Source organism: Perca fluviatilis, chromosome 5 (genome assembly GCF_010015445.1).
Source record: "Perca fluviatilis chromosome 5, GENO_Pfluv_1.0, whole genome shotgun sequence".
NCBI classification, from domain to species: domain Eukaryota; kingdom Metazoa; phylum Chordata; class Actinopteri; order Perciformes; family Percidae; genus Perca; species Perca fluviatilis.
In genome coordinates, this window is record NC_053116.1 from 28,943,984 (window position 1) to 29,088,162 (window position 144,179).

A 144,179-nucleotide genomic window follows, 5' to 3' on the forward strand; every position below is an offset into this window, starting at 1 on the left:
AACTAATTTCTGTAAAATGTCAGAACAGCGTGCTTTGGAAAGTTATCAGCAATGATAATATTATGCACAATTTGTATTTAATGGGAAATATAGAGTATGGTATTTTTAATAAGTGTGTACATTCTGTATTCCCTTTCAGCCCAGGGATAGATCAGAGAGATGTTTAAATGATTCATGGTGAGATGTTCATGCATTTGCATTGAGTGACTGTTGTGATGCAGGCAGGCAGGATAGCTGGTGTACTGTACACCATGTGAACTCTCAATGTTCCAGGCATTAAAAAGAATCTTTAGCAAGATGAAAGCTGCCTTCTGCCACGGTGTGGATTGGGTTGACATCTTTACAGTGGCACCGTCTTACTACAGCTGCCTTTTATTTGCCTTTAATAATCAACGTTACATTACATGTCATTTAGCTGACGCTTTTATCCAAAGCGACTTCTAATTAAGTGCTTTCAACCCTGAAGGTGCCAACTCCAGACAACAAGTAGTAAGTAAGTACATTTGTTTTAAATAAGCAAATATATATATATATATATATTTATTTTTTTTATCCGAGGTGCAGTCGGAAGAGATGTGTTTTTATGCTTCAGCGGAAGATGCATAGGCCTTCAGCCGTCCTGATGTCAATAGGGAGCTCATTATACCATTTAGGAGCCAGGACAGCAAACAGTCGGGATTTCGTTGAGTGATTAGTTGTCCCTCGCTGTGAGGGGGCAGCAAGCAGGTTGGCTGATGCAGAGTAGAGTGGGCGGGTTGGGGTATAGGGTTTGACCATGTCCTGTATGTAAGCTGGGGCTGATCCGCTCGTGGCCCTGTAGGCAAGTACTAGTGTCTTGAAACGGATGCGGGCAGCAATTGGTAACCAGTGAAGAGAGCGGAGGAGCGGTGTAGTGTGAGAGAACTTGGGGTGGTTGTAGACAAGTTGAGCTGCTGCGTTCTGAATGAGCTGCAGGGGCCGGATGGCACATGCAGGCAGGCCAATCAGGAGGGAGTTGCAGTAGTCTAGACGTGAGATGACTAGAGCCTGACCCAGAACCTGAGCCGCCTTCTGCGTTACAAGGGGACGCATCCTTCTGATGTTATACAGCATGTATCTACACAATCGGGTAGTTGCAGCAATGTTGGCAGTGAAGGAGAGTTGGTCGTCAAGTGTCACACCCAGGTTTCTAGCATTCTGGCTGGGGACTACCACGGAGTTGTCAATTGTTATAGTCAGGTCTTGGGTTGGAGAGCCCTTCTCTGGAAGGAAAAGGAGCTCAGTCTTGCCATTTTAAAGAGCGAATCTAGGATAACAACTGTCACGTTCCACTTAAGCTGTTAGAAAAAGCAGGTAGCAGCGGCATGAAACAGTAGCTGCGAGACCCGCTGTAAGTGTTGACACAGCAGGTCACTGCAGGCGCAACAGCAGTCATCTCAACACCATTCCATAAAGCCTGCAACGTTCCTGTTTAATTTTGTGATATAGCACTTCTGGGCGTGGGGGGTGAATTTAAAAGGGTCAGTGTTACAAGCTCTAGGGATTTAGGCAGCACTGCAGAAATAAATGACTTATATGTGTTTAAAGCCCTTTAAAGAGCGAATCTAGGATAACAATTTTCTCTGTAGTGTTTATGATCTCTGAGGTGCTTACATAGCCTCTCTGGTTCATAGCAACTACATTACAATGTGTTTGGTGTGAGAACAGGTGCACAAGACTGATCTGCCCCCGCCTGGTAGTCATTTGTATAATATGTGCAGAGAGCCAATTCACTGGATCTAAACTAATCATTAAGTTATTTAATAGTTCATTGAGTCTCTACAGTTGGCTGGTAATTAAACAACATTCGATCAATGTGAGGAGGGTGAGGCAGTGGATGACATTAAGTAGATGAGATGGTCTTAACCCTGGCAAACTGCTAGGATCAACTGATTGGCAATTAATGTTCTCACCAGCTGCCACTGATGAAACCTGCTGAAATGACTTTGAAAGCTCAAACTTTCCAACGATCCCAGTATGCCTTGTACACGCATGGTACTGTTCTGTATTTATGCTCCCATCATTAACGTCATCATTATAAGATACAGATCAGTGATAGGTTCCATTGTTTCTCCTCATTTATTTTTACAGAAAGTTCCTCCATAAGAGATCCTGCAAAGTTTCTTTGTGTCATGTCAAGTGTTACTCATGTTCTTTTCTAAGTTAGACTCACTGCACCAATTAGGAGTATTTATTATTCTTTGCTACTCATTAAAATAATAATAGGCTATTTTATTAGTGAGTCATCTGAGCATCTTATATTTTATCACAGCCTTAAAACCTACAAATGATGTCCATGACAAACTTAAAACTCTCTCACATGTTCCTGAATCCTAGTCTCTATGAAGAGATATTTTTATATGAATGCAGAATCTGTAGGCAAAAGGACACGATTTTGGTAACAGAGGCGTTGTGGTTTCCGTTTGTAGTCCGAATAGTATTGACCAATCACGTTTGAGCTGGCTTTGGTTGCATGCTTTTAAACAGTCCGTGTGGGGAGGAAAAGAAGTGCAATACATTGGCCGAAATGCAATCTTAGAACCCATTGGCTATCTGGCGACAATCCAGCTATTTATTAGCTTTTTAAGAAATTATTCTGCATTTGCATGCGGAGAACTTTTAATACTTTAGATTACACTCACTGTGTTAACATGGACACAATAAACCAGGTTGTAGGGGGAAATCAGGCCCAGCACACTTAAGGATAACAACCTGTACAGCTGCATCAGTCTCATCTATACTTGTTGCATTTTTCTAGCAAGCTATATATTGTAGTAAAATTACATCATCATTTTTAGATGATGTAATTCTACTACAATACTGTATATAGCTTGCCTACAAAGCTTTGATTGGTCATCTGTTCCTTCAACCAAGGGAAACAGCGTACTGGAACCAGGCTAATAGTGCTTCGATACCCGTTAAAATATGTCAACATAACATTTGGCATATGTCATAAAGGTTTTTAGTAGGGCTGTGTATTGGCAAGAATCTGGTGATACGATACGTATCACGATACATGGGTCACGATTCAACATATTGCAATATATTTCGATACTGTGCGTAAGGCGATATATTGGACATGATATGAAGAAATGATGTGCATAAAAGTCAAAGAAGTTTACTTTAGGTAAACAATTAAGTACACAGAAAATCAAACTGCCAGTTTGGGATTGTGGTTCACAGGTTCTTAGTGAGCAAATGTTTATATGCTAAAGTAGGCCAAAGTTCAGCCGTAGCTACATTGTTAGCTTCTACCAAAAAGGCAGGCACTGCTAGGCACCGTTAGGCAAGGACACTAGTGGAGCGTCTCAGCATAGCCATCTAGCGGTAGGGGGTACACAACATTTTTTAAATCAATATTGCGTTTTTGAAAATCAATACAGTATTGCTAAATAAAATATCGCGATACTCAAGTGTATCGATTTTTTTCTTACACCCCTAGGGCTAGATTTATCAAGCCGTTTGCGCCTGTTTCCAGGCGCTAATTGGTCGCAAAGACGGACGTAACCGATCCGGGCTATTTACAAACAGGGCGCACTTGGGTAAAATCACAGATTGTCTGCCACATGAGCGAGAAGAGACAAGTTGCGCTTTCAATATGCGTTCGTGGGAGGGTTGTGGGGAAAGTGGGAGTTCCACCCAAAAAGGTGGGAGGATAAATGCAAAGTGCACCAAATTATATATTCCGTGGTATTTACAAAGACTGTCAGTAAGAGCGCGCCTCTCTGCTCTGCGGGGGAAATTCTCCGCCTCTTAAAAGCAGGTCTAAACCAGCCGCAATCGAGTTTCCTCGTAGACCTTTATGCCGCTGTTGAAATGGCAACAGTAATTTAAGCAAGACAAAGACATAGGCGAGGCTGAAAATATTTTTAACACAAGAATCACACTTTGTCAGTGAACACAACATCATTTAGCGTTACAGATCAAGCAGCCATGCAAAATTAGAGTTACTGGAAGAACTCAAAGATGAAATTGAATCTCCCACTCAGCGTTCACATCCCATTCCAGCAGTTGTTAAACTCCTCGCTACATTACAAATATTGGCATCAGGATCATTTCAAACAGTCATAGCATCAGCAGTGGGAATATCGCAGTCTGCACTCAGCCATATCATAGCACAAGTACCGCTTTGCTACAGCGCAATTTACGGTCTAGTGGGCGGAGAAAGACGCTGATTGCCTGATGGGTGTCAGGGTTGATAAATACTACGCAAAATGTGGAAGCATAGCGTGCGCTATTACCGAACTCGCATAAACAGACGCAGCGCAAACTGCGCTAGTGTTAGTAAATTAGGCCCCTAGTTTTTAGATTTGGTATGTAGGCTACTGCGACTTTACTATCTGCAAGTGATGAGCTGAGACAATTTATACAATGCTGTGGGCTGTGTGCATAGGATGGTGTGTAGGCAACACTTTAGTTTAAGTGCCCGTATTTAGTATTCATTGAAATCAGTATATAAACATTTAATACATTGTGTATAGTGTCGAGTTAAGATAAACATGCATGGAAATATGAATGAAAGTGTAAAATCACAAACAAAAAATGCAATGTGTGGTTCACTATGGGTACAAATCCAATGCAGAGTAATTTCACTGTATTTAATAGTATTTCAGGGACAGGATTAATATCATTGTAATACACTTTACTGTGACATTTTGGACCACAAATTGGAAATTTTGATACAGGCACATACCAAACCTAACTGTAAGGCTCAGTCTCACGACGACGATGATGATGATGATGATGATAGGAGGCCGTGATAGAAAATAAAAGGATTCTGAGCATAGAGCCCAATCCTCGGCTGGGCAGCTGCTGTATTGATCATAAACAGGGCAGTCCCATGAAACAATCTGAAAGGTCAAGCTGGTGGGACGCTGTCTGCAAAATATGAAAATCTCCAACTTATCTGTGATTATAATCACATTGTGCCACCTCATCTGTTGCCTGCAGGCAATTAGCATCTGGATGGGAATATGTCAGACGGAGCAAATTAATTTCATAATGGAGCATGACACATGGTGAAAAAGTTCCACTCAGAGACATGCAGTAGAAAATTGTGTATCTTGTTTTGTCTATTTACTGCATACTTATCCATGTAGCTGTATAAAAACTGTCAGCATTATTGATCATAAAACCCCCTCTAAATTGAGCTGGAATTTGTAATTTGATCTGAACTCCCTTACAGTATTTGCATCGTTACACAAATGCTCTTCACTCCACTTATCCACTTAATGCCTTCCATAGTAGTACGATGCTTACACACACACACACACACACACACACACACACACACACACACACACACACACACACAACGCGATGTTGAGGATTTGTTGCATCAAAGTGCGTAAATTCAGTTTGCTTAATTCTGTCATCCCCCAGGATCAGGAGCAAACGTTACAATGAACAAAACCGACAGGAAAGCTTTCGGCTCATAGCAAAGTGCAATTTCTTTCCCCGCTATCTCTAAAATATTAACATCAGAACCAGCTTTGATCTCGTTTACCCCCTTGAGTTGAAACTGCGGTCAACTATGTACTTTATTTGTAAATAAATGACCCATAGAGTGTGTTAGATATGGATGTTTGTTTTAAGAGTTTATTCCTTTGAGAGCGCATGGACGGTTGTGTAAGGATATTGAAGTTGTTGGATAAACAGTACTGCATATGTGTGCATCTGCCTGATTTTCAATTGGGATTAAGAAAAAAATTAACACAGTTCGATAGATGGTTGCTGCTGCTGCCCTAACCTGTTTAAATAATGACAGAGAAAATACATGTATAAAGTAGGTGATGTATATACTCTTTTTTTATAGTGATATCCAAAAATGACATTTACTCTCGTTGTCACATCTGCCTCGTTGATCTTCACCCGTCTGGTTGAAAGAGAACTCAGCCAAAGAGAAAAAAGTAATCTTCCATCAGCTGAAAGAAAACAAGTCGCAGATGGCGAACAGTGAATCTAGCAGGGGCTCTCTCAGACGACCTTATACTTCCCCACTCCCTGTATTGTTAGTTGGACTCCTGACCTGCCGGTCCGGCCATTCAGAGCCACTGGGCTGAGAAAAGATAATCAAAGTTCTGTGTGGTCGAGAGGAGAGGGACATCAGGGCGATATGGAAAGGGGGCCGTGCCCCGCAGGTAGATAGGAAAAGGCGGATCTGAGCTGTCCTGAAGTCAATCTGTGTTCATTCAAAGGGAGAGAATGAAGTGGTGTGGTGGTGGGGGAGAGAATGGGGGAGAGAAGAGGACATTGCCTCTGGACATCCCGCCTCTCTTGCTGCTGCTGAACTCTTTTAATAAACCTTAACAAGGGAAAAAATCAATTCCCTCAACGGTTGACTTCCTTGTGTTCCCATGAGTTGCTGCAACCGGCTAAGAACATGTTTGTGTGAACAGGTAGCAGTGTGGGAATGTAAGATTGACATAGGAATTGTTTCCAAATTACATAAAGTACAGATTTGTACCGGCATATTGACACTAATCGTCCTTCTATGTGCTAAAGAAAGAAAAACTCAACTGAATGCTGTACAGTTATCTTTATGCATTATAAAAAAGGAGTAGATTCTGTTTATGCACTTGACATAAACCCTCTGGCAGTCATATTGGACGTTTCTATGAACAACAACAGCTGATAAAAGCTTACTGCATTGTTAAACTGGCATTTATAAACCTCCCACCATGATGAACTAGACAAGGTCCATTTCTGTGCTCTTTGTGCTGTTCCACTAATGAAGGGGCTTGAGGATAACGATCGTCACATATCTTTATTTGCGCAGTTGAAGGTGCCGCTTTGTTTCCTCATTTTGTATTTACCATTCAAATGTTTTCTTTCAACAATATTCAATATCGTAGACCCACAGTAGTATCCTGGATAACGTAAAGCCTACAGATTTATGTTATGACCCCGGCAATTTGGTGTACTCAGGCTTGTACCTTTAACAAAGTACTATATATTTTCTAACACGTGTTAATCTTTTGGACTGATGTTTAAACCGGGAGAGCATCATTACGATCCGAGCTGTGTGTTTACTTCTGGAGTGTGTGAAATAGCAACTATGTAACTCATGGCCATGAAGTGATTAAGATGACATGTCATTTAGCTGACGCTTTTATCCAAAGCGACTTATAATTGCTATATATGTCAGCGGTAACACGCCTCTGGAGCAACACCTGCTCAGGGACACACTGGTCGATGTATCGCAGTGGGAATTGAACCCAGATCTCCCACACCAAAGGCATTTGTCATATCCACTGCGCCAACCACCACTCAGAAGATACATCCTCTCTGTTGACTCCCCGATTTTTCATCTTCACATTTTTGGTTAAGAATGAAATGTCTTGACAACTCATTGCCATAACATTTGATTGAGACTTTGGTAAAGTTGTAACTGCTGGATGACTCTGAGTTTGTGTTTTTTTCCGTTGGCACTCCTGCTGCACTACCCCATAAAAAAACGAGGGCTTCATTTTTCATGAAGGGTTGTACTGTCACACTGACCTGTCTTAGAATAATTGTGTCATGCACACAAATATGCCTGGCCTGCATGGCTTCCAAGACACCATACATGAATATAAACCAGGTCAACATGAAGTGCATGTATTTCCAAATGACACGACAGAACTTTAAAACTAAAAAGGATACAAGGAAATAAATTTCACATAAATTACATAATCCACCTTTCGTCTATAACATTATTCAGTAACATGTTCTGTATATATATACTGTATACAGTTATGCAGGAAAAATAGCATGCAAATCTTTATTTTTTTTAAAGATTATTTTTGGGGGCTTTTAGCCTTTATTTGATAGGACAGATAGGGGATGACCTGCAGCAAAGCGCCACAGGTTGGACTCGAACCCGGGCCACTACAGTGAGGACTGAGCCTTGGTACATGGGGCGCATGCTTAACCAGGTGAGCTACCAGGGCACCCCAGCATGTAAATCTTCTTTTCAAAGCTTTTGAATAGGTTTAACCCTTGTGTTGTCTTTTTTTCGACGTTTTTAATTGTAAAACTTTTCTTCTACACATTTTCAGCGCTTATTTCTACGTCCCATATTTTCATATATATAACAAAAATTGAAAACGGGTCAATGTGACCCGAAGTCAACACAAGGGTTTTAATAACGTAAAGACATTAGCATTCCAATTTTCAACCATCTGCACCAAAATGTTAGCCTGGAAATCCAGACCCAAATCCGAAAGACTGAGGGTGTTTTCACACCGACAGCCTTTAGTTTGGTTCAATCGAACTCTGGAGCAGTTTGTTTGTGGTGAGAACGGGATCCGTACTCGAACCGCACCAACTATATGTACTCCGCAAGTCTGAGCTAATGGCTCCAGTAGTCAGGTGTGTTTAGCAATCTGCGATGCAGCAGAGCAGCAAACTGTAGCAGCTTGCAGTGTTTCTATCACAGAAATAGACTCAAGCTTGCCGTCCGTCAATCGGATCTCCGTGGTCAAACCAGCTGATGCAAAAATTGGATTTGTAATGACGCATTTTGGTACGCTTGGATTTTACCAGGTGTGAAACCAAACCAAAACAAACTGACCGAGGGCAAATCGCTCCAAGTTTACTAACTCACCAACTGATTCGGACCAAAGCAAACAAACTACAGGTGTGAAAACGCCCTAAGCGTCTGGCACTGAGTAATGAAAATGGCCCAACTCAAGGGGCGGCACCAAGCACGCATTTGAAAATCTCACTGCACGCAAAATTTGGATAACACTACGACTAATCACAACAATACACGGGGTGACATATCCAGAGCCCCATACACTTAGCTACCAGTGGAGCTAACTGGTAGATTAAACTGTCTTCATCTGTTTAGCTCATCTCTGGCCCGCCTATATCAGATACACCGATGTGATTGGTGCAGCACGGCTACAAGGGCATAGTTAATGAGCATCATTACTGAATGCCAGAGTGACTCGCTGAGCAAATTAAAATTGTGCTATCGCGAAAACTCTGGATTTCCAGGGTACCAAAATGTACTTTTTTCAAGACAAATAATTTGATATTGTCACTTAAGTCATTCCAATACAGAAGCAAAAAGAACTTACTTTCCACACTTATCGCACAATTTATTTTCTTCCTAAATATTTTTCAATGTATTACACTCGATAAACCCTGAGGAAGAATACTAATTAGAGTTTAGATTTTTGGGCCGGGCCGTTATTTTCCGCCATTATCCTCGAACCGGGCCGGGCCCTTGATCAAGCATTTGTGTTTTCTTTTATCATTACTATAGCCTAATTGGGTGGGGAGAAAGCTATGCCATAATCAGAAATATTATCTATATAGGCTATATTTAGGCCAAAGTAACAAATGTGTCCAAAAAGTTACACAAGTTGGACTACAGTTACAAAATGCAGCATGTTTCATGCGCGGAGTCTCCTCCTCTCGCACGCATCACACCGGGGCTGCGGGCCTGTATTGTGGAGCTTAAGTGCAACATGGAGTTTGAGGACAGGAGAATTACCTTTGAGCAAGTTTGGAGGAAAGTCAGAGGTATGGAACCATTTTAAACAAGTCGTGGGCAGTGACCACATATGTGTCGGCTTTGTCGAGTGCATTAGCAGCGGCACGCTGCTCGCCTATGACAGCAAATAAAACGGGGACTTGGACGACTAACAGACACATGAAAGAGGCTCGCCGTGGCAGAAACGTCTTCTTTTGTTACTTGTCCAAGCATAGGCTACCCCTGAGGGCGAGGCAAGCCCTCACAGAGAAATGCATTGAGTTTTTTTTTCTTCATTCAGATCCATCTGCGATCCGTTCCATTCTGAATAAACAAACAGCGCAGTTTACATGCTTCGCTCTTGTTGCATTATTTATTAAGATAATTTTAAACATAGGCTAACAAATAAGTTAAGGTATAATTAAGTCATTTTTGTAGTTTTAATGTATCATAGCAAAGCTCTCCAGCCCATGCGCCTTTCTGTGACCTTTTTAATTTTTAATTTAGTTCTCTATTATTCATTAGTGTAATTTTTTATTAAATAGTTAAATCCAAATGTTCAAGACACATTGTTAGTATGTTGTTTGTTCCATCCTATTTGTCCCTGTTATTCATTGTTAAGAACCTTTCGGCCTGTAGGGGTCACCAGCTGGGATTTCAGACATTTAATCTTGATGACAAAAGGCCGATCATGTCACCACCATCACATCTGACTGATTGTGTGTAATGACAATATGTTGCCTGTACATACTGTATGTGAACATGAAGGGCTCTATCTTGTGGTATGCATGATTCATACTGGGGCTTTATACCAAAGGGGGTAAAATGTGTCATTCTCATCAAGTGCACCCTGGAAAAAAATCTTGTGTTTATCCTTGCCTATGCTCTTTTGTTGTTGACTCACCATGAACGTGACTAAACCTGACTGAGGTGGGACAACAGGCTCAGTGGGGGTGTGTGTCAGTGATGGTCAAGTAGTCAGAGCAATTTTGAGTCAAGGTGCAGCTCTCCCTCAGTACAGAAAATAAAGATTTAGCTTTTTTGTGTGATATGATGTAGAAACAGAAGTTATGGTGAAGAGAGGTTAGTCATTTCAGTGTAAATGAATGAATGAATGGATATCTGCTATTGGCAGCTACAGACTGAAAATATTTGGTAACACTGTACGTGAAGGTATTTACATAAGAGTGACCCTAACGCTTACCCATCGTCCCAGAGCGACAACCCTATACTTTTTTTGTAACGTTACCGTGTATAGCATCAGCCTGGCTCACTTCCTGTAGTCTCTGTAACGTTAACGTCTGCAGCAGTGTCACCTGAAAGCGGCAGTATAGCTTGAGGCAGGCCCGCCGATAGGGGGGGACAAACGGGTCTGTTGTCCCGGGCCCACAGTAGGGGGGGGGGCCCAGAACTCGGCCCTCATTAAATTATGGAAGAATTAAAAATCTTTTTTTTAAATAGGCCTATTTGTGGAAAAAAATATGTAGCATAATATTTGAATTACATAAAAGCGTTTTATTTGTTTTCTTCCTAATTGTCCTGGAAATGGTGGTCAAGAACCCCCCCACCCCCCACCCCAACATAAAAATGGTTTGGCCTCTGATCAAAATTTGATATTGTCACTTGATTTGAAGTTCAGTACGCTCAAAATGTCCGGTCAGCACAAGTCCGGAGCTCGGAAAAAAGAAAAAAAAGAAGAAATAGAGAGGCCTTAGAGATTTTTCTCAGGCCGTGGTGACGGTGAAGCTGGAACTGTCAACGTAGAGCAAGGTAAGAAACAGCGCAGCCAACGTTTACGAGCCTTGTAACGTAACAGGCCAGCTCTCATGTTAACGTCCATTAGCTCGTATAAAAGCCTGACACAACACGTTAACTTTGACAGAAACAGTTGAGTTTGGTAGCTCCATCAGTAAGGATGAGACAGAGAGAGATCCAGCTGCAGTCAGGTGACAGAGAGAGTGATGCGGGAGGGGCCCGCTGCCCCGCAACGGAGGGACAGAGTCAGGCTACCGGTGAGAGAGAGAGAGAGAGACGGAGAGAGAGAGAGAGAGAGAGAGAGACAGAGAGAGAGAGACAGAGAGAGAGATGCGGGAGGGGCCCGCTGCCTCGCAACGGAGGGACAGAGTCAGGCTACCCGTGAGAGAGAAGAGAGAGAGATAGAGAGAGAGTGATGCGGGGGGGCTCGCTGCCCTGTCGGAGAGTCTGAGCAGGATGGATCAGAGACTGATTACACACTTAATTTCAGTGAGAGATGTGAGGAGAGGAAGAGCAAGGGAAAAGGAGAGATCTGGCCGCGAGGGGGGGGGCCCATCTAAGATCTCGTCCCGGGCCCAGGCAAGACTGTCAGCTGGCCTGGCTTGAGGGGCAGGCTTACCAAAACACTGAAAGAGTGTAGTTTAAGTTCGCTTTCGTTTCATATCTCCCGTAGTGAGCAATTATTTCATTTCAAATTTCCAGAGAGAATGTCCGCCAAGCAGTGTTGTCGTCCCTAGGTGACTTGCAACACAGACGGGGTAAATTTATGAACGAAAGTGTGAAAGTTCTGTCCCAAAACAATCATCGTTACGTATCCTCATGCTTTTGTAAGTGGGTATATGGAAATCATTGACCTTTCCTGGTAGGTATACACCATATACCTGCATATCACGTAGACTTCACCACTGGTATAGAGTCATTTAGGAGGTCTCCTAATGGTAACATAACAGTTCTGAATGAAAATTATCCTCATGGTCATATTTACATCAGTGTACATAATACATTCTCATACATGTTGTGGACAAAATAACCACCCTGAAATCATAGGCGGATTATGAGACAATATACCCCTGGGCCCCAGCACCTCTCCTTCATAGGAGCAAGACTCACAGACTTTATAGTTATGTAGCCTCTTTTTTATTTTTTATTTTCATTGTCTTTCTTCTCATGTTGTGTCTCTTCGTGGCCATGTTGTGTCTCTTCGTGGCCATTTTGTGTCTCTTCGTGGCCATGTTGTGTCTCTTCGTGGCCATGTTGTGTCTCTTCGTGGCCATGTTGTGTCTCTTCGTGGCCATGTTGTGTCTCTTTGTGGCCATGTTGTGTCTCTTCGTGGCCATGTTGTGTCTCTTTTTTGGCCATGTTATGTTTCTTTGTGGTCATTTTGTGTATCGTAGTCATTTTGAGTGTGACTTTTAGTTGCTTTTTCTCTTTTTTCGTGTCATTGTTTGTCTCTTTGTAGTCCTTTCGAGTCTCTTTGAAGTTGTTTTGGTTCTTTCTTCTGTGGTCATTTTGCATCTCTTCTTAGTCGGTATGTGTCTTTTTGAGTGAAATTTTGCTGGTGGGACCCTGGGCCTGTGCCCGGTAGCCCCATTGAGTAATCCACCCACGCCTGCAATGTAATGCAATCCAACATCACCATCAAGGCCTCAAACCCATTTGAACAAACATCTTTTTGACACCGTGGTTATTCATGTCCCTGAACATTAGGGAGCAGGTGTGTCTTTATTCCTCAACCTCTGAGCCATTCATTTCTGTAGCGAATGAGTTACCTGAACAGATGAGGATGAACCTTCTGTCCACTGATGCATTTACCACTCTGCTGGATTTGGCTTCCTCCATATGATTACCGCTCGTTTTTGGTTGGAGTCGCTTTTATTTTGTTAAACCATGCCATGCATGTTAAACCACTAGGTATTTTCCTCTCATGACAAAAGAAGATTGCATTGCTTCAAACATTTATTGATCCATACATGCATTTATCTCATTAAGACCTGATGCAACATAAGCCTGTTAAATTGACAAGTGACTCAGGTCACTTCTCCGGCAGCGTCAGGCACATTCTAAGCCCAAAGGGGCACCTTCAGATAAGAAGCTCTGCCAAACAGGAGGACCGGGCAGCTGCTGAGATGTGTTCAGTGTCAGCTACTATTACCAGCCACATAACGCATACAAACACACACACACACACACACACACACACACACACACACACACACACACACACACACACACATACACACACACATACACAACTTTATTCCTGCTTAATTAAACCGAAATCAATGTATTTTGCTACAAAACTAACAGCTTTTTCATTCTCCTGTATATTGCCGTCTCTTTTTTTAGTGCTTTTGTGTGTGTTTGTAAATTTCTGTGTGTGAAAATATCAGCAAGATAGAATACCGCAGCTCAACAGTGCAAGTAGTGTGTGATAAAGCTATTCTATCAGCCAGCGAGTCGGCGGTTATTGCATCCGTTCCGCATCTGTGAGCTCTCTCCTTAAACTCAGCAAAGAAGCTCTTGGAGAAGCCCATTTACAAGAAATTGAATCACTCTTTGGAACACAGAGTGGCTTGGGCCCAACATGGATACAAAAAATAAATCCAAAGTTGTTTCACTTCAGCTGGAAACTTGTGCATATGTGTCTCGCTGTATCATATACAGGTAGTTAAGAGGTCTCCAAAGACAAAGAAGGAGTGAGCTCATGCATGTTTAAGCAACATTTTAAACGTACAGTCGAAACAAGCATTTATATTCCTTGAGTCAATATCCAGTGTGGATGTGTAGAGGCTGATCTATGTTTAGCCTTGCAAATGTGGGGATTAAAACTTCAGGCAAGGCTGGAGAGCAGAGGAGCGCTTGCTGCTAAATTAGTCATTCCCATAGAAATGCTTTCGCAGGCACATAGTTTGCATGCACGCTCACAAACTCTGACTGAGACCCAATTTTTTGTTGCTGTTCTTTGACAGAATGTAATGTAGAATCACTTCAACAAAGCATTTGATGTCAAGAATAAACTGAATCTACTGATTTGCCATGTTTCTATGACAAGCCACCCGGCATAGTGAGTGATGGCCTGTGGATCTGACAAACAGCATCCCAGAGCCATCGCCCATCCACTTCAGCATCAATCAGCCAGAGGCACAAAAATTGCCCCAAAAAGCCCATTTGGTTCTTTCATTGATGTGTTTCCCTCAAAGGTAAGTAATTTGTTCCACACTCAGACACTCTCTAATTGGATTGTAAATCTTTGGTGACGATTAATCATACGACCTGCTTCAGAGGTGCTAATGAGGAGCTATTTTAGCTGGATGACATCACCACAAATCACCTCTGGCAACTCCAGGCTCCGGGTTTTTTTTTTAACCTGTTTTGGAGAGTTTCTTCTGTTGCAAGAGGAATTAAATTGTCATTTTTATGCTTTCCTGGGGCAGCCCCTGGTTTCAAGTTCGTTGAAGGAATGGTGAAAGTCCGAACTAAGGCTCTCTCTCTCTCTCTCTCTCTCTCTCTCTCTCTCTCTCTCTCTCTCTCCCCACCCTTGGGCATATTACAGCTCCTCTAAGTGACATATTAAGTTAGTCTGTCACCCGAAAATGTTTTGCCATTTGTAGACTTAACAATGCATTACTGGAGGCGCTAAGGATGAGTGTGTTCTTACTGCATGGCATTTGACCATAAGCGCTGTTTAATAATTATAGTGCTCCTTGTCCTCCTTTAGCTCATTATCAGGGCTATCTTTTTGGTCCCAGTTGGAGGATTAAGTTCTAATCACAGATTTAAGAAAAAGGTGAAAGTAGCGACTGTGATGGCACCTTTTTCAGAGAGCATTTTGAAGCTTGGATTTGGGTTTTACCAGTTTGCCAACATCTTTGCATTTTGTGAAGCCAGAAAATCCCAAACTGGTCAAACAGAGAAGTCTAGATGGGCAAGCAGCAGTCACACGGCTGACTCCAAAAGGTTGAGATATCAATCTGCAGCCAATGAATACTATACAACATGCTGGTAATTAAATAACATTCATATGACATAGTGATTCAAGTAGTTGAAGTGCTTTTTTGCCTTTTTTGTAAAAAAAATGTTGTGCCATAAAAGGAAACAAATTATTATTTGTTTTATTTTTACCATTGCTTCTCTACTGTAATTGAACCCCCTTTGACTAGCCCTGCACCTTTTTTTCTTTCATCCTGTCCGCTGTGAAGGCATGCACAGGCAATGCATTCTTCAGACAGCCACTTTTGTTTAGCACAGGTTCAGGTCTCAGGGTATTCCAGGAAGCTGGGATGTCAGCTCACCTGTGAACCAATATTTGGCTATAGTTTTTAATGTTTTGAATCAGAATTTGTAAAACTAAACTTAAATATATTAAATGTCAATAAGTCATTATCTAATCAAGTATTGATTAGTGCTATATATCAACAAATGTTCAGAGAAATTGCTGCATGCTATTTTAGAAGATACCTGGCTAGCTGAGTAATCCTGATGGTACAATACCTCCACCTGGACTCTAGTTTCTGGAAGGCCGGTGTCTGACTGATGGATAGATTTCTCTCGTAGCTTTGTCGTAGCTCAACTTCTTCCAGTGTGAAGTAATGGGTAGCTTGCCATGCAACACTCTTTATACCATATACATTTAAAAAAAGAGCCAATTAGCTTGCTTAGGCAGATGTGTTGGTCATTCCACCCGTTAAGGTGTTAATCAATGAGCCACATACCATACCCAATTACCTTCAGCCCCAGTTTTGCATCTGTTGTGGTATGAAATCTGTAAATGAGAGGAAGGACAGAACCTTGTTGCGGATTCAACACTTTTCAGCTCTTGCTCACTTTAGCAGAATAGTTATTGGTGCTCTAGTCAGTAGTAGAAAATATGATTTCACTTCACACATATACACACACACAAACACACAGACACACACGCACACACAGACACAGACACACACACACACAGACACACCAACTGGTAGCCAGAGTTGCTGTCGCTCCCTTACAAAGAAAACAACGTTATGGCATAGAGCAGAAACAGTACCACTGTTTTTCCAGCACAAATGGAAGCAGCAGAACTTTTGAAAAATGTGATCTTAATGTGGAGAAGCATGAACAGTTCCTAGACCTGGATAGAGACTACCAATAACCTACATCATGGTTGTCCAATTGTCTTCTCCGCCCTGCCCACACCTGTTCCAGCTGCCAGTCAGAAGTGATCCCTCCATTCCACAACAGACAACCAAGGAGCAAATCAACTTTGACTGCGCTGTCTGAACTTAGTGGTGGCAAAGTGTTTGACAGGCGTGGGTTCGCAGCAGGGATTAATCTCACTGCACTAAAGTATCTCCATGGCAGCTGTTGGCATGTGTCGTCCACCCCATTGATTGGGCCCGTCTGTGCAGGCAGGACTGCATAATTCTATTTAATGTATAAGGAGTTAGGAAGGCTCCAGGCCTGTCACAGTCAGTGCGGACCAATCCAACTGGCCTCATGCTAATGCGGCCTGCCAGGTCTCCCCTAGGATGGCTTTAGGGAGCACACAGGAGGACTCATTCTGCCCATGCCAATTCGTCAAAACAGGAGAGGAGAACTGTATCTCCAGGTGATCCCAAAAACACCCAGACAGCATGAGAGAAAGAAAGTGTGGGCGAAACAGAAAGAATACGACAACCCAGAGACAGAGAGGGAAGGCATATGAGCGAATGAGAGAGATGCCTCTGATCAAAAGATTGAGGTTGTTAAATGGAAAAACACTAACTGGCTGCATGGGGAAATTAACATATATTGTCTCATCGACGGAATCAAGTGTGTGTGTGTGTGTGTGTGTGTGTGTGTGTGTGTGTGTGTGTGTGTGTGTGTGTGTGTGTGTGTGCGCACGTGCGTGCTTAAGCAGTTAGGAACTGTCCCTGTCCATTTGTTTGTTGTTATAGCATTTAGCTAAAACCTGGGGTATAAAATGCCGATGTTATAGCATTTCAAAAGTGCAGGAATTAGTAATATGTGTAAAAACTTTGGTGTTATATGTCCAGGTCAACACAATTAAAACAAAATGAAACTGCATCATTCATGCAGAACAAGAATTATTGTTGAGTTGAAATAAAATATTAATCCTTCAAAGCACTGCTGGAAACCACTCCACTTTTTTTACATGATACTTTCACATGAAACTGAAAGTGCATTATTTAAACAGTTCTTGTTAGTTTTGACCTCTACAGTAGTTGCATTGCCAGCATGAGTCAAAATATTTTTTAGAGAGCAGAGCACTTATTTGTAGTATTAGTAAATAAATCCCTACCACAGCTAGTCCGTAGCATATAATATGCCACATTGATTAAAGTGAGTGATACAATACTATAATTCTTGTTTATTACAACTTATTGAATCTTATTTTCGTAGATTTGGCTCTTCAGATCGTCTAACCCCTGGAGTTTCTTGCCCCATCTGCCTTCATTTTAGCAACGTTGCAGTGCTCCCATATCTCAGTTATAACTGAGAGTGGGTGAATACAATGTTATTATTACAGATAGGAATAATGCACAAATCTACACAAATATAATTAAAGTTGAAAGAAACTGTAATATACAGTTCTGACATTAACACACTGATCAATCAAAATCAAATTTGATACTGGTTATAGCAGTAATAACTTAAGGTTATTAATGGTAACCTCAAACATATACTAGCTAACATGACTCATTAGCAATTGTGAAAAGTTGTATAAGGACATAGTATAAAACAGGAGACTGAGGTATAACACGCTTTAGCACAGGAGTATACGTTAGGACATGGACAAATGGGAAATTTCATATTAAGGCTTTAGGAAAATCCAAGGAATCACCGAAGTTGGTAGGATTCATCCTCTGGGGAACATGAATGTCTGTACAAAAAACTAATGTCAATCCATATAGTAGTTAGTTAAGGCTATGCTTAGGCCTATACTTAGTACTTACTTTTTATCAAAACGTAAGCATGCTAATGCTAATAAGCTTACGATTGCAAGGTTAATGTGCTGATGTTTAGCAGGTAATATTATCCATGTTTCCTATCTAAGTTTGCCGTGAAAGCATGCTAACATTTGCTAATTAGCCCTAAACATAAAATACAGCTCAGGTTGATGGGGATGTCATTAGTTTTGTAGGTATTTTTGTCATAAACCAAAGTGTTGACATTTTGACCAGATGATGGTGCTAGATAAAAAGTCAAGGAATCTCAAATGTCATTACCAGATCATCCTGTGGGGAAAATGAATCACTGTACCAAACTACTGTAATGGCAATCTATGGTCAAGACATTTCAAGCAAAACCATGAATGTCAACGTTATGTTGGAGCCTGGGGAAAAGTGAAGGGTTCACTAAAGTCAGTAGGATTTATTCACTGGGGACCATGCATGTCTGCACATAAAATAAATTGCAATAAAACAGTAGGTCTTGAGATATTTCAGTCTGAATCAAAATGATGAACCGACAGACCAACGTTGCCATTCCTAGAGCCATGCTTTTTCATGTGTGCTGGTTGTAACTTTGAGCGAATGTTAAACAGGATTATCCACCCAGCCTGCAAAAACCATTGTGAAGTGAATACTAAACACACACAAAGCTTTTATCAATGCTATTATTAATGGTTGACTGCTCTAGATAGGAAAAGCCAGCTGAGAAGACATTTCACCCCTGAATCAGGTAGAAAAATAGCTATTGCTGCTATATCATGGTTCTTCCCACAAACATGTCACTGCTCATTTTGGAGCTTTTATCCAGACAGAACATGGAGCTTATTTGTGTCAGTTAAGAAATAAATGGAGCCAATGACTAGATCCAAATGACCATAATAATATTGAAGGTAGCATAGCATGGTATCATATCAGATGTTTTGCGCATCATTTTCTTTTTAAACCTCAACAAAATGTTCCAGCGTGGAGAATATCAACTATAGTGATATTGCATTCATAACATTTGAACAATGCAGACCTTAGGCAGAGAAGCACAGTAGCTTATACCCATGATATATATGATGATTCATATCCTGGGGATAGTCTTATGTTTTATAAGACGCACTCATATACAAATTTGCTTTAACAAACATACAGTATATACAATTGTAAATATGCAATTTTTTTAAGGTTCTGCATCAATTGAACCATGACCATCCCTTAAAGGAAACTGCCAGTAATAGACCAAAAACAGAACGAGTCTCATGTGAAAACCAGGATCCAATACAAGCTAGCTATGGGAGTGGGAACCAGGTGAAAGAGGGATAACTCCAGTTTATTACAGCTTTGGTCTTACTTTCGTAGTTTTGGCCACCATTTCTGTTGGTTATAACATTGTGCTCAATGAGAGCTAGGAGAGGGCGGCAGCACACAGACCAATTTCCTGGCATTTTTATGATATTTCCGTTTTACCTCCAAATAAACTGGTTTAGATAATCTGGCTTGTTTACAATCTTTTTGATTGTTTCTATAGTGATGTTGCCTTGTTTCAAGATCTCAGCAGTTTACTCTGTAAGTGCAATGCTATTTCTGATAGGAATGATGGCCAAAACTATCACAATAAGACCATGTTTGTGTTAAACTGGAATTATCCTTAAAATAAGAAAAGACTTACTGTAATGAGCAATGTTTTTTTTTTTTAGATAATGATAAGATTTTAAGAATTCAATGTTCATTTCTTAGGGCTTTAGACTGAGATAACAGTTAAATTTACTTGGTGATACCAACTTTTTTATCTGATAATATGATTAAATGATATAACATAACTGTAATATTAGGTCTGCTTGCTATTAGTCTGGCATTCATGCTTTGTTCTTCTCACCTCTTTTTCTCCATGCTGAGAACAATAAGATTGCATCAAAGGAGACGTAAACAATTGCTTTATACCTAGACATAACATTATACTGTAGTTAAATTATTGGATGAAGTTTTATTTATTTTGCCCATGGTGTCTTGTTTATATTAAAAACACTAAGTAGTCCTCGTTTATTGATTTTCCACTCCCTCGGTGTTGGAAGAACCCTGATCCAGTTTCACACAGTGTAAAGGCCAATACAGGGATGCCTGGTTAGCTCAGTTGGTAGAACTTGCGCGCATATCTATTCCTTGACATAGAGGCCCAGGGTTCGAATATGACCTGCGGTGGTTTCCTGCACGTCTTCCCCTTCTCTCGCCCCTTTCATGTCTAAACTGTGATTAAAGGCGGAAATGCCCAAAAAATTCTGTAAAAAAAAATGTAATATGGCCGGTGCACTATGGTGCTTTCCTTTGTTCTGGTCTCATTTGATAGCAGTAATAATACTAGTGTATCAAATTTATCAAGATAATTATTTATTGATTAAAACACTAACTAAGCATTGCAACTTAAAAAAAATAGCATGCCATTTGATTTGACAAACGCATACAGAACCCAGCTTGAATTGATATTGAAATTTTTATTTTGTGCTGTTTGCCCTGATCGCTGCCCTCCCTTAGGACTCACTCCAAGAAACTCCCTATAGCACAAGTCCATGTTGTTTTACATTTTATTAATAGCAACATCAGAGTACTAAATGCACAGAGGACGAATCCAATGAGAATCGCATTTACAGTGCTTGCAAATACAGAGCTTAGTAGTACAAGAGTAACCAAATCAAAGTCACCTGGAAATCGAAACGTTTACCAATAACTACAAAAGGAAGAGATGTTGTTCATAAGACACAAAATAAAAGTTATACAACATTTAGCCGTCACAGAGACAGACTGGAGTCCCTTTTGTGGAGGTGTGTTGTGTGTGTACGTGTGTTTGTTTATACTATAGGTCTTATACAAAAGTTAACAGAGGTACTCATTGATATATTAAACACAAATATAAAAAGTTTAAGAGTCACAAAGTACAAACTCTTCATTTTTATGGCGACAACACAACTCGAGTCAGGTTCCTTCATGGTAGCTATGGATTGTGATTGTAAGTCAGCTTCGATGAACAGACCACTGTGTGCCCACATGTGAAAAATTCCCCCCCCTCACCACACACACACACACACACACACACACACACACACACACACACACACACACACACACACACACACACTTTTTTTTTTAGAAAGTCCAATACAACTTCCTCACCCCTACAAATTGAAACATGTTTTGTATGATAGTTATGTTTTTTTTTTTTTCTTGATCAACTCAGGGAACAAGCAAACATCTATGCAAATCAAATGCTGCAACGGCAGATTCGGGTCACGCAGCTAGTCTCCATTTAGCAGGGGGATTATAGGAGAATTGAGATGTTGCAAACAAAGTGTTGTTTTTCTTATTTTCAAGTTTTTGACTGTATTGATACGCACTGACTGACAGTGACTTAGCTCTTGTGAATAGAAAAGTAAAAACATGACCCGAGAGGAGAGTCGGAGCCCTCCGCTTTAGATACAGTAAGCGCACATTACGTGATTTTCTGAAACGATGACAAGAAGCGGTATGAGGAGCTACAGTTTTCTGACAGCTAAAAAATGGATTCATTTCAGATACATATCAGTCTATAAAGATAAACTTTGTCCTTTCCTCTGCAGTGTTTCCTCTATGTTGATTTTGTAGTGGCGGCCTACAATGGCAAAATTTCTGCCACCACGGTATCAGAAATAGGGCTGTACAAAAAATGCCGACATAATGAACCCCTGGCTGCCACTCACATTACAATTTAACAACAAGTAGAACTATTGAGAGGTTATTGGGCCTGTCCAGTTTAACTCCACATACTGTTGTGTTGATGTAGTTTATTGTCAAAACCTTCGCTTTCTTCCAAGTCGACTATTCAACGAACAGCTCCACCAAAAATGTCACCGCGGTGGGTCTGTTCTAAGTTTAGGTTGTTCGGACAGACCTGCCCCCACTGCAAAAAAAAAATCCTAAAGGAAACACTGCTCTGAGTTTAACTTTTTGTTGCTGGATCAAATATTTCATTCTTCCTGCTGAGTCTCACCAGCTTTTTGAGCAACCTGCTTTTAGGCTATTTCCAATGAAAATCACGTCACCATCAATGCTGGCTGTGAAACATGTTTCTATATGCTAAATCAGACACCAAAAGGCCAAGACTGAACAGAGTCGATACATTGATTCCTCTCCTCTCATGAATGCTTCTGACGATATGGATAAAACAAACCTCGGCCTTGGACATTCAGCCAACATCTAATGCAAACACATATGTCAATAGCTTAACACTCTGTATGTCTGACATGCAAACAGGAATCACAGTCCCTGCAAATGAGTGTGCGGCACATCATTCATTTTGACAGGAAAATCCTTGTTGATTGACAGCTTGTTTCTGCTGTGGGGAGCATAGGTTTCGTGGGCTGCTGAAGAGACAGAACGGGAGCTGCACAATATGCATTCGCTGTGAAAAAGGCATGTCAAGTCTTTGGTGTCTATTTAAGACTTTTCTACAAGCCCCCGATTCCCCCTGCCTTTGCCTGCACTGCACTCAGATAATGTTTCCTGAATTAAGTCTGACCAGCGGAGTGGAATCATTTTCCTCCCTCTTAGCTATAATACAGCGCGCTCATCAGCTATCTTGAAATATAAACTGAAAAGGCAAGAACGCAGTAAGGCATTTCCTTACATATCAGTTTGATTTCAGACAGAGGTAAAAGGAGGAAAAATGATGTATGCTGATGTCTCCATATATCCTGTTTGAAATATATATCACAGCTGCAAATTATATATTCCCTAAAAGTCCTTCAGGAATAGAATGTGATTTTTTTTAGCTGGCAGCCCCTGTTGGTTTAATGAGGGATGCAACCAATGCAAACAAACTTTTCAAGGCTAACTGAAGTAAAGCCTTAGAAACCCTTTTCCACACAGTATGAAACACAGAAAGAAATTCCAAACGTCAATTTTTACCTTAGTTCAATAATCTGATTTTGTAGGTTTCAAAGAATGAGAAATCTGTCTCACACGATCATTATTAGCGTGGCATAAAATTTCAACCTTTTTCAGTCCGGTCACATTGATATTTTACAATTATTAGTACAGAAACTTGGTAACCACAACTACCTTCTTTGATGAAACAGTTCGCAGCAATTCCAAGAAGCAGCATGGTCACAAATTGTCAACAGCCCAAATTTGTAAAAGTTCTGCGTGTAATAGGGAACTACTTCATGATAATTAAGCCCAGATCTCTCACAATCTTCAGTATTTAAGATGAAAGGATAATTCAGGTTTAGTACAACTTGGGTCTTATGTTCTTACCTCTCTTTAGACACCATTGCCGTCAGTAATAATTACATTGTACTCAACAAAGTTGAATGTTAAGATCTTGGAACAAAGCGACAAAAAACAGTCCAACATGGCACAATCAGGTGAGGTTGTAAACAAACCTCCAGGTTAGCCAAACTTATTTGCAAGATAAAATAAAAGCGAACTGTAAAATGATTACACAAATACCATTTTAAACATCCACCACACCTCAGTTTACAGACTTAACTTTGACTAACTGTACTTGCCATAGTTGTGCTGTAGTTGTGTGCGCACGCAGTTTGACCCCGTTGGACTTAATTTTAGCGACGTTGCCGTGTTCCCAGATCCCTGCAATTTACTTGGTGCGTACAATGTCATCCTAACTGATAGTCTGGTTGTCGCTTTGGCTTACATTCCTAAGCGTCGAAAGCTATTCTGCCGTGAGCACGGTGGTTAGCTAAATGCTAACGCCAGCATGCTCATAATGACAATGCTAACATGCTGATGTTTAGCAGGTATAATGTTTACCTTGTAAATCATTTGCGTTGCTACTGTAGTCAAGAGATCGCCAAAGTCATTACGATTTATCCTGTGGGCACTTTGGATATCTCTAACAAATTTTATAGCAATTCATCAGATAGAGAGATCCTATATTACAGTCTGCGCCACAGTGGTGGACTGACTGACCAACAGGTATCATGGCTAGAAATAAGGCCCAAGTTAAAGTAAAACCAGAATCATCCTTTAAAAAATTTAATAAATGAAAAAAGTGAATGGCTTCCCACATCATTGTGCCTAACTGATCTTTTTTTAACCCGGTCAATTTAGCAGTTGCAGCAAAAAACATCTTCCTTTCTCAAATCTTTCTTGAGACGTCTCCCTGATTGTTTCATATGATCATAAATGCTAATATTACTTATTTTTTTGCAGTCATTACAATAAGTATGTGGCAAATCATACATTTTCTGGGGCAGTTGTAACAATATGTATATACAAATACAAAATAGGACAAATGAATGCAACTTAGTCTAGATCAAGTTTAGTTGGTTTCTTGGCAGCTACTGTTGGATTTACACTGTTCTTTTTGTATTCATGTGATGAAACACTCAATATAATAATTCATGTAGAAATGATGTTTGAGAACAGAAAGTCCTTGGTTTCCCAGCCAAACATGAACACAGCAGAACCCAACATATGATCGCACCACCTCTTCGAACCACTCAGACATTCCACCTGGAAATCTCTTCTCAGTCTCTGAACTATTGCAGCGTCTACTGAAGTATTATACTGGTTAGCTAAAGATATAATACAAATACTGCTTGAAAGTGCAGGTAGGAAGCTTGGCACAAGGTTAGTTTTGTGTTTTAAAAGAAATACCATAGTTACACATGTAAACAAAGACACTATCCCCGACCTAGCTGAAACCTTCCCAAAAATGGGAGAGGTCCTGAAAAATAGAACACACCTGTACACAAATAGAAGCAAATATATAGAAAATACATTTACACGTGTATAATATACAGTAAGTTTTCGTAACCCTCTGACTATTAAGATAGCACTCTTCATTCAAAAAAATATATGTTATGTCAAAGAAGCAACTCCGCAGCCTGACACACACACGTGAGGCTGAATTGGTATGGGTCATTCATGAGAGTGGTTTTCATGTTGTGAATGGGCAAAAGCAGGAGCTTTGCACCACAGTGTTTAACCCAGGCTGTCTTGGCACCTCCTGAATGGCTCACTTTTACAGATACTGATCTCACTGGGACAACCTGTTTCCTTGAATCCTTTAAGGAAGTGAGTACAAGCCTGAAAACAACCTAAGCGAATGACTGGAGATCCACTGTCAACACGCAATAAAATCCACCTTTTAAATCTGTACATATTGCTGTCTGCAACCCAAAAATGTTTACAATTACAGAGTTGTATTTGTGCTTTGTACAAACCCACAGCACATTAAAAGGTAGATTCGTAGGCGGCTTCGGGACACAAAGGTAATCTGTCTTTCAGAGCTTGAGGTTGATAATAAAATTATTGGGGCTAGAATGCTCTCAGGAGAGCCTAAATGTCCTTCCTGACTATGGGAGGTGAATTCCCTCACTTTGACATAGGAGATAGTTTAAAGCAATTTGGCAGCGGCTGATTGGCTTGTCATAATCCCCTTCCTTCAACAATACACCGACGGAGTGTTTTTGGGTCTTTGAAAGAACAAAATTAAACTCTTCTTTCTCATAAGTCTGTTTCGTATTTTTTCCCTCTGCTTCCTTCGGCACGAATTAAAACAATCTATTTGTGCACAACCCCCAACTTCCTCGCTGTGATAGGTTAAATTCTGATATGCTAGAAATATTGTATAGAAGTATTGAGTGGATCTGGCTCTGGAGAGAGCTAACTAACCCCTACCACACATTCGAAGAGGGAATTCCTCCCTGCTTGCATTTTAAACACATGGCGCAGATCGTCTTTATCCTGAAGGACAATTCGTTCACTTCTTCTTCGCTCTTAGTTGAAAAACTGTGGATCATTTTTATATTCCAGCTTCAACAAATTGGTTTATGTTTCTGACTATTATAGATGCACCGATACCAATTTTTTTAAAGGAGAACTCCAGGCAATTTTTACGTTAATCTTGATCGCTATATGTATATGAGTACTGTCGATAGCAAAAAAACGAGCCGAATCGGTGCTAGCAACACGGAGCTGCTGCAGCTAATGCCGAGAGCTCCCACTCAGCTAAAACGGCAGTTATGGGGGCATAAGATATAGAGTGTCTTTGTGCCTCTTAACATACACAAAATGCAATTAAAATGTCTGTGCAACATGAACAGGGCCCTTACATGACAACAAGATGCGTTTAGCAACTTAGCCATTGTTTAAATTCACCTACCCTCTTAGCTGCTAGCTGCCGTCTGGGATGAGTGAGTGTGTTCAGCCAGGCTCCGTAATAATCATCACGCAGCAGTTCCATGTGTATTTGTAGCATATATATCCATTTTGTGTGCTGTCGTTGGTGAATATGAGTCTCTGCAGTGGCGAATTGTGGTGTAGTTTCCTTAGCCAGGCTAGCAGCCCCAACCGGGAATCCTTCTACTTCCTCCCCGCCGCCTCGCCGCTGCCGACAACAATCCACAGGCCCGCTGGTCTGGTGGATGTCCTCCAGAGGACAGTTCATGCTTTCACGGCGAAATATTGAAGTTTATTCCCCCTCAAAAACGTAATGTGAACTGAGCACTGTAGTGGTTATGATCATATCAGAGACTATGTAACTACATGGAAACAGACCAAATGATGCCTGTTTCTTGTAAAGTAACTAGCATTACAGAAGGCTGTAGCCTTGCGCTGAAGCCCCGTGGGGAATTCAGTTGTAGCAGGAAAAGGTAAACAACGGAGCTGTGAAGTGTGAAGAGTGAAGAACGGAGGTGTTCACACAGGGAAGAAGCTTGGAGTAACGTAACTATGGAGCTAGAGCTAATCTTCAGTAACGCTTATCCGTAATAGTATTACAAGAAACAGGCATCATTTGGTCTGTTTCCATGTAGTTACATAGTCACTGATAGGATCACTTCAGTGCTCAATTACCTATTTATGAGGGGGGAATAAACTTCAAAAATTTCTCCGTGAAAGCATGAACTGGTCCTCTGGCCAAAATCCAGACCAGCCCGGTGCCCTTCTGAATTGTTGTCGGCAGCGGCAGGCAAGGGAGGCGGGGAGGAAGTAGAAGGATTCCCGGTCGGGGCTGCTAGCCTGGCTATGGAAACTACCACGCAATTCGCCACTGCAGAGACTCATATTCACCAACGACAGCACACAAAATGGATATATATGCTACAAATACACATGGAACTGCTGCGTGATGATTATTACCGGAGCCTGGCTGAACACACTCATTCATCCCAGACGGCAGCTAGCAGCTAAGAATGAAGAATGCAAAGTCCGATGACGTCATTCACGTGCACGTTAAGTACCCATGTGGATTTACCGATCCAGCGGAGAGGATGGTTTGTTTATGCCAGCAGCTAAGTTCACAAGATTTTGTCCAAATTTAAAGACTTGTGGCAAACTACAACAGTTAAAACAGTTAGACTACACACTGAGAGCTTTCGTTTCAGCCTGTTTGTGAAAATAAAAATCGCTATTTACAGAGTAGCACTGTAGTTGTTAAAACAGCGCTGTGTAGAAACCGCATGCAGACAGAGCATCTTGAAAAATCACTTTCTTCATGTTTATACCCGTTAAGCTCATGAGAGACATTGGGCTAACACCGCTACTCCAAATATCAGTGGTGAAGTTTACGGGCAACAGGCTGCTGATGTGCTTTTTCACAGAGCAGCTTTGGAAACACGGTTTCTGTGATGTGGTGACGGCTGGGAATCTCTCGGCTCCAGTACACTGAGAAGACGTTGAAACCCAGTATTATTAACGACTGACAATGGCTGGTCGTCAAGTGGAATCATGCATTGGGCAAGAGCCTAGTTATTTTTTTACAGCCAAAGATGTCCAAGCGGCTGGCATTGCTCCTCTTCCGTTGCCTATACCTGCTTGACGGAGAAGTTATTGTCACATTGCTATGAGGTGGTATCGGGTGTGGTAGTAATTTTATGACAACAAGTATGAGTACATCGGACACGGCATCGGACTTATACCCCTATACTGGCATCAGTATCGGTGCATCCCTACTGATTATAATTCAGACTTTTTAGGTTTCAGAAATAATTTATTAAAAGTGAATCTTGGGAGTTGCGTGGGGATAATTTACTATCTCTGGAGGGGTTAACTTTTCAATCTCTTTCGTACTTTTGCAAATTATCACGTGAATTATTTTGAATTTGAAGCTCAAATTGAATCTATTCCAACCTTTTAGCGCTGCGGTTCAGATCAAAATCATAACCAGTCATTAGAATTTATCCCAAACAGCTGCTGAAACTGAGACCAACATGGCACAAGTGTGCAAGCGAGCTAGACAGACCTGAGGCAGTATGAATGTCCTGTCCAGCTCCATGCAGTCTGTTGTGGCTATCCATACCCAATCTAGTCATGAATTTGCTGCTATGGGATTCGTTGCAGCAGTGATCCTGCACCACAGAAACCTTTTGTTTGTTTTTCCATGAAGCCAAATCAGGTACAAATCTTACCCAATAAGCAATTGGTGCAGGCGGTGGTTTGGCTTGCACCAGGTGTATTCAGACGGTTTTCTTTGTTATAATCTCGGCTCAGGTGGGAGTTTTTAATTAACAGTGCTGAATCCCAAGAGCTTCGGACCTCCACTGTTTGGGCTGTGGCAGACTATACTGTGTAAAAAAATAGACATAATTATTCTGTTTAAAATGGGACCTATAGAAACAATGTTTTAAAATCAACTGTTCACTAAAGCATATACCGTTTGTTTTTATCCAGCTTCTCTCTTCCCAAACTAATACAATAGTGCTTCATATAAATATCTTTTAGACTCTTTTGCAACACATTTCTTAAAACTATTTCAAAACATATTCAAATACATTTGTAGCATTTTTTTTTTTATCTTTCACATTTCTTTAAAAAAACAAAAAGAAACAATGTAGTTGAAGTCGATACAGGGTTAATATAGCGCTCTTTGTTTAGTCCATCAGTTGTTGAAACTTCCTTTAATCCAGGTTGTGGCACATAGTGGCATTATTGGCACATTGTTCAGAAATACAGTTCATCCTTCACCCACAGCAGCTCCTTGGGTTCATTTCTTTTCAAATGTCAAATGTTTTCCTTGAGACATCTGTGACGTCCACAGTCTTGTCCCACACATCCTGTAAATATACCTATATATAATCTATATCTAAATGACTGAACGTTTCTGGAAATATGGAGTGGCAGCATTGTGGCTGCTCTGCTTGTGATCTCTAGAAAAATAAATATCTTCACCAGTGTCCAAAGAGTGATCACACTATTTTACAAAAAAGCTGTTTTGTGTGTTTCTTGTTTCCAACTGGATCCTGTGGAGAATAAAATCACCATTATGCCTCAGTAAGGATAACAAATGAACCCACTGTTACAAAACAAATGCTACTTCAACGCTGTTCGAAACATGTATCCAACCAACATGCAACAACACCTTTATCAAACAGATAAAAGTGGCAAACGTATAACATACAATTCAACCCAAATATGAGGAAATACATTAGGCTGTGGCAGTATAATAATACGATACTGTATATATAAGGCTGCAGCATAGGGGACATGCTGTGTAGAGCTGACTGAGACTGTGTCCAGACAACGGCGAGGCGCTGTCCTCTCACTACGCTATCTGCAGGCAATCTATTCCTTTTAAAATCTGGGTCAATAGCAGACGTTACACCTCCCCCCGGGCTTCCAGCAACACTGTGGGGCCAGAGCATGTGTTTAACTTTCACGCTTTGAATTTCAAATGCAGGCCATTCTGGCATATATTATCCATGCATAAAAATATGTCACAAGTCAAGAAAAAGTGCTCCTTCACTGCTGTTCAGAATGTTCCAAATAATATGCATATCGGTGTATGGATGAGAGTGGCAACATAAATATTAATGAAAGTGTTTCAAATATGAGTGAAATCATTAATTGTGAGCATATAGCTTATTAATACTGATACTGTATATACATAATTAGTTTCTTATCTCGACGAAATACGTCTGATACGGCACCAAACTGGATTTCTCCACCCTTTTTTCATTACTGCTCAGAAAATGGAACGGAGCATAAACATGTCACAAATAACAAACATATGCCAAGTTCCCCTCTATTCCCAAAGTGGAGCAGCATCACCACGGGGATCGAGGTAGCTTTGGCTCAGACGATGATTTGCAAGAGGACAAAGTGGCACAGTACCCACCAGAGCTTGAATTCAGGAAGTCTCTTTCACCCACAGGAAGTGAACAAGGCCTTCAGCTTGTCAACAAGAGATCTCGAACCATTTCTCTGACACAAAGGCCACAGGTATCAGTTGACGTTCAGTGGGGGAAGGCCTGTAGGATAAAGATGACAGAATGTTATTACTGGATGGAATACATATACATATTTATATTACATCCAATCAGTACTATATTTATTGTCAATAGCGTTTAACCTAAATTATTTCTAAAGAGGCATTATTGCTGAGCAGGCACGTTGATAGGTTTCCTCAGAACACAGACATTGTTTTCCAAAGACTTCATACGTTCTCTACTGTGCTAATCGATAAACCTTCAGTGCCGCTGTCAGCGCTGTACTACAGAGATAATCACTTACTGAGACCTCCACTTCTTGGTGGAGGTAAAAATTCAAGAATAATCAGCACTATTGTTGCTAAAAATGTAGCCATCATTCTATGACTTTAAATAAACAAATCCAGACACTTTGTGGACTATTTACACCAGATGAATGATCCTCCCCTCACTGCCAGCATAATGAATCTGTCACAGACTTTGGATACGCAGAGTAAGTGTGACCATCTTTGCTGGCCCCTGCAGCAGATGAGTGTTACTGTTATCCACTCAGACAGTAAACACTGTCAAAACTCAACCAAGCTTAATGTCGCACTACATATCAATGAAAGTTTAAGGTATAATGTGCCTAATTTCTATGTAAAACACACTTTCCTTGTCAATTTATATCACAAAGAGTGACACATCTTCACCCACAGAGAGAAGCAATTGTTAAAAACATTTTATGACTCTGTGGTTGCGTCTGCAATCTTTTATGCAGTAGCCTGCTGGGGAGCTGGGAGCACAGAGAGGGAAAGGAAAAGACTCAACAAACTGGTGAAGAGGGCTAGCTCTGTTGTGGTCTGCCCTCTGGACACCATAGAGTAGGTGGGGGAGAGGAGGATGTTGGCCAGGCTGGCATCAATCATGGGCAACACCTCTCACCCCCTACATGAGACTGTGAGTTCCCTGAGTAGCTCCTTTAGCAGTAGACTGCTGCACCCTCAAGAAGGAGCGCTACCATAGACCATTCATTCCAGCAGCAGTCAGACTCTATAATGCAACATCATAATGTAGCACTGCTAACTGTTTCTGCAATATGAGCCATACCTGGACAATATTCTGCACTATGCACATTTATCTATTTATTACTCTGTGTCACCTCCAACTTTGCAATATGTCATCTCTATTCATTCGCACCTTACTCATCTGTATATCTGTGTTTATATACTGTCTGTTTATATAAGGTTGTTTATTGTGTAAATACGGTTGTTTTATTACTATTATTGTTATTATAACAATTTCTATTCTATTTTTCCATTCCCTATACTTTATGTATATTTTGTAGATGTGCATTTGTGTTATTCTGATGTGTGTACATTTTTCTTTTGAGCTGCTGTAGCACAGGAATTTCCCCAGTGGGATTAATAAAGTCTATCTTATCTTAATTTAAACTCCTAGCGAAATGCAAACACAATGACTTACCAGTGTTACATCTTTTGCCACCCTTTTGGTATAAAGCAGCACATTTTAGCTGGGTTGGTAAACATGTGCAGTTTACTGATATCACATTACATGACTTGTGGGTATTGAAGTTCAGTTTTCAAAGTATATATTTATATATCTGTCTGCCATTTGAAATGCTGTCAGAAGGATCAGTTAGACTGTAATGACTTCACATCACGTTGCCCTACAGCTATAAATTGACTCATTACAACAATGAAAACAACTGGTAGGTGCATATTTTTGTGTGTAGCTTGAGCATGCCGAGGCACCCCGCTCCACCAGGTATCTGGCATGTGGACGAGGAATTAGGCGATGGAAGACAGCATTAAAGGCAACCAATTTGTGTGTGGCTTTGCTGAGAAACAAACCTCAGACTGAAGCTAATTGTGGTTGAGAGTGACAGCACAGAAACCCGAGCACTTCGTGAAGAAAAAGTAAATTCACTACGATTGTTATTCCGATGTACTCTCTCTCGTCTGTTTGTCATCTTCTTCTTAATGCTTTATAATTTCATGTGCAAGTTATTAGAACATTTACCCCCTCGTAAAACCATTATTATTCAGAAATAGACATTGATTTCTTAACCCAATTTGAATTGATTTGGCTTTGGCATTCAGCATGGGGTTTCATAATATTTTAGACTCTAATAACATTAATGATAATAACTGTGGTGGACAGAGACATCTCTTTAGAAAAGCATAAAAGGGCTGTGGATTTCCATTGCTGGCTGACTGAACAAATGTTCCAGTGTGCATTCACCCTGTGCTATAAACAGCCCTGGGCCAGCGTACCTGTTTCCGTTGTAAGCAGTCTTGTAGACAGGCGTCTGCTGGATCATCTCATCAGTGTAGATGGGCACGGCAGTCCGAACGCACTCATGTGAGCACTGCAGGCTGTCATTGTAGGCAGTGAATATGTCCACCTTGCTGGGCACCCGGGCTGGGGTGAAGTCTGTCAGGTTTTGGCAGCTTTCTTCCTGCTGGTGGATCTTGCGCTGATGGCTATTGTGGCGGCCATTTCCCGACTGCGCACAGCTACAAAAACACGCACCAAAGACAAGAAACAAACATAAAATCATACCTTGTACCCTTCACATCATCTGCAAGGATTTCTGACAAAATGTGAGCTTCTACAGTTAAAGGAATAAATAAAGGAATCTTTCCTACCAGTTTTTAAGGACAAGTGTTGTAATCAAGGCTGCGATAACCATAATGAGAGACACAGTGATTGTGATTATCTGGTGGACTGCCAAACCTGCAAAAAGAAAATAAACACAAGATAATTTACATCTATGGAGGAAATGGTTTCGCTCCCGTTGCCCACAGCAAAGAGCCATGCACTTCACTTCTCTTTTGTTTTCTGTACTGTACAAACCCACTGCACCCTACAGAGTATCAAGGGCAGCTCACTTGAAAAGCAGAGGATGATAACCTAGAACAATTTTGCTCTTCAGTAAGTATTGATGACTCTGTCATCCACTGCGATTCATAATTTAAGAGTAACATACATTATTCCATTACAGTACAGCCAACTGTAATGGATAACCAAGTTGAAGTTTTCTCTAAGTACTTATAAAACTTATAATTCTTATGTCATTATTTTTCAAACCAGATGAACCCTTCAATAGAAGACCCACATTTACATACAAGAGCTGGTATGCTTTTTTCTAACCTTTTTACCACCATATATCCATAGATTTTGCCCTTAGGCTTTTTATTTAAACATGATGTGAGAGCAAATTGTTTGATATGGTATATCAAATAAAATATTTGATCAAAAGGTTGTCCTGACAGGTAGGGTAGTCTGAGTGCTTTGAAAAGGGAGAATGCATGGTAGAGGAATGCGAAAACACACATAATGTACATAAGCATTAAAGCTGGTTTAGAGTAATAGAGGAGGTGTTCATGCTTAAGAGCTTCAGCGGCAAATTTAGGACACTGTTAGTATTTATTATAAATTGAATTTAAAACAGTTTTAATAGCAAAAAAAAAGAAAATCAAATTTGCCTAAAACCAGATATGGACAATCAGAAATATTTTTTTTGTGAATCAAACTTAATATGTGACCAACTTGAAGTGTAAAATTGTTAATAAGAACATAAATGCAACAGCACTGCTTTATTTTTATTTATTTATTTTTTATTCACAATGCCACTACCTATACAATAATACAGTTGGGGTTAGGGATGGGCATGATTATTAGGAATTTCGTCGATCACGTTAATTTGGTATCGATTACACTAATACTGGTTGCGTTGCGTAGTGTGAGTCTTGAAGCAATTAAATTAATTTCACAGTGTGGCAGCAATTAAACATTTTATCACTCGGGGGCAATATTTGACTCCATACTCAGTTACCTGGCTGTGAGTTTCCATTTTGATTTCAAAAGTTATCATGAAGAGGACACGGCGAAGTGTGGAGTGGGACCATCAGGGGACAATTTAGATTATTATTTTTTTTTTTAATGACTTAGTTCACTGCAAACACTGAGATGCCGTGTATAAGTACAACACGGCCACGACTCAAATGATGTAGCCTACCACTAAACAAAGTGCAACCGACCCTGGTTAATGTTGGTGGCGGCCGCGGTGCATCCTGCCCTGTCTCAACCTAGCATAAACTCGGCGTTAGCATGGAGGAGCTGCGATGCACAACGAGCAGAGAAAATTACCCAAGGGATTTGCAAGTTAATTGAGATGGATATTGGAACCAGCATATCACATTTCGTTACGACGTACCATCACCAGACTGGTAGAAACTCACTACGAAGAACGGAATAAGGTTCCCCGGGCTGGCCAAGTTAGCGCGGAGGTACCTGTGCATCCCGGCATTTTTGTATTTTCATTGCATTTTTAATTTATAAAAAGTTAAATAAATAATGAATTTTAATATAAAAATATGAATGATTAATCGATAGTCGATCATTAATTCTCCCGACGATCAACTAAGAAAATTTAATCGAATGCCCATCCCTAGTTGGGGTACAAGATCAATTGGGTAGAGTGAATGGGTCCCCCAAAGAAGCTAGAAAAGCTTATAGGTGGGGGCCCATGATTCATGAAAGGGTAGTGGTACAGACTATAGAATACACAGATACAACCTGTATCCAGATGATGATGAATAAATGCCCGCAAAAAGCGCACCAGTACATACTTAACATTACATACACATACAATCATACACATACATCCCAGTAGTCCCAGTAGTTTTATATTAGATATAGGTTAATAAGAAATGTTTTTTAGTTGTCTTTTGAAGTTGGAGATCGAGGGCAACACCTTGAGGCCATCATCAATCCCGTTCCAGATCTGCGACCCCCTCAAACAACACTCATACTGGCGTGGATATGTCGGCGACATTTTCCTGATATAAGTGGTTTGATTGTCGTTTGGTATGTACGCTGGGGGTTGGAGATGGGAACAAGACTACTCAATCTAGAGTTCAGCCTGTTGACAATTTGGAACATAAGGCAGGCATTATGATATTCATTTAGCTCAGTCAGTCTTAGTAACTCAAAACGGTGGAATAGAGGTTGGGTGGGGGAATTTATCTCTGACCAAGACAGAGCCCGTATGACTTTCTTTTGCAAGGATATACGTTTCTTAAGATTGCTGGTGAAAGTGTTACACCATATCACATTACAATAGTTAAGGTGTGGTTCAAAGAGAGTTTTATACAACGTGAGAAGGGCAGACAGAGGAAGGAAATGTCTGATCTTATAGAACAAGCCAACATACTTGGACAGTTTTTGTTTACAAGATAGTCGATATGACATTTAAAGTTGAGTCGTCAATGAGGACCCCCAGAAATTTAGTGGAATGCACTCTTTTTATCTCCTGACCATTAATTTTAATCAGGCAGTGATCAGTGTTTTTAAATTTTTTACACGATTTAAATAAAATGAAATTTGTTTTGCTGACATTTAATGACAGTTTATTACATTTAAACCAGGAGTCCATTTTGGTTAACTCTGAGTTTACTATATCTTGTAGAATAAGTGGGTTCCTGCGTGATCAATTTTGTGTTGTCTGCCAACACATTCTCACACCCAACTCGTAAAATAAGGACGTTCGGTCAGGAGCCTTTCTCGTTCTTATTGACGTTAAAAGTCTCCTTTAGCGTCTCATGTAAACGTGCTTGGTCGCCACTATTGCCGAGTCGCAAGCGGGGGAGAACGCCTCACACGCCAGGAGACGGCCGTGGGTGAAGCGCGACAATAACGGAATCGCGGAGGTTGGGTTTAGGAGAAAAACAATGGGGAAAGGACACCTCAAAAGCCGGGAAACACACGCCGGAGACGGGGAAACAAAAACGCCACACGCAGGACGCAAACCCGGGGAAGGACGCCTCAAAAGCCAGTAAACGCACGCCGGAGACGGGGAAACAAAAAACGGCACACGCGGGACGCGAACCCGAGTCTTTCCCCTTACATACCACTCGCTAAATCTCATCCAACTGCAGCTCTCCCCAGTACATTACACATATACACCGAAGGGTGCCTTTTTCGTCGCATCAGACGCTGAAGGCCACTGACCAAACATACTTATTTTACGAGTTTGGAATGAGAACGGGTTGTGTCTGCAAAAATTATTTTATGAAATATTTTAGAGGAATTTATGAAATACCAACGAAAGAAAATATCAACACCACATTTTCCCTCTTCAATGCAGTCATTTATTTGTTCTATTAGGTTGAGTATTGCCATACAGGTTGTACTCTTTTTTTTCTAAAACCGTACTGAGAGGGAACAACAATATCTAGTTTATGAAGATAGCCACTTAGTCTAGTGTATACTACTTTCTCCATTACTTTAGAGAAAGTGGGTAGAATTGATATGGGCCGGTAATTGCTCATATCATTTCTGTCGCCTGATTTAAAAATTGGAATTATCTTAGCAATTTTTGTAATTTTAGGTACAGTGCCAGTAAGTAAAGAAACGTTGATGCAGTGAGCCAGTGGCTCTACAATGACATTTGCAATGGCTTTCATGATCTTACTACATATTCCATCTACACCAGCGGTGTACGAGCTCCTCAAGTACAAAATGATCTTGAGGAGCTCAGTACTATCTGTCGGTACCATGAAAAATTTGTGAATGTAGCTACCAGAAAGAAAATGCTTGAAGATGACACCCTGGGGTTGATTTATCTTCTTAGCCAGATTTACACCTATTGAGGCAAAATGATTATTAAAACTCTGTACAAGATCAGCTTTGGCATCACCAAAGTCTGGCAGATTAGTAGGTTTATGTCTCCTTTTGAGGACTTCATTTAACACATTCCATGACCTCCTGCAGTCCCCCTGTGAAGCTTCTAAGAGTTCAGTGTAATGACTTATTTTGCTCTTTCTTATGATCTGCGTTAGTTTATTTTTATAAGAAATATATTTCTCTTTATTTAAGCTAGAAGGATTTTTTATGTAGGATCTGTAAAGCCTACTTTTATATTTAATAGACTTTAAAATTCCCTTCGTAATCCAAGGGTTCTGGAGGGTAGTGCTGCATCTGACAGTCTTCTCAGGGATTGTGTCCTTGATGGAGTCTTGAATGATCTTTATCAGACTGTCATATGCTGCATCAGGAGTCCCACTGTCATAGACAGAGTCCCACGACTTGGTCTGTAAGTCAACACTTAGGTGCTGTAAGGTTCTCTCGTTGAGGATTTTAGATTTAATTTTAGAGAGTGGGGGAGAGAACGATTTGCCAGAGCCAAAAAATATTACAATGGGAAAATGGTCTGTGATGTCAGACTGCACGACTCCTGTCACCAGCTTGGTATTTTGAATATTAGTAATGATATTGTCAATAATCGTTTTGGATGTCTGTGTAACTCTATTAATGGTGGGGAAGAAAGACGAGGAATGCAATGTGTTCATAAAGTCATGTTTTGCCCCATCTTCCTTGGAAATATCAATGTTATAATCACCAAGGAGTATACAGTCTTTTTTTTTTAGCTTATTCTGTTTATGTAATAGATCTTCCAGTTTACAGCAAAAAGTGTCAACAGCAGAGTCTGGTGGGCGATAGAGTACACCGACAATAAATATTTTGTCATTATTGTTAATCTCAATAAATAAAGACTCACAGTGGTCATCCTCTAAATAAAGATCACAGGTTTTTACTTGGAGACTGTTCTTAACATAGAGGCAGACCCCTCCACCTGTTCTATTTGGTCTGTTCTTAATGTGTAGATTGTACCCATCGAGGTTAAGTAAATCGGCATATGAAAAATCATTAAGCCAGGTTTCACTACACCCAATAACATCAAAATGACAACTTGAATTAGACAGTAAGGAAGCTAAATCAGAATGATGTTTGTTTAGGCTTCTGATGTTTAAATGTAACAATGAATTATTCTATATATCATTTAATGGTTTTAAGTTATCAGGGTCAAGAACATTACAAGTAATATTGCCACCCATATCAATGCAGTTGACCGCCTTAAACTCATTCCGCTGCTCCATAACCTGTGGAGGATAATCCTCAAACACAAGGATGGGATGATCCCGGAACTTCAGTTTACCCCTCATGGTCCGGGAATGGTGGATGATCTTGTCCTTTACCTGGAACCTGAGAAGACGAATGATGACCGGTCTTGGTCGCTGGTTGGGTGGAGGTTTAAGTGCCAGGGCTCTATGAGCCCGTTCACACTCCACAGGCGAATCGAGGACCCCTCCAAAGACCTCGTTGAGCATCCCGGTGAAGAAAGCCGTCGGCCCAGGCCCCTCCATGAATTCAGGTACACCGATAACCCTGATGTTGTTGCGCCGGCACCGTGACCCGAGGTCGACAACTTTAGTTGCTAGTTTAGTATGGTCTCTCTGTAGGTTGGTGATAGCTTCCTTGGCAACCTTCAGGCATACCTCTTGCGCGTCACATTCATTCTCAAGTATTTCGAGTTTCTCAACATGTTCTGTCATGGTAGTTAAGACACCGTTCAACTTGGTCTCAAGAGCTGAGAGAGTTTGTTTAAAGTCCTCGGAGATGGCAGTTCGATGAGACTCAAGCAGGTGGGTGAGGGACACCATGGTGACCGCCTCGGCATTTGTGTTGGTCTGCACCGCTTTAGTTTTCGGCATGGTCACAGCAGCTCAATAGCAGATCAGCAAGTTAGTAAATCAACTACTTTAGGTTTAGGAGAGAGTTAGGTTACAAACGGTGAGTTTAAGGATAAGCAAACATTAGCAAGAGTGCGAGACGCAGCGTGCTTCACTTGTTACCACATCACGTCAAATAAGCAATGTCAATACGTCATTCTTTCATACTTTCACAACTCACATCTTGTCAAACTACACAATTCACAGAATTTATATATTTTTTTACAATTTTGGGTTGGGTAAGGATTACAATTTTCCAGTGTGTCAACTTAATGTTACACTAAATCAAACTAATACTTTAAAGGTCACACTTCAGAAACAGTGTTTTGAAAGTTCTTAAGACTTTACATGAAAAATAATATATATTCTTTTCCTTTTCAGGAAACTTAAAGCTGGATTATTGTTTTTTTTTTTGCAATTTGGGGGCAACAGAACAGACTAAAAACACAACAGTATTATCACTTTAATGTCAAATGTCATGTTAGAATGGAGTTGCCTCACACGTCCATCAACAGAGAGATATTTTATTTGGAGTACTATCTCTAGGTCTCTGGTTTTGGACTGAACCTAATATTCACTCTCTTTTTGGTTCTGTTGAAAAATATCTGGCGTTTTTGCTGATAAATGCTCCCCTATGTTCACCCCCTCTAGACATTAACTTTGCCTGTCTGTTGTTTGGTGCTGGGCAGGTAGCATACAGGAGTTTGTAAACCAAAGCAATGAGCTAAAAGAGGCTAAAATGCTTAGTAGAACTGAGGGGAACTGATAGAGTGGAGATAATTCTTGTAAAATTACACATTGTCATTTGATTATAAAAATATTAAATAGTGCTGCTTTAAAGAACTATAGACGCCCTGCTACATCCTAGGAAAGCTAATTGATTTCAGTATGTCTGTGGTAATGTTATACTGTGCTAAGTATCTGAAGTAGGGATAATATGTGACAGAGGGAACTCCAGCCAGGACTTATCCACAGGTCACAAGCTTTCTTCTCTTCGAACGCATACTAACCAACTGTTAATATTTATAATGCACAAGCTGTTTAAGATCAATTTGCACCTGTCTGACCCATTATAGAAAATCATTATTGGACAAATTAAAACCCAATTACAGTGCCATCACATGGACAGCGGAGACACTGGTTGAGAAAAGTACAACTCTTGTAAGTATTGGTGACTTCCACTGGTGTTTGATTTGAGAATGATTATTAACCCACCAACCTCTGAATAATAATCAAACCAAAGCAATGAACACCACATAATTTGTCACACGTTTGTGACAGGTACCTGGTTTTCAGCCTTGTTTTGCTAAGCCATAAAATTATGACTATTCTTTAAATGAGCAACCATGCAGCCTTTTGCATCTTAACCAGCTTGCAGATACATGGACCAAAGGTTCTCTGCTTGCTCCCTTTGTTCTGTATGACTTAAGTACAAAAGCATTGTTCTTATTATAATTCTTAAGACTCCTGTGTGTTCTGATCTCTCCCTTTTGCCACAGGACAGTAATCCACAAACAAAACTGTGCGGTACATGTCTGAAGTGAGGATTAGTGTGAGCCTATTCAACTCTACTGTATGGTTTGTGTGCTATGTACTTGTGTGAGTGAGTGATAGAGCATGAGAGCTCTGACTAGGACACAATGACACACTGCAGCAGGTGACATGTGGCAGGAGGAGAAAAAAAAAAGAAAAGCCGTCATGATGAAAATGCCCATGTGGGCCTTATACATCTCAACTCTCCATCAGCCAGCTGCCTAACTGCTGATCCAAGCCAATTTGTCTTCGGGAAGGCTCAAAAGGAAGTGCTGCTTGGTCATTTTGGAAAAGCACACAGCCTCTCCTCTGCCTGCCTACTACCGGACAGCCTCCTCTTGGATAATAAACTTCTGCGGGCCAGGTCAACCTTGGATTAATGATATCTACGGCTGGCTCAGGAAAGTCTTACCTTCCCAGCGCAATCAGAGTCCCTTGCCATGGCAAAGGCACATTATCTGTCAAGTAATTTGCATTTCCCTCATCTCCCCTCTCTATCCTCCCTCGTCTCCCTCTCTGCCTGTCTCCGGCTGACGTCAAAGCTCTTAAGTTGAAAGTGTTCGGTTAGAAATTAACATCTGTCCAAGTTCAGGCATTATACAGCTTGCCCCTGACCTTGATCAATAACTGGGGCCTCTACCAAGAATTGTTTCATTTTACATTGATGTCAGAGTGAAAGGGAGCACTTCCCAGTCAGGAAATTCAAATTAAATGCTGCACTTGGCGAATTTGTCCCCCCCCCCCAACAAAAAAAAATAATAGCACCGCAGTAAGGGGCTGTTTTTTTTCCCTCTAATGGACCCCCAAAAAAAAAAAAAAAAAAAAAAAAAAGGGAATGGGGTTTTTTTTTTTTTTTACCTCTCCAAGACACTCCTCTGTCCATGCAAGGGAAACTTCTCAGTATAATACAAATGGTCAAAAAGTGCATGCAATCATCGATTGGCAAATGGGATGTCAGTGAACACAACGCACGCATGTTTAGCAGCCCCAGCCAGTCTGTGATGTTATACCAGAGGAATCCAATTGGCTCAGCTGGTGAGCACGAGCATGCTGCGTGTAGTTTGCTGATGCTATGTTACAAGTTTTCAGGGTATTTGAGTCCAAATAGCTCATTAAGAGTAACTTCAGGCTGCCATTTGAAGACTAAAATATGTATACTTTCCTAGTACAGCTCTTTAATGAAACAAATGAACCCAAGAACGTGAGGTCCAGCATCCCAAACACCAACATTAAGACCATTAAAACCTAATTTTCAGGGCAGTGCATTTAACGGCGCAGGGCAAATATAGCAGATAATGACATGGGTGACAAATCTGAGTGCATAGGCCAGTTCTATTTTCATCCAGGACTGCCAGTTAGAGAGACGGAAATTTGGCCTTGCTATCTAAAAGCTATCAGTGTGTCCTGGCTGTCCGGTTTAAATTTCACCTTTGGCAGTCACCTTGCTTTAGAGATACCCAGTTAGGTTTTGTTTGGTCAAATCACTGCCAAACAATGGCCCTGTTCTGACCTGGTTTTATCATCCGTCATGAGTAATCCCATCACAAGTGGACAGCTCTAGGTACGGGTGTTTCCACCTGACACTAGAATGTGTCGCCAAATGCGTCCCAAGTGACCACTTGTGATCGGATCTCACTTCCCCGCTCTATATGCAAATAAACACGTAGATCATTTCTGCTTGCATAAGCCGGTTGTGTGTTTATAAATGTCAGTTGTTACTCTCACATAAATCAAATGAAAAAGCGCTGCAAGAGAGAGAGACATTTTTTAAAGTCTCTGTGTGTTCAGCTCTTAGAACATTTGTAGCTTCTATCTGCATCTCTGTGGTTTGAAGTTTAGTTTAATGTATATTAGAACTGCTTTATTTTACATTTCATATTTGCTTGTTGGAGTTGTGTTACGTTACTGTCGATGAAGACCCAACATTTCCTGATATTGCCGCTTCATAATGTAAGCATTTAAATAGCAAAATAACAGGGGACTTTTATTGTGAATAACTTATAGGAAATGAAACCGTTTCACAGCCGCTACATTGACCACTCATGCACCGTCTTACAGCGCTGTGTAGCTCTGGCAATGCAAAACTAACTATAACTGCGAGCAGTTATGATGGGGTCCAATCCTCCCGGCGCCAGTCGCCCCCGACGACCCAGGGAGCGTGCGAAAGCGGGACCCAAAGCGGGACGGTGGGGAGGCAAACGTTGGGAAATATATAGAGGTGTGAGCCGTTGCAAATATCCCATTAACATTGATTGAGTAAAAGGGCCAAAACTGGTCTACGTTGACTATAGCGCTTCTACCTCAATTATGGCGCCCCCTAAAGGCCGATCCTCACCAAATCCGGTACAGAGCCGTAGAGTGGCATGTCGAACAATAATCTCAAGATTTGTGATTATAGCATTTGCGACAGAGATATTGCCATTGCAAATTTCCCATTTAAATGCATTGAGTTATTTGCCAAAACGCGTTTACATTCATTATAGCAACCCCTAATGGCCGATCCTCACCAAATTTGGTAAAGCGCCTCGGAGTGGGATTTCGAACAATATTACCGAGTTTTGCTCTGATACCTTTTAATTTAGCCGAGATATGCTAAAGTTTGTGTTTTCTGGCTAGCTACGGAAATTTTTTTGGTTGTAAATTGTGCACACTTTAACGTAGCAAAATTCGTTTTGATAACTGTTGGTCAGGTCCGTCTGGAGATGCTACCTACCAGGTTTCGTGCAGATAGGTCACACGGCCTAAGAGGAGTTCGAAAAGGTTGGTTTTGCGCATTGCGCAGTATTGCCAAAAACATTTTAGCGGAAATAGCAGTGGCCTATGGCATCACATTCAGCTCGATTCAAGGAACACAAGGATGTAAGGTTTTCTAATGTGCGATGTGTAATGTGGGAGTTATAGGCAGAAACACGTTTGACATCATTATAGCGCCACCTAGTGGTCCATATGTGTAATTTTTGGTAAGTGAGGTCCATGAGCCATTGTACATCTACACTGTAAATTTGAAGATGCTCACATTAGTGTAAGTGGTGAATCCAAACCTCGGTCCCATAGACCACTTTGACCAATCAGTACCCCACTATAGGCGTGGCCTCAGGAGTGGCCCTAGATGGTACCCTCAAAAAATCAGATGAGCTGTTCATGAGATATAAACATTTTGTACCTGTAGCGCCCCCTAGTGGCCTTTGTTTTGGAGGCCCAGAGGGTCATGGCAAATAAGAATATAAAGTTTGGCTTTGATAGCATTTATTTTGGCTGAGATATGGCAAGGTTCGTGTTTTTGTAGCTAACTACACATTTGTTCATGCATAATTTGTGCAATTTTCATCCAATAAAAATTCTTTTAATAACTTTTTGTCAGGTCGGTCTGGAGATGCTACGTACCAAGTTTCGTGCAGATCGGTCGCACGGTCTAGGAGGAGTTAGAAAAAGTAGGTTTACGATAAATCACGATTTTTCATGCATAAAAGTCTAGGCGGAAATGGGCGTGGCCTATATCAGGAGATTCAGCTGAATTCAGGAAATGCGTGGATATATGTATTTTTAATGTGCGACGTACGGTTTGGGAGTTATAGGGCCAAACGCGTATCTCTGCTATAGCACCACCTAGTGGTGCAAATGTTTTTGTCCGAGGTCCACCCCCACTATGTATGGTTTAGGCTGTAGCATCAGTTTTATCAATGGAAAAATAATAATAATCCTTAGGAAAGCAATCGGGTTCCACAGCTCCGCTGGATCTGTGAACCGCGTTGCCTTGCAAACATGGTTCCCAGCCCCCTCAGGCTTGGACCCCTAATAATTAACCGAAGGAGACAACATAGGATCAGGATTGTTTGTAGTAATAGCCTACATATTGGTGAAGATGTTTTATGAAACTAAAAATAATGTTATTGCATACCGGCGGCTGCCTTTTCGAAGCAATCGCACTGCACAGAGCTCCGACAACGAAGACCAGGCAGCACAGGAACAAGAAGACCGAAACATTACTGACAGTATGATAAAAACATCCAAAACACACGATTAACTCAGTGGTTTTTGTGACACGAGAAATACTTTGATTGAGTAGCCTATGTAGTTCCGCTCACAGCTGAGTGGGTGGTCTTTAACGTGGACACAGGACACATTCCCGTTCTCACTGCTATTAGAATGTGGACACACACTCAAACCACCTCCAAATGTAGTTTTTGAGAGTGAATCTCAATGCGTCATGAGAGTGTTTTCACCTGTACTTGGAGCTGTCCATATGTGAGCCCATCACTCAGATCAGATCTTAATACCAGGTGGAAACAGGGTGAGTGAGAGGCTGAAAGGGAGATCGATAGAGAGAGAAAGGGACAGAAAAAAGGAAGGGACAGCGAGGAGAGGACAGCTAGCTTGTGACCTCTGAGGCAGCAGGATTTGAGCCCCCATCGATGTTCCCAGCAAGAAATAAATTAGATTTTGTTTGCCTTCATGGCCATGACACTTTGATGAACATATCAAAGTGCTACCTACTTTTAATAAAAGAACCCCAGCTTAGACACAAATACTCACTGTGGGGTCAGTAATGGAGCCAAGCAGGTCATGTCTGGTTTGTAGCATCTTTCAAAACTCCTCATATATGTTTTTCTTTTACCATTGTCACATCACATTATCTCGGTATGTTTAGCCTGAGTGCATTAAAGCTGTGGTAGGCCCTTTATTGTTGGTGTTGTTTGGCAATAATTCCATAATAATCTTTCAGCATATTGTAATTCAAGTGGTCTTTTAGAAAACTAGAACTCTGTTTCCAGTCTTCAGAAAATCTAGCCGTCACGGGAGACAGGTCATTAGAGAGAAAGCGTTCCTATTGGCTGTTCTGCCCATGCCACAATGAGGGAAGAGGGAGAACTGCAGGAAGAGTTCTCCCTCTACTTCAAATTCTCACTCATAGTAAAAACCCCAGAGAATCTAAACCAGACTCTGCAGCTCTACAGAGCTTTTCAGCTAATCATTTTGGTTTTAAGACCCTCAACCTTAATGTACGTATGGTTCAGTCGCACCACTCTCATCAACCATGTTTCCAGACACAGTGGGCAGCTGCTTTTAGTGAAACTGCTTAGATAAACCCACTGTGTGCTACCTGGCGACGAGCATCAAACAGTTGACAAAGTTAGCGACTAGCAGCTAAACAGCCATATATTTCCCTCAGGATCTTGGTGGACACCAAAACAGAGATATAATTAGAGTGAATATTGGACTTATATATTACACTTTGAATTTTGAAAACCATTTTGAACACTTTTGCCATAATGTCTTAAGGTGATGAAAGGTGATAAAATGCCATTGTTGTGTTTAAAGCTTGTTCAGCTTCCCCCAAGTGGCAAAAAATGTATTAATGCTGCTTTAAGCTCTTATAGCTCTCATCAGAGAAATGTAGATTATATTTAAAGCTTAACACATTTCTTGAGTTGTGAAGTGGTAATTAGTGCTGTGTTTATGAAATACCTTACACTGTTGCTGTATTTATCTTGAAGCCTGGTCGTAAACAAAGGTGTAATTAGCTGTATGGAAGCATCAACATCAAACTGAAAAAAATATTAGTAGCTGCTTTACTGAAACAAGATGAGGAACACATAGTCCTGAAACCTGAAAGGTCAGCAATAGCTTTAGCTCTTATTTCTACACAGGATACTTGAAGGGCCCTGTAAAATCAGTTTGAATGTTTTTCCAGATTCAGTGTTTTCTGTTAAAAAAAATAATGACAGATGGACAGAGTGATTATCAATATAATGTACTTGTGGACATACTGCATGTTCCATGTTAAAATAATAAATGAGTACATATTGTTACAGCTAGCCATAACATTTAGTAACTAAATATGGCTCAGCCTCAGTGTGCAACCATCTTTATGGCAGTTTTCGACCTTGCTGAACTCCTGACTTGTCTCTCTGCAATTTACATGGTGGATTAAGTGACAACATCTAAACCACAGGCAGTTTGTCCTCTGAGTAACAATGCCATAACAAGGCGCTACTGGACAAATGATGCGGAAAAGAGAATTTCTATTTAATCACTATGCATGTATGTATGAGTTATTGTGAGCCTTTAGTTGTGTGTATATGAGTGTGTCTCTGTGTGTGTGTGTTGTGTGTGTGTGTGTGTGTGTGTGTGTGTGTGTGTGTGTGTATGCTGGACCGTCTGTATGTAGCAGTAAGCCCTGTCAGGCATCCATTGCAAAGAGCCATTTAGGGCTAATGGTGCCTAAACCCACGCAGTGTTGGCTTAAAAGCTCCAGAAAAATGTAGGAAAGACCCCTTATTTGCTCACAGAGTAGCAGCTTACAGAGGTTGAACCATCTCACTCCTACACACCACGAAGCACATTTGTACAGGCATATTCAACACACGCTGATACGCTGCATGACCCTTCTGAGATCTCTCCTACAACCAGGCACCTGAGCAGGACAGGTTGGGGGAAGACTTCCGTCAAAGCCAGTGTGCTGATAGTTAGAAATTGCCAATTAATGTTGGTGTCAAAGTGTCAATCTAAGCTGATTTCTACTGAATCGCCAAGCAATCTAAAACACTTATTGAAGAAGAGGGTGCTGAGAGAGGGACAGAGAGAAAGAGGAGGGGAAAGTTGAACAGGGCGAGATCAGAAACAATTACTCCTACATGCCTTTCCTCTCAGTGTCAAAGGCATCGCTGCATAATTCAGTCAGGCTGGATGGCAAATGCTAGAATGGCCAAAAAAAAGGGGTCCTCTAAGTATATTGATAGCATCCCTTACAGGAGGATACACTTGTCTTGTGTGGCTGCCTGTATTTTGAACAGTGGATAACACACAGTAGCTCATTCTGTTGACAACAGAAGAAATTAAAATGAGTGCAATTTCCAGGTGGGTGTAATATGAAATTGATACTAAGGCAGCTTCAATCAACCATCCTGAAATCTGTGTACTGTCAGTTCAAAGACGGGAGGTATTTGTCTACCAACAAAGCTTAGCTGAATTGTTTCTCAGGTGACTGGAGAGGAAAACATATCATGCACCTGCACTGTTTGGCTGGCTTTGAGTCCAATTCTATCATCCTCTCTCTCTTTCCAGTCAAGCAACACCATGTCGGTTTTCAACATAACTGAAAATCTCTCAAAAGCTTAAATAAATAAACTCAAATAGGTTTAAAAAAAACGGTCATATTAAAATTCTGCTCCATCCCTTCTGATTGACGGAAACAATTTCCTCCATCTAAAAAAGTGTCTCAGTCAACATCTGCACTCCTCTTCCTTCAGGCAGATGTGTCAAGCCATGAAGAAAGAGCTGAGCAGCGGGGAAACCGAAAGTGAAACAGCATCTGCTCAGTCTGGCCCCTTCATCTCCTCTTGGCTCAGTTTTCTGTAAGTCAGTCAAAGGGGGGTTTGACTCTGCACGCCTGTCACCAGGCATGAGCATTTAAGCCCAGATTTAACGCTCGAGAAAAAGGAGATTCATTTTTACCCACTTTATTGAGAGTCAATACAGAAAGTAATGGCAAATTTATTGGATTGCCATGGTAACCGTTGGGAGAAGTGGATTCTCTCTGTCTCTCTGTGTGTCTCTCACTGTTGAAGAGGATGTATTGTACGCCTCTACAGGTCTACCACAGGTCGAAATCATGTATTTTAATGTTCACTGAGCTTGCTTCTTTAAAAATAGATTCCTGGGACACTTAACATACATTTTACATCTGCTCACTTTGCTCTACAGTGGATATAAACTTACTTATTTACTCCATTTAACCTTCCATCCCCTCACAAACGTGATAATGTCATGTGAATTGTTACCAGATGTATATATTCATTTTAAATACCTGCTGGCTTATTTTTTATTTCTTTTTTTTACTTTAAACATCACTGAACGTGTCTGTTTTACGTGCACAGGACCAAACTGTAAGGGACACGTTGCTTACTCCACACAAGCCTGTAACATTTAACCTTGCGACTACCAGACCTCTAACAAGAGCTATGTTATCAGTTGTGGCTTTACTGACTGCAGTTTTAATCATCTCGTATTCATAATGGAGCTGACAGCTCCATCTGTGCAGAGTAGAGGGGGGGTCACAGTTACTAGCAGCACAATCACCGGGAACAATCAGTGAGCATCTGGAGGCACCACAGCTATACCCACCACCTCCTCCTCCTTCTCCTCCCACCTCCTGTATGATGGCCAGATAGCTGTGAGAGCAGGATCAACAGGAGGCATCCACTAAGTGCTACAGCATCCAGACAAACTCCTATCCAAAGTGACTGAGATATGCACTAGATTTATTCTGATGCTGAGAATGCACACTGGTGACACATTGTCTCAACACAGGAAATTACACATTACATTTAAGTTATTAACCACCAAGGCTACTACTATGACCAGGGCCTGCTGTGTTATTACCTCCGCCAAGAACATTATGTTTTTCGGTTCAGTCTGATTGTTTGTCAGCAGCATTATGGAAACTACTGGCCCAATTTGAATGGAACTTGGTGGAATTTCCCCAAAATGTCCACTTCTTGGACAATAAACTGTACTGCATTTTGACCCACTTTAGTTCCTCTATGTACATTTGATGGATGGCAATAAAGTATCTTATCTGCCTTGAATTATCTCCAGGCCTGAGCCTTCTGCTATGGTAAACAGAAAAAGGATGTGATACGCGTGGCGCGCATCTGCACTTGCTAAACAGCCAATAGGAACGCACTCTCTCAAATGACCTATGATTGGCCAAAGTCATCCATCACGTCTAGATTTTCTAAAGACTGAAACAAAGCCAAGGAGGAGTTGCAGAAGTGTATTTTTTTTCATACAACATGAATCTCAATATACTGGGAGATTATATTAGAATTTTTGCCCAACGATGCCAAAAATAAACTGCCTACCCAAGCTTTAACATTGTGAGATAGGGCATGGCCTTGGCGGAGGTCTGCGGCCTCCGAGTGCCCTTCTTGTTTAAACATGGTACAGTGCCTGATTTACAGCCACCAGAAAATTACAGCCACCTACAGTAGCTTCAACTAAGAACTATGTGCTGACAGTTGCATGAAAATAATGAAAAGGGAAATCAAACTAGTTAAATTAGACAGAAAGCGAGCAAAAGGTAGCCTTTTAACTGATTAGAATCAACATTAATGTCTTTGTCTTGGATAAAGGGTGTGACGTAAACTTGTTGGATTTTCCGCAATAACAAAGAGTTGTCCCTTTTGTTGTCCTGCACTCTCAATGCCAAACAGTGAGTGGGAGTAAAGACACATAGTCAATAAGTGCAAAACAGACAAGCTGTGGCGAGCTGTCATGTACTCTGTGTCATTGCATAGTTAGTTTCCAACCAAACCAAACTAACTGCCAAAATGTCGCACAAAAAAACTAATGAAACAAGCAAAGAGCTGATCCATTTGGATTAGGGATCGACCGATATGGATTTTTTTTAGTGCCAATACCGATTCTTTTTTCATCAGCCTTAGCCGATGACCAATACGGGCTGCCGATTTTCTTGAGCCGATATTTGGAGCCGATACTGCTTTTGCTCACTCAATTTACGTCATAAAAATGTAAACCCTGCCACACTGGATTTGTTTGTGGAATCTGCTCTTCCATTTCTTTAAAAATAATAAACAAAAACACAGATCAGTGTCACTCCTGCAATCATCTTACATTCATATCACCCAAATTATTTTTGCAATGTGCATCATATGGATGGGTGCAATGCATATGGTTAACTGTGCAAGGGTAAAAGGCTTTCATCAACATCTACAACGCAGCCTTGATGATGCATTGCTTGCTGACATATTATAAGACAAATATAATATACAAATATCGGCCCTATTTATTGGCCGGCCGATAAAATCGGTCTATCACTAATTTGGATATAAAGTCCATGGCTCATTTCTACTCTACACTGAATGATCGTTTGCACACATTAGATTAAATAGACAATGTTTCGATCCTTGCTGGACCTTCATCAGGCAATATACGTAGGTAAATAAAAAATTTGAAAATTTAAAAATATAATGTATTTTAAATAAGATGAATTCATTTAATTAATTCATCATACTTATATTTTGGGTTTCTACTACAAGATGTTTACATGCTTTAATGTTCAAAAAACATAATTTTTCTCATACTGTTCGTCTGAATATACCTGTATTCACCCTCCATTTTAGCACCTGTCTCTTTAAGACCCCCTCCTGAAAAAGCCCAGTCAGCTCTGATTGGTTAGGGTTTCCGGCTCTTCTGCATCTGCGTTCTTGGCGTCCCTGCACCGTCATTGCAGCCGGGGAATGACTGTAACGGCACTGTAACGGAACTTTCTACCTATATATAGGATAGTTTATAGGCACAGTTTCTGAATGGGGCTGTCTGCATTTCTCTATGGATTTAGCGTTTTAATACTTCCACAGCATTTATAAAGCACATTTACCTGCCTTATAATCAACACAGACATGATATTCCTAAAAAAACAATTTCTTAACTATTTTAATAATTTTTATAACACTTACTCATACTCATCAGAATGCTTGACAGTCAAGTCACATAGCAGATTGTCCTTGTAAATTGTGTCATTATGTTACCAGACAAAATATATTTTATTTGCACTGTAAAAGCAGTGTCAATGTCCAAATCTAAGGGCATAAAAAGCATCAAATCCCAGCAGAATTGATAAAAATGCCTGACTACAGGTACCAACAACACTACAACACACGTACTGTATTTGCTATCCAGGCCCTAGTTGGCATCAAAAACATGGTGATATTATGAATAAAATGAGTGAATGGTGAAATTCCTCTGCACAGTGGTAAAAACAAGTAATCTAATGAGGAGACTCAAAATGATCAGATTCTGCCTGTAAGTCCAAAGTATGTGTGTTTACTGTGGAATATCGGACCTAATGTGAGGAGACATTTCATTTAAGAAGGCAGGAAAGTTTGGCATCTTTTCCAGTGGGCTCTGAAGCTTGTCATATTTCTTTTCTGTCTTCATGGTGAAACAGATGCAACAGGCTGTCAAAGATGCATCATCACTTGATGTTTTCATGCTTACATTGGACCGAAGTAGAAACTGGAAAATTCAGAAGACTGATCACTATGTACAACACTTCTATGTGAGAAAGGCATTTTGAAATAATTTCCTCCCCTGCTCTCTACCTCGTTCCACAGACAACCACTTGCATCCAAGTTTGACAGTGATGTGCACACACCCACCCACACACAAACAGCATGAGATGATAACGGTCATCATGATACACACATCCCTTACGTGGCTGAGACAAAGTACTCTAATGGCTTGAATTTCTGCTGGTTGCCTACAGTATTCATGAGTCATAGTGAATTAGTTCATGCAGACCGTTTATTGCAGGGGTGAATGCGCATGTTGTAATCTCACAGTTTCTAAGAGCCTGACTAACAATTATGAGCTGCAGTGGCTCAGGCATTTTTGAAATTATAAATATTTTCTTTCTCCAAAAACTTATATCCTAATTTAGTTATTTAAGGAAACAGATATAGGTCATATGCAGTTAATGTAGCTGGTAATAAGAAAACATACCCCACATATACAGTAGGGTAAGCTCCATCTATTGCTGGGCAATATAGTCAAAATCTTCTATCCCGATATAGGTAATTTCATATCTCAATAGCGATATATTGCGATATTCAGTATATGTCTATATGAAATAACCAAATGGTAAAGCCAATTTTTCTTGACTAATGATAAGTTCTGAGTATTTTCTCATTTTATTTAGAATTTGAGTGAAAAATGAACATAACGTAAAGCATCGTGGAAATTACGTAACTATTGCAGTAACGCAGTTTGGCCGCTGTTTTTTTTGACATAATAGAAACGGTATAGAAAAATATATAGACATTTTTATATGATTTTGACAATCTTCGACTTGCCCAGTCCTAGCTCCGACCTCAGTATTCTGAACAGGGTAAGTAAATACAAAAAAAAATTAACCACTGGTCCAACTCAGTAAGAAATTTTAACTTTTCTTTTTTTTTTTATAACTTTTGCATTTTTATTATTTCTTTCACATTTTATAGAAAAAATATTTTACCGATCAAATGAAAAAAAATCTATAGTATATAAACATAGTAATTCTTGGTCAGATTACAATTAGCTGTGATGCAGGCTGGCTGGATGCGTTCCTCCCAGAAGTTTACTCTGAGCTGAGGTGTTGCTGTTTGAGAAACTGGATGAGAAAGACAGAGAGAAAAAGGGAGCGAGACACAGAGCAGCTTACATGTAGACTGATAACTCTGATTACTTGGACTAATCAAATAGTGAGGAATTACAAACAGTATTTAAAGAGCATGATTTTGATGATTTCCCCCTCACACTGGGCACAGATCAGCTGGGGTTCATGGAGTTGCAATGTTTGCACCGTGCCCCGCTTGTATTTGAACACTCATTTTGGAATGTATAAGCATTGCCATGAACAGAAGTAGATCTTACATCATTCACCTGAGATGGTTGTCACGGTTAAGTTGGCACAGTGAGTGTAAGCCTGGAGGACGACAAGACAAAACAATGGAAAGAAAGCCACGTACAGTAGCCACACAACAACAGCTGGGTGCCAAATGCACATAATTTATATCTCAACATACTGTATATTCAGGACTAAAGTTTGCATGCACGAAAGCAAACATACATAATGCATACACTTTCACAGAACCGGTAATGCATTTTTCAGTGTAATACATCTCAATTATAATGAAATTGTGTGCATGTGCACCAGCATAACTACTACTCTCAAAATAAGCCCTACAGTAAATGGAAGTTCACACACCAATCTTTGAATTTATTTGAGAACAGATCCAGAAAATCTCATTCAGCACTGCTGAAGCAGCACTGTGTCTTAAGCACTGACATATGACGTGCTGTAAGGCCGTAGTCTTGCTGAGCCAGAGGCAGCTATTTTATATTATGAATTTACTGGATAATTTGGATGACTATGTCAACTAATTTTCCCACTAAGAATTTGTGATAAATTAATGATATTTACATCACAATTGTATTATGCAGCTAACATGCTACGATGATAGCCAGAGGTCTAAAATAACATTTCACTTGCTATCTAATATCAAAAAAGCAAAAATGTGTGAAAAGTGTAAATGCAAACCGAGAAGCATTGGAGACAGATTGAAATCCTACTAATCAAACCGCAATGTAGCTGTGTTATAACGTTGGTGAGTACAATGTTATCTTAACCCATAAAAGTGCAAAATACAAATCTGTAAAAATGTAGACCTGAGTTGTAATAAACCCGAATTATCCTTTAAACAATGTAGGACAGAAAATGTAATAACTCTCTTTCCTTGTACCTTGTGTCTCTTTAATAAATAATAATGTGTATGTGTCCTCTTCCCTCGGTTGTTTTCAAAACCACGTACCTTAAATTATTCCATAAGGGAGATAGGTATTTTTGAATTGAACTGAATACATGACGTAATAAATCACGAGGTGAGTTAAATTGTTATGTGAGCTCTGATTATCACCTTGCTCTGATTAAGATCTAATGTTTGAGTTTTTCCTATCTAAGTCTGCATTAATCAGACTTTGAATGTAATCCATAAACATCTTCAAAGACAAAGCAGGAAGAATAAGAGCAAGAGACAAAGTGAAGCACCTCACCTTCGCTAATAGGTTTCATTTCATCAGCAATCCAGTGCTGTGCTGTCGGTGTGGTAATTATGTCTTGCCTTGGGGCCAATATGAGGCAGTTAACGTGTTGTGAAGGCAAACGGAAAGTTTTCCGCAGCATTTAAGCACCCGGGCTTTGCTTTGAAAAGTGATTCAATTCACCTGCTCTGATGAGACACAGTCTGCTTATTAATAAAATAATGTGCACCCAGTCGGAGAAGGCAAACCTTTTTTTTCCTCATCAGCTTTTAGTTAACAGTGGTGACTGATTTCCTCCAGGATACAATATCAAGCCATCATCTGGAATCACTGGTGGTCTCACACTCACCTCCCAATCAAGAGAAAATTAAGAGCTCACAACATCACTGACAAGACAATTACACACTGCCAATTCATTTTTACATTCACTATAAACACCTCAGTCACAATAATACAACATATATTTATACCACTAACATTAAAACCTACTGTTACGGTAATTTTTGTTCCTGCATAAGTTTCTCTTTTTTCTTTTACATGAATAGTACTGAGAAGCTACAATAATATCAGCTATGAAATCCAGGTTTGCTTGTGGCCCCAGTATCGGAATACTGGTATAATAACACAGTTTAAAGTTTAATTGTATGCATGTAGGACCACCAAAAGCACAGCTTGGCAGGCCCTATGGACACAACTTAGCTTCCATCAAAACTATAACGTTTGATAAGGTCATCTCAGTACAGCTTAAAAAAAAACTAAACATATTCACCATATTTCTCCAAACAGCATAACTCAAGTGTTTGAAGTGACATAATTGAAATAGAGAAAATTCCTTAAACAGCACAGATGCCTTGTAAATTTATTTTGACTTTATAATTGAGCTGAAATACATATTTTGTTATTTTTCACAGTGAAGGCTGTTTTCTATCAGCAGGACTTCTGTTGTACAACCATTTCCAAATTCCTCTGTGTTTTAAGACATTTTTCACTGTAATTAAGTAGGAAGTGGCCAAGGACTTTTGATCACCCTTACTGTTAGCTGGCTAATTTCATGATGTGTATATTAATGCACCAAATGGGAAAGCTTCAATTAGCATAGTGATTGCTTCATAAGTTGTTAAACATGACTTATGTTTTATGACTACCTATAAGGACCATTTGAAAAGCCATGTTCCTCATGGACTTAATGACATGGTAAATCTAATATGCCTGGCTGGGAGGTTTGTGGGTTCACAGTACAGAGGGATTGTCCATAAAACTCACATATGCTCAGGTTCAATATTTCAGGCATGAGGGCCATGGTATGGTCAAGGACATAGTCTGTGAATCAGGTGCTATTTTCCCAAGCTGCAAATATTATATTAATGAAAAATAGATTATTACTCTGGATAATTAGTCATGCTCTACAGTGAAAAGGTAAAAAGACTTTGCAATACTGTTAGGGAAAACAGGTAGGAGAAAACTTCACATTGTTATTTTTTTATATTTGATTTATTCTTAACAATGTACCCCCATTTTTTCTCATTTCATGATGTGGCCAGATGCTTTTTTTCACCAGCCAGCAATTGATTTTTCATATGAAGGCACCCCCAACAATAAAATATAAATTTATAGTGCAATGGTAAGAAAGTTATCCCACACCAGGTCCCATATGTGAACACATGCCAACTGTTTTTGTTGAAATATATAACCAAGCTAGAGGTACCAGTACAGACAATCAAACCTTGGGTCTTTTTGGGGGTGAGAAGTTTGACCAGTGTGCCCTTTAAACTGATATTAGTTTGATTAAGTTTCCTCTATTGACTTTTCTGAAGTGCTCTGAACTTTTCTGTTTCAGTTGTTTTGATTTGAGCTTATCATAGTGTTTGTACATTGGTGTACATAGATAAAAGGTCACTTTGCTGACATTTTTAGGTATATTTATATAGATTTTTGAAGTGTCAATGTAGCTTTATATACCTCATCACATGACAATAAAATGTGTATTTATTTAATGTGTTTTATTGGGATGTCTTGTCTTGATGCAGCAATTTCCCTTAACTCCAAGACAATTTTCTCCCGTGGTAGACAATAAAGTAACCTTAACCTTAACAAACTGAAGTCATATGAACTTTGCAGAGCAGAAGCCGATTTATCTGGATACCGTACACTTGAGACACTGCCCTAAATCCATAGTGTTAATTTCTGTGGCGTGGAGGTTTCATATTTGTTTTCAGTTCTGATTTCATGACTTTGTTAATCGTCTCCAGTTAAGGGTGAACTGAGCTATTGTTTTGTTAAAATGACAACATGCAGAGCAAAACCAAAAGCGCAGGTATGGACACTGCTGGCTTTGAGGGAACATCTTCACAGCACTGTATCTATTTTGTGTTAAAGACATGGGGTGTGTCCGTAAAGTGATGAAACAAAGGCAACTCAAGCAATGTTTTCTTAAGCTTACTCACTCCTACTAACCATGAAATTCACACTAGATGATTAGCTGTTTTATGCGTATTACCTGGTGTTTCCCCATATGGCTTTGGTGGTTTGACAGTCTCCCCGAAACCGCCAGTGGCCTTGGTGGTGCTTAGCCTCTTGGGCTCTGGTGTGGTCACCACAGTGAACGTCCTTTGGGAGAGCCCGGTAGTAGTGCTAGTAGTTGTGGCCACTGTGGTAGTTGAGACCTTGGTGGACAGCGTTATGTTGGGCTCCGGTTTGCCGTCGTCGTCTATGCTATCTGTCCCTGTGGGTCCCCAGTCGATAAATCCGGCCACTGTGGTAGTCCGGCCCTCCTGAGACTTGTCATAGCTGTCCCATTTGAGCTGCCTTCTGGCTCTAAGTAATAACCTCACTGAGTCTCCTCTGCTCCCTCTGGATAAAGCTGCTGGAGCTTCCGCTATTACAGCTAAAGGATCACCTGTCTCAATTTGAGAGTAACTCAACCGGCACTCCTTACACGCTGCTTGTCCCTTATGTGCTGGCTTCCGATGTTTTTGACCCTTGACTTTTGGCCATATCCCTGCCCTGTTGTCTTGTGGTGGAAGGATAGGGTTGAGGAGGCGGCGGGCCAACGGGCTCACTGTTCTCCAGTGAAGCTTGTTGGGCATGTCCCAGAGCGGCTGCCAGCGAGGTCGAGAGCGAGGCACCGATTTAGGCGTGAGTTTGACCCCCATACCCTGATTGAGGGGGCTGCACACAGAGAAGTCCAGGGTGAGGTGGGTCATGGCCAGCAGGAGCCACACCCGGTGCCCCACACAGCTGCCTGGCCTCAAAGCAGACGGACTGCAGAGAAGGGAGAAAGTAAATGAGAGAAAACGTTTTAGATTCAAACACAGTTCACTATATGTTCAAACCATACGAATCAGGTACCCTCCGTCTCCCACCTTCAAGCTAATGACCTGTTGTTAAGATTCACATCTGTATTCACCCTCCAACTGCACTCCTGGCAAAGTTCTACTCCACAACTTCTTAAACTCCTACTAAATTAAGCTTCGGTAATAATTACCTTTGCAGAGCACCTCTTGAATTGCAGTCTAAAGGTCAGACACCAAGTAAATGTTGTAAAACGTGAAAGATTATGGATTCAAAATCTGCACTCAACTGTCAAAAGCAGTGAGGACTTATCCTTGATGTTACAGATTCATATCAATCCAGGGATGATTAGACCGACACACAAGGTCAGGCCTGGTTTAGCTGATCTTCATATTCTGCATTATCTCCCTCAGACACAAAGTCATCTGATTCCCAAAGGGCAATTTGATTATGCAGTGCAATGATGGGGAAGGTAACACACAATGCCAGCAGAAGACACAGCATAACAAGTATATTGCAGAAATCTTAACGTATACAGCTACCGCATTAATGTATTCAAAACCAATGTATGTCCAAAAATGTCCTTTGTTACTATATAAACCTCCCTTCTGCTCATCAACAAGATGGCAAGGTGATGGATAGGCTGGCTGTTTAGGACAGGACCCTGCAGTGGACTGATTTTACAGACAACCTTCAGTGGCCCCTGGGACAAAGCTACACATTGATTCCTAAGGGAGAAACCTCATTATGGGCTATCTTTCATCTCTGCTGTCCTTGGCCAATTTAAGCCCACACGGACGACTCATTTTGAAAGCAACACAGAGGTGATGATAGATGGAAAAGTGTGAATGGGTTCATCGACTGTCTGAGGCGACACAAAGATGTCCGTCGTTCATGTTATCACCAAGTTATGTTTTTACAAGTCTCTAAGTATTGTATAGCTATACTGTAGTGACATTTGACAAGACAAACTGGGCTTCTGTTGGTAAAGTGGTTAAATTACAATTCTTAAGTCATAAGTGATTCTTCTCACACGCAAATCTACAATAGTGTGTTCAAATGTAAATGTAAATGTTCAGTAACAGGGCAAAGACAGTAGAGTTTTCACTAAACCCAGTGAAAGTACACACCAAGTGATTTGATGGATTTTGACTGCTCTTTTGTAGATTTTAAATATTGTTGGATGTCAATTTTTATCAGAAATTCAATCTGTCAGACTCTAAAACTAGGCGTGTTCTTGTTCTCTGTGCTTGCACGAAATGATAAAAAAATTTTTTGGATGTGATGTATGAAAAAGGACACAGGTAAGGCTGTGTTGGAAAATGCAACAGCCTGACAGTGATGTTAGTTTTTCAAGTAAAGCGGCAGATTCTAGTTCGACAACAGAGTTTAGGATTACGATTTGTGGGTTGCATTTGAATTAATTTGAACAAATTATATATTCATGTTTCCCACAGGTTGAGAATTTACTTGTGGTGGTGGGTGGCGCAGGATGTGATGGCATGGCGGGTGATGGCTGGGTTCCTAGTTATAAACTTGTCAAACAAAGGTTTATTAACTATTTATTCAAAAACAATTACTACATAACATTAACAGATAACAAATTAACCTTAAAACCATATGATCCATACAGAAATGTACATGTTATCATAAATATCAACACTGTGCATGTCTCCTCCTAACTCCTGTTAAATCATATTAGACTAAGGCTATCCAAAGTTAATTTTTGTTTATTATGTTTGTTAGATCATTGTTCATTTTTGAAAGTGTTAGGATCTTAATGAACACTCAGTTTTGTACTTGTTTTGTGTTCTTGTTGCACTCATTACATCTCATCTAAACAAATTTTTGTCATTCAAACAACTCTGGATTGTAGTTTAAAACTTTTATAATAACAGCCAACATAATAAAATGTAGGGTTTTATTCAGACTCGGATCCATGAATACAGTTAATGGGTACGGGCATGGAGACAGAGACCAGAAACAGTCTCAGTTAGCACCGGCTAGCGGTGAGCATGTTGAATGAATGGTGCGCTCATCCATGTGGCTAACTTTAAATTCAGGCATGATTAAGTATACTAATATAAAATAACATTAGTACTTTAGACTAAAAATTAAAGTGATGTTTAGTCAACATGTTTTATAGACACACTGACTACAAGTATGAGTCATTCTGAACAATGTTTTTATTACTCACCCCACCTTCCATTTGACTTGTGAAGACCAAGCAAACCACTAACTGATAAATCATTTAGAATGCCATTTTAATTGAGCCATAAATGGTGACGGATCTGGTCATTAAAGAGCAGTGACAAGGTCAGTGTATTATTGACAGTTAGAAATATGGACAATAATAATAATGTCGTGCAAGTGTTTTGGCTGTGACCTCAGACTGAGATCCTGGCACTTCCCCAATCAACACACTCGAGGTGTTTCAAGTTTAACTCTCCGGGCCACATTTATACGATATCTGATAAGTAAAGTGGTGTTAATGATCATAAATATGAATATATGATATGGAGCAGGGTGAAAAGAAGAGCTGTAAAATGTATAATGGCCATGTTTGTTAAGCACCTTACTTTTAACCGTGCTGGGCTCAAACACGGCCATAACAATGAGAAGATTTAAAAACAGTTTTGTCCCAGGAGCAATCACTCTGTTAAACAAACTGTAGAATTACTTGCACATAACGCACAAGCACTTTGGTCATGTACTAGCTGTAGAATTTCTGCATATAACTGCATAAGTCAATGTGGTCATGTACTGTTTTATATGTTTTAATGTTTTTGTGTGTTGCATGTTATGTGGTGGTCTACAACGTTTTAAGGATGTCCTGCCTCTTAGACTGTAAACCTTGTTTACCTATGGGTACCAATAAAGTAACCTGAACCTGAACCTGAGCAAAGAGTAGCCTGGAAGAGCAGCTATGGCAACAGAAGTTATCTGACCAAAAAGAAAACCCATAATAATACAGAACTGAGGTGAATCCTATGGTGTAAGGTAGTTGAGTTGATTATATGGTTTGTACAAGATGGCCGAGTCTGTTCTGTTGAAGTATCAACAGAAGTGGAGCTACTTTAGTAGCAAACTGCTGAATGAAGACCACAGATCACTGAAAGGGAAATCAAGCTGGGTACTGATTTTCTAGAAAATGGGTACATTTTCTTATAAGAAATATTTATCATTACTACTGAATACATTAGGTGTAACACTGTAATGAGCTAACTCATCAGAGAAATGAGCTTTGATGCTAAAGGATTCATAAATAAAAAAGGTAAATATTCATGTTTTTCCCCAACGGTAAGCAGTATTATAAATTGTTAGTTATGGTAGTTTTTACGGCTGCACCAACATCATCTTTAGGATCACAATCAATCAAGGCCAACTTTCTTAAGTAGCTATTAAAACTAAGGAACATAAAACAAAATATCCTGTTCAGGCTGCTTGCTAGAAGCTTGATCCTAATATTGTTTGTGAACTTATAGATAGCAGTTCTTTATATGAATGGTCAAATTGATGGTGTTGAAGATTTTGACACAGCGTCCTCCTCGCATTAATTCAACCTTGGTCATACCTGTGAAAAACGTCCAGACCGCGGACATTGCTTAGTCTTCACTTCAGCATGTAAATCCTGTGCTGCATTACTGCATCACTCCACGTGGCCAAAAAACACAAATAAAAACACACACACACACCAGCACTGCCCTGACAGACACAACGGCAGCTAGTCGGAAATGATCATCGATTGTTGACATCGGGCCAGTTTTGCTCATCCGACCGATGCCGATATATGAAAAAAAAAAACATCGGCCGATATCGATGTGATTGACCAATTATCGTGCATCCCTACTCTTAATTGGTAGGAGGAGGAGGTCACACACTCAGGTCCCACTGAGAAACAGTAAACAGTATTTTATAATGACTATTATGAAGCGACGGAACCACATAAAATCAACAGTTTTTATCTGTCAGCCTATTTTCTTAGCCTGTCTGATCAATATTAAAAAATTTGAAGCTTAACCCTATTTTATATACATAAACTATTTTCTTTTTTAATCATTATCAACAATGATGCATTTAACCAGTCTACATAGTAAAGTCTTGGTACTTAAATGTTCAAAGTTATAAATGCAATTGATAATAATTCCAGCAAGAACACATGCTACAGATAAAATGGGACTGTAAAATATTTTTTTGTAAGACCAGTAGTTGCATCATTTAAGAGCTAGACTCTAATATTCTTTGACATCCCACATAATGAAAATATAATTTGGAAATATACTGCACAGATGGCAGATAAAGTGCAGTATTCACAGCGCAAACATACCAGATTGCTTTCTGGTGGGAATGTGTGTCTGGTGTCCTATTTCATAAGCACATGCTCCATCATGCCATCATTACTAACTTCAGTATATAGTAGTTAAGCCTCAACAATATGGCAGGAAATCCCTTTAGTGAAGATTGTGACATCTCCAGATTCTGAGCATGTACTGTCCCCGCCTCCCATTTCTATCCTCACAAAGCATTGTGATTGTACATGGAGTAGCAGCGGGGCACACAGGCAGATGGATTTTCATTGAAAAACCACATTTAGCTGAAAAATTGAAAAAAAACTGGTACATTGGTGGAGGAGGGCACATTCCTCTGCAAGTTTATTGATGGAATGGGGGAAAGTTAAAGTTGACTGTAAGCTACTTTATATGCATTATTCGGGCAGTATTCATTGACCCAAAAGGCTACTAAAGTCCTGGATTTCAGTATGCCAAGTCCATTCTAGAGCCAGACATACAGGGAATGAAATTACTTTGTGAAGTTATGGAGCAAACAGTTAATTAGCGTGTCTGTTGACCTGGAGGACTCAGGTTTGAAGGTCAACAGAAGACTTGCTGGAATGATGATTTTAACCAAGACTTGACATACCGCAGATGAAAGAGGCAACCTGGGCTTCTGCTCACAGACACAACAGGCAAAACAAAATCCCTGTGCATTACACGTACACACACTCCTGGAGCCTCTACCATCAAAATATACACAGACAATATTGTTTGTATAAGCCATGCTTGTTGTTATCTCTCATTGTTTTCCGTGTATCGATCTATCCATGGACCATGATGCCTACCATATGTTAAATTATACATTTGGAAATTATAGCCAGAGCTGAGAGAAACACTGTGTGTGTGTGTGTGTGTGTGTGTGTGTGTGTGTGTGTGTGTGTGTGTGTGTGTGTGTGTGTGTGTGTGTGTGTGTGTGTGTATGGGTGTGTGTGTGTGTGTGTGTGTGTGTGCGTACGTGCATGTGTGATCCCTGAACCTCGGCTGTCCTTCATCAACCTCAAGCAATGTAGAATTTCAACAGAAAGCAAGTGATGTAACAGTGTGTGTGAGATGTGATATTTCAGAGCAATATATTTGGATTATGCTTCTCAGCCCAAATACGAAAAAGCGCTGGAGGAGGGTTCACCAAGCTTCACTTCTCACTCTCTCCTCTTTGCCAGTTTAAGCTGTACTATATTGAGTAAATCTACTTCGAACTTATTCTGCAGCTTCCTAAATGCCACTGTCACGGGGGTTAGGATTAGGTCCTGACAGGAACTCCAAATTAAACACATGATCTTCATGCTTCAGAACCACGGTCTGCAGAGCATAATTAGGGCCTGTTTTATGAAATCATAATTGGCATATGACTCAAGCTCTGATTTCTACAACTAAATTGCATTTGAGAGTTAGTCATGGATAAAAAATAACATGCCTTTGGCCAAAAAGGCTGTCCAAAAAGTGCAGAGTTTGCACATAAAAAAAAAATGAAATCAAAATAAGGTTTACAAAGTAGAACTGAAAACTTTGCCAGCAGAGTTAAAGCACACGCCGTCTGTCTCACTAATGCCAGAACCAAAGTGAACATTTGTATGATTTCCTGTCACTTTCCTCCACTTTGGTTTAAAACCCACGCTGCACTCCTGTACGAACAGGGAAAACATTAGACTGAGTAATCCATTGCACACAATACTTAATACAATTTACCTGCCCTTGAAACTAGAAAGCTCCAACATAATGCCATCAAAAGACCAAATTGAATGAAGAGTAGCCTTTGAAGTCTGTGAAAGATTCACAGCATAATCCTGAATCAAATGCTTGAGCAAAGGGGTGAGAGCGGTTAATAAAAAAAGGTCATTCACATGGACGGTTATGCCGTGAAAATACAGGTTGCTTTGCATAGCAGGGCGTTGTCTAGTCCTATATGTCAGGTTCTTGACATATGAAGTGCTTTACTGTGGTTTGCACTGTTTCATGATTTCCAACCTATTGTTTTTCACTCTTTCATGATCTGTGAATTGAGCTATAGCACATTTGAGGGTTCTCATTAGCACAATGACTAAGGCACTCTAGATGAAGTAATTGCATTTCGTTCTCTCTGCTCCATACAGTATGTAGCATCAGCTGAAGGGTTTCATATAGAGATGTTGAAACTGATTTAAATGTACCTAAGTGGCAGCCACATGCTGTCTATACTCTGCAGTTGGAGGATGGCTGGGTCAAGGCAAAGTGAAGTTATAGATCATTGAGATACAACACAGATACTCTGCATCACCAACATTGAAAATGCCAAGATGAGCATGGATTTCTTCAGGGTATAATATCAGGTCAAGAGCTACAAACTGCTATTAAAGTCCCATGATGACCCAAGCCTTTTACATCATCTTACTCATAGTTCACTTATAGTTCACAGTCAGCACTGTTTTCTGTATATCTCTTAATACTAATACAACTGTACCATCTGTTTTTTTTTTAAGTCCATAGCATTACTCGTATCATGTGTATGTATGAAGTCAGCAGCGATGATATGATGCAATGTAACCTTTACATGTGCAAGTGCTAATTTAAGCAGAGTCATGCATGTAGAGGCATACACTTGATAGACTTTTATCCGGTTGCACAAAAACACACAAACTGAATGATAAACACCAATGTAGTTATGCAACAACAAACCTTTTTCAGAGATGACATATGGTTAGCATGTCGTATAGATCGTGACCCCTGTCGCTATTCTAAAATGGTCTTCGGCGTCAGACAGTGTTGTAGTACTCGAGATTGGCTTTGGTCCCAAGACCACTTTTTGAAGGTCTCAGTCTTGTCTCGGAATCAATCACATCTTTACTCGGCCTTGTCTTGGTCTCGGATAAAGAATATTCTGGATTTTTTTTCAAGACCACAACTGCAGGGATATCACTAAAATTCCTGTGTATCGTCTGATTTGTGTGTTCACATCATTACTGGGAATGGATGTAAAACTTCCTGCTTCAAATGCAACCAATAACTTCACTCATTTCTAGTTTGAAATGTGTTACTGTTAACCCACATTCCCCGTTACTGTTAACCTCCGTACCTAACACGCACTCCCAAAGTGAATGTACTGTAGTGTTTCAGGGATCTAGTTTCAGTTGTTTGGTCTGGTCTTGCCCTGCCCTGGTCTGGTCTTGTCTCATTCTCAAGCCCTCAAAGTCTTGGTCTTGTCTCAGTCTCGATACACTCCTCTCTCTTGGTAATGACTTGGTCTCGGTTTAGGTGGTCTTGAATACAACACTGGCGTCGGATGTTAATAGCTTATTCTATTCCAGCTGTCCACTGACTCCCAGACAATGTTAAGACCAGGTTTGTGACCAAGAAAAGCTACTGGGCAGGGATGGACTGGGGCTAAAAAACAGCCCTGGACTTTCTCCCAAATAGGCCCATCATCCGGCCATTCGCCCGTAGCCGTGCGCGACAGACACTAGCCAGGAAGATACTATGCCACAATATTGTAGCCTATCAGACATGGTATTCACAGCAAGTAACATCTCAAAACCAATGATGAGAATTGGGGTTGTGTTTATTCATGAAGCCTCAGCCTTCAAATAAAAACAAAAAATGTACAATGCCATTACATATGCATTGAAAATAAAATACAAATAATGAAATGTCACTGGCTACAGAAACCGCAAATTACACAAACTTGTAATTATAAAACAGTACAGAGTATTACTGACAACACTTTCAGAGATAAAGTAGGCTACTTGCTGTACCTGAACATGGGGATTAGATATACTGTGTTAGTTACTATATACTATAACTATTCAAATATAAATGTATATAACATGTGTTGCTTTGTGTTAAAGAATTATCATTGAATAACCTATTTAATATTTTCTCAATGTCATATTACACTTTTGATTCATATTAAGGCTGTGAAATGATGAAAATGACTAGGCCCTATCAATTTTGTCTGTGAAGCTTTCACAACCAACCACCAGGTCTTTGCCAGTTCTACAATAGTAAACACAAATATGAAAGACAAGGAAAAACTGCACTCTGATGGAAGACAGACAGAAAGTGTAAGCTAGGATTTTTTGGTTAAACTTTTGGTTACATTTGGTGAATTATTTAGCCCCCTTCCCTGTTTGTTAGCACGTTTAGAGTGGTACCAATGCATTCTTGAGCTTTTCCCGTTTAATTTAATACCATAGTCTTCATCCTAGCACTACAACCTCTCATATACAACGGAGTGAAATCGCGGTCAACCCGAAATTAATTTCTAACGCGTTTAATGTTTCAAATCAACCTAACAGAAATTATGTTGAGCTGACTATGCAATTCGCTAAGATAGGGATAAAGGCAGCTTATAATGTTTCCTGCTCCTGGCACTTACCAGAATTGCTGATGTGAAATTAACTCACGTCTAATGATGTAGGCCGACTCTTCTTCTTCAGTTTTCTTTTTACACGTAGCATATAGGCCTAAGTGATTGTATTTGCGCCCCCTGCTGTTGGCTGTTAATATTGCTTTAATAGACTTTTTTTGTGCCAACGGCCGTTCTGGACTTTTCCAGAACACACAGACTGTCAGTCCGTCCCTGCTACTGGGGGGAACTCAGGGGATTATTTTGTCACACATATTTTCCAGCTTTTGTTATTATTAATGTTCTTAATGTATTTTGGTTAAAACATTGTTAGTGAATAGAGGAACCTGAGTAGAATATTGATTTGCAGTAGTAACTACGGATCAAATCAGCATTATCTAAATGGATGGTCTAATCAGAAAGTATGTCATTGACACGTTGTATCCAGTGACAGTCACCATTTTATCTCAATGACGAGGAAGCACATCACATAAGTAACGCTTGCAACACGTCAGGTACCTTGAAAATGGCGAGCAATGCCCAATGCTTGATGATTCTGCTCTTCCCCCAGAAAAGATCAAAGCAGTTGTGTGCTGTGTAGGCTATTATGTGCAGCGATTCTGCAAACCAAGTGCCAGTGGGGCATAGATAAGCAAAGAAACAAAGGGCAGGATATACAGTAGCCTCTGTGAATGAGGCCAACTTTAAAGGCTCTTCTGAAGCCTTTTTAAAATGCTTCACAGAGCCTCGATGTTTTAGTAATCATAAGAAGTCAAGCTTAACAAAAAGTGGCAAAACAGTACAGAATACATTAAAGTAGCACTGCACAAAGGGCTTATTAAAACACTCTAAATTTAGAGCCAAATTCCTTCCTTACAGTGTATATGAATTACTGTCCTGAGATTACAAGGGGCTAATGAAGGATTATCTGACTCTTTGAACTCATCCGTTAGACCCTGTCAAACAAAACTATTATCTCTGCAGCTAATCAAATATTGCACCTAATTATTGTGTTCTGCACTGTATCTCTGCTCCACTTCCTGTGTCATCATCACACTGTGATCACTTGTGCAAAGTAGGTCTTAATTAGAACTTCTTGGGAGTTTGCAGAAGTGAGGCCTCAGCAGATAGGCTTCCCACCTGAGGGAGGTGAAAAAGGCAATGGCTTCTTCAATCCCCTCGCCCTGCGCCCCCAGCCTGCCATCAATAGAAATTTTATCAGCACGGTCTCGACAGCCCTGCCACTGAGCACACTTCATTTTCTAGCAAACGCAGCCATTGAAAGGTGTCCTGTTGAAGGTGACTCCACCTCTGATGAAAAGCTGGGTGTGATGGCAGACGCTTCCTTCCAGGAAGGATTTAGACTGAATCAGTGGGTTGTTGTTTTTTTAACCTCTCAGTGGGGTTTTTCCTGCCTCGGGAAAGATGCTGCTATCAGCCTTGTGTTAACAATTTCAGTTTTTTTTATTCAGGTTAGCACTAGCAATTGATAGAGCATTAACACGCTGAACTATGGTATCCATGTCTTTCCCAAACACTTCTAAAAATGGCACTTGGAAGAAGAAGAAAAAGATTCACTGGGGAAAAGGTTCACCAGCTACAGTTTATGAAGTTCCAAGCTGCAGTGGGTTTTCTCTCGTGGGTCCAAACAGACACAGCAAGAGTTTAAAATAAGGTCTGCATCTCAAAAAATATTGTTTTCACTAAATTTACTTTTTTGGTTTTGTGTGGAAGACTAGTAAATGCATCAGCTTTCTTGAATTATTGTTATAAAGGATATTCAATAAATATAAATGTCTCTTAAACTTGAAACTTAGATTTTGCAGACGTTCGTTTGAGTTCAGTGGAGCAGACAGCGCCGCAGTCATGTAATCACGACTTCATTACGTTTCATAAAATTCTGAAGCAGCGGTGGCAAAATGTATATAACGGAAACACTGACGCTGTCCTAGTTGAGGTACTCTTTAGCGGTATGAATACAATTTTATATTTCAATTAATATGAGCACGTTAACAGTAACATTCACTAAATACTAATTTGTTACTTAATTTAATCCCAACAGGGGTGTTTTTAAGTCAAGTAATATATTTGGGAACAGAGAACCATTGTCAGTATGTTAGGATGAATCCTCTGATTCCCCCAAAATTTTCTGTACCTCATTCAGGGATAATTTATGCAAAATAAAAAATGTTAGAATTCGGTCTAGTTTCAGGAACAAAATATAAAGGAACTTCTCCACCTGTGATTCATGCTTTTGTGCTGAACTGCTGTATCATAACCACTTTCAGATGCGGAAGCCTCTGGGCTTAACCAAACACTTGAACTGAACAAAACAGAGTCTACTGCTGGTTTCAGCACAATAAGGATTACCTAGTTACTATGTTGACATTGGTAATAGTCTTTTTCTGCTTTAGATGTGGGTAACTGTGGCTTTCCTTTTTATATGAAATATACCAATTAAAATAAGATTCCTGCTCTCACACTAAACAGTTGTAGTTTATTTTATTATAGCAAAACATGAGGAAAATCTGAAACCAGTAACATGTCTCCATGCCATGCCATTTAAACACATTTTATAAAAGACGAAAAAGACTTCCTGGTCATGATCTAAGTAGGTTATCCATAACACGTTATTATGATTATCACAATGTTACAATTTCACATCTGGTTAGTATCAGTCAGTGGATACATGTTTCATATTTACCAAGCGGCTACACCATATACTGTATATGCACTATGGGGGAACATCTGAAAGAATATGATGTTCATCATTCCTTTGAAAGTGTCTGCACAATCAGATATGTTTCCAGTTGGAAAACGTCCTTTTGGCATTCAGTGCCTGTGTTGATCATTGTATTAGAAGTTAATCATAGCCAAGTTGTCTGAAAAACATGACACTGTCATGGCTTTCCTCAAAAGCCTCCAGGGGATGTGTGGGTTGGTTAAGTCTTTCTTTAAAATCATACCTTTTGATGCATACTATTTAGTAAATCCAGTAGCTGTGTTGCTACATTAAACAACTTTAAAGGATTATGGATTGAGAATACACTAAAGACAGTGGGATGCTGGTTGTGAACTTATACAATGTGTTTCCATTCATTCCACCTTCCCTGATTCTGCCAGCCCTGAGCACAGCCCGTTCACACTGGGGAGAAGACTCTTAAAATAGAGACTGGGGGGGAAGATATGCAGTATGCATTTGCATTACCCTAAGAGAGCGACAGAGATGGAGAAAGAAAAGAGAGAAAAGGGAAGGATCTATGTGGCAGTCTTAGCCCTCTGTGTGTGGGGGGGGGGTCTCTGATAACATCCAGGCCATAGAACAAGGATACTTCTCCTTTCAGATGACTCACTGTGAGGGCACGCACACAGGAGTGCAGATTGGACCCCACTGGCTTAAAGCAAGCTGCATTTGACTGCTTCATCAAACTACAACAATGCCACCTCGAATGTGTGTGTGTGTGTGTGTGTGTGTGTGTGTGTGTGTGTGTGTGTGTGTGTGTGTGTGTGTGTGTGTGTGTGTGTGTGTGTGTGTGTGTGTGTGTGCGCGCGCGAGCGCGAGCGAGAGGAGGGGATTATATACAGTATATACAGTATATATATCAGAGACCTGAAAGAAATTACTGGAATAAATTTCTGATGTCACATGTATGCAAAATCACATATAATAGAGAAATGGGTTGCGGACATCACCGCGGGGCCAGCCAGAGATCCAGTTCCAATACCATCTCATATTGGGTCTTTCTATGTGTTATAAACCATTGTTCAAATGGTTTTTTTTTACTGCTTATAAATGCTAAATAGGGGGACTTAAAGCAAAGTGTCACCCATTTATTTTTTCAGGCTTTCTGAAAAAGTCATGTACTTTCCACATTCTAACATAAAAGTATACAGTGTTTCCACATAATTAGATTCTTTTTGTGGTGGTAGCTGAATGGGGGGGTGCTAATAACGTGTTTGAAGAGTTGGGTCTTAATGATTCATAGCGTTGTGTTAAGAAAATAGATAGATTACGTTATAAAAGTTAACTCGAATGTATCAATTTTGGACAAATTGGAAATATGTGTGTTCATGATACTAGCCATTCGTAAACTCTGGACTGATTCCATTTAGGAATTCGACCAGCCATCTTCTCTGTGGGGAAAAGCTGACAACAACCCTTTCTCCCGCGCATTACCATGTTTCAATTCAGAGTGTGTACGGAGGGGAGGGGCTATTCAGAGAGGGGTCAGTTGTCAATGGGTTTGTGAGAAAAGAGAACTTGAGTGGGGCAAGGAGGAGCTGAACGAATCAATGCACTGCGTGCAGCTCTACAATGAAATAAGATTTAACACCCCAAAAAAACCAAGATGTAGCGGGGCCGCCACAAATTATTCAATGTATGGGAAACACAGAGCGAGGGGAGATTGTTCACTAGTTAAACGATTGCAGATTGCGGATGGCGTCAGCGCTTGCTATTAGAAGATGAAACCTTTGTGTGCGTCACAGGTGTTACAGGAGTTAAAGGTAGAGTCAGCGATTCTGGAGAAAGACTGATATTTAAACACAACACCCGAACAAATAATTATTTTTATACCAAGTTGGCAAGGTAATATATTTATGTTTCATTACTATCGTGGTGTAGCTCCATTCCTCGTGGGCCAGAATGTGGAAGAGGGAGAGCATCCAGAAGAGAGTTGGGGGGCTGAATACAACCAACCCGCCGCTAAAAATTACCAAATCATCTACTGTATATAATCAACTACAATGACCTTTGGCATTTAATTAAATGAAACATAAAGTTATCCTATCATCGTCACAGTATGGTTGCACCAAAAGTGATAAACATTGAATTATTTTCAAGCCCGATAGTTACACTTGTGTGTGTCACCATGACATTGTATTCTGTTCACCCAAACACTCTACACAATGGGATGGTGCTATCGTTTTTGTGCATCAGCAACTCAGACAGGTTTTACACAACCTGACATGATACTATTGCTGAGCCCAGGAAATAAGTGAACTCTCCATGTGTACAGTAAGTGCACCTCTCCGCTGTCCAGGGAGCACATCAATCTCCTGCTCCACAGATCATGGATTGGTCAGCCGAGACTGATGAATGTACCGTACATAAATGACATCACGCACTGTCACACTATGATAACACATCCAAGCTTTCAACAATAGAGGAGGGTTTATGCCATTTTAGCATCACTGTAAAATCACAAGTGCATGAAGCCTTAGGGAGCTGAAAAAATACTCCCTAAACTTAATCTCCCCAACGTTTAGTCTCTAAAAAACCTGAACGACAACGCTGACGCACAGTAAATAATGCATCACTCTCACTTATTGGAATGCCTCTAATATATTGGTAATTGCCTTGCTATCTTATAGAAAACATGCATTCACATCTTATGGAAATGACTCAGACCCCTCTGTGATTAGTGAAGGAAGAGTTTCTTTTTTTTTGCTGCAGCATATTGAGAAAAAGAGGACATGATAATAGTCCTGCTCTGCCCTTCCCAGTTCCATTAATTTCAGCATGTAGCTTTAAGAGAGTCTGACCCAGAATAATCACTGTTTTCAAGAGGAGGTCAGCAGAGATGTACTGTAAAGCTGAGACAGCCTCAAGTAGGGAAGCTCTAAACAATTGACCTAACTACTGCTCTCTTTGTAAAAGAGAAGCAGTACAAGCCGAGATACAACACAAAATCACAATACTAAGGTTATTTGTGATATATTACGTTTAAAGCGATACACTAGTTTACAGACAGACAGATATAAGGGGTTGTAATTCTTTATTGAAGAGCAAGAAAGTGAACATGTTTCATACATGCTTTGTCTGAGACAGGTTTCTCTTTTAAACCGCTTGCTTCTTATGAGTTTTGAGAGAGCAACTGACAGATACTTCTCTTTAAGAGAATAGCAGGGCCAGTGTGTGTGGGGAGTGTGTGGTAGAGCGAGTGAAGGAGTGATGGTGTTTAGCTTTGGAGCGAGTACTGACTCTAGAGTCCTAGTGACAGAAACAAAGTGTCTCCCCTGTGCTTTCTAGTGATCGACCGATTTATAGGCCGGCCGATATTTGCGTTTTTACTAGAGGTTGACCGATTAATCGGTAGGCCGATTAAGGCCGATTTTTTGGCTTTTTTTACATAATCGGCATCGGCCAATATCAAGCCGATTAATAGGCAGGCGCATCTGCGGGCAGCCTGGTGTTGTTGTTGTGGAACACGTGTTCGATGCACGCTGCCCCTAGAGTCAATTACCAGCAGAGTGAGCAGACCTCATCCAGTGCCTAAGGAAGGAGCTGTTCCTCGGAGAAAACGGTAAGGATTAAATTCTTATAAGTCATATATATTTAATGAAAAACGTATGACATGTTACTGCCAACTTCGAGAAAAAACATGAACAGGCGACATGATGTTAGGCTACTTTGGATATTGATAGCTGTCGTGTCATGCTGTCATGTCACAATAATTAAGCTAGAATTTTGCAATCACAGACAGTGGATCTGAGACTTTTATTATTTGTTCTGTTTGTGTGTCTATATTTGAGAGGGTTGTCAACTCAATGCAGAGAAAGAAGTTGTAGTTAAAAGAGACCACCGCACCATAGGCTAGTGAAGGACTGGCTTTGCTTTGCTAGCGTCGTTGCTAGGCTTGGTACAGAGTAGACCCGGTGCTAATATGGCACCTGTGCCTTAACGACCCGTATCTACCAGACCGAATAGCAACGCGGATTTCTCTACCTCATTTCGGCGCCACTGATATGCCTGCGTTGCTCTCTGATGCTCCGAAAACGAATGTTAGAATAACAGAAACATCGCAGCATGTGATGCTAGTTAACATTACACTTGTCAGCAGCTAACGTTAGCCTACCATTAGCTAGCAGATGGATTAAACACGATTAAAATGCTGACAGCTAAACGGTGTAAAGTGTGATTTATTTCACTGTATAGGATCCAACAGCATGTTAAGCAGTGTGCTGCTGCCGTTGTTTAGCTACTTGTCTGAAGAACAACACAGATGGTGCGTCGCGGTGCATTCAAAGTTGTTGTAAAATACCCTTTTGCCATGGTGGTTGTTTTTGTCGTTCAACAGCAATTTACTAGTGAAATACGTTATTGTTATAAGTTATAGTTATTACATTATTATTAAATCATTTAATTTTGACCATATGGCCTAAAGTTGTTTTCCCCCCTTAATTAGGTTTTGTCCATTTGGCTTTGTCTGTCAACAAACAAAACAAACCAAAAATACATGTTGGGAAGATGATAGAACCTTTTTAGCCTTGTATCACTTACAATGCACTGAATTATTAGCTGATTTATAAAACAAATGTTAGATTTTATATCTATACCCATCTATAAAATGACTTGAAGAAGATACTATACAAAAATACTAACTTAACCTTGTATTTTCCCCCTTTTTTAGTCATTAAGTCTAATGGCTGAAAAGAAAACCACCCCTTATGGCAGCGCTTCACCCAGCCAACACCAAAACAAAGAAATGCTGCTGGTTGCTACTGTGTGTCAGCACTACTATTGTTAAAATGGTCAATTTATTTTATTGTTCTCAGCTGTTTGATAAATGCTGCTAAGTGCACTAAACTTTATCTTTTTAATTGAAAAGTTTATTTGACAAAGTTCAATTTATTTTCTTTCTTTCTTCTTACCCGTTTTGTTTATTTATACAATATATGTTTTTACATTATACATGTTTAATGTAAATATACAAGTGCAGATTGGTGTTCAAGTGTTCAATAAATGTTTTTGTTGAGAAATTTTGTGTATCTTAAGTACTTATTAGTGTTAAATTTTATCTTTCAAATAGAAGTTAAAAACAAGCAAATATCGGCCAAAAATAATCGGCAGCATATATCGGCCATCGGCCGACCCTGATTTCAAAAGATCGGCATCGGCCTGAGAAAACCCATATCGGACGACCTCTAGTTTTTACGTGTATCGGCATCGGCCAATACGCGGCTGTTGCGTTCGCCGATAGTTTTTTCCCGGCATTATTTACAGACAGGCGTCCACAGGCAGCTCTGTGTTGCTGGAGACGCTGCAGTTCACGTGCAGACCACTGCACCCATCCATATGATGCACATTGCACACATAATTTGGGTGATATGAATGATGATTGCAGAAGTGACAATGATCTGTGTTTTTGTTTATTATTTTTAAAGAAATGGCGGAGCAGATTCCGAAGACAAATCTAGTGTGGCAGGGTTTAACGTTTTTATGATGTAAATTGAGGGAGCAAAAGCAGTATCGGCTTCAAATATCGGCTCAAGAAAATCGGCTAAGGCTGATGAAAAAAAAATCGGTATCGGCATCGGCACTAAAAGATCCATATCGGTCGATCCCTAGTGCTTTCTGACCACAGTGGGAAATCTGTTGCATGGAAAAGTTGGCCCTCTCCTTGATATCATGTTGTTTATGGAGAAGGAGAACCAGGGAATGAGTAGGCGGGAATGCAACACTACCAAGCCATGGCCGAGCGACGTGTAGATACATTTTTCGAGAGGTGCATGTCAGGCTACGGTGTAGGGACCGGCGTATGTTCGTGTCTCCACGTACCTACATACATAGCCATGGCGTAGATTTTACGCAGAAGTATAAATCAAGCTTTAGTCCTATCCCAAATGTTAACCCCAACCTTCGAATATAGTCTGTAAGGTGGGTGCGACATGGATGGGTAACCTGTCAACAACAGACACCAATTTTGTAGCCATAGGCATGCCATGTTTACTAAGCAACCCTGGTTTGAGCAGTCAGTGAATGACAAACTGTTTCAGAACATCGTGACTGACTTTAAGAATAATAGGTCTGTAGTGCCATTGACTGAGATTGATGGGGGACTTTGTAAGAGAGTTTCAACCTTAAAATATTGGGATTGAGATTGACAACAGTCTTACATTTACTGATGCTGCAGCTTCTAAAGCCAAACTGCAACAGACAATTAATTTCTTGCAACAGTTACACAAGATTAATATGGTTCATTGTTAGTGGTGGGAATTACCAGACAATATCATCATGATACAATATTATTGTGATTTTAAAGATACAACAATACATGCAATATTCTACGATATGTTGCAATTTATTACCTTTTTTCCAATTTCAAATTTTTCCAATTTCAAATCATGTCCGCAAAAGGAAACTTTGTCAACATCTGTTTTATCTAAAAAGATAAATTTCTCTGTTTGTTTTTCTCACTTTAATTTTATTGCTGCAAAATGGGATTGTCAGGCAGACAAACTGACCAACACATATAAGATCTATACTTGGCGTCTGTGTATCGATACAGTATTGCCACGGAAAATATCGCGATACTATGCTGTATTGATTTTTTCCCCCACCCCTATTCATTGTACTTTTTTATAAGTGAGTATCAACACGACTGCTACAAACTTTATCACATCATAAAGACAGTGAGTAAGACCACTGGAATTGAACAGGCATTAGTAACACGACTTTTCAATGATTTAATAACAAATATGATGCCAAATATGCATACACTTATAGCATACAACAGAAATATGAGTGGGTCAAAATACTGCAACATAGAATCATGTGTACTCTGAATGTAACATCTTGACTGAGCCACCAGGGCACCAGTTTTTCATCGTTTGAAAATACGCTAGAGGCTAGGGCTGGACGATTAATCGAACATTTATCGACATCAAAATTCTGAAACTGTTACCGACATATTTTTCCCATGACGATAATTTTGATAATTTATTTCTGTTGAGAGGCCTTCTTTCTCCTTAAACACATTCTACCGCGTGTGCAGGGTCCGAAATTAACACTCACCTGTCACCAAATGTGGATACATTTTCCGCTACATGGCGAGTAAATGTTTGTACCAAAATAGTTCTGTTTTTCAGTCTTCATTGGTTCTTCAGTTCCTCTGCTGCCTTCATGTCGGAACTTTGCGGGGGCGGGCCAACAGGCACACACACAAACACTGGCGCACACACCAGGTGCCAGCCACCACGTCACTTCTGTTTACTGATAGCTAGCATTTAACTCAGGCTAATTAATTAGCTAGTAAGTGGCGATTTTTGGTAGCCAGCCTTTCAAAAAAAAGCACAATGAAATTACATGTTAACCGTTCATTAACCGTTGACCGAAAGCAGGAAACGGAGTCTCAGTTCACCATGTCCGCGGACAGCTATGGGCTTGTACCGGTGCTGATGTTCTGTGCATTGTCGGACACATGCAGCCACTTTCCCGAAAGTGCTTGCGGGACTGACACAAGTCCACAGCGGCCCGCTGTGTGTATGTCCCAGCCTGTCTCCAGCGCCTCCACCTGCAGGTTGTCAGCTGTGTGTCTGCCTGGTATACGCTCGGACGGACGATTTAACTCGCAGGTCCTCATCAAAATAGTTTCATGTGTCACATAGCTCTCCATAAGCAGAAAAAAAGATGAGCTTTAAACGCAACTTGCTGGTTCAAAGTTAGGACTAACAAGTTAATTAGCGGTTAAGAAATATATTGTATAGCCTTTATGATACAAAAGACGTTTTTTAAAACTTTAGACAAAAGAAACGCAGCGTCCGTCATCGAATCACAAAAAAAATTAATTATTGTTCATTCATCGTTATAGAGGTGAAATGTGCAATTAATCGTGATTTTGATTTTAGGTCATATCATGCAGTCCTACTAGAGGCCTTTTAATGCATATGACAATAAAGTCTTCTCTTCCTTGTCACAAACTGAAGTTATTCATATATCACGGTTGTAATTTTGTACTGCTGCTGCTTATGTGTGTGCGAGGCTCTTATGTTGCGCTGTGCTTGCAAAGAGCAAAACTCTCGAGGGGAGCGAGAAAGTATGGGGGAGCTTCGATTCTACAAGCTCCAGAAACACACTTACTCAACACACTCCCTGACCATTCTGCTCGCCTTAATATACCTGTCTCTCAGGTGTTCCTCCTCCTTTTACACTGTTCTCTAAACACGCTGGGGACAACAGACAAATGAAACCATGGGTGGAGAAAAAAACAATTGCATTATTTAAAGAATCAAACTTGAAGGCCTTGATGGATTTTTATAGCCTAAAACAATATTGATATGACTTCTCTTTTTTTACCAGCTATTTACAAGTTACATAACCTGTAATCCTCTTATGTGTTCGCCTGGGAACTGACTTCTGCCAGGACCTCCAGTATTTGTAGCAAACCTGATCACTGCATCTGAATCTGCATCTGTAATATTTCACCAAGCAAAGCTTTTTGGCCACACTAGCATCTGTTAGCAACATCAGTTCACCACATTGGTTCAGACTGTGTCTGGACAGCTACTGGATGGATTGACATGAGATTTGGTACAGACATTAAAGGTTCCCAGAGGACACTGTAAATCCTGTAAGCTTAGGTGATTGCAAACCCACTACATAAAAAAATGATGCATGTCAAAAGCTGTTTTTTCTGCAATGAGGCGAACAGCACTTTAGGCATTTCAAATGCATCTTTGTATGACATAAAACAAATGCAGAATGAAAAAGCATCTATGTTACAACTCTACCGAGTAATTCTTATTCATAGTGGACCAAGGTATTTACTGATGCTACGGTGTCATAGAAAGTTATCCTGATCTCACCTCATTACCCTTCCACACTGTAATGCATTGATCACTGAAACCCGACAGGGAGATCAGAGCTACAGTGCAATGTAATCTGACTGTCTCTTGAGAGGCAACACCTAAATTGACTGGAATCATCTCCACTTGCAGAAGTAAATAAAATCCACACAATAGAGTGTGATCATGCGTACAGTTTGAAAGAAACACCCAACTGTCATTTAGGGAAATATACGGCTATTATAAAGGACGGAACTTCTCAGAGAAATGTGTTATTCATATGAAAAATATGGCAGAGCTGCCTTTCCAGTCCAATAAACTCAATAAAACTATTAATGATAAAGCAAATTGAAAGTGTCAGAAGGTATACAAAATGCTAAAACGAATGCTCTGCAACCTTGATGAATGGTGCTGCATATTGGATATTTATGAATTATGAGGCTACATGGCGTGTTCCATTATTCCATTTAAAGCTCATTTTAACTGGCACCTGGCCCAGAGTCTTGGACACAATAGAAACTGTTATGACACTGAAGGCAAACTTTATCACATTGTTGAAGTAGTGCTTCACATATTGTCAGACTCAAAGGTGAATTCTTCGCTGAAGGAAAGCACTAAGCCTAATTCATCACAATTGTCTGCAGGCCTTAACGTGTGTTAATAAGATAATGTGTTCGAGAGAGAGACAGTCAGAATACTGCTATCAAATAACATTCTCACACAGCACGGCATGCAAAGCATTAGGACTTCTCTACAGACATCAGCACCTTTCTTATCCACCATAATTCTCACAGACGGTATCATATTGTGGCAGCAGCTCAAAATGGACCATTAGCAAAATGCTCTATTGTTATTTTAATCCAGTTCTGCTCATTTTATCCTGTACTTTTTTCCACTCTCTCCTCTCCCATTGTGCAGAGCACTTTTCAGGAAAGAAGCTCCAACAGCCTTTTTATTTGAAGGAAGATCATTGGGGGGGGGGGGGCAGATTCTGGAAGTTTAGGGCCTGGTGTCTGAAAACACAACTTATAAACAATAGGTGCAATAGGTGGATCCAAATGCATTATATGGTTATTAAAATGCCATCAGACTCATAATTAGTTAAAGCTCACACTGCTCCTTTAAATGTCATATGAGCGCAGGGTCTGCAAGAATAAATACCAAACACCACAACAGTGTCAGTCCTCGGAAAAATAAAGCTCAGGACAATTTCTGATATAATTATATCATTATCCTGTGATTATATTGTCTTATGGTGATTTATGATTTATGGTGACATGTAGCATTTAAATGACATTTAAATGCTACATGTTTTCTGATCATTTCACACTCACAAGCATGAACCAGATACTCAAGCAAATGAGTATTTACCCCTGCTGAGGGGGTTCATCCTCCGTCCACTAAAAGTTGGAGCTGTGACACCTCTGAATCTCTATTTGCATCCTGTTGAATATGCAATGCCTTTGTCGGAGCTCAAGAGGGCTGTGTGCACAAGCTCACAGACTAAGCGAGAGGGCAAATACAACCCAGCATGTACACACACACACACACACACACACACACACACACACACACACACACACACACACACACACAAATGGCTCTGTGGTGGCAAACTCTATTGCCAAAATACACAGGAACCAAATCTCTTATTCCCATTATGTTGTGTATCTAATTTGTTGATTATGGTAGCTAAATCCTCCTAGATCCTGCTCCAACTAAGTGAGATGCCGCTGAGTGTGACAAGCATTGAGACTGGCCAGGTGTTAACAAACGCTGCTGTCATTTCCCACCAATCAACAAAAAAAACACAGGAGAAACTGGCACTACACACAGGTATACCGCTTTAAATTGGCTCATATAAACAATATCTCAATAACACATTTAAACTCAGAAATCAGAAGTCAACATTTAAGATTTAAAGTGCCATAGTTATCAATAAGCAACATATAAAACCTTTATTAGGACATGAGTTGCATGTACTACAGAATACTTTGAACATTCTCCAGAGGTCAAAACATTAATGGGGGGGAAGCTGAGTATCATCTTTGTAGATAGATAATCTTCTGTTTCGACCTTTGCTTTTGGACAATGCCAGTGTGCTGGAGTACAGTACCTGTCTTCCATTGGACTTCTATAATACATTTCATCTTATCACATCTTATATAAATAAAAATGCATTGTTTGGAATTATCTTCATGCGTTGGTTGGGTTTTTTAGAATGTGAACTGCATGAGGTTGTGTAGCTTTAAAAAATTCAGTAGATATCCTGTATTAGGGAGATAAATACCACAGTTGGCTCTCCGTAGAGTTCCAGAGATTTATGGATCACTTCTGTGCAGCAGGCCTCTGGGAGGCAAATATTGACTATAAAATCTTTCAAATGTTTTGGTACTGGGCAACACACACACACACACACACACTCCAACCATGAGCTGCGGCAGCTGCTACTATGGTTGTCGTGTAAGAAACACTGTTGCATTGCTTAGTTTGGAACGTAACTCATAGAGGAAAACAAACAAAACATAAAAAGGTTGGGGTGGCTGGAGTGTGTATGTGTCTGGTTTGAGGGGGTCCAAGATGCAACAGCCAAAGGTGTTGCATCATCCCATTAATTATTCCCACTACACAATGCCCTCCACTAGAGTGTACATGAACCACATGCTCAGAAAGATAAGCAGGGCTGTAAAGAGCATGGGAATAAGGTGAAAAAGAAGGAAAAAAGGATTAGGCTTCAATCAACTCAGCCCCTCTCTGTCAAAGTTTTTATTTCGGCCTATGTCTCAATCCACATTAATTACCCAAGTCGCTGGGAACAACATAAAGAGGGTGTGGGGTGGGCTTTCTTCTGTTCATTTATGAAGTATTTCAGTAGAAAGTGGCCCGCTGAGAGGCGCTCGCCCGCGCCTGGAGAGGGCTAGTTAGTTGTAAGGGCCATGACGGATAAATCTGATCCTTTGTAGAGGCAGTATTGATCTAGCAAAAGCTCACTACATGAATCAAGTATGAGCGCTGTGCTGTTAGTTCCTTCACTCTGTGGGATGGATGTGCTTTAGCGCAATAGAAACACACACTTTCTCATGTAGCCCAAACTGGACAAGTTGGTCATTAAGCCCAATAAGGCTGAGGGCTGCTGGCACTTTGGTGAGATTCTGAATGTTGGGATTTTAGTTTAGGAAGAATGCAGTGTCATTGCTAACCCAAATAGCTATTAGAAGTTATATGTGAGTTTAAAAGTAAACACATACATGCACTTTCCAATTCTCAAATGACGTTGGCTAAGATTAGAGCAAGTTGTCATCCAGTTAAACCTGCATGAAAACCTGCCTTAAGAAGCTCTTAGCCCACCATTGTACAACAATTATTTTTGTTTCCCAGGGAGTTTCAAGTCCAAAGAGAAAAATAATATACATGTAATCCTTGTTAATTAATATTTATAAAATCTTTGGCCAAGAATGCATTAATTCAAGTATTTTAATAGTTTTCCAAAAGCTTTACGAGCTGAACTCCAGTCCTTTCATTTTAAGCATCCACTGTGCAGTTATGTGTCATGGTGGGAAAATGAACCGGCCGTTATGGTCTAATTCTGACATAATGTTTCTTCTCTGCTAATTGCTATGCCAGTCAATGACGAGACATGTATGGTTCACCCCAGTCCTTAGCAACAGAACAGCAGGTTTCTCTCTTCTTCTCCATGTCTGTTTGTCTCTTACACTACTTCACAGGGACAACCTGTTCTGGTGCTTCTAGATTTAACAGACTGCTGAGCACAGGGTGTTTACAACACGCACACTCACACACAGAGAGAGACACACACACACACACACACACACACACACACACACACACACACACACACACATCTCCAGAGGATAGGATCTCAGGGAGGCAACACAGCCTATTTCACTGCAAATTAGGTTAATCACGCTCCAGAGAGGCCCAGTTAATAATCCTCATAGAGGCTATTAAGATGGCACCTAAATCACAGGAATATTTGAACATGTGATGGACCCTTCCACAGTAATGGCAAGCTTAGCCCTGGTGTTCTTTTGGTAGAGCTAGTGAGGATGACAACTGGTCATACACCTTACATGGCTTTAGACTGATGATGTTGTGCAGGAGCAATTGTTTCTCACCACAGAAAACACTTTAGTGTAGAGTAAAATATATTAGGAACCCTATTTCATTAAGCCAGCAATATTTTTTAAAAATCAGAATTAGACTATTACTCAGATACAACAGTTTTCTTTTTAAGCTGGAATAGGACACAGAACACCAGAATACTAAATACATGATCACCAGGAATATCAATACATATCATTTCTGAGCTCTTGTAGATCAAGATTTATTAAAGCCTCCGTCTTTCTTTTTCCTACTGTATATTCCATATTAAGAGACCTTTCGAACTAACACTCCAATCACTTGACATATCGCAGTTACCCTATCCCCATTAATTGTAATAATGTATCCAGGCCAGAAAAACCTAAACATACAGGAACTGTCATCTGTACTTAACAATCCTGTTGTAGGAAAGTGGAAACTGACAAATGAAGCCCTCCTGAAAGGCAACTGGTGTCTCCGGCAGTAATATTTTGCAGCTGCACTGTGCCTCAGCGGTATGATAGCTCACCGTGGGGAACCTAAAACTGTGCGACGTTCATGAAAGGTTGAGCCCGGAGATGTCGAGCCTTGGAGAGATGAATCCCTGCTGGTTAACCCTCAAGTGAGACACTCTTTCTACTGGGAGCTTGTTTTAATTCTGTACCATTACAGCAACTAACATTTTCTCCTTTGAGGTAAATGCATGAAGCCCGAGTAACCCATTACTATGACTGAAAAGTGTCACATTTAAGTGCCAATGCAGCATGTGCTTTTATTCAAGCTAACAAGACATGTTGGTGTACTGCATCCTTCTACTGGCACTTTTTTCCCCTTTCCATCAACATCCTAAATAACAATTATATGCTGGTTATTGCTATAGGGAGAATTTATTTATGCACACTATGCAACCTAATGAACAAACCTCTTGCCATTGCCAAGTTTTAGTGTTGAGTGTTTCAATTAGGATAAAGCACCTTTCCAATGTTACAAGATTTTCACTTAGTTTTTGATGCTCCAAAAATATTTTTTTAATTACAATTAGCTTGGAGTGATTAGTTTAAATTACATAATTTTGTGAAAAGATAGCATGATACCATTTGCATACCATTACACTGAAAGTCCAACGCCGATACTGAATTATCACCTAGCCCAAGTCCACAAAGTGTATTAATGAGAAAGTTTGCGAGGAATCTATCCATCCATCCATCCATCCATCCATCCATCCATCCATCCATCCTTCTCTCTAGTTTTGCTAAAGTCAGTGCTGTTGCATTTACGCCCACATATCAAGCTTCTGTAGGTGGTCTGTTCTTTGTCTGTTCCAACAGGTACATAAGCTTTCTCTGCACATGCTCACTGCCCATTTCTTCTTGTGGTTAAAAAAAAAAAAAAAAAACGGATAACGTCAAACACAACCTGTGTAGGAAAGCAAGATTTTTTCCCACACTAAATGTTTAGAAAACCAAATATTGCCATCACTGTCTGATAATAAATGACAGCTTTTAGCCTGTGATGACAAACAATCCCACATCCCATTTTTACATTCCACATCATGTCAGCAAGCAACAGGGACATTTCTGAGGATGGAAATTGGTTTCTCTGTGCCTCTGAACGATCCATCTAGAGATATAGGACATCAAATGCATTTCATTTCATCATCTTATACAACTGCTCTGTCTACGGCGTGTATTGCCATTACCCCGGGAGGTCAGCCCTACGAAGTACAGTGTGTGTCATGCATAATAAATGAACGGCTGCATTGGGCGGGAATTAGAGCCACCGGTGGGGTGAGATCCAGCAGGTGGCAAGAGAATCCCACCGCTGGCAGGTTTGGTCTCATTTCTTAGCGTGTCATTACCTCTAAACCTATTTTACGGTAAATGAGCTCAATTTTAGCTTTTGTTTGCGGACTCCCTAACTGAGTCAAAGTCAGGGGTGGACTGGTCTCCACAATGCCTCAGTTTAGGGATATAAAAATCTATCATAAAAAGACTATATAAAGAGACTATCCGTTTATTATTGTGTTCTATGATGATACAATCTTACACTGTAACAAAAGAACAGACGGAGACAGGAAGCAAAGTGTGAGCGGATGTTTTTGGGGTGAAGAAGGAGGTAAAGCTTACCTCTCCATCCAGCCAGTCTACATGTCATCCTTTTCTTTACCTTGGCTAAGCAGTACTCATGGATACACCCGCAACTTCCATATTTATCAGGCTTTCAAAGCCAACTAATTACCAATTGCTGTCTATGGGAGCGCGTGCATGTGTTTGTTCTCACAAGCGAGGAAGAGCTGACAGCCCCAACCTTGAGGGCAGTGTATGCGCGTGCGTCCGTGCACGTGTGTTTTAAGCGAGCGAGCGCGCGCGCGCGCGTGTCTGTGAGTGTGTGTGTGTGTTGCTTGCGCCGCCGAACTGTTGGCGACCCCCAGCGTCCAGGATGGGAAATGTTCGATCATGTTCTTTTAAACATCACAAAACATATCCATATAAAGCCTCCGCCTTAACATACGTAAGTGTCAACACTGTGCTACAGCGGAAAATAGTCGGTATGTTTGAAGAACTTTGGTACAAGAGAATCTACATTTGCATGCTTTTTACAGACATATTGGTACATACTGTATGCTATAATCCACTCATCAATTCCAGCAGACTGTCATAACTTGCAGTGGCGTAGATAAAAAAACTAAGACAACATGTTGTCGAACAGCGGCGTCAAATGTGAAACATCACACATCGACATTTGTCGTCGTCCCCCTCCCAAAGCATTTGCAAATTACAATGTAATTAGGCTACTATAACATGACATACAAATGTCCATGTCTTACCTGCGCGCAACACTCCGTTTTATCCACATTTTTTCGACTGCCGAATCCTACTCAGTCCTCCAGGTATCCTCCCATTTAGATGGGTTTCCTCCAAAGTCGACAATAGCTGATAAAAACACTCAAGTGACGGACCTTACTCCCGCTGTCAGTAACGCAACCATTATTTAAGCCATATCCTTCAACGTTGCGCACATCAAATTCCTCCAACAACGCTGCCAAATCCCACTCAAATCACCAGAACAATAGTCAGGTCTCTTTGAAGTTGCTTGTCAATTGTTCTTTTGGCGATAATCTCCCTCGTTATCAGTTAAACGGAGAGGGGATCGCGCGTGCAGGAGGACAGGTGAGCGGGAAACCGACAGAGGTACCCTCAAACTTTGCCTTCACGGAAATCTTTCATATCCCCACCGGCTGTAAAGACAAAGATTTAAGGTGCGGGTAGCAAAAACAAGGCATGTAGTTGGCATCCTCGTCGCTGAAATGACAGTGCACCTTCTCCTACATTATTAAAAGGCAGATGAACGTCCAAAAAATTGGGGGTGGAAGATGAGGATGTTCGGTTCTCTGAAGCACGGAGGAGACAAGTCACCGCTGGCAGGGGGTCCTCATAATCTAGTCACATCTCTGGGGGTGTTGAGCGGTGCGGAGGGGTTAGACAAAGTAGAAAGAAATGAAAAAAAAAATTGGTGCAACTGAAAAAAGGAAGACGGGGTTACGGCGAAGGAGACAGGGAGGTTGAGAGTTGTTTCAGAGGAGTTGGAGAGAGGGGGGATGAGAGTTTTGTCATTTGAGACGACAGGAGGCTGCTCCGTCTCCTGCTGCTGCTTCTCTTCTCTCAGACTGACGACTGATCTGGCTGCTGGAGCACCACGCTGCTGTGACGTCATTTTAAAGCCAAATATGTCATGTACTGGAGTGTCACACGTCATATGGGTGGAGTGTCACGTCCATTTTAAACTCATGAGTGTCAGACTCGGGCAGCACTGTTCAGTACAGTAGTACAGATGTAGGCTATGCTATGCATGGATGGCCATCAGTGAAGAGTGAAAAATGCATAGAAATCGAAATAAATTTGGAAAAGATACAGCAATATGTCAAATACATATAGTCACATCAGCTGGTAATCAGGACCAGCTGATAGACCCTTTGTCTAATAATGTATAATGTAACCTTTTGTTTTTGCCAAGGCTCTTGACACTTTGGGCATGATCTGTGCTCTCTCTTAAGGTTAAATTTGGATTTGGTTAACTTATGATAACCATGATATGTAGAATATGACTCCCCCACTCCTAAAAATGTACTTTTCAACATACTGGCAAATAATACTGCTGACATTAGCAACAGGTGACAAAACAAAAGGCATTTAAAATGTGTTGCGACTTTAAGAAATAACATGGTGTGCAAAACAAGAAACAATTTAAATCACTGAAATAAAAACTGAAAAGTAAATTCAAGCCACATTGAGTTTAATTAATTACATGATCTTTCAGCTTCTTCTGATGCAGAAAAACCCTATGAAAATTGGTGCAGTGTATGTATTGCTTTCAGCCTATTTATCTTAATCTCTGCAGGTCATCTCAACAGACACGTTGATAAGAATGCTGCACTTTTGCTATCTTTCGTTCAGCATTGGCTTGCACACAAACCTTTTAAGTCATTTAGTTGATTACTGCTTTACACGTAGCACAAACTACAGCTGAGGCTGATGGGAATACCGTTATAGTTCAAACAAGTTGCATCTCAATTACAAAAATGTCAACCTCACAATGACGCTAGAGGGAAAGTCAGCGGATCACTAAAGTCATTAGTATTCATCTTCTGGGGACCATTAACTGTTGCACAACATTTCATGGCAAGCCATCAGATAGTTGTTCTAATACTTCAGCCTGGACCAAAATGGTGGCCAGACAAATATTGCCATCACTAAAGCCATGCCGCTAAGCTGGCAAAAAAATAAATAAAAATGGTTGTTACATATTATAAAATGTTTGCAGATTTTGCCTGAAGCCTTAAAGATACTTCAAAGCTCTTTATTTTGTGCAGATTTTGGCTGCTCCTTATCCAAAAAAGTCATGACCTGCCAAGGGTTGTGAACATAACATTTGCTGTAGGATGGAAAAAGAGAATACTGTATATACAGTGTATATACACTGTGTGTGTGTGTCCATCACATCACCCTGAGCTTCGGAGTAGTAGCTGAGGTTAACTGTGTTTTCTCGAAATATTTACCATCTTAATGCTAAAGTGAAAGGCACTTTCTAGTGGGGCGGTCTTACATCTACCATGTTTCCCATATGACATGAATACAGCATTAAACTGTCATCCGAGAGGCTTTTTGCACACCTGTACTACAAGATGTCAGCGGTAGGCAAAATCACATAACATTAGAATCAATTTGCTGATGTGACCGAACAGCGAGGTGAAAATATTACCTATGACAAGATCAAGTCTTGCGTGAGAAAAATAGAGAATGTGGCGGCCTTTCATGTACACCTCGGGGTCAAAGTGTCAAACCAATGAACACATCACACCTGTTTTAGCCTTTGCAACTTCTCTAGCCTTTCCTGGAAAAAAAAATACAAGGCTGAATTGTTTATGCTCGCTGTATTTGGACTTGTTTTCTGCACAAATTCTCAATGTGTACTAAGGAGATTCATATTTTGAACCTGCAAAAAATAGCTTCCCTTTGCATTAGGTGTGGTTCTGTCGCTCTGTTCTGCTTTTGCTCACACTCTTCAGGATTGCCTTCATCATCATATACTATCGTAATGAACACAGAGGCTCTCCTCCCAATCAGATAAATTGCATGCTGTGTATAAAAATTGACTGCTATAAACAGGATGAGGGAACTTTCCTCTCCTAAAGCACACTTCTGTCAAATACCGTCATTACTGCATTAGTGTGTATACATACATACTGATCCAAGTGGATACCTCTGTCTGAGGGAACCATTACTAGCTCCCCAGCAGATGGAAGCTGTCATTGCTCTCTTTCACTCTGTCACTTCCTCCATCTCTTCCCTTGGTATCCACACTCTCTCTCCCACACTCACTGTTTTGCATGATGTCTTCCTGTGTTGCATGTTTGTGCGTGTACTCATCTCATACTTTTTCTGTTGGTTCATGCGAGCAACATAAGGTGTGATACAGTGTGAACAGGCCTTAGAGGCATTTTGCCTTAGAGACAGAGTCACAGGTTGTCATGCATGTCTAAGACTGTGGGTGTCTTCTGCTCACATGGACCTAAACGCAGAATACTAAACATCTGTTGTGTAAGCCATTAACACCCCGCCACGAGAGTGCGAATTAAAAGGAAGAGGGATTTGAGTATTGCTGTGTATCTGCTAAGCTGGATTGAGTCATTCTGAACAGCAGTTGTGGGTACAGTTTAAGTGTGCAGGGTGGCTTGGATGCTGCAGACAGGGTTTATTACGGTGGCTGAGACGGTTCAACACAAATACAAAAGCCACAACACAAATACAAAAGCTACAACACAAACGCAAAAGTTACAACGCAAAAGCTACAACACAAATACAAAAGCCACAACACGCGCGCTGATTGGTTGACCGAACCACATACACGTACATTAGAGACGAGACAGCAGGTCTCATATTTCAGACACAGCAAAGTTATACATTGTTTGTCTGCTATTTCGTTATTAAATTCACTTCTGAGACTTTTTTTATGCAAGAAATCAACTATATAAAGCTCAAACATGGGCCGTTTTACGAAAATTGATGGCTAATTGCAAATTTGGTAAGACGTATCGGACTTAAAGTCGAGACACACCAACCAGACGGCCGACCGTCGACAGAAAAGCCAGTCGGAATGATCAGTCGGGTCCCCGAGGTCCAAAAAACTGCCTCGGAACACACTGAGGCGACACCGACTTGAGAAACGTAATACGTCTCCAAGCGGTGCTAATCTGTATTGTTGCCCAAGAAATGAAAACCAGCAGCTGATTGGACGAACGCGTCACATGGGTTTGTTTTCTCCGGAAATTCAAAGCCAGACTGTCATGGCGGCTCGTTCAAAAAGTCACCGTTTCTGGGTTACTGGACTACCGGGGCTTGGGGCTCCGCGGAGCTGGCCGGCTGCCAGCATAACTATAGTATATTTACAGTTTGAATTTTGTCACGACACTTATATTACAGCTACCCCAAGGTCTTACAAAGCAAACACTTGTGTCCGATTTTTCAAACAAAATCCGATTTAAATCTATTTTTTCTCCCCTTACTTAAAATAAATCTGCAGATGACAAAGAAATTGTTCAAAACAAGTTTTAACTTTATTTTGTTTTGACTCATACACACACGCACACACGCATGGGGCTATATATTCAACAACAACAAAACGGATGTGTGAGATAAAGCTGTTTTCACACATACAGGTAATTCACTTCTCGTTCCTCCCTAAAAGTTCAAATAATTTTAACGTTATTGCGCAACCTTGCCCCTATTTTCACCTGTTGCTGAGTAACGTACATTTACATCCCATGGTCTCTTAAAGGTAGCATACCTGCAGCAAGCTCCTTCGTAGTAACTAGTGGTAAAAACAAACATCGAAGAGGAGCGCCGTGCTACAGAGCGGCGATTGCTAGTTGTTTCAGCCGCTACAGACCTCGGTTGTATCAGCAGCATTTAGTAGATGTGTTGAGCTGCAACAGAGTTATTCAACACCGCCTCTGGTGCCCTGCATGGTGCTCCTTCATTTCAGCGGTAGCTGGAGGTTCAGTTATCCAAGAATAGGTGACTCTCAGCAGGGGACAGAGCACCGCGAGCTGCCATTCATTTCGGCAAAGATTACGGATAAGTAAGTAATGAAACAACTATATATTATAATTAATGTTAGTCCCTGTCGCTGCCATGTTGTTTGTGTATCTCTATGGTAAACGCACGGGGGGAGGGCTGAGCCTGTTTGGAGCTACGGGAGCCCAGAGGGGAGCATCGGCGGATGTTAAGGAGAAAATCAATTTTCATTTAAACAAATCGACGTTAACTACACATTCGAGTTAATCGATAAAATTGATTTATCGCCCAGCCCTACTAGTGTCCCTTCAATCCTATGGGTGAAGATCGCAGCTAGCTAGCTACACTTTCGGCATAACTATAGTATATTTACACTTTGAATTTCGTCACGCCACTTATATTACAGCTACCCCAAGGTCTTACAAAGCTAACACTTAAAGTCTCAGAAGTGAATTTAGTGATAAAATAGCAATGTGTACAATTTCTGAGATCTGCGTGACCTATTCAGAAGACTACCTGATCTCAGATCAGTGGTGTAGCCTATGTAAATGTTGGGGCGTGACAAAGGTAGAGACTAGAACCAAATAAGGAAGAGAGATTTGCTTTGAGATTTGCCCGTTTTCAGAGGCAGTTTCAAATTGTGAGAAAGGGGTGTCAATGGGATTTTGAGGTTCTATGGATGTCAATGGGATTATAATGTTCTATGTATGTCCTATTTACCCACCAAAGTATGGTTATTCAACTATGACAAGGTTAAATCGGTTTTGCATTCTATCACCCTTTTAAACACACTCCAAACCAACCGTATCGAGGGAATTTGCCGCTGGGAGCTGATCAATAACCAGATAGATAGTTAACAAGTTACACACACGTAACAGTGGGATATAATATTTGTGTGATTTAAACAGCTTCAATAAATGTGACAAACCATAGACTTTAAATGTAGCACTCGCACGTTAAAAGACGCTGGGCATCATTTAAATAACGTTATATACAGTATGTAGCTTTGTAGCCTAAATGGAAGAATATACATATAAAAATGAAAAAGATATTGAACAACATTGCTTATTTGTGACAATCACGTAGTGACAATAATCATAATTAAAGCCGCAAGCAGCGATGACGGGCCCTCGCCCCTTGCCCCGGGGGTTACTGGCAGACGCAATATCACATGTAGACCACACATTCTAAGTTTTATGTAAATTGAAATAACTTTTGCCAAGATACAACTGTTCCTGTTTCAAAACCCACCTACAGGAAGTTGGTCCTCCATAACTTGTGCATTGTTTTAGCTATCACAAATCTTTTGATAACTCTTTGCCACGAGTGTCCTCCGAGTCTATGTGCAAGTTTTCATGCCGATCGGACTCACGCCCCAAGAGCAGTTAGACAAAGTAGGTTTCCCATATATCGATATTTTGCCGATTATTGAAAAGAAATTAAAATGGCGCCATCTGCAGCGGCGGGGATTCGATTCCGGCCTGCTGCCCTGTGCGTGTCATCCCCCATCTCTCTCCCCCTTTCATGTCTATCCACTGTCACTCCATAATAAAGGGAAAAGCCCCAAAAAATAATCTTTAAACTTTTTTTTTGTATGTATTGAGGCCGTCAAAAATGTGCCCAAGGGCTAAAACCAATTAGGAGGTGCTATAGAGCAACCATACCACTCTCAAGCCTAAATGTGAACTCAGATCAAAGAATTTTCTATTCTGCACATGGCTGCACAACTTCGAGAGTTTTTGTGCATCCTAAAGTCCTCAAATACCTGTTCGTAAAATGAAGAATTTCGCACAAAAACCAAGATGGCCAACTTACTGTCAAGTGGAAAAATTTCAAAAAAAATGCTCCATGGACTTCAAGATGAGACCTATCTTCCCTCAAAATTTGGTATATTAACTTGTCAGTCTTTCAGAATTCCAAAGCTCGTTAGAGGGCACTATGGAGCCCCCTGACAACGCTCAAGTCCAAGCACTACATAACTTTGTAGTTTTTGCCAGGTCAGACATGTATGCACATTTTTGTGAGTTTTCCAGCATTCTAAGACTTTCAAAAATGCGAGTGACATCGCGGAATAATAATACTTACAAAAACAATAGGTTCCATAGCACTTTCGTGCTCGGGCCCTAACTAGAACTGCAGTTATGACGGGGTCCAAGCCTCCCTGCGCCAGTCGCTCCTGATGCCAGTCGCCCCGAACGACCCGAGGAGCGTGCGAAAGTGGGACCCAAAGCATAACAGTGGGGAGGCAAACGTCAGGATATATCGAGAGGTGTGAGCCGCAAGGTCTGCGGTACATTGCCATTGCAAATATCCCAGAGCCCTAAAGGATTTTTGACAGCCTCTGGTCCGTCTGGTTTTATTTTCTATAAAAGCTTGTAAAACATCAACCCTTTTGTCCACAGTCATGACCATAAAGACAAATAAATAAATAAAACAGCACATGAATCTCACAGATATATATTGATATCACCGCACAAGCATTTGTGTGTCTAAAACAGTTCTATATATTCAGAGTCATCCAGTGCAAAAATAAACATATTGAACATTATAACTCATATAAAGGACAAACTATTTACATTTCTTAGCAAAATTATTTTAATAACTTTTGGTCAGGTCCATCTGGACATGCTATGTACCAGGTTTTGTGCAGATAACTCGCATGACCTACGACGAGTTCGAAAAAGTTTGTTTTGCCCATTGCGCGATATTGCGAAAAAAAACTGCTAAGTGGAAATGGGCTTAATTCAAGGAACACGTGGATGTAAGGCTTTCTAATGTGCGATGTGTAATGTGGGAGTTATAGGCAAAAACATGTTTGATGTCATTATAGCGCCACGTGTAATTTTTGGTAGGTGAGGTCCAAGACCCATTGTACATCTACCCTGTAAATTTAAAGTTGTTCACATTAGTGTAAGTGGTGAATCCAAATGTGGGTCCCATAGGCCACGCCCCCTTTGATCAATCAGTATCCCACTCTAGGGTTGGCCTCAGCAGTGGCCTTAGATGGTACCCATCAAATTTTGTAAAAATCGGATGAGCCGTTCATGAGATATAAATTTTATGTACTTGTAGCGCCCCCCTAGTGGCCAATTTTTGTAAAATGTGTGGGGCACCTCCAGAGGGTCATGGCAAACAAGAATCTTAAGTTTTGCGTTGATGGCATTTATTTTGGTTGAGATATGGAAAAGTTTGTGTTTTCATACTTAGCTACACAAATTTGTTCGTGCGTAATATGAACAATTTTTATCCTATAAAAATTCTCTGTATAACTTTTTGTCAGGTCGGTCTGGAAATGCTACATGCCAAGTTTCGTGCGGAGTGGTTGCGCGGTCTAGCAAGAGTTCGGCAAAGTAGGTTTTCGATAAATCGTGATTTTTCACACATAAAAGTCTAGGTGGAAATGGGCGTGGCAGGGAGTGATCGCGTTCCCCCGCCAGGAACCAAGACACCGGACCGACACTAGACTCACGCAGTGGCCACGGTTACATTCGGTAGCCTGGTGGGCGGTCTCCTCATGACAGTCTAACCACCATGTAGCAACATTCACTTCTAACATTTAACTTAACATAACTATCAAGATAACATTATGTGTATTTGTATGTGATATTTAATACTTTCCCCTTGGTAATGTAGCCTATGAATTTCCATGAACACAATTCTAAAATGCACGAGACATTTTCATAGCTTCTGCTATCAGTTGAAAACTCAAACTTGCCGAGAACCTAGACACCCGTTTGATTACATGACTCATGCATTAGGCAAGGTTACGGTCTTGTTCAGTAGCCTGGTGCACGGTCTCCTGGTGACAGCCTACCTATCACATAACAAACATTCAACTTAACATAACTACTAAGATAACATGACGTGCATTTGTATGTGATATCCATCGATAATGTAGTCTATGAATTTGATTGTACACAATCATCTAAGATGTACTAGAAATAAAGGCTTCTGGGATCGGTTGATAACTCAAACTTGCCGAGAACCTAGACACCCGGTTGAATACATAGACTCATGCAGTACCCTCGGTTACGGTCTTTACGGTCTCGTTCAGTAGCCTGGTGCGCGGTCTCCCCGTGACAGCCTAGCCTACCTACCACGTAACATTCACTTCTCTAACATTTAACTTAACATAACTACCAAAATATGTACTGTACTTCCCCATCGATAATGTGTGAATTGCCATGAACACAATCCTCTAAGATGCACCAGAAACAAGGCTTGGTTAATAACTCAAACTTGCCGAGAACCACGACACCGCTTGATTACATTAGACTCGAGCGGGCCGGCCGGTTGCACGGTTACATTCAGTCTCGTTCAGTAGCCTGGTGCGCGGTCTAGGTAGCTCATTTCCTGATTGATTCTACCACCACTCCAGTGGAGGCGCTAATGAGCTAGATTACTACACACACAGTAGCAGAAGAATACCAGCTACACACAACGGCACGAATGAAGTAAAAGAAAAAAACAGGAGTGAGTCGGTTCATTGACGTATGGCACTCGATTCTCCCGGTTCAGTGACACGAGTCGGGTTAATTAACCGGCTCTTCGGTCAGTTCGTCAACACTATAGTGGTGGATATGTATGCTTTTTTCTATCTTTGCAATTTTCACCAGTTGTGACATGTGTGCACATTTTTTCTGAGTTTTTGTGCATTCTAACCCCCTCAAAAATGCGACGAAGGACTCTGAAAAATAATCCTTACAAAAACAATAGGTTCCTTCGCACTTTCAGTGCCAGGCACCGTTGGGGCCTTGCACTTTCGTGCTCGGGCTCTAATTAGCCTGGAACCATGTTTGACTTACTTCTCAAACATACAAGAACTTTCCTCCTCCGGCTCTGTTTGTCAACAACAAATTCACTTCCGTTGTCGCTTATGTATTTGTGTTGTAGCTTTTGCGTTTGTGTTGTAGCTTTTGCGTTTGTGTTGTGGATTTTGCATTTGTGTTGTAGCTTTATGATTGTGTTGTAGCTTTTGTATTTGTGTTGTAGCTTTTGTATTTGTGTTGTAGCTTTTGTGTTTGTGTTGTGGCTTTTGTATTTGTGTTGTAGCTTTTGTATTTGTGTTGAACCGTCTCGGCCACCGTAATAAACCCTGTCTGCAGCATCCAAGCCACCCTGCACACTTAAACTGTACCCACAACTGCTGTTCAGAATGACTCAATCCAGTTTAGCGGATACACAGCAATACTCAAATCCCTCTTCCTTTTAATTCGCACTCTCGTGGCGGGGTGTTAATGGCTTATACAACATATGTTTAGTATTCTGTGTTTAGGTCCATGTGAGCAGAAGCCACCCACAGTCTTAGACATGTATGACAACCTGTGACTCTGTCTCTAAGGCAAAATAAGCCTGTTCACACTGTATCACACCTTATGTTGCTCGCATGAACCACTTTCCAAACCAACCGTATTGAGGGAATTTGCCGCTGGAAGCTGATCAATAACCAGTTAACAAGTTACACGCATGTAACAGTGGGATATAATATTTGTGTGATTTAAACAGCTTCACTAAACGTGACAAACTATAGACTTTAAACGTAGCACTAGCGCGTTAAAAGCCGCTGGGCACCATTTAGATAACGTTATAGCTGTAGTTACGTAGCCTAAATGGCAGAGTATGCATATGAAAATAAAAAAGATATTGAACAACATGGCTTATTTGTGACAGTCACATAGCGACTAATCATAATTAGCCAGGAACCATGTGTCACTTAATTCTCAAACATACAAGAACTTTCCTCCTCCGGCTCCGTTTGTCAACAACACACTCACTTCCGTTGTCGCTTATGTATTTGTGTTGTGGCTTTTGCGTTTGTGTTGTAGCTTTTGTGTTTGTGTTGTAGCTTTTGTGTTTGTGTTGTAGATTTTGTATTTGTGTTGTAGATTTCGGTTTGTGTTGAACCATCTCACCCACCGTACTTCATGGCTATACTCTTGCTGGGGTTACAGACAGCAAAAATAGTGACTTTATAACAGTTCAGTCTGTTATTTCCAGTGCAGAGGTTGTCATGAAACTATCCTTCTGGCTTTTAAAAAACAAAAAAACATTTGTCTTACCTTAGGAAACAGTTGAAGATGCAAGCTGCAGCTGTCTGAGGCTTTAGTCTGAACTGAAATGCCCACAGGCTTTGATATTACAGGAAACATTTGGATATAATATTATATGATAATATTAAAAGATACATTCATACCTATGATAACTTTTATTTATTTATTTATACGGGCAGCACACATGAAATACCATCAATTTGATGTGCATGTGTCAGATAAGCTACATTTTAATTGTCATGTTCATCCATTGTCAGGTTGATAATATTTTTTAGCAATGTTATTTTATATTTAAATTCTAAATGTATTTTAGTGTGGCCTTAAATCTAGTTTCAAGGTAAGAGTGTTGTTGCTTTGGGTTTACTGTCTTAAAGGCTCTTTAAAGCTGCATTTTCTTTTCTGCATCTTTTTTTTGACTAGCTATACTATATGGTCCTTTAGCTGCTGAATGCTGTATGCTCATTTGGTGCTGGGCAGGTAGTGTAGTGTAGTGTGGGTTTATCAGCTGGAAACCAGGTTGATGACAGCAGAGTTTGAGGGCCTTAAAATCAAAACAACCATCAAAAAGAGGCTACAAAGCTCTCTAGAACTGAGAGAATCTCAGTCAGGTGATACTTGCCTTTGGGTTTGCCACTATGACTGACATCTATCACATTACACATACTGTAGTCATTTAATCCATTGCTAATTATAAAAAATATTGATCAGTGCAGCTTTAAGGATCAGGGACTGTCCTTCCAGTTATAGAATAGCATTCGTAAGCACAGCCAGGGGGAAGGAAATATAATATATAAATATATTACCAAGTCTAGGACAATTTGCAGGAAAAGAAGAAACACTGCAGGGAAGCTACAGTAGTTATTCTCTTGCTGACTACCAAACAAATAAAAAATGCAATATCCTAAATAGAGACAGGGTTTACCATTATCTATAGACCTACATTAACACACAGCATCTGGACGATGTTACTGAAACTTTACTAAACGGCTCCATGATTAACAGATACATTAGTAGATGTCCAAATGTTTAAAATATAATTACACTCACAGAGCAATGCTCATTTTTCTAATTTCCTGCAGCACTATTATACTGCTTAATGTTATTATTATTTAAACATATATGGCTTTGGTCTAAGTGACTACATTGCATTGATGTGACTAAAATATGAGTGGATGTTTTAACCTAAAAGCAAAGATTGTGACTCAGAGTTACATATGTTGTACATTTAACACTATGATTTTGAATGTGTTCATACTGGGTACATTTTCACAGATGTATTAGGTTTTTATATTTTTTTGGAAAGTACTTGAATTGTTATTATTGTCTTTTTTAATTTTGTACTGCGAATGAATGGGAATAAGCGGGAAGCTAGACTATACAGTCTGCTATTGCATCACTGGGTTAATTGAGCATAGCAGACATACATACATTTTATTGTAATTGAGTTAATTCTTGTCAAGTGATAGCAGGATAACAGGTGTGCCCATATGCTTCCATTATAAAAATCACTTAATCCAGTGTTTTGGCAGCTTTTTAGTTTTGCCTTTGCTTTACACAGGAGCTATCTACACTGTTTGTGTATGCTCAAGGTTTAGCTACACATTTATAATAGCACTCCATACAGAGCTCATGCTTTGAAGGGGGAATGCACATATTATTATGGACAGGTCAACCTGTGTTTCAGAACATTTTACTCTTCTCAAAGCAAAACAACCCATATAGTTCAAACAAGAGGCATACAATAAATAACTACATGCAGCAAGTTAAGCACTGACTCAGAGAATTTATTCTCAGGTTTTCAGATTTCAAAGTCATTGCAAACTGAAATCACAAGCACATACAACATATATTGCAAAGTCTGCAATATGGGCATTTGTTAGTTTCAACTTCATGGTAATAGTGGGTAAAGTAGTGCCAAGCAGAATAAGCTGGCAGACATATCTCCCTAAAGCCCAAAAATAATGCGAGGAAAATAGTTACTATCATGGAGTCTTTGTGTTTCTGTAAGTAACTTTTTACACAACAAAAGAAAGCTGTACTTACACTTTTATAATCTCAAAATGTGTAGAACCAGGGGTTGAAAGACAAAAACATCCTATTCAGGTATATGTACTGTTACTTTAGCAAAAAGTTTCTAAAGTCATTATAGAGTGAAAAATAATTTAGATCAAATGTTGAACATTTACAACAGGATAGTTTCATTTAGCCTTGTAGATGCCTATGCCCACAGTTGTCAATGATGGGATGAATACTAATAGAATGCAGTCATAGTCAATTGGACATTGGGATATCTACCTAAAATTAGCTAACATTAGCCACCATAAGCCATATTGCAGCAACAGCCCTGAGAGTATTGAGGAGGGGTTTCTATTTGTGGCTTACAAGTTCAACTTTTTTATGTAAAAAAGAAAGAGAAGATGCTATTTTCCTCTTAGTAAGATAATAGCATTGTTTTGGTTGGGAACGCCCAGGTCCCTTTTGTGGGTGGGAGTTTAGATTCAGACCGACAATAACGTATTCTATGAGGATGTACTTTACAGCTACTGTATTTGTAGAAACAGGTGAGCTTTAAAGTTAGTTGTGGGTCTATTGTGTGTTTCTAGTGGAGGCTGGCTTGTATAATTCCTTAGAAATGTATGCTTACCACCCGATTTCTCCAAAGTGCTGATTAAAACAAATACATCAAGAGAGAAAGTTGGTGCAAGTGTAACAGATGACCTTTCTGGGTTTCCATTTCATTTGATTTACTATATTATTTTGTGGGAGGTGTCACAATGAATAATGGCCTCTTATTGATTTGTGTGTGTGGGGGAGGGGGGGGGGGAGGATGCAGCAGGCATTGTTTACACAAGGCCTGTTATAGGCTAAAAGAGTCCTTAACTTTAATTGATAGACTGGTAATTGCTACACTCTTGATATTTACCATGGCAACCATACAGCATGTCATGGAAATCTGACATAATCACTCTAGCTCATGCACCTAAAAATGTAACTGAGAAAGCTGATGTGTTACTATGGCAACATAATTTGGATGAACATTTCAGTGGCAGCTGCGATAAACAGTCCAACTTTCTAGGGATCATGTTTTTCTTTCAACACATGGCATTTGTACAGAATGGAAGAAACGCTTAATAAAAATTGTTGTTATGTTGGTACATATTTTAAATCTTTAACATTGGGCTGTTTCTGTAGGAATCAGGTAGATGGTTGATGTATTTATAGATGCAAACATACTGTCCTGGTTGTCTTCAATCCTTGGTTATTAATGGGCAGTTGAGACCTACAGAGTGGAGACCTTGTGCCAATTTGGGAATCGTGGTTGACTCTTAGCCATGACTGAGGGAATTCAACTGAACAGAGCTAACTCTGTCTAGTCCACTTTTTCATCCAATGAGTTGTCTGTTAGCATAACAGCTAATTAGTAAATAAGGAAATTTAACATGAAAGCAGTTTCCAAATGCTTACACATGAAGGCAGGAGTTCTACCTTTACATAAACTGACAGGAGGCATTACCGGCATCATCTACTGCCCACTCACTCTTCTGTAAGAGAGACTAAACGGAGCTTACTGACGGTCTATTCAGGGAGACGACTTCATGTTGAATATTTTTCTTCTTATACTCCCTCTAAGCAATGCCTTGGCTCCTATTCACTAATATATTTTAATTTACTTCTACAGTCCTGTCAGAGTACAATTCAAGAGGCAGCTCCCTCTTTGTTTACACTGTCAAATTAAATACACCTAAAACTTCAACTGTATTCTCTACACCGGAGCCACAGTATTACTGACCAATTGACTCATATATGAAAGATTTAAAATACCTAAACTAAAACAAATCAGAGAGAAAGAAAATAAAGTGAAAAACAGTACATGTTGTTAGATGTATTTTCGTTTTATGTTTGCATTTACCGTGTCCTAATTATTATTAATTAAAAAAATGTTTATTTAGCCTTTTGTCTTTAATAGCTGACAGGGCACGGGCAGAGTTAATAGTCTTGCGGACATGAACTTATGTCAGCACCATAAAAACAGAATGAGAGTAGAACGGACATGTCTTGGTTATTTGAAGAGTTCAAAAGAAAATGGCGCTCAGCACTATGCACTGACAACTGAAATAGTGAGCTAACCCGCTACAATGTTAACAGTTGTTGCAATGACTTTATTTCTTATTTGATTTGTCTTAGATCCATATTTGTGACACTACAAACATGAAACCAGGTGGCAATGTAAAAACTGTATACACTGTGTGTGTGTGTGTGTGTGTGTGTGTGTGTGTGTGTTTGTTTGTTTGTTTGTTGGAAAGGGGCCAATATAATATACCTTTCAATATATATACAATTGTTTAAATGTTTTAGCTCTTTACTCGCTAGTTATACATGGGTTATGATAGGGAGTCAATAAATCAATCAATCAATTTACTTGTCTTGTGAAATCATATAAAAAAACGATTTCAGTGAAATGTAATAGGGCAAACAAGGTGCAGGATGACCGGCAGGCAGTCTGATATGATAAACAGGAATAGCTCAAGTGCTACATTAGTTACACAACACAGACAATCAGGCCAGAGCATGTGTGGGAGTGTCTCTTTGTGCTACGTTTACACGTGGCCGGCTATTTTCATAAACGGACATTTCAACCTCTCCATTTTCAAAAATAACATTGTGCACAGCTGTCAGTTTTCAGAAAAGTGTTCGTTTACACGTGCCCGTGTATTAAAAAAAATTCTCCACTCTGGCTGGAGTTTTCAGAAAGAATTTATTTTCAGAGGCAAATTCTCCATTTGCATGTAAACGAAGGGCACAAACAAAGGGAAATGTCTACATTTTTCAACATAACCATGTACGTGTAAACAGGGTATGGATCTGCCGAGTAACTAACAAGCAAACGAGGAACAGCTGTGCAGGGAGTTGGCTGATGACAAGTGCAGTCAGGTGGATCTGTGGTGGACAGGTATGGTACAGCCGGGTCTGGAAACAGTACAACACACAGATGAGGGAAAGAGTGAGAAGCAGAAGCAGAAGAGTGGACACAAGGAGAAGATACAGATTCACCATGAAAAGTTGATAATTATAAGTAAACATCTGTTCACGAGTAGTGAAGTTTTTAAGAGAGAGCTTGTGTTACAAACTTGGCCGATACAAAGCGTAGTGTCTTGTCTTTGTGATCCTCCAGCGTATGTCATGTGTTACACCTGTTACGACCAGCTCACAGGCCACAACAAAAGAGGGAGATACACAGTCAACTTAATAATAATAATAATAATGATAATAAACATTTATTAAATAATGATGCAAACAGAAAGACGATGAGGTGTGTTTGTCAAATTAGTGATGTATGAGTGTATGGATGCAGTGGATAATGTGTGGTGCATGTTGTCAGTAACTAACAAAGGAAATAACTAAACAGAATGAAATCAGGATGGTGCTCGGTCAAAGGAATGATGCACACTGGTCTCGGGGCAGGCGGGGTTAAATAGCCTGGGAGAACTGGCCAGGTGCTCCCAGTCATCTCATATCGACTCCGCCACAAACCTGCAAGTTCACAAGACAGACCACAGTATACATGCATGACAACAGGCTCAGGGCCGTCACACACCACTATATCAAAATCGTCTCTGAGTCCACAGTTCAGTTCCTTAGACTGAATTAAAGTTGCATTCATGGAAGTGTATGGGCCATTGTTTTGTAACTTAACCCACACACATAGACTGTAAAAAATAATGGACGGAGCTTCCAGGTCTAAAAAGTAAAGCCAATGTGGAAGTGCTTTAAACCTGCATTCAATCTAATTTCCAGCAGGGGGCGTCTCCACTGGTTGCAAAAAGAAGACTGTTTGCATAGATGTCTATGAGAAAATAACCTTACTTCCCATTTGATTTATTACCTTAGTAAACATTTTCATAATGGGTTTATAGGCTTAATTGTTAGTTTCAAGTCTTCCTTAATACAGCATGATGTTCATTTTGTAAACTATGGTCCCATTTATTTTAAAATTGACAATGAAGCAGTGCATGCTTTAGGGCGTGGCTACACACCGACCTGCCAATCAGGACAGAGGTTTAGCAATGCCTATCCATGACACGGTGTATATTAAAATAGCCGTGAACTTGTTTTGTGTGTGCAATGTTTTTGTCTTAAAACTTTGACCCTCTCACTGTGTGTTTTCACTTCATGAAAGTTAATTGGAACATTTTGGTCACATAAAAATGTATTTTTCAGTGTTTGGTAGCACCTTTTTAACCAAAGCGAGCTAGCTTGTAACTAAAGGGAAAGTCTACAGATTTTCTGTACTGCCGTACATGCACATGGACGATGCCAGTGCCCTTAAAGTACTCATATTATGCTTTTTGGATGTTTCCCTTTGCTTTATTGTGTTATATATCTTTTTTGTGCATGTTTATAAGGTGAAAAAGCCCAAAGTCCACCCCAAAGGGACTTACCATCTCCAACAGAAAACACTGTTCACAAACTGCTCCAAACAGCTCTACTGTAGTCCAGCCTTTACTTCCGTGACAAACGTCCGTCACTTTGTAACACACGTTATAATGCTCACCTAGCTGCTAGCGTGGCACGCCCTCATACTCTGCTTCTAACTGGCTGGTAGTCCTTACCTAGCTACTGTGCATGTGCGACTCCCAACAAAGATGGTACAGAAGTGAGATGTCTCTCTGTAGCTAAAACAGAGAGCTCAACACACAGGGTAAAAAGAGGAGCTGCAGCAATGTGCAGTACCACAAAAATATGATGTTTTTGACCATAACATGAGCACTTTAAGTCCCCATTCACCCGCCGGCAAAAGTCCGCCTGATGACTCGCTTCGCTCGGTTGAAAATCGGCAACTTTCCCTCTTTAGCATTAAGCTTAGCGCAGCGCCATTGCAACCATACATGACACTGGCTTAGCTGTGTCATCTTTCCCAGCTCCGTCTACGGAGTGCTACGTCTTTGACCCACACTAAGGTGTCACGATATGTCAGCATATGCATTGAGTTTGACCATTCTTTTTTTTTTTTTTTATGTCTTTCAACTTTAAGCAAGTGCAATATTAATTTACTGTAGTAGCCCTTTAATGTAAAAAACCCAAATCCATGCAGTTCATTTTACACAGTTATAATGAAGAAAGATGACTGATGATTCTTACAAATTGTAATAATTTACGATTACAGACATTAGGTCTGCTACTTATTTGTAACTTTCATATAAAATATTATCAGTTGTCTGCCTCCGTTTAGGCTGAGGAGGTGAGTGAGGAGATAAAAGGATGAACAGAGTGTGAGCAGGGCGGCCATTAGAGTCTGGATGAACCACCTCCATTGATCTCCTGCCATCCAGAGATGTGATACTCGACACTCCCCAACAAGTTGGACATGCACTTATTCTGTATCTTATTAAATACAGGCACACACACACACACACACACACACACACACACACACACACACACACACACACACACACACACACACACAGACAAAGGCTCCCTGTCAGTATACTGGGCTGTTGGCCAGCGGCACTCAAGTTGGAAAAGTTGAGGTTGAGGAGACTGTGAAATTGAGTATAACAATTTTTGTCTTCGAGCCACTGGCATATGCTCTCCAAAGAAAACAGACTGGGGTTCTTTCATTTGGCATCTATGGATGGCCACAGACATATGCCTGGAATAAGCAAAGAGATGAAACAACAAAGTGACTTGATCCATTTCACACACTGTGCGGTCCTCGCTGGAAGTGGGAAAGATTGGCACATGATAAATCACCACAGCACTCAAGTGTTTTGCATGATTAGATGGTGGAGGTAACATTAAATCAAGCTCGATTTGCTAATTGACTTTCTGCAAGACCCTTATCCCTGTGCATTATGGCTGCAAGCATTTTCCCTGCATAAATGAAAATGATTGTCCAAAAAAATTGCCAAAAGCCCTATCGAGAGCTTATTGTTGTAATGCATGGCTTTTGAGGCTTTTATATGTAGCAGCACGTCTCTACTGCTCCAGCTCTGCGCTGCCTCTTATATTTTGTCATTTTGTTGAATCATACAAAGGCAGCCAGATAAATCAGTTAGAATTTGAGTAACGTCAGCAGAGCTGGTGGAAGGGGGTGCAGTGATGTGAAATGTGTGGGAGCTGACCTTGAAGAAATGTTCAATTTGTGTTCGCAGTGGGGGGCTAAATTCTGGCTAAACAGCGTATTCTCCAAACCCAGAGGATGCCACCATGTCCAGTCGTTAAGCATATTAAAATCTGTGACATAAGAATGAAATAATTTGAGATGACACAAGCACGACACAAAAGCATTACTATTTATGGAAACATACTGTAATGCTGTGCTCGATTAGATCTTTCTCATTTCCCCTTGATTTCTATCATGTGTAGATACAAAAAAAACAAAAAACATCCCAATTATTTCCTCTTCTTCGACCCTTTTTACTCAGATTAACACACAGAGACATAAACATAAAGCCACTGTGGTTTGTCAAATGTTACAGCCTGAGCCTTTCAACGAGATATCAATGAAATTTAGTTGGAGCACACTCAAGGACAATTGACTTGCTGCTAAAATATACTGTATATCTCTTTAGTCTAGCAGAGGAGCTGTAATGATGAGAAATTCTTCAGTGAAGCATTGTCACCCCGGCAGTGCCTACCTGGAAGTAGAGAGTGTGGGAGCACGGGAGTCATTGCTATGGAAACAAGCATAACACTGACAGAAAAGAGGCATACACAGGGCATACTTTAAAAGAAGAAACTGCGCCTCGGAGGAAAGAATGCTATAATTGATTTGTTGATACCGTTGAAGGAAATACAGAGAAATACCGAGTTCCGTTTTCCCAGGTCACACATGTGCAGTGCATTTTTCCCCATGTCTCGGCGGAAAATTGTAACAAATGAAAACACTGGATAAAAGCCTGGAGGGAGGAGCACTGTCTGCACAGTAGCTTAAAGCTGCAGTCTGGATGCCAGGAGAAAATTCAGCACAGACAGAAGGGCCTTTCATTTAATTGATCCTGTTACCTGGAGGAATCTGAAACATTTCTAAGCACACAGTTAAATGTCAGCCTTTATTGGGAGCTTGAGCTTGAATTCCTTTGTGCACCTTGTTAAGAAAGTAAGACCAAACCAAAGTAAGACCAAAATATTAGAAAGACATATCGTTCTTCTTTAATAAAGTACAGCAGCATCCATAGGCATCTTGACTTTTTTTTCTTGAAAATTTGGTGAGGCAGAACGTGGGTCAGGAAGACAAGCTCCTCACCTTTATTTTGAAAGACAGAGCATGATGACCAGCAGGGTAATTTGATTCATTTCAAGCAACTCCCCCTGTCCCCTATAGACAAAGGCTACCCTCTTGTAAGAAAAGTCGGGCCAGTTTCCTGACTATTGGTAAAGAAAAATGCTGCTGGAGTGCAGTAGATGGATCGTGGCCATTGGAAAGCCAGCACAGCCAATACCACACATGGTTGGCTTTGGTATTAAGTGGGATGAGATATCTATGGAGAGAGAGGGAGGGAGCAGAAGTGGACAGACCACAGAGTGTCGGCGGTTGGCATTCTGTGAGGAAAGCCGACAAAGGAATGGCTTTAAGTTACAGCTAATGGTCCAAACTATAGAGAGAACATTAGGAGAAATACATTTGTAGCTACTAGAGCTTTAAGAAGTCGCTGAAGGAAGTAGTTGCAGATCTGAGAAATGGACCTTTAAAGCTGCACTGAAACAATTTGTATGTAAAACAAAAAGTACTTGGGCATCCTTGTAGACGAACATTCTAATAGATATTCTAATAGCACAACGTGTCTCCATACAACGGTTTGAATGATATCTCACAAAACGTTATGCACACTTTTTCTAGCGTTATCCTACGAATGTCCAGTGCATTAATTTCCGTAGGTATAAGTAAGAACAGTGAATAAGAACAGCCGTCTGAACTCATCCCAGACGGCAGCTAGCAGCTAAGAGGGTAGGTGAATTTAAACAATGGCTAAGTTGCTAAACGCATCTTGTTGTCATGTAAGGGCCCTGTTCGTGTTGCACAGACATTTTAATTGCATTTTGTGTCTGTTAAGAGGCACAAAGACACTCTTTATCTTATGCCCCCATAACTGCCGTTTTAGCTGAGTGGGAGCTCTCGGCATTAGCTGCAGCAGCTCTGTGTTGCTAGCACCGATTCGGCTAGTTTTTTTTGCTATCGACAGTACTCATATACATATAGCGATCAAGATTAACGTAAAAATTGCCCGGAGTTCTCCTTTAACTGCTGGCCACTAATGCAGTGAGGTGATCAGAGGGACTGGGTTTACTCAGGGTGAGAGGTTTGTCACTGAAACAGAATTAGGGCAAATTGATGGTATTACTCCTCAGGCTGCACTACCGGGATGGTGTAAATCACTTCGCTGCTGAGCAATAAAAAATGTCAGCCGGTGGATTAAGAACACTCTGGCTATGAACTTTTCTTTTCTCTACTCAAGCTACGCAAATATGACATTTGGAAAGAACAGGACCCTCTAAGCAAAAGCAGCAATCATCCTTGTAACATATCCGGCCACACCATACCACTATTGTCTGCCAGGGGCTGGATAATAGTGTGTTTTGATAAGAGCGTGTGTGCCACTAGCATATTATGAAGCAGTTAATAGGTTTTACTTGCTTTCATCTGCAATTCAAAGGATTTTGCTGTACGAACATAATAATTAGCTTTTTCTGTTTTAATGCCCCCGTTCTGTATGTAAATGCAGATTTAACACACATTCTGTCATTCTGGATTTTTTAAGGGGAGCATTTATGGTTGTGTTATTTGTTTGATCTCGTCTAGCCCCTCATCTCCACACCTATTTTCCTCTTTATTACTCCGATGCTTCAGCGGGTTGTGGCATTGCTGCACAAATCCAATAAAATTCATCACAGGCTCAAATCAGATTAGTTTAATCCAGTGTAACGCAGGAGCCAAACGTACTTCCGCTCAATATAGAGCAACAGAATCCTGACGGAACAATGACAGCACTTACTAGAAACTTGTTACGGTTAAGCCTGAGTACATACAGTTTACAGACATAACAGCACAACTCTCTGTATTTCTCAGTATGGCTACGTTCAGAAGATTGTGGCGTCCGGTGACTTTCCCGCGCAGAAGCTCGAGTGAAGATAATTACCTCTTCCTAAGAGTCCATCATGTTTTTTAATCCTCAGTGTCCTTCTTGGCTTCTAGCAACTGCATGGAGGAAGGGGTGTCACGGAAGGCTTGTATCCAGTGGACGCGCCAACAGTTTTGTTGTCATTACTTAGAATTCCTCATGGGGGTGGCAGAAACTGGGCACAGTTTAACATTAATACTCACTTCACTCATCATTAAGCTGTGTGTACTATTTGTCAAGGGGTTGGAACATTTGGATAAACACCTTAATAGTATTTGAGTATTATGTTCAAAGGAAGCAGTTAGAGTCCCGCCTGTGCTGACGCATGTGTCCACCAGCATGTAGAACACTTTTTACCTCTTTGCAAATACAAAAATGTAATAGCTGAAATCTGAAAAAAGAGCTTCCTCAACAAATCAGGGCTAAAAGATAGCCTCCTGCCTTTTTCTTTTACACCCCTGTTCCTCATTGTTCGCCAGCCTCCCAGTGTAGCAATTCACAGAGACACTTGTTTTAATCACCTTGTAATATGGCCTCAGTTCAGCTACTTCCTTCTCCTCTTACTCATTCCCCTCTCTGCGACATTTAATTCATCCTCAATGCATCGATTTAAGATCAAGAGAACAGACGGCTTCTAACGACTCCCCCAAAATTATTCATATGTTTATTGAGAGGCTTGTAAAGCTCACTCAGACAGCCCCACTGCCACACCATCGCCCCCATCTTCCCATTCCACACTCGGCCATAAATTCCTTCAAGGTTTCAAGACAGGTGATTTAAATGATTTATGTCTTCCCTTACTTACACATTGCTTTAGTTCTTCTTGTTAATGTAAAACACTGTGGTGTACCCTGGCACTTTGCTGATTGGAGATTCACTTCTGCTGAATACCTTTGCTGTGGCCGGGTGTGTGGGTTAGATTTTACCATTTGCTAATTGGCAACCGGATATCTGCAAACTTTAAGAAGGATGCGTGTGTCCCATTTGCATGATCATGGCATTTGATATCTGTGAAGGGAAAAAAAGACATGGAATTATGAAAAGCCTTTGGTCATGGCTTAAATGTCATGCTGTATGTATTGATGATGATATGGAACGCAAGGACACATTGCCACAGTAGTGCAGTAGCAGTGAGCGTGGCACACAGTAACGTAACAGTAGTTTTGTCCTTTTTCTCTCTAGTACTTCCCATCCTGGATGACCTCAGGGCTCCCTTTGTATTTGTCTCACATAGGGTCCAGTTGTCGGAAGGACGGCGAACATACGGTAATGATGCCCAGACAGGGTTTGGTAAGTGGTCAGACAGCTGCGAACTGCAAAGCAGATGGACTGATGTACCCTTTACTGAGCTGAATGTCATTGGCTGGCATTTCCCACCATGCCTCATGGATAAGACTGCTGAAAATGGCCTAGAGCAAGAAGGAAAAGGCCCACCTCAGTCCAGCAATGTACAGGGAAAGAAATGCTCGGGGTTGTGATCAGATGGTTAAAATGTACAGTATATCAATTACATTAGACACTTATCATGCATTTCTACAGAACAAGTTTGGAATCAAACTGTTGGATATGTTGGAGAAGAAAGGCTGCTAAAAGAAAAATATCTTTTAATGTGACAAATTAAGCACTGAAGCGCAGTTGATGGCTGTTTGTGCTCTACGTGTGGAATGGAAGTATGTTTCGTAGTATGTAGGTTTGTTTATTTCATCCAGTCAGTTGTGGTTGGTTGCTGCTACCCCCAAATTCAAAACGTAATGCCAATGCATCCATTAGATGTTGAAGTATTAGATAGGATTACTGAAAACCTTTACCTGCTGGTGGTGGTAGAGAAGTCAGGACATTATCAAAGTCAGTAGTATTCATCCTCAGTTCCAATTGATCCAATACTGTAGTTGCTGAGTAATTTAATTTTAATTTTATACTTTTTATTGATCCCCAGTGGGGAAATTACAATTGTTTCACTCTGTTGTTACAACACACCACACGCAGGCCTGAAATACACACACCTACTCAGGTCCTATACATGCACAAATGGAGAGATGTCAGAGTGAGGGGGCTGCGACTGCTGGGTAGGCGCCCCGAGCAGTTGGGGGGGTTCGGTGCCTTGCTCAAGAGCACCTCAGTAGTGCCCAGGAGGTGAACTGGCACCTCTCCAGCTCCCTACGGACATAGCTACTGCCACCCGGTCTGGACCAGTAGTGCACAAATGGTGGACCGACCTACCGACACATGGCAACGATTGAGGTATGAAGTCCTTATAACGCATTGGATCCCCTCAAGCTTGTGTTGGAACCCAACCTGGGCGACTCCTTAAACAAAGGAAAGGCCTAACAGAGGGGCCGTCCACACGGAAATGTTTTTTTGTGCAAACGCACATGTTTTGCATCGGTTGCGCCGACCGTCCAGGCGAATCCTGCAAATGCACTGCCTGAAAACGCACTTTTTTGAAACCAGGTCTCAGGGTGAAAAAATCCGAAAACGGCTCTCGTTTGGCTTCGTATGGATGGTGAATACGGATCCGTATCGATGATGTCATCGCCACACCCCTCTTTTACACCCTCTCCCACAGCCGCTGACGCACACAACTATGGTGAAGCTAAGCGAGCACATCCCATCTCCATGTTCAAACCAGCTCACTTCATCTAAATACTGTGTCTCTGCTCCCTGACCCTTCCCTCAGGATTCTACACAAGATATATTGCTGACGTTATGTAGCTAACGTTAAACATCGCTAAAGTAGCTGACCGCTAAAGTAGCTGACCGCTAAAGTAGCTGACCGCTCCAGCAGCGAAGTAACGTTAACGTTAGCTGCTATGGCTATCTGTTTATAAAGTGGAAGTAGATAACTTATCAACTAGCTAGCTAATCTGTCTGCTTATCAACTCCTTGAACGGATTATAGTAACCTTTACCACGGCTTATTGTAGAAAGGCTACTGCAAGAAAAACGTATAGATTATTAAAAAGACATCATTCATGGATCATTGATGTTTGTTTGACTGCTGATGTTAGAGCTAGCGAACGTTAGCGCGCTAACGTTAGCGCGCTGCAATCATCCAAAATAAAAAGCAATCCAACAGCACATTATACAACGTAAACAAAGACACATTTTCTTGCGGCGGCCTTTATAAAATGAGCAGTGGTGAAAGTTATTATAGTCCACGGATGTATTAAGAGAAAATGATAATCTAGCTAGTCATGTTATGATGGGAAGTGGAAGTGACTATGCTCTTCTTCTCCGTTTTTTGGTGAATTTCTGTAGCAGAAACAGCGCCGCCTATAGGCCTGGCATATGAAGTAGCGTATTGAGTCATTTACAAGTGGATTCGTTTGGATGCAACTATTCTTGAAACGAATCCAGGGAAGATGGGTAAAAAAAAAGATCATTTTGGTACGTTTGGACGGGGCCAGAGAGACACAGTCTGGACAAAGCAAAAAGGTGTCAAAAACTCCAGACTTTATCTTTTAATCTCTGACTTTATCTCTGTCTCTTTGTCTCATCTGAATGTTACTGTTAAGTTTGAATTCAGATCCTGGCTTCCCATTGGACAAGACTCACGGAAACTCCAGGGAGTCACGCTGATGTCACCCAGGAGATAAACGACTGGCGTACCCTTCTGGCTTTGTCTTTTCCACTGCTACGAGTTGCTGAAGGAGGCACATTCCTGTCAAATGTTTGTGCGACAATTAGAAGTTCTTCCCATTGCTGGACATTTCGTTTTTTTTGTGCTCATTGTAACACATTTTGGATACTGAGAAATGGCTGCGCAATCAGTAATTTCACTTGGCCTGCAGAAGAGAGATACGGATTCCCCGTCTCTCCACCCAGGCGTCTCAGCTGTTTCTTTTGCTGCCACACAAGGAGCAGCTTTCCGTCATTGTCCAGCTGGTTCTGGGCAGAGAGTCATGAATTAGTGTGTTTTTGTAGGCTCTGTTGCTGTGTAAGTCTTTTGTATTAAGGTGAATCGGACTGCTGCCTCCTGGTTAATTACACTCACACATACTGTACAAACCCTTACTGACATTCACACGTTCTTTTAATGCACAGATAGTGTGCTAGTGTAAGCCCGCTTAGCTACATGTCATCTTGGTGCTATGTCCATCATTTGTACCTCACGTCTGCGACACAAGCTAAGTTCACCCAAAGATTCTCAACTCTTGCGTTCTCCCCCGCCATCTTGAACTCTTGCGTGGCGTAGCCACTCGAGTGGTCACGTTGCCATCTTGCTCTCCCTCTTTCTCCTTCCCCTCCCTCACACACACACACACACATGCCACACTCTTGCTTGTTTGCCTTTATGCTTGTAGTTGTAGATGGATAATGGATGTTTATTGATCGAAGCATTATTAGAGGTCCCATGGCATGAAAATTTCACTTTATGAGGTTTTTTAACATTAATATGAGTTCCCCCAGCCTACCTATGGTCCCCCAGTGGCTAGAAATGGCGATAGGTGTAAACCGAGCCCTGGGTATCCTGCTCTGCCTTTAAGAAAATGAAATCTCAGATGGGCCGATCTGGAAATCTGCTCCTTATGAGGTCATAAGGAGCAAGGTTACCTCCCCTTTCTCTGCTTTTCCTGCGCAGAGAATTTGGCCAACCTATGAGAAAGAGGCATCATGGCTTTCAAATGAGCAAAGTGGCAGTTGGTCAAGGCCACACACCCCACCCTCCACCTTGCGCCCCCTCTCTCCTCCTCAATAGCTACAGACACAGAAATGGCACATACTAAGGAAAGCTCATTGTGGGACTGGCCTTAGTGGCTGTAATTCTGCAAAAAACCAAGGCTGAATTTCGGGAAAGAGACTTCAAATACAGTATTAGGGGACCACTAAGGTCTATATAAAAGCATCCAAAGAGTACCATGCCATGGGACCTTTAATTGATATTGCCAAAGTAAAAAAGAAATCTTTATTGTACCCTTTCAAAGAGCAGTTGTCTGTAATCATTTGTGTATGTGTTGTAACAACAGCTGGTTGTGGCGGGTCAGTGCTCGGATTCACTCCTTCACTGTTCACCTTATAGAAGTGAGATGTGAGACAATAAATTTTTAGGTGAACAAACCAACGTTTTGAATATATCAATATTCATAACTTTATTAATATTGATGAAATACCTCTGATAATTGCCAATACACCTGTTTCTCCCAAATTCTAATACTTGCTTGCTCTTGCAGACTAAAGGCACATCACAGTATGCATGACTAAACTCTGCCAGGGACAAGTCTGGTGGGTGGACATTTAAAATTCAGAACTTCTCTTTGCCTATTTTTGTATGGCTTCAGTAACTGACTGAGGTGGTGGTAAGTGGGATTCCCAAACCCAAGCTTTAAAATGCTCCTCCAACAACCATTGACTAAAAAAAAACAAAAAAACAATTGACTCTGAATCAATAAACTCTACCTTCTCTAATTCAAAACTTTTAAGCCAATGACGAGCGAAATAACGCCACCTGCAAGGCCTTTCTGTAACCCAGAAAAACAAAAGTGTTTATAACAACGAGTAGTGGAGGAATGATAAGGTCTAAGTGTTTTTTATCCCCCTCCCTTCTTTAATTTGGAGACTGCCGTCGGCAGTGGCAATAACTGTAGATTAGCAGTAGGGGGATTTCTCTGGGGAGAGAGGCTACAGAGGAAATCGTTCCAGGCCGTTCCTCAGCAAATGTTTTTCTTTCCAAAGGCCAGCTCTTTCTGCTTCATTGTCTTTGCAGCCCCCGTATTTCCCCCAGTTTTACGGCTCTTCTGAGGGACAATTTGTGTGTTGGGCCCTGGTTTTATTTGTTGGTGCTTGGCGAAGGGTAGGAGAGGATGTTAAATGAAACCCATTAATCACCTCACAGGCTATAAGAGATAATTGTGAAGGGAGAGCAAGAAAGACATTGAGAGAGGGAGAATGAGTGAGCTGGAAAGAAGAGGTAAGCGAGGGAAAACAGTTGAGGGAGAGCAAACAAAATAAATCAGGAAGTGTGGTGAGGGGATTCTTACATATAACAGTCTTTGCCTTCAATTTCCTCACTCATTCTTTCTCCCACAGCGCTGGGAGTGGGTTGATTGAGTGCAGCAGAAAAGTGAAATATTGGAGTAAATATGTTACTTTTTGAGCCCCCATGCCGCTCAATTGATGGCGCCTCGTACCATTTGTTTAAATAACATAGCTGCATTGAACCTAAATTTAGAGCCAACTGACATGGCACAGACATGTACTTTATGAATGAATTGTGAATCTGTGGACTCACTCTGAAACAAAGCAGCAATAAACATGTCACCTGCTGTGAATGATACGGTTACTCTTTGCGACAATCAATCACAATTATGGTCTAACAGTTATAACTCACTACATTATATTATTTTTAATGTAATGTTTATTTATAAATGTAATAGAAATGCAGAATGCCATACTTTGTACACACATTGTAGACACATGTAAAGAGTATTTATGTTGGCAGATGTAGATGATTATTTTGCAATATAGTAAATGACAAACAAAAATCAATGAAATCAGAAGATGACCAAATTGAAGCTGATTTGAGGGCAGGGGTTTTCATCCTGGTATGAATCATGTTTTATCCCAGTGACGGGGAAGTGAACGGGTCATGCTGGAGACCTTGAATGAAATGGAAATGGCTGATTTCTCAAATTATCTCATCCTGCCCACTCTCGCTGAACTTTTGATGAACTAAACATTTAATTTACGTAATTAGGCACCACTGCTGACAGCCGTCCACACAGTTCACTAGATTAGTTCCAATACATGGCTGGCTTCAAATCACACAAGTTTTTAGTGTCGCACAGAAACTACTGTTGCGTTGTGTTCAACTTTCCATGTTTCTGTATTTGTTTGGGGTATTGTACTTGCAGTGTGTTAAATAATTAAATTAATTATCTTTTTCTTTCATTGTATATGATTTCCTAAGTTTCAGTTCATTAAAGGGGAACACAGCCTAATTTGGCGATGTGTTATGTCCATGTTATGTCCATGTTATAGGGAAGTTCAATCAATATGAGCTACGTCAAGTAAAAAGTCTGCAACTGCTCCAATTAAAGGATGACTGATATAGTTGACCCACAGAATGTTTGTTTTCCTTTTGTATACCCAAATTACCTTAATTCTATAAGTAGAAGTAGTGTTCTGAGTTTTGAAACAGAAAAATGTCCCCATGTACTCACAACATTCCCCTGGGTGATCTCAGTGTCATCTATAACATCTTTCCCAATTCAGTGTCTATGAAGCAGACTGACGCTGTTTGAGCTAGGAGTCAGAGCTGAAGTTAGCATGCTAGCGTAGAAAGTAAAACATTGAGCGTACCACTGGATGATTGTAAAATCTTTGTAAATACAATTACGTGGCAAACTAGTGTTTGCAATTTCAACAGTGAACTTTAGCTAACCAGCTTATGTGAATGACGTTAGCTACGTATTTTAACATTGTTGGTTGCCTGTGCAACAGATATACCATAAAACCCACTCCACATCATAAAAGTCTAAAGATTCCTCCATGCTTCAAAGGCTTAAGCAGTGTCCACCTTTTCTGCCTGAGGCTCTATGCACCTGAGACAAACAGGATGGATAGCTCAGGGGGCCTGAGAGTGTGGACCATTTCCAGAATAAACCCAGACAGGGCCAGGCCAGGCCAGGCCAGGCCAGGCCAGCCCTGTCTGTTTAGAACATTTTAAATTGTAGCAGCAATTAAAATAATCAGACCCACTTACTTGGCAGCTCTTGCAGTAAAGGCCACTGATAACGCAAGTCCATGTTGTGCAAAGAGCCAGTAAAATATTGCTAATTGCACCTTTGATAATTGTACTGAATATATTGGGTAGCTCTTTTTGTGTGTCAGAACTGAATATCCAGCCTCTTTATTCTCTCTCTGCTCTCTTAATGAGGACAAGCTCATCTACTGACCCCATGCACACTGCTTACTTCCTACAGTACAAGACAACGTATTCAATACATTGTCGATCTGGTTTAATCTTCAGGTTGCTTGACTGGTGTTGATCATTCTGCATATGAGTCAATGGCAGTGTTTTTTGGTGATATAAGAGTCTCCCACTTGCTGTGCATTGTGTCAGTGCTTAGCATAGATAAAACACACACATTTGATTCAGACAGAGATGTTTCACAACAGAAGTAGAAGGCTGTCAGTGGCTGCCAAACTTTTGCAATGGTATATGCAAATGTACTGATGAGCTAGATGGAGAGAGGTGGGAATTATCTCGAAATGCAACACTGAAGCAAAATAAGTGTGAACTGTCACAACTTGCTCGAAAAGTCCCTGTTCTCATGTTACTCCCATCATTCAAATTGGCTAGAGCCTCGCGGTTTTCTGCCACTTTTATGGTGTCTATTTATTGTTGGCTGTTGAATCATTTTACTTATCCACCTTCTATATATGTAGCTTCATTCACTCTAATGCCTTTGATTTAAGGCCCAATTAACAAGAAAGCACTGCAGTTGCTTGTTTATGTCATCATCATGATGCATTGACTTTAGGCTCAATAGGATTTTACTGTTTCCTCATAATGTACATAGTTCAGAAGCACATTGCATTCTGCAAACCAAGACCAAACTACGGACCTATTTATATGCAATGAGATCTGTATCTTAAAATTATGAGATAAGGTTTCAAAAAAAAATTCTTTAGTGAATACAATGCACATGTGACGTAGTACAGTGTGAGACTGTGTATTTTCTATTTTATTTTTACAATATTTACTGCAATTAACTACAATATGTATGTTTCTGATACAGTTCTATTGACTATTGGCGCATCACACCTGCTTAAACCAGATTTTAAATAGATGTGTCATCATTACTTAATTACACAACATAAATGAGTATACAATGTTCATAAAGGATGTGTCCGTATTACAACGTCAGACTTATTTTTGCAGTTTTGGACGTCTTCATAATAACATCATACTCACCAAATTCACTAATACATTAATAATTGCATAGGAAAAATGTGAGCCCTTTGCCATTTTATTTAGGCTAGTAATTGAGTGAGTGGGAAATTTCTCAACATAGTGCCCTCAAAAATTCCCAGATGCGACAAAGGCCAGACCATTCTGCTAACAATCCCACAATGCAATGCCTCACATTTTATAGATGGGAAACTTACTGTTGTGCGACTCCTGTCAGTGATGATGACTCCGAACAGAGATTGTCCTTCCCTGAAAAATGAAAACATAGGTTGTTGGTCAAGCAACTTATTACGACCCATTCAGTAGTTTGTTAGGCGGCGACCTCTAGTGACGGAGTAATTATGATGGTAGCAAAGCAGGAAGTTGTGCAATGTGGATTTAAGACTGAGAAAGTCTGTTTAAGGTGGGTGTGGGTGGTGGATGGGTCAAACACAGGACTTTGACCCAGCCGACTGCTGTCCGTGTTCTGTTTGAAACTTCAAGTCAACATTGAGTTTTTGTAACTTTACATGACAAATGTAACATTCTACGTCACATTTTATTACGTCATGTAGTTGCGTATGTAAGTGAAGTAACATAAGATATATACTGATTTTAACCTAAACCACGATCTTTTCCTCAATCTAACCTATGTACTTTGTTGCCTAAACCTAACCAATCTGCGACTGCTTCACAACGTTAACCATGTGTTTAAAAACTGTGACTGTTACGTTAGATATGAGGACGTGTTGATCACCGGCAGTGGCACTAATTTAAGAAACGCTTCTGTGGGTTGCATTAGGGTGGGAACAATCGACAATGTGGTCGTACTTGTTGCCGAATCTCAATTTGGCGCCCACTAAAGAGTTATATAGAAATTGGTCTGTCCATGACTTTCCACATCTGGGATTGCTTCGTTGCCGACGGAAATTCTGCCAGATTTCACTCTTTTCGGCCAGATGTCGTTTACCTTCTTGCTTTCTTTGTGTTGGAATTTTATACTCCGTTGGATTTAAGAGGACTGTGGTTAACTGCTCCTCAGATCTCTGCAGGGTAAATCCAGACAGCTAGCTAGACTATCTGTCCAATATGAGTTTTCTATTGCACGACTAAAACAACCTTTGAATGTACACATGTTCCACCAAAACAAGTTCCTTCCCGAGGCTATTTTGCAGCGGCACTGTTGCTCTGCCCGGTGCTTGGCGTCGCCCATGACGATTGTGATTGGTTTAAAGAAATGCCAATAAACCAGAGCACGTTTTTCTCCCCAGTATATAGTGCAAAGTATACCATTGTGTATAGTATAGACTAATGAGTTGTCAGGTGTGTTATTCGGTCTTGCTGTGTTGGTGATCGATCTAAGAAGATAACCCCCAAAAAACAGTAGCCTGCTTATTACCCAGAGGCCAGATTCACTGAAATGTTGGGTTTCATTTGCATAAACTGGCAACTAAAACCGAAAAAGTTCTGACTCCTCGCTTTTTAATATCTAAATAAGTATTCAGTGTTTGCAGAGCAGCACCACACTGTATATTAGCATGACACATCTCAGAGATTTGTTTCTAGATGTTTTGGCTCTGGGGGAGTTTTTGGAGACATACTTAGAAATACTGATTGGGCATCCAGAGGCAATCAGAATATGATTTCAATTTATTTCAGTTCTGTGGTATTTCACTTAAAATTCTCATGCCTCCTGTAAGGCTATGGCAGTGGCTCATTTTAACATTTACATCACGTGTTTTGTGAAAGGCCGAAAGCTGTGATTAAATTCGCTCATTACCATTGGTCTATGACTGAGTACCACACCGTTATTTTGCACAGGTCAGGCAGCCTGGGAGCAATATTCTTAAAAGAATAATGTCTGTTGTGTGCTCATTAAGACGACAGACATCACCATTTGCCCACTTTTAGAATTGTAAAGACTTTCTTGAGGGGCACAGGATCAAAAGCACATTAAAAGAACACTCTGCCGGTGCCAGCCTTTTAAGTAATAGCCAGGGCTTTAAAGGAACCCAGCCGCAGGTCTCAACAAGGATCATACTGAACTGCAGTTAGACATACAAGCTGCTTTCTATGCATGTTAGTTGATTTAGTTTCACTGGGGCACACTAATGCACTTGTCATTAATGTTTGGCTTTAATTGGATATGCTGTCTTCCCTACACCATGCGATGGACATAGAATGCAGAAGTGAGTTTTCCACGGCACCAACTTTGAGTGTGGATAAAATTCTAAATGAAAGAGGAGGCAATTATAATCTATATAGCTGCAACTTGCTTTAATTGCAAAATGTATGAAACTGTCTTTGGGGTGTCAATTATCTGGACATTAAAGATAAAGAATCTTATTTTTTAGTTGATATGTAACACATCATGTAAACCAAAGCAGTAAGGGTTAGGTTTTACTTGAAAATAACTAAATTTAGTTCCTACATCGGGCAGTCTGACCTTATGAAACAGCCACTCTTAAAGGTCCTATGACATGCTGCTTTTTGGATGCTTTTATATAGGCCTCAGTGGTCCCCTAATACTGTATCTGAAGTCTCTTTCCCGAAATTCCGCCTTGGTGCAGAATTACAGCCACTAGAGCCAGTCCCACAATGAGCTTTCCTTAGTATGTGCCATTTCTGTTTCTGTACCTTTAAATGCTATTGAGGAGGAGAGAGGGGGGCAAGGTGTAGGGAGGGGGTGTGGCCTTGACCAACTGCCATGCTTCGCTCCTTTGCAACCCATGATGTATCTCTCTTTCTCATGGGTGGGCCAAATTCTCTGGGCAGGCAAAGCAGAGAAAGAGGAGGTAACCTTTCCCCTTATGACGTCGTAAAGATTCCAGATCGGCCCATCTAAACTTTCATTTTCTCAAAGGCAGAGCAGGATACCCAGGGCTCGGTTTACACCTATCGACATTTCTAGCCACTGGGGGCCATAGGCAGGCTAGGGGAACTCATATTAATGTTACAAAACCTTATAAGTGACATTTCATGCAATGGGACCTTTAAAGGTGATATCGTTTAAATACGGGGATAAAAATGCAAACTTTCGGACTGTCTCTCACTGTACTTACTAAAGTACAAGGGAACAACAAGGCCACATTACTACAAGAAGTGCAGATGTGAAAGACATGTTAGGGGTTGATAAACCAGGTAAATACCTTATTTAGGTAATGGTGACCAAAAGTTCAAAATGAGACGTTGTCATAAAATTTAACTACTCTTTAAAGATGGCAATGCGGGTTCGTCCATCCCTGGGCCAAAGTAAAATATATTGACAACCACTGCCAAGATCAACATTAAATGTGGTTGTGGTCCCTAGTGGATGATTACAAATGATTTTGGTGATCCCCTGACCTTTTATTGAGGCCCTGTCAAATCAAAATATACACCAACCATGAAGAAACATCAACATACAATGGCCATATCAGTTTTTATATCCAGAGGGAGCACAGTTTGTCTTTTATCCATACATTTCAGTGAACGTCTGTCTCTCTTCAGATTCCCATTCTATCTAAGTGCAGATCTCTGTCATTTTGACCACAAAGACAGGGAACTTCAGGTTTATCGCCCTATCTGTCTAAGAGCTGCCTTGCAGTTCAACCTCTGAATGATGCTTTAGACAAGAACCTGTTGGCAGTAAACCAGTAAAGCTGGCTGGCAGATGTATCACCGTCATGACCTTGTGGTGCCGCAAATCATGGGCGTGGTGGCAACACCAGATATTTCATTGTGGCAAGAAGACATTCGATTTATCACGTGCTGTACGATTCAAACCTCATCTAATAGTGGGAGGAAAACCCCACTTTCACTGTCAGTGCCACCGCACATTTAACTCAAGTCTCATCCATATACTGTAATCACTCGCCTTACCCCCACACACACACACACACACACACCCAACCCATGTCTATTTAACTCTATCTCGTTTTCTAACTCCTCCATTGACACAGAGGTTAAAGCCATCAGCTGAAAATATATGAGCCGCCATAGAGCAAGGTATACAGCATGAGCTTGGTTCAATAATCAATCTCCAGTGTTATCAGAGTAAGAGTTGCACTGGTCTTGGGTGGAATTAGTTGGCAGGCTCTCTGTATGCTGGAAGCATACACAAGTGTTGTACAGAGCTCAGTGGCTTGGAAAAAAAGAGTTCAGCCTCATTGGAATAGCAGGTTTCTGGTCAGAGCAGCCGGATATTCCCACAAGTTGAGAAACCAACGTCGCTTTCTGTTTCTAACCACAGAACTACAAAAAGCTTCCTCAATCAAAATCCAGCCCGACCCTACCCGAGCCCGTGCATGTTGTGTCCGAGCCCGGCCCTGCCCGGCCCGACACATTAAATGTAATTATGAGCCCGATCCCGATTTAAACCCGACATTTTTTAATACGTGGGCCGTTATAACTGACGTTCTCAACTACAATTCTGAGTTGTTTGAGCTGCAGAAATCTGTTTAGAAGGGGTATGCTTGGAGAAGTAACAAAAGAGGACATTGAAGGCTGGCTATCATCTTTTCTGCCATGGCAAGCCTGCTTCGTGTGTCTGTTCATCGTCCCCGTTTTTTTGCTGTCATAGGCGAGCAGCGTGCCACACTTAATGCACTCAACAAAGCCAACACATATGTGGGTCGGGTCGGGTCCAGTTCGGGCTCGGGCAGAGAATCTAAACTCTACTTTGGGCCCAAACTAAACGCCACTTAATTTCAAAAGCATCCTGTTAGGTGTTTTGAATGTTGAGCTGAGTTTGCTTGTGTTTACTTATTAGAAAAAGAGAATATAGTCAGTTATACTCAACGCGTACAGTATGCTAGCAGCATATGATACATTGACATATGAGTGCTTTAAGCCTATTGCAACATGTTTACAGTGACAATGCTAACATACGTACTACCGGCACATATGGGTACTTTGCTAAAACTCAACTTTTGGGGGATAGAAAACAGACGATCCCATAGAAGTCAATGCAATTTGACGTGTGTTTGGATCATAATTTTGACAAATGTGTGTGGATTTTTTTCTTGTTAAACAGATGGTTTGTTTTATACACATGTCTAATGTTTATTGTGTGACTTTGCCTGAACCTGAGCGTTCACGATACCTGGAGCCAAAGTCCATCTATCAGGATCTATTTTAGGACATGGCAAGAGGACAAATCGAAGACCAGAGTTTTTGGATGTATTGCTGGTGCAACAAACTACTCAGCAACTTTTTGGCATAGTTATTAATTTAAAACAGTTTGTGATCACACTTCGAATAGGAAATTGTGAAAAAAGCCTAGTACCAAACATAAAGTACATCCGAGACTGATGGGAATGTCGTTAGTTTTGCTGGTATTTAGAAACCAAAGTATTGGACAAATGAAAACTTTGACTTTATGATGTTGATAGAGGAAATGTAAAGGGGTCACCAAAGTTAATACAATTCATCCGGTGGGGAAAATGAATGTCGGTACCCAATTTAATGGCGATCCATCCAATAGTTGTCAAGAAATTTCACCAAAAACCTCAAATGTAAACCCTTGGTGTTGAGCAGGTTGCACTTAAAGTACTTATAGAACTTTCTCCCTAAAAACAGCTGCCTGCTGCATCTGGAATCAACATTGAGAGCATTAAGAGTGAACCAAACGCTAAATCTGCATTCTGGAAAACCAAAACAATCAGCTAAAAGACACTATGAATGCCGTAAAGAGCTGAGGGGAATGGCAGAGTTGCTTGATAATTCTCTGTTATCACTACAAGTGATACCTTTCACATACACATAGTTATTTGATCAATTGTTAATATAATAATTTTGATTACAGCAGCTTTAAAGCTAATGTCCTCCCTTTAAATACTTCACATCACTGTGTGTTTTTAAATATCTTGATTGATACTTAATGTTTATGATACTGTCATTTATAATTATGGTCTTTGAAGTACCACATATCATAATAATATCACTTAATGGTACCTTCTGACGAGTTGATATATTATGTATTCACCAACAGCTTGTGATATTGTGAATCAACAAAAGACAGCAATTTTATCTGATTTCCGTCAAAACCCTGTTAGTCTGCCTCTCTCCAAGTCTGTCTGAAGTAGCTTCAACTTGTTTTCTGTTGCTACAATGAAAAGATGTCAATGCATTTAGGAAGTCTTCAAACATTTGATCAAACATTGTTATCGTTTGCTGACAGAAAAATTCTCAAAAACTATCTCTGAAGTTATATTTCTGTCTCTGTCTCCTTTGTTTGGAGTGGCTGATGTTGTGTATAATTTTTGGCTGATGAGGGAAGTTAGATCTGGGGTAAGGTAGCTCCAAAAGCTCTACCTAAACCATGCTGGAATATTCACAAGTGTGGAGGTAATTCCTTCTGCAGTGTAGGCATGTAATAGTAACACTCATCTAATGGGCTGCAGTTGAGTAAAGTATTTTAAATCCTGTATTGCTGGATTTTTGCTGGTGTGTTTCTGTGTAATTAATTGCATCTTTGCGTCCTGGTGCAAATGCACAAGATATAAACACAATGGGGTTCTGCTTGTTAAAACAAAGCTCCATTGGCTACTACTGGTTAAAGCTCCACAAGGTACCTTTAGCTGTATGCAGACACTGTAGCTTTCCCTTGTACTGTATTTTCCATGTATGATACTCAATGTCAACATGATCAAATGAACCAAAATTAAATGTATAAACCAAATTTTGCAGCATGTATTAATGTCAAGCTGCCACCCAGACTAGTTTATAAAATTAGATACAAAATATGTCCCTGTTCTGTTTAACATCTTCAAACCTGAGCTTCACTTGGATCTTTTGTAGGTTAAAAGTTTATTAAAATACTCCATATACTCCATACTGCCATATTTTAGTTAAGGTTAGAATAATGTAACTGAAATGGAAGTCTCCATCTGTCTGTCCTTGTCCATTGTCTCGAGAATCATTGAGAGGGGACCCCTTATTAACTGTTACACCACCAAACTGCATGCTGGGTACGGCTCGCTCTCCGTCACTCGCTACAGTACATTCAAGAACAGATGAAGAAATAGAGACCGGAGATGTTACATTGTAGCAAACTCAAACATTTCAAGCATCAGCGATGAAACTTTCGTAAAGAACGCTTTTGTTCCAGGAAATGGCCTGATCCCTGAGCTGTTAGCAAATAACTTGACGCAACTATGTCATGACAGGTGTTATGCTCACGATCCAAGGAAGCACAGTGTCGAGTGTGAAATTGTTCAGATGAGCGGTTCTCGTGAAAGCTGCAAGCAGCGCTACCCAAAGCCAAGCAATTGGCCCTTTCCCAACAGACGTTGGGCACTGCACACGGGTTTCCTAAATCTGAAGAGTGTGCTGTTCCTTCCAGCCAACTAAGTACTTAAATAACAACTGGGCCAAATTTGAAAAAAACTGCTTGGCAACCATGGTGATTTTTTATATACAAAAGTTGCAATGATGTCAGACCGTGGCTTTATGTTAGACTTGATATATTGTACTTTAAGAGGTTGGAATAAACTCTCCTGGATAACAGATGCAAGTTATGTCTGTTTTAACACATTTATATTCTGCCCTAGCAACATATCATATAGCTTGCACAATGGTAATTCCCCCAGGTTATTGGTGTTGGCGGTTCATTCCAAATTGATTTTGTTCTCTTTTCATATTAAAAGATAAATGATTTGACTCTCTCAAACGATGGCAAAAGCAGAGCCGGAGGTGTTTTAATGGACACCTTCTTCATCCGCGGCTTTGTCAATAGTCCACGTAAACACTCAGACAACAAATCTCTGTGTACACTCTGTCTCCCCTGCCAGCTGAACGCTGCAAACAGACCAAACAGAAGGTCATGATAATATACCTCAAGTCGTATCCGTTATTTTCTGTCGAGCTGATACCCAGGGGCGATTCTAGGATTTAACCTTTTGGGGGGCTCAGCTCCTAATGAAAAGTTGATTGCAGTTAAGCTAGGGGGGTCCGGAGACATGCCCCTGTAAGATTTTTTTTTTTTTTTAAACCCTTAAATCATGGCTTCTGGTGAGTTTTGGGGAAAGAAATTGACAGATTGGGACATTATGATAAACTATCAACAGATTCAAGGCATCTGCTGTGAAAAAAGGTGGAAAAGCATGATTATTGTAGCACACATACCCAGGGGTGTTGGACTGGGGGGAAAAAGGGGACTGAGTACCCAGGGCCCTCATGTGAGGAGGGCCCAAAAAGATGCTAGAATTAATAGCTGTGGATGAGTGGCCCATAGAAAATACCTTTCTACACGGCCCAGAATTTTGAGTTACACCCCTGCACATACCTTGAACTGGTAAAATAAGCCTTAACATATTTTTAGACAGGATTATTCATGTTTTTTTTGCTGTTAATTTTCATCTTTTTAATTTACATCATTGATAGAAACTGATATGGTTATACAGCTAAATTATGAATAATCTAATCTAATAATGCCTCTGAACCAGATTTGGAAAATCCAACATCTATTTTTCTTAAGAGTCTTCCATGAAATGCATATGTAAATATAATGTGAATGGAATCTTTTAAGTGTTTTAAGTATTTTTGCCCGTATAATATATGTCCACTTTCTCACCTGGTTCTTCCAGGTCCCTCTCTTTGTCCACTCTCTCTCCATCCTTCTCTCTCTCGCTCCATCCTCCTCTCTCCCTCTATTCCTCTCCCTCCGTCATATCACTGACAATCACATACAAAACATTTTGTAATCAACTAGAAAATAATCTTCAAATAAAAGAGAAAACAAAACACAGTAGTCCTACTATATATATATATATATATATATATATATATATATATATATATATATATATATATATATATATATATTGTCTTATAGGCTACCTTGCCATTTTCTCACCTTGTTCATCTTGCTCTCTCTGCCCTTCTCCCTCTCTATTCTCTTCACTCCTTTGTGCTGTCAACCAGAAGGCAAATGCAATCAACCAATCAACAGAGAATGTATGTGTAGGCTACCAAAGGTTATAAATTCACCTATTTACAACATATGTGAATATGGGGTTGCTGTTCAGTGCAGTGGGATAATGTTAAAGACTTATCTTATACTTTCTCACCTTAATCTGGCTGTTTTCTTAAAAAAAGAAAAAAAAGAAACGTATATCCATCTATGTGGAAACAGACTGTGGGTCAGGGTTTGTTGTTCCAGTGTTTCAGTTCTGATATGAATTAGTCTAATGATCCGTCAGGTCAAATTATTTATTTTTCATTGGCATTGACAGTTAAAAATAAGAAATCTCTGATAGGGAGGTAACGGCAGTGGCGGCGCTAGGGTATTTTTAGCGGTGCTCATGCCGTTACAGCAGGCTAGCACACTTTAAAAACTTGTTGTAGGCTACTCCTAAGCTAGCTATATTTGCCTTCAGTTAGCAATTTCGCACAACAAAATTGGACTCTGTGGTGAATAAGCTAGGCTAATTCAGATATAATTGCCATCATTGTGATCAGGGATCACAGATTGGTTCCACAAATACTACACCTGTAGCCTACTTAACATGGTCATTTGATTAGATTTAATTTTCACTCCATTAGCCATACCTTTTCAGTGGTTGAAAGTAGCCATACTCTGACGACCGTTCCCCAAAGTTATCTGCGCAGACTGAACAGTAGGCTGTGGCGCCTTCATTCAGGGAATCGCAGATAGGCTGTTGACTTTAGGCTACAACTGAGCTGAGCCTGTCGTCATGTATCTTATTCCATCGCTAAAATCAGGTTTGCAAAAGTAATAAGGTTTGAGCACTAAACAGCTGATACCCATTGTTGTTTGTAGTGACGTCTCGGGCAAGTTGGCATGTTGACATGCCCTGAAATTACCTTTGTCAAGTTTGTGCCCGCTTTCAGCTTGTTTAGATGATTTCGCTTTTGTTATTGCAAAAAACAGGAATCAGTAAAAGAATGTCTTGGGGAAATTTTACAGGATCAAGAGAACACCATGTGCTAACAACTTCCCTGTGTTTGGGGGGAAGAATAAAATCTAATTAGCCAATACAGATCCTGCAGTAGCACTACCTGCTTCTAAGAGGACAGGAATGATCAAACAAAGACAGAAATGGCACTCTGAAGCCCACATTTCTTGTCTGGTTAATTAGAAAAATGTGTCTCCTGTTCAAATAATCTGCACTACTAAGACCAGTAATACAGAGAGGCAAAGACTTCAGACAGGGATTTTGCTATAACAGTAATTGTTGATCGCAACTGGGTTATATTTCATGGTATTCATCACTTTCTTTAAATTTAAGAAAATGTTTATTTATTTAAAAACTCGATTAATCTGTTTGAGGGCAATAAAGTTCATCTTGGTACTTTTACTTTAACAGAGGTGTCAAGTAACCAAGTACAAATACTTTGTTACCTTACTTAAGTAGAAATTTTGGGTATCTATACTTTACTGGAGTAATTATTTTACAGCAGACTTTTTACTTCCACTCCTTACATTTTCACGCAATTATCTGTACTTTCTACTCCTTACATTTTAAAAATAGCCTGTTACTCCTATTTCAGTTTGGCTTGTTTTCATTCCGGCTTGTCATCGTTCAAAAACACACACACACACACACACACACACACACACACACACACACACACACACACACACACACACACACACACATACACACACACACAAAAACTATCCAGATAAATCGCGCGCCATCTGGAGACTGAATCTGATTGTGGTTGGATGAGAAGTATAAACATATACCATTCCGACACCATATTGGTCTATACGCATCCATCGCACCTGCGCACAGACCCGTGCTAATACGGCACCTACGACCGTTATCTACCAGACCGAATAGCAACGCGGATTTCGGTGCCTTATTTAGGTGCTACTGAAATGCCTGTGCTTCTCTCTGATGCTCAAAACGGACGTTAGAGGGAACTGAAACATCGCAGCGCGGACGCTAGTTAACACTACACTCAAGAGCAGATAATGTTAGCCTACCGTTAGCTAGCAGCTGGAGTAAACACGGTTAAAATGCTGACAGCTAAACGGTGTAAAAGTGTGTGTCTGTAGTTCACTGGAGAGGATTCTAACACCAGACTGTAGCTGCCGTTGTCTGAAAAACACAGACTCAGAGATGTGTCACCTTTTCAGCCCTTCTGAGTTTGCAGGTATGATTTTAATATAACATTATTTTTAGTCATTATGGCCTTTAGAAAAAAAAAAAAAAGTTTCTGGAGGTGGGGTAGTGCACTATAGGCCCCTGTGGGGTGGGCTAAGCTTTTGTCCTTAATGGCATTTTTTTCCCCTTACATTACTTTTACTTTTATACTTTAAGTAATTTTGAAACCAGTACTTTTACACTTTTACCTGAGTAAAACGCTTGAGTTCATACTTCAACTTCTACAGAAGTCTTTTCAAACCCTAGTATCTATACTTCTACTTGAGTAATGAATGTGAATACTTTTGACACCTCTGTACTTTAATATATTGCCACTGTAAAATAATGGGGTTTTTTCTGCATTTGAGGAATATACTGTAATAAAGTATATCTTATAACCCTTTCACATAGAGGGCTCAACCAGGGATGACTGTTTTTGAAAGGGTTAATTGCTATTAAAAATTTCAATTGATTGACAGCCCTAATTACTATACTTAAGTTCAATTTTAAAGAAACATCTTGAGTACTATATTGTCTTTTTATTTACAGCTATAGAGTTGTGAAGTAGGGATCCAACCATTATAGATTTTGTTGGTACGATTATAGTCTGAAGAATAATCATGGTTTCACGATTGTCACGATTATGCATTAATTAAGTTGGCAACAGTGTTGTCCTTAAGAAAAAGTTGGTCCTTTTAAGTTGGAGGAGCTTCTGTCACAGGGAGATGTGCATGTGCAGCATGTTGCCAGGGATGAAATGCGATGAAGAAATTTGTTTGCAGCCTTACGTCCCATAGGGGATAATAATAACTTAAGTTAAGTTAAATTATGTTAAGTGGTAACATCAGTGACATGTTTGAGCTGTGCAGAGTTTTGACTCGTCGAACGTAACGCTATCGTCAGCTAGCAGCATGGGTTTGAATCCAGGTTGTTCTGGGCCTTTCTGTGTGTAGTTTGTAGGTTCTCCCCATGTTTGCGTGGGTTTCCTCCGGCTGCTCCGGTTTCCCCACCATCAAAAAACATGTACTAGGTTCTCCAGTCAGATCTGGAGTTGGTCCCCAGGCGAAGAAAGGTGTAAATGGCTGCCCACTGCTCTCTTGAGGGATGGGTTAAATGCAGAGAATGAATTTCGCTACATGTACGTGCATGTGACAATGAAGTACCTTTACGTTGTTAGCTAACTGGTAACATTGACAAGCTAACAAACACTTAACAACGTTAATAAACAAAGTCGCTAGCAAGCTTACCAACTTGGGTTGAATTCCCCGTTGAAGCTTCAGCCATTGTGAGGTCAGGGGCTGGCTCTGCTCTCTGTCTTCCTGGTATTTGCTTACTTGATGTAACATAAAAAAAACGAATTGCAGCCGTAAGTTATCCCACCCCGGGACACCATTATACACATCAGACGCCGGTCACCCGGGTATTGACTGTCAGTCAATACCCGGGTAATCGGGCGCCTTGATGTGCCGTTTATGTTCTCAACGCAAGGAGTTTAATAAGAACTGCACACACTGCTACACATAATGTGCAGTCAGTTAACAGTTGTAGAGGAGCCTTTCCGATTAATTAGCTGTGACATTTTAAAGCGTGGTTAATGGTGAAATCGGTTAATCGCTGCATCCCTATTGTGAAGTGGGCGGTATCGCTTGACTTTTGGAACTGCGGTCACCCAAAATAGCACCTCACACATCGCAACTCTATAGTTACTATAAAGATTTTACATATACTGTTAAACATTAAATAACCCACTCTATACTAAATGTTACTTATATGTTAATGCATCAGTAATAACAATAAACATTAGGATAATAATATTAGCACTGAGTGAGGCCTGTTGGGCTCCATTATTGTGGTATAGTATTTTTTGTTTTAGATACTTTAAGTACGAAGGTTTTGCTGGTAGTACTTTTTATGATATTTATGGTATTTTCCAGGATTAAGGTTTAATCCGGCGCTGTGTGTTATTGTTTGCCAACAGATGTGTGTTATGCGTTATAGCACAGTTGCTACTGTATTTTCTGCATTAAATCCCATCAAACTGACAGTGAAACAGGCACAACATAAAACTATGCATTTAATAATGAGCCAATAAAACCATTGTGACAGAGGAATACAAATACCCTTATTAGCAGAAGATTATCTTCAAGCAGGCTACATTCAAATAGTTTCCTGGCCTGTGTGCAAAGTGATGCAACAGCAGCCACAGGAAAGCTATTAAAACACTGATACACTTTTTAGCTGCATGAATGCTACCAGGCAAGGGACACAGGAAATTCATTTTCTTGTTATTGCAAAATTATTCAAATGAGAAAACCGTCAATAATAAGACTCCCCACAGAGAAAATCTCCCATAACAGGTCCAGTGGGATGAGAGATTTGATAAGAGGCCGCATCCTGCTGGCACAACATAATAAAGGATTTTGGAACCCAACGGGTTCAGTGTCAGATGCTCAAGTCCAAGATGCGATGCGTGGAGCCAACCTTTCTTTTTATGTCCATCCATGCATGTTTTTTTATTGACGTTTTTTATGTACCAAAGCGCAGCACTAAATACAGTGATTCACTAACCCGTGCTAATTTTTTCTCACCTCTTATGGCGCGAGTGACAACCCAATTTTCATTAAATATAATCTGTCAGTTTAACATTTGCTGTAAAACCCAATGGGGCAGAGACAGGTATTGTGCGAGTTTTAATTATTTCACGATAGCCTCCAACAGCTGCTGTGTGTTTATTTCTCTTAGCACTTAAAGGAATGCTCTCTATTTTTTCCCCATAGACAGCCCGCTGTCATGTAGTGTGGATTTTCTTAATATCATTCCTTCCTGTTTCGTTATTTTATCCTGTGAAAAAAAAAAAAGACAGAGTCATTATGATCGTCATGCTCAGCTTGCCACTGACCTCATTGTATCACATTGTCAGGGCTGCAGGCACAATTGAAGGGGTCTGCAATGCCGAATTGCAGATTCTGTTGTTGCAGCTTTTAATTGGTGTGAAATTACTTTTTTGGTGGAGGCATAAGTATCTGACTTCACTGGGAATAATTGAGTTTGATATGGTTGACAGACACCCCCATGAAAGTTGGCCCGACATAAACAAAGAAATGTCAATGGATTCCAGCAGAGGCGCCATAAGGAAACGAGGAGATTGTCGTTAACCCAGATGGGCAGTCACACCCTAGTGTGTCCCATTACATGTGTATGTAATAAACCAGACTGGGCAGCCTGCCAGTGCAGTTATAAATACTTGATTATGTATTCACCTTTTGTGTACAATAACATGTCTAACTGCACGATGAGGAAAGAGAGGTTGCTTTGATTCATCTGTAAGTGTCACTGAGTCTTGTCAAAATCTGCCCTTTTAGTTGTTAGATAATGACATCAGTTAGATGTCTATAGATGGTTGTCTTCTGTAAAATATGAAAACAGGCGAAAAAGGCCATATGCTGACCTTTTCTGCACATGTACTGAGCTGTATAAAACCCCAATTTGACTTAAATTGCTGCTTTAGAGCATGTCATCTTGTTTTCACTGGCTTTTGCAAGGTACTTGACCAAACGTATTGAATCAGTCTGAACAATTGTTTGACATGGCACTCAGACTTCCTCTCAGAGAATATTACATCACTTCTGCTGGGGGTCTGGAGGTTTAGTGGAAAGTTTCACCCAATAGCAATAACAACAGTGAAATTTCCTGCTTATGGGGAAGCATGCTGAATTATTTCTTGAGCAGAAGATTTGTCGGTAGGTGACGTAGGTATATCCTATTATTGTACCACCAGGTGTTGAAATTCCTGACTTTCAAAGCTCTTCAAGCTCAGTTCTTTGTTGATGGAATTTGAAATGTGGCCTGTTAAAGCTCTAATGTCGTGTGCACAACAAATCAAAGTATTTGTTGGCAAAATCGTAGGCCTCAGACACCCTACAACAGTGTTCATTAAATAACTATAAAAAGAAAATAATGCAAAAGTAAAAGCTAAATCTGAATCTTAGGCCAAAGCAAATACTGCAAGTTAAGATGTAGGGCTAAAATATATGCAAATTAAATATAAATTAAGTAATATAATTTGTGTAAACAGTATTACAAATGAATAAAATTGAATGTAAAAGGAATATAGTTAATGTTTATATGAATAATGACAAGTAATAGATATATTATTATTTATACAGAGGTGTAACAGTTGTGAAACATTAAAGTAAGTGTAAGCATATATAGTATGCTGTACATAGCGCATCTTTCATGTTCGTAGTAGTGGGCCAGTGAAGATGTTGGATATCTTTTTTTGTTTTGGAGCATATAATTCAGACAGTGTTGTCATATCACAAACAGAAAGTAGTGCGTGTTCTACCCATGATGGCTATATAATAATAATTGTGTCTCCTAGCCTGCGAAGACTGAAATAGAGCTAGGCATCGGAGGATGCCACCTGGAGGTCTGCTGGGCTGGTATGAAGAGAAACACTGCCGCTGCATATCACGTTAGAAGAGAAACACCAAGCTGCTAATCAAACACTCGGTCCAGGTGGCTAAATGTAGGTTGCATTTACAATACTGTGTATCATTTGACACCTTTAAATAGCACTAGGTGTAGTGAGATATAGTGTAACACCATAGTACTCCCTCATGGGCCTTTACTTGAGCTATTTTTTATTTTGTATGTGTTGCTTTCACAGTGGGGTTAATGTTTTAAATAGTAATGCATTTTAATTTAATTAATTTAATTCTATCTAAACTCAATGCAAAAATCCCAATAGTGGCCCCTACAGACTGAAATATTCACTATAATACACAATACAAAAATCTTAAAGTGAACAAGCGGGTTGATTTTAATGACTAATGAGAGGATGAAGCTTTGTCACTAGAGGAAAAGGTTTGGTTACCTTTTAGCACAAAATTAGTGACATCATTTGAGTCCGTGTCGTTTGCAGCTGAAGAACTCTACGATTTTGAAAGAAAAAAGAGCCTGGGGGTGTGGAGTTAGAAATAAAGTGAGCTTAGCAGACCTTGACTGCAGCCCGCTCTCCATCTCTGCTTGCTCTGCTAGAGGCTCAAGGCTACATTAGCCACTAGTAGCACCACCCAAGACACCCAAAAATCTCACCAAACAGAATGCAGTCAAATTGCATTGTGGGTAATACTGTAGTGTTGCCAGGTTGGTGGAACCAAAAAAAAATATCTGTGGTTCTGCTGCATTGATTTTGATTTAGTCTATATTGACGGTTCATTTACGGGATAGTTCCGTGCCGCTGGAGGCTCCATCGGATGTCCCTCATTTTCGGGCGCATGTGCCTCACTTTCTGCTTTCTTTCTTTTTTAGCAATGTTTTTATTTACTTTTCATTACAATTACAACTTATTGTATACCTATTATATATGTACATTTATAGTTATTATTATGTAAATAAAATGATAACTGTTTAATAGATAAGACATTTTTATTGGATTTGATACTTCACATTTTTTAGGCTATTTCGACTAATTTTGGTAACGTGACTTTAAGTTGCTGTGGCTTTAAGAGAACACAGGGGGCGTATTGGTTCCATAAGTTAGTGAGCTGAAAATATCAGGTTTAACTAGTTGTGGAGTCTCACGGTTTTGTCCGTGACCGTGTTTTTTTTTTTTTTGCGTCATCCTGTGGAACCTTTCCTTGTGACACTTAATTAAATATTTGTTTGTGTTTTAAACCTTAAAATGGGCTTGGAGTGGATGATTGTATTGGATACATCAAGGGGCCACGTGTAGGCCTATGCCAGGACTACCAGCTAGCTTGCAATTTTGTACGTAACACTGGTCAAATGGTTTCCAGATTTCCTCATACCCCAGGCACAGTACATAAATGTTCATTTAGCCTCATTGCATTTAAAACAAAGGTCCGCTTACTGATTACTGATTTATTTATTTAATTAACCAGGAGATGTTTATGTCTGCATCAGACAACTATATTGGAGTAGCCTTAAATTAGAGTTTGCAGTTTGTTTCTGAGATGTGTCACAGGTTTTTTTTCCAATCGTTTTCTGAAATGTTTTAAGTAACTTCTGCTTTCTTTGTTTTGGTATTCTAAACTCCGGTCAATTTGGGAAACATCTTCCGAGCTAGAACCGACAATGAATCTCTTTTTGAGTGTAAAATTCTCACACACGCGAGACATTTTAATTCCAGAGCTTGCCTCCCACGTGTGTGTGTGTGTGTGTGTGTGTGTGTGTGTGTGTGTGTGTGTGTGTGTGTGTGTGTGTGTGTGTGTGTGTGTGTGTGTGTGTGTGTGTGTGTGTCATCAGAGAAAAATGTGGTAACTACCACAGCCCTACAGGTATGTAGTTGAGAGCAAAATGAAGGCTGAGTTAAAAAGTGAGTGTGGTCCAAGCAAGGGCTTTGGAAGTAAGTCGCTAGGAGAGCGCTTTACGACCCTGGCCTGATTTGGCATCGTAGCTGGTGTTATCCCATTGCAAGATGGTCTTCTAGTTTAATGTTAGGGAAAGATTGTGGTCATGCTTAAAACAAATCCAAACGCATACGCAAACGGTTTGTTAAAATTAATACTTTGTATTATCGTAGTAAAACTAAAAATGTTGGGGGGGAAATCTGCGCCAGCATTTAGCATCCATTAGCACAACTACATCTGAGCCATGGTGATTGTCACTTCATTGAAACCAAGTCAAACATATTTATTTACATATTTTTTACTTATATAGGTGGTCCATTATCTACCGTCCTGCCGTCATTTTAATCCAATGTTGATGCCACTGAACCACCAGCTTTAATGCAGAACAGACCTGGCATATAAACAGTTAGCAAAGCCATTTATCTTTGTCCAATCAAAAACAATTGCCTCCTATTTCCAGATCAAGTCACCTATACAGAGAGAAGAACCTTCAAAAATCCCAGCGGTTGGAAGCACATATCTGAATATGAATATGTTGATGTTAAATAGCTGCCAGAGATTAAGCACAAAGCATGCACACACACACACACACACACACACACACACACACACACAAACAAAGAGGTCCACCTCCTCACACCCACTACAGCATGGATTCCTTTATAAACAACATGAGTCAGGTTGGCTTTTTATTGCAGCTGTAGCTCTCCACATCCCCGTCCTTGGACCAGACTCAGCCAATCACGCCTGCAGGAGGGAGGAAGATGGAAGCAAGCCGCAGTCATCAACAGCTGACCAGAAATGGGCCGGGGACAGACTGACCAGGGGCTGTGTTTCTCTCTGGTAATTGGCTCACTTTTAGATCTTAATATATTCAACAGATGTTTGCCTCAGCCAGCCCTGAGCCACGGAACAGCCAACTGTGGAGGAATTCGCCCTCTGTGCTGCTGTGTCCTTTTTTTCAGCTGCTCTGGCGCCTGTCTCTCAGTGTATATAATGTACTTTATATCATAGTCCAATTCAGCATCAAGCAAAATAAACCTCTTTGTCATAATACGCTCTCAACAAAAATAGACTGTAGACTAGCTGTGGTTCTCAAAGTGGGGTCTCAAAGTGTGGTCCTGGGACTTGCCAGAGGTTCCTCCAGCTAAATATGTTTTTCTCACAGAGGTGTAATTCAGTGGAAATACTACCAGTTAGGAAATGCATAAGCACGTAAATATCTAGTACAGGCCAAAAGTTTGGACACACCTTCTCATTCAATGCATTTCCTTTATTTTCATGACTATTTACATTGTAGATTCTCACTGAAAACTATGAATGAACACATATGGAATTATGTACTTAACAAAAAAGTGTGAAATAACTGAAAACATGTCTTATATTTTAGATTCTTCAAAGTAGCCACCCTTTGCTTTTTTTGATAACTCTGCAAACCCTTGGTGTTCTCTCAATGAGCTTCATGAGGTAGTCACCTGAAATGGTTTTCACTTCACAGGTGTGCTTTGTCAGGGTTAATTAATGGAATTGTTTCCCTTATTAATAAAAAAGCAAAGGGTGGCTACTTTGAAGAATCTAAAATATAAGACATGTTTTCAGTTATTTCACACTTTTTTGTTAAGTACATAATTCCATCTGTGTTCATTCATAGTTTTGATGCCTTCAGTGAGAATCCACAATGTAAATAGTCATGAAAATAAATAAAAAAACGCACTGAATGAGAAGGTGTGTCCAAACTTTTGGCCTGTACTGTAATTTAACTACTCCAACCTTTTCATACACAAACATTGTTAGACAATTTGGCCAACCATAACATTGAAATACAGATTTGATCATTGGGAAATTATCGAATATGTTTTATCAATATTAATAAAGTTATGAATATGGTTATTAATAACTTCATCAAATCAACAAACAATCAAAACGGGGCACCACCCTGCAAGTCAGCGACCAATAATCAAACTGTGGAACAGTCTCATTTCTGTAAAAATCCTTTAAAAGGAATTAAAGGAAGGGGTGATTTCGAGCACGGACCCGTTCGACCAGCAATTATCACAACAAGTACACAAATAATCACCAGCAACTGCTAATCATGTATAATCGAATTAATTAACGTCACAATTATCAGTAGCCAATCAATAATCCTTCAATAATAAAACGTATATACCTTTTACAATATCACAACCAAACAAAGCAAAAACAAAAGCAGCATGTCATGGTCTGTGTCTGTGTGTGAGCATGTGTAAGAGAGAGAGTGTGTGGTGTGTGTGTGTGTGTGTGTGTGTGTGTGTGTGTGTGTGTGTGTGTGTGTGTAAGGGTGAGTGAAACTGGAGGGGCGGTGTCAAAATGTAGTTCTAACACAAAAACAACTCCCAAAATGGCTACTCCTGTGAGCTGCACAAAACTATTTAGCCTCAAGAGGGCGGTAGTGGTGCTGGGTGCATGAGGAGGGGTTGAAAAGGTCGAGGGGGCTGCTAGGCAACGCGCACGCTTAACCCTGCCCTGTTCATGTGTTTTAGCTCTGTACAAACGTAAGCCAACCCCTGGACCCCACGTGGTTAAGCTAGCAGCGTTAGCTCGGGAGCTACGTGGCTAGCTTATGTCCGTGTGTATGTTTGTGTGTGTTTTAGTAAAAGGAGAAGAGTAAAAGGAGGAAAAACAAATTTTTTTTTTTTTTTTTTTTTGGGGGGGGGAAAAAAGGGGGGTAGTCTTTCTTTCAATCATTGGACGTTAAACCCGCTGCAGATGTGAGGAGATACTGGGTCAGTATCCCCTCGGATCCCCTTTGTATATCAGAAAGATATACAAATGTCCTAGCTCGATCTCGACCAGCGAGGTGATGCTGGCTAGCTAGTCCGGACTAGTGCACCTCCTTTCAGCAACTGGGTTACCGTGGAAAGCAAAGATCTTGGGGTTTACAGGCTATTTATAGTTTGAGACCTCATGCTGTGTTTATGGTCCCGCTGAACCAATAGAAAGACTCAGAACTCTTGAAAGTTTGAAGACTACAATCTTGTAGTTCTTTGACTTCCTGCCAGCTGTGAGGCTTGTCCCTTCCGGCTGGGACTTTCGCATAGAGGTGTGAATTAACCAGGCTTTGGGGTTTACATACAGGCCACGATTCCTTTGTCTCTCTGGTCAGCTCAATCTGAGGCCTATTTGGTTAAATCAGGTTTAACCAGCTTCTTGGTCCCCAACATTTTATTACATATATTACTACATAACATAGTTTTGTATAATATTCAATGGTTTATTTTACAATGCTGGAAAGAGTCACTTTCAGATGGCACCAAATATCCCTCAGTAATATTGTAACATTGAATCAAATACTTTGCCTCTGTAAGCTGTGAAACGTTTGTAGCTTGCTCCTTCTTGGAGGATGGCGGCTGTCGTCAGCTTGGATTCACATCAGTTACACTGGATTACAATAGACCCACAGATACTGCCAGAGGAAAGGTGTCATAATTTATCAACATGTCCCAAGAAACTACTCAAACCATTCATACAGCCCAATCCACTTCTCCGCTGTTAATCCGTATGCTTAATGTGTTCTAAACAATCAGTGCTTCACAACTGCTAAAAAATGCTTTAGAGCTACACTAAAAAGCTTTTGGATATACTTTTGTGTACTTTTAGTTTGGAACTGTTTTTCATAGTGTTGGCTAAGCTCTCAGTGCTAATTAAGGGAAACCTTAACCTTACAGCAAGGACATTTTAGATAACAGTGTGCTTCCCAGTTTGTGACAACAGTTTGGGGAAGGTCCTCACCTGTTTCACTAAGACAATGCTCCATTGCTAAAAGCCATACAAAATGTTTTTTACAGTTTGGTGTGGATGAATTTGACTGGCCTGCACAGAGCCCTGACCTCAACCCCATCCAAATCCTTTAGGATGAGCTGGAAAATCGAAAAATTGCGGTTTGGGTTAAAATGACTACTTATTTAGGGTTAGGAGACCTTCGTCACCATGGTTAAAATAATGTGGTTAAGGTTTGGGAACAATCGTGGTCGTTGTTCAAAGAAACCAACTTTAAATGTCAGTAGGGAATGGGAAAGAAACTGCGATTTCCGGTGTTGAAGTGTTGTTGTCCTATCTCACCACCCTGGCCTTGTCCCTACATAAACTTTGTCGTGCTATAATAACATCAGCCAATTTGTTCCTTTACTCCCAATGGACAAAGGCAGGGGCGGTTCTACATTGACTGATGCCCCAGGCGAGACCCCTCCGAGTGCCCCCCCCCCCCACCCCCCCACAATTTTATCTTTAAGGTGCAGAATCTCTACCTCCAACATTGCCAAAAGACACAATATAGAATAAATATTCGAAATAGCACAAATCATTCATCACACAAATGTGAAAACACACTAAAGAGAATGTAATTATTACACTATAACACTAAGAACAGAAAACACAAACTAAAACTAAAACCTGACCTTTCTGAAAAATGGGAAATACCAGCGTTGCAGCAGCACAATATCAGACACACAGCACACACAGAATATGAATGAAATAATAGGATACAATTTACATGAAATAATAATAGGATAAAATATAAGAACAATTAATTTAAAATATATACAAGTTGGGAATAAATCTGTACAACTGTTTAACTAGTATTGATAAAGCTCCTGTCACTTTGTGTTTATCTGTCGCGCCGCGGCGCACTGTTACGGACTAGTCCATTTCATTGTGAAAGTAGGGGGTGTTGACCTCTCTCAGCAAGCAGGGCGCCTGCAGCTGCTGGGGGCGCTGATCTGCCAATTCCCCACACAGTGAAATTATAGAAAACAGAAAAACGCTTCGTGGCGCAGAGGATTATTATTTTTTTTTTTAAGTTCTCGTGCCGCCCCCCATGTGACATGAAAAAATGCCGCCCCGGGCGGCTGCCTGGTTCGCTCATACCAAAAACCGCCACTGGACAAAGGTTATAATTCCTATAGCCCTGTAGCAGCTGTCTTGAACATACGGATCAACAGTGGAAACGTTGCTTTTGCTGTAGGAGGAAGTTTTTATGGACATTTTTCTGCCATGGTTATGACAAGCTGATGGCAGGTGCCATTCTCTGCAAGAGGCCAAGCTGTAAACTCTCAGGCGACAAGTATTTTATACTATAAGTGATCTTTTCAAAAACAGTTTTAAGAAACCCACAAGGGCAATTCATATAAATTGTCATGTTTCTTTAAATGATTGCTGCTCATCGCAGACAAGTGCAATGACTTAAGTATCCTTAATGAAACCTTTCTTTTTCTATGTGCAAGGCAGTTGGTAATGAACTATAGATAAGGGCAGCTGCTGTTAAAGGCTCTACTCTTTTAAAGCCCTTTAAACGCTCTTCTACCAACAAAAGACACAGTTGTTTGGTAGCTTTTTTATAACATGGCCTCCTTGGTTATGGGTGGTAATTAATTCTTCATGACCAACACACATTTTTATCAGTGCCACAAGATCCATTAAACAGGACCACACAAATGGAGTTCAGTTATCAACAGCATTTGCTTATTTCTTGGCTGTAATGCGTATTTTAATGACAAGAAATGATATCTCGCTCCCTGCAAAGGCACTCACCTTGATAATATTTGACTCCTTTAAAGTCAACATGGTTACAATCTCCTTTCATTCTCTCCTCTGCCTTTTGCCTAATGTTCTCTCGTAACCTTGAAAATGTATTTTCCATCATATCAGCATATTCCACATCTCCTTATCGCATTATGATGCTTTGGTATGACCGTTGCAATTGTGTTTCTTCATAATTGCTTCAAGAACGTTAACCTCTTTTAATAATGGTGACTCCAATTTTACTGAGGCTGGTCTCCGAGGGTCAGTTTTATTGAATCGTCTGTTTGAATCTCTGTCCGCTCTAAATGGAAATGCATTCAGCTTATTTCATTCATCATAAGCCTATAGTCTTCAGTCGTCTCCGCTTTCCCTCCCATCGTTCATAAAGAATAGAACAAATCATTTTATCCACAGTGGATGTTAGCTTTCACAAGAGCAGGCTGCAGTTTGACTGCATTATTTAAGACAATTAAATACTTAAATTTGATTGCACACAATATATGGTGCATCTTTAAGGCTAGCTGCTACTCTTTGTCCAAGAGTTTAAGGTTTTTATGACTATAATGTCTGCACAAATCTGTAACTTCTGTATGCACTGTCTAGGTTTCAACTAATAATGTTGCAGCTCAAAATCCTTTTGAGCTATTAAATATTCAAAGAGCCCTTTTTTGGGGGGGTAAAATAAAACTTTTTATATTTTCATTGTGCATCTGGAAACAAAATACTCTCTAATTTTTGTGTTGGAAATTCATTTCTTCCAACAATGCCAATTTTACCATAGAGGCCACTTAGGCTAGCCTGGTTGACACCAGACCCTTCTCAGTTGTAACTGAGAGTGGGTCTGCAGAAGGTTCATTCGCAGCTCATTTCCAAAGGGGCGTCACCAACGGATGCCGCTCAAATGCCTCTGGGCGCAATTGGATAGTCCTTCAACCAATCAGACCAACGATCCGGTTGACGTAGCAGCGAAAGCGGCATCAACGGGTTGCTGCGCTTCGGTGGCCATCATGTTGAATGTAAACAAAAAGCTGCTTGCCGTCGCTGCGCTATCGTTATCGTGTAAAGCCTGCCTCAACGGTTGTGATTGGTGCCTCCATTTGGAAAAATTGGAAATGGGCTTGAATGGGCTCTTGGCCAGACTAACTTGCAGAGCAAATCTCAAATTAGCCGGAAGTTCGTCAGGGTTTTCCCAGGCTACACTTAGGCTGCAGCAAAAGTGAATACAAGCTGAGAGGGTCCCATTCTCCCAATTTATATGTTGTAGATTTTCATTGTTATTATGTTGATTTTAGATATGGTAACTGGAGGCGATTTTTCTTGGTGCTCAGAAAGCAATGAATTGGAACTTCAGCGTGTAATCTAAAAGAGACAGAAGTGCTTAGAGTTCATCTGACCAGCATTCTCACCACTAAGCAAAATACGGTGATAAAATATGTATTCAATGCACATTAAAAGCTCTGTGTGTTACACAGAAGGTAGGCATGTCTTCCCCTACTTTAATTTTTATTTGATTTAGTTACTGTAAGCTAACTTAACTTACATACCTTCAGATGTTTCCTGATGTTGGACATCAAAATGAAGTCAAGAGCATTTTGACTGCTGGTAAACATTCTTTGCATTGCATGGTTATGTTTGAACCCTTCTCGAACCCTTTGAACCCTTTGCATGAAATGTTTTTTTTTTTCATTTTCAGCACATGAAAAACATGCAAAGCAACACAATTAACATTATTCAGCATATAGTCTAGCTTTTTACAGAAAATATTCAGATGTAATCCCCAATGTAATTATGCACATTTTCATAGGTAACTGTAATTTAATTACACATTTTTCCCAGTACCTGTAACGGATTACAGTTACCTTTATTTTGTAATTAAACTACGTAACGCAGTTACATGTAACTAGTTACTCCCAAACACTGTTAACATCCATACCAAAATTCAAGAGAGTCTGCCCAGCAGATGTCAATAGGTCTTGTTCTGTATGAAAGTCCTGGAGAAACAGACAGACTGACTGACCCTGCCTCTAGCAGAGCAAAAAGGATAAAAGGTACATATACCAGGACTCTCTTTCTGTCCTTGCAAGGAAAATATACTGACTCTGTCAAACATTCGTGAATGTGTCCAGTGAACCTGAAAAAGAAATATCTTAGAGATGTTGCAGTCTTGTCAGCTGGAAAAAAGAATCGGATAGAGTGATCCCTTTTATAGCAAATCAATGTTCCCCACTTAGGTGCAGGTTACATAGAGGTGAAAGTTTCCCAGCTGAATTGTGGCCCAGGATTTATCACTGTACCTCTATAATCAGTATTTAACTATCCATTTCCCTCTCTGACCATTATGGCATTAAGATCAAGAGAATGACTCTACCCCTTTGCAAGAATGAAATGTTGACTATTATGAAGGAGTGAAGCCATTCAGCCATGGTTTTGTGCAACTTAATGGTATCAACTTCTCCAGAGACCGATTTTCATTTTAGATTTAAAGTCTTTCAAATCATTTAGTGATAGTCAAGTTTTAAGTTAATTCTCAAATGTTACTCTGGGGCATATAATCACTGTTTCCGAATATAACAAAACTGTATTTGAAAACTTTCCACACTAGACTTTCAGTTTTACTCTGATTGTGCCAATCAGCCGGATTTTATGCTGGAAATCCTTTTGTGCAAGTATGTGTCAGTAAAAAAAAAAATTTAAAAACGTAATTATCATGCACGGCAGACATGAAAAACTGTGGGTGTATTCAAATTTGAAACCTCTTGGGGGGAAATTAAATATATAATGCCTGCAGCAGCATAACTCAGTCACTGAAATGAAGGAAACAGCCTTGTGGCTAGCTCATGCACCTGACACCGCAGTTTGAGGAATACAAAACATAAATGGGCCCACAACTCCACCAGTACATGCTTTAATCAATGTCCGCCCTCCTGGGGATCTTAAGTCCAACGGTTTTAGTTAACCTTGTCAAATTGTTCATGTGTAGGTGTTTGGTGAAATATTGACTGTCTGAAGGCCAGTCTAGATAGCCTGGCATGGCAAGACCAAATCGCAAATGAGAGACTCTGGAACCTCTCAGTTCATTTTAAATTTCCAACAGGCAGGTATCCCTTCAAAGAACTGTAATACCCATACCCCAAGTTTTTGCCATCAGAATTTGAAAATATTACAACTTTAAACGTACAATATGTAATGTTCTGCCACTAGGGGTCACTTAATCAAAACAATGGATGTAAACACGGACTTTTGATGTTGATGTTGTGAAGTGGCATTATGGGAGTTGTAGTTTTCATTGTCTAACACAATTGCCGATTAAAATATATCTGTTCACGGATGGGTGTTTCCATTACAGTTGTATCCATGTTTCGTTTATTCATGTCATTCTGAGAAAGTAGCTGCAGTTTCCCCCACATAATTACGTTTACTTGATTCGATTTGTATTGGTAGCTAGCTGACCATGTAGCGAGCAAGCAAGCTAACATTAGTCACTCAGCTAAAACCACAATATCACTATACAGTATTTCACGTCAATGTCACTTTTTGGATCTTTTCAGCACCGTGGGGAAAAGGCTTGATTGTAACGTTACTCAACACCGCTGAGAGACTTACTTCACGGCTGGGGCTGGCCGCCGAGTATCTGCCAGACTCTCCCCACCTTCACATTTTGTCCGCAGGACAGTCACCATTTGTCGATCAATTTAACTTTAAAGAAGACCATTAAACGCTAAAGGGGGGAGAATTTTTGCACAACACCGCAGCCAGCCAGATTTGGACGCCTGGGGTGATATGTTCTGTTTCCCAGACGGAACATAAAACTTTCTGTTACTGCCGTTAGCATCCCTATCACCCAGGGCTGGAGTTTGTGCTGGCTGGGTTTGGATTGCTGTAAGTTAATAATAATGGCAGGCTGCTGACGAATTGTGGATGTGTCGTGTCCCCGGGGCTGTTGTCTGCTCTCATCCAGACTGAAGTCCCATAGGGGCGGGGAGTGAGGCAGAAAACCAGGGTGGGATAGCTAAATTAGCATTAGATTTGACTTCTATCTATACAGCTAACGTTAATGCTAACTGGCGAACGTAATCGTGGGTTATCCCAGTGCTGTTTAACGTTAACTTTACCTTGATCAAAACAATTGTATCTAAAATAACTTCATAAGCGTGTTGAACGATGTTTTAACGTTCCCCACCGAGCATTAGCATCAGCTACTTGTCATAGCACATAACGTTAAGCTGGATCGATCAATATTGAAATGTATCAATAAATAAGGTCTCTGCTGTATTACTTTGTTGTAAGTGGCATGTAATCAATGACAAAATGATGTGGCAGAAGGCAAGGCAAGGAAAATTTAAAAACAAATGAAGTAATTAAAAATATCATCAAACAAGACTAATTAAAAGCTCTGGAGAAGAGAACAGTCTTTAAAACATTTAAAAATGGTTGTAGTTGGTGCTTGCCTTAGATCCAGCGGAAGCTGATTCCAGCAGTGGGCAACATAATGGCTGAAGGCCGTTTCAACACTCTTGGAAAGAACTCTGGGCACCACCAACTGACCAGTACCTGCTGATCTGAGAGACCTACCATGCTCATTGTCAATAAACGTTCGGCAATATATTTAGGGCCTAGACCATTGAAAGACTTGAAGGCAATAAGTAGGGGCCTTGAAATCGATTCTGAATTTAACCGGAAGCCAGTGCAGAGATTTGAGAATTGGAGTAATGTGCTCTCTTCTCTTGGTGTTTGTGATTATTCTCGCAGCAGCATTTTGGATAAGTTGCAACTGTTTTATGGTAGAAGCGCATTGCAGTAGTCTACCCTCAAAGAAATAAAAGCAAGCAGTATTACAGTTACTGAGTATTATTCTTTCTGTGACATTGTATGGTTTACAATTACTCTCGAATGTATCATCTGGGTTCCTGTGTTTTGACGGTAATTAAAAGAACCAGAGGGGTCTGAGCTTTTATGACGCCACTGAAAGGCGACTAATGAATAAAACGTCCTGTGTCATTAAAATAAAATAACTGATTTTTCTGGTTTTGAACATTGTTGGAAACATTTGGGATAGTGTGGTGTAAGTACACAACTCAACAAAATATATAACATAGGTCTTGTCGTTTTTAGACATTTTAATGCAGAAATGTTACATATTGTACCTTTAACATAAAGTTCCACATCAGCTGCAGCCATCTTGATTGTATTATTTTATGAAGCTAAGTTTATGCTCAAGTAGTGTCATCAGCACTATCTTTGCATAAAGCTCAGTCGTCAATCAGTCATTGTCACAATCATTGACTAGGGGTGGCAGTAGCCCAGTCCAGGGGTAGTTGGGTTGGGAACCAGAGGGTCGCTGTTTCAAGTCCCTGTACGGACCAAAGTACGGAGTGTGGACTGGAAGCTGGAGAGGTGCCAGTTCACCTCCTGGGCACTGCCAGGTGCTTTTGAGTAAGTAACCGAACCCCCCCAACTGCTCTGGGCGCTTGTCCAGCAGTCGCAGCCCCCTCACTCTGACACCTCTCCATTTGTGCATGTATAGGACCTGAGCATATGTGTGTAGTTCAGGCCTATAATGTGTTCTTACACAAAAAAATGTAATTCCCCCCCTGGGGATCAATAAAGGATAAATTAAATTATTAATATAAATTCCCCACATTAGATAAATGGTTGTATTGATAATCGTATTTTCACATATTACCAATTAATTTTGCGAGTACCATCATAACCGACAGAACTGATGGACAGAGCTAAGAATATATTGTACAGAAAATGTGATGTGTGGATGTGGCAGCTTTTTAGAGGTTTGGAGGGGAGCGTGCCTATGTTCCCACAGCTCTGTGTTCCCACAGGCCT

At 40.4% G+C, this 144,179-nt stretch overlaps 1 protein-coding gene and 1 long non-coding RNA gene across 3 annotated transcripts; both read right to left on the bottom strand.

Annotated features, from left to right (window-relative positions):
* Window positions 1–27,302: 27,302 nt before the first annotated feature.
* Window positions 27,303–85,338, bottom strand: ajap1 (adherens junctions associated protein 1). 2 transcript variants are annotated; one of them, XM_039801884.1, is made up of 6 exons: window positions 84,504–85,338; window positions 56,565–57,328; window positions 33,005–33,092; window positions 32,630–32,872; window positions 30,263–30,395; window positions 27,303–29,387 (listed from the first exon to the last, which is right to left on the bottom strand). In XM_039801884.1, exons 1-5 carry the CDS (start codon window positions 84,530–84,532, stop codon window positions 30,323–30,325), a joined length of 1,197 nt encoding a protein of 398 aa, XP_039657818.1. In that variant the 5' UTR covers window positions 84,533–85,338; the 3' UTR covers window positions 27,303–29,387; window positions 30,263–30,322. The 2 variants fall into 2 exon arrangements, with proteins under 2 accessions (XP_039657818.1, XP_039657819.1); XM_039801885.1 differs by lacking the exon at window positions 84,504–85,338 and adding an exon at window positions 83,803–83,817.
* A 21,190-nt stretch (window positions 85,339–106,528) lies between these two features.
* Window positions 106,529–123,916, bottom strand: LOC120559849. Its single transcript, XR_005639374.1, has 3 exons — window positions 123,870–123,916; window positions 115,534–115,585; window positions 106,529–107,832 (listed from the first exon to the last, which is right to left on the bottom strand). It is a non-coding gene; the product is annotated as an uncharacterized LOC120559849 (long non-coding RNA).
* Window positions 123,917–144,179: the final 20,263 nt, after the last annotated feature.

Bases quoted from the DNA above. Each gene is read 5' to 3' on its own strand.
- ajap1 (XM_039801884.1), bottom strand. From the start codon at position 84,532: ATGTGGATAAAACGGAGTGTTGCGCGCAG. The intron at 33,093-56,564 runs GTAATACGCATA...TTCTTTTTGCAG, and splicing joins GCCATATGGGGAAACACCAG to GTTTGGCAGTCCACCAGATA. The intron at 32,873-33,004 runs GTAGGAAAGATT...GTGTTTTTGTAG, and splicing joins ACACTTGTCCTTAAAAACTG to CTGTGCGCAGTCGGGAAATG.